We start from the raw sequence: 144,179 nt of genomic DNA, 5'->3' as shown, positions 1-144,179 counted from the left end.
AGTTTCTTTCATGGCTTCGCCTTTGTTTTAGGGATTTTAGAAGAAGAAAAACTTTTAATCAAGGTTTACTAGAACTTGGTTCCAACCAGCCCAGTTCCTGGAATGGACAGAATTGCCCTATGTCCCCTCCCCTTAACAACCTAAGTCACCTTGATTGTTCTGTTACAGACTGACCAATAAAACAGATAGATTGTAAACTGGCTCCTACTGGCAACATCTCGAGCTTACCGAGCTTACCGTAAACTGCACATTTTTCAAGTGCTTATGGTAAACTCCACTAAACTCCTCCTTTGTGTATTCTTACCGTAAACTCTGCTTTTTGCGCGTACTTCACCTTACCCACTGAATTAGTGAGTCATTTAAGCCAAAAGTTATAGGCGCGTTTAAACAGCCGTTACGTGACAGATTAACCTCCTTGGCCACCTCCATGTGGTCTAGTATAATTGTGCAATCTTTTGTATGTGTGTCAATCTCATTGGTTACCTGCATGACCAGGTTTGGCCTCCTGAATTTTGCCTTTAAAAACCAAAGTACATGGGCCCCTAGGGGTCACAGTATCAGCTCCCAAGCCTGTGCTGCGGCCCTGACCAGTCAGTGTAGGCGCCTTATTAATAAAGTCGCTTCTTTGTTAACAACTTTGTTGCAGTGGGCTCTGTCACTCTGGACGAATAGGTGGTCTGGCCTGCCTGAGTAGGGATCTTCCTACTACAGATCCAACAATCCTACTCCTCAGCATTTATCCAAATGATCTCAAACTAAGGCACAATAAGCTACCAGCACAACTATGTTCATTTCATCATTGTTTACCATAGCTAAGATACAGATCCAACAGAATTGACTCAATAGATGAATGAATCAAGAAAATGTGGTATATTTACACAATGGAATTTTATGCTTCTATCAGAAAGAATGAGAGAGTCCTTTTTGTAAGAAAATGGAAAGACTTGGGAAAAAATCATATTAAGTGAAGCAAGCCAGGCCAAAAGCAACATGAGCTCTATGATTTCCCTCATTTGCAATGATTAGCACTGGCCTGTTACTCCTGAAAGGGGATCATAATAGCTCAGGAGTCATGAACATATATATGACCATACAAAATGATGCTAATTGAAATGAACACCAAGACATAGAAACAGCAGGTCTTCTTTTGTTTAATTGTCAAGCTTGATGTAGCCAATGTACCGCAGCTAGTTCTTTCTTCTTACTTTATGTCATTTTTCTTTTCCTATGTTTTATCCATGGCAATTCCTGTCTTTGATTCTGGTACCCTGCATCCAGTATGTGCATTTATTTGATTGGGGAAAGGGAAGGGAAATACCAAATTGCTGAAAGAAGTACAAAAGGTGAACCATTGCAACAATGATACTCACAGGACACTATGGTGGAAATTAACTTTACAATGTAATGGTGGGAGAGGGGCAGTGGGTGGAAGGGACAAAGGGAGAAAAAAACTGAAGTGGGTAACAATGTTCAATGAGAAATGTAACTAACTCATGTAAATGTAACCCCTCTGTACAGCATCTCTATTATAAAATATATTTTTAGAAATATAAAAATTAAAAAAGTGTTTTTCCCATAAAATCTCAATCTGATACCAATGGAACTACTGAGTTCATGTCAAAGAGTGTTTGGGGACTTTTAAGAAGCTAGTACTAAGTACATATAACCACAATTAAGTCATAATAAGAAAAGTAGCTCTTTTTATTGTATTATATGAGTAAGGAAAATTTCATTTCTGTTTCCTTATAATTTATGTTTGTGATCTGTGTTGTTCCCAAGTCAGACTAATGTCTTGTTCTTCGCTTTCTTTGGTATGTATAGCTTGGACATGTAATCTGAGGTATAAGAAGTATTCATTGTTCAATTTGGAGGCCTAGCATAGAAGCACTCCTCCCTGGCGAAGAAGTTAGACTGGAGGACCCCTAACACTCACTGTGGTTTCTCTCCCACAGCTCACTGAGGAATTTAGAAGTTTGAGACTGTGACTGCTAATTAAGTGGCTCTTATGATTAAGAATTATTGGTAGAATTTGAAAACATATTTTGGTAATAAATAGACTAGAAAAAATGTTATTTGCTATTTTTTTATCACTGTATTTCTTTTTGTCTAAGTATAAAAGCCAGCCTTAAACTAATGGCCTAGAATAAGCAAAATGACTTATAGAGCTCAGATCATTTCTTTCCACAGAAGATGACAGCAGCAGAAGAAATACAGGTCCACAACTGGCACAAGGAAGAGAGAGTGATGTCTCCTTAACTCTTAGGATCGAATGCTCAATGAGGAGCATTCAGAACTGATGACAGCTTAAGGACCTAACATTCCCTGTGTTGTTCCATCATAGGAAGCAGTCACCAGTCTCCCATCATACTGTAGCTGCCACACCTGACTGGTGACCTTGGCTGTGTACTGAGAACTCCCAGCAGGGCTTTGTCATGGCCACTGGAGAGTCAGGATTGCACTCGAAGAGGACATAGAGGAAGGTGGTAACATGGCCTGAGTCAGAGTTTTGTCAGATATATATGATTTGTAACAGGCACTACTGTCTTCTGGCTAAGAATGTGGGGTCCTGCACATGAATTTATCACGTGTTAGCTTCCACCATTTCCTTATGAAAGCCAAAAGAAGGTCATTAATGCCCAGAGGGCATTATTTTCATCAATATTTAGTAGGTAAAAAGCTATATAAATTCAAGTTCATCATGAGGAAAAGAATCCAGATGAAAACCAAATTGCAGGAGCATTTACAAAAAAATGTTTTTCTGTACAAATCAAATGTGACAAAATATTTAAAGTTATTGAAGCTTGGAAAGTTAATTTGATTTCATTTTTACTATGATTGCAATTGTCTTTTATATTTCAACTACTTAACGAAAAGAAGGTAGGCCAAGCACCACCAGTGGCTCACACCTGTAAGTCTAGCTATTTAGAAATCTGAGATTTGAGGAAAGTGAATTGAAGCTAGACTAGGTAGGAAAAACCTGTGATACTTGATCTCCAATTAACCATTCAAAATCAAGAAGTGGAAGTTTGGTTCAAGTTGTATTCTTTTACCCTTGAGTAAGAAAGCTAAAGGTCAGCTCCTTGAGTTCAAGCCCCAGTATTCACACACACACACACACACACACACACACACACACACACACACACACACACACACACACACTCACAGACCCTATCTCAAAAATAACCAGTGACCAGGAATCAGACACAAGATGGTATTTTTCTTACACTTTTCATTTTTTTGTCATTTTTAAAAAATTTATCTCTCTTTGAGAAGTTAAAGGATAATCATGTGAAATAGTGGTATTCAATTGGTACTATTTTGAAAATGATCTATGCAACTTGTTTGTGTGGAAGGATGGGAAAACTGGAAGAGATGAGAGAAAGGATGACATTGTCCAAAAAGAAATATCCTCAGGGAAGTAGAGCTGTGGCTCAATATGAGTGCCATTCATCAGCAAAAGAGCTCAAAGACAGTGTCCAGGCCCTGGGTTCAAGCCTCATTACTGACTAAAACAAAAACAAAGACAAAAGAAATGTAATCACTACCACATGAATGTAACTAAAACCTCCACAGCACAACAACAACAGCAACAACAACAATAATAGTAACAAGAAGAAGAAGAAGAAGAAGAAGAAGAAGAAGAAGAAGAAGAAGAAGAAGAAGAAGAAGAAGAAGAAGAAGAAGAAGAAGAAGAAGAAGAAGAAGAAGAAGAAGAAGAAGAAGAAGAAGAAGAAGAAAGTTAATAAAACCAAACCAATGAGAGAGAAAAATTGAGAGAGCAAAGGAAGGGGTGACCTTTCAAAAAAAAAGAAATATATCCATACCTGATTTATATGACTGTATCATCTGTGTAATTCACTTTTAGGATAATAATACAAACGAAAAAAAAAAATAGTGCGAGAGGCATAACTCAAATGGGAGGTCAGACTAATATGTATGTGATACCAACGTCAAACCCCATTACCAATTTCCCCTTCCAAAATGAATCTTCTCATCACTTGTGCTTTCCCTAGCTTATGAAAGGGAGTGCAAACAGTTAAAGAGAGAGAAAGATAATCATATAATGCTCTAAGCTGGGGCCACATACTCTTATGCACCAGCTGTAAATAGTCCAGCTTACACTGAAATTCAGTATCATCCAAATCAGCAAGCAATTCAGTCTGAAGGATAGGGATAATAGGTGGAGTAAAGCCAAGCTGATAGGGTGAATTTCTTACTCTAAACAGGGCAAAAGGAAGGGGAGATACCCAGTCTGTGCCAGTCTCCAAGGCCAATTTAGTTAAGGTATCTTTTAGAGACCGATTCATTTTTTCTACCTGCCCTAAACTCTGAGGTCTATGAGCACAGTGCAATTTCCAATTCATCCCCAGTGCTGCAGTTATTCCCTGACTTACTTTTGAGACGAAGGCCAGTCTGACCTGATGGTGGATGGGAAGCCATAAACCTGGGTAGGATTTCTTCCAGGATCTTCTTAGCCATGGCATTCAGGGTCTCATGCTTTTTTGGGTAGGCTTCAACCCATCCTGAAAAGGCATCTACGAAAACTAGCAAATATTTATATCCAAATTTTCCAGTTTTAATTTCTGGGAAGTCTACTTCCCAATATACACCTAGCCTATCTCCACGGAGTAGAGCTCCTTTTGCAGCTGGTTGATTAGGGGCATTGGTAAGCTGACAGGCTTTACAATTTTTAACTATGTCTTCAATGAGTTGATTTCCTTGCTTAATTTTTACTTCTGAGTGCCGGAGCAAGTCCTGCATTCTTCGGGTTCCCATGTGAGAGACCCGATGGATTCTCTTAAGAATCACCTTGCCCCATCTTTGTGGCAAGATAAGTTTCCCCTCATGAGTTTTCCACCAGTCTTTGTTTCCTTCTCTCTCCAGGGGTTTATAGGCCATGAGAATTTTCTTTATCCCGCCAAGTCTTCTTGGGAGTACTGAGGCTCAGAAGGCAAAGCTCATGGCCCTGGGTCTTCTAGAATCAATACTTCTGCTCTGGGCTGGAGGGCCGCCTCCCTAGCTGCCTGATCGGTCAAGTTATTTCCTTTGGTTATAGAATCAGTTCCCTTTTGATGGCCAGGGCAGTGCATAATGGCAATATTTGCTGGTTCCCATATGGCCTGGATGAGGCTTAAAATTTCTTGTTTGGTTCTAATAGTCTTCCCTTAGCTATCAGTAGCCCGCTCTCTTGGTAAATGGCTCCATGGACATGCACGGTGGCAAAAGCATACTGACTGTCTGTGTAAATGTTTAGTCTCTTCCCTTTTCCCACTTATAGGGCTTTTGTTAGTTCCACTAGTTCTGCTCTTTGTGCAGACGTTCCCTGAGGGAGTGTTTCTGCCCACACTATCTCAGTGTCCGTGGTGACTGCTGTACCCTTGTACCCTTCTCCATCTCAAATGAAACTGCTGCTGTCTGTGAACCAAGTAAGCTCGACATACGATGGTGGCATGTCCAACAAGTCTGGCCTCTTTTCTTGGCCCGGTCTCTCTTTTCACGTTCAATTTCATGTTCTTTGTCTTTCCTTTCCTGTCTTTGCTCCTCTGTCTCTCTTATTGTAAACCTTTTCCACCGCTGCTACTAGATCCCTAATACACTTTTTACCAAGTCTGTCTAGAGCCTGCAACTTTCGCTGTATATCTGGTGCAGCCTGATTTATATAGACAAACATAACCATCTGAGCCAACTCCTGGGCCTCAAGATCATATGGGGTATATTGACTAAAAGCTTCAATGAGCCACTCAAGATATGCTGCTGGATTTTCCCTTCCTCCCTGTCTAACATCATAAACTTTGGCCATATTTGTAGGTCTGCGAGCTGCGGCCTGGAGAACTGCCAACAGAGCCTGGCGGTAGATGAGGAGTCGCTCCCTACCTTCAACCTTATTGTAGACCCATGTTGGTTGGATCTCAGGAAAAATGGCAGCGATCAGGACAGGATCCATTATGGGCGCTACTGTGGGGCCAGTGATATGTTTCTGGGCTGCCTCTCAGATACCGTCTCTCTCTTCCGTTGTAAAAAGGACCTGTAAAAGTTGACTACAATTATCCCAAGTAGGCTAATAAGTAAAGAGCATAGTTTCAAGCAAACAAATTAAATCCTGGGGTTTCTCAGAAAAGGGGGCATTTTGGGTGCACGAATTGTATAGATCACTGGTAGAAAATGGCCAATGTTGGCGTTGCTGTTGACCATCCACATCCACAAGACCTACAGCGCCTAAGGGAAAAACAGCTGCACTAGAAGGTGAGCTGATCCCATGGCATCGTCGAGTGACTGGCACCTCAGAAACTTTAAGGGCGGGTGCCGAGGGTTCGGCTGCTCATTCTACAGCTCCCTCCTTCTCTTGATCATTCTCCGGCTCTGCAGAAGGAACCTGGGAACGGGAGTATGGGGGAAGGAAACATTTCTTCTTCCAAGTTATCTCCCTGAAAAATCAGGGGGGAACAATTTCTTTTCCTCTTTCTTAGTTTCTTTTTGTAAGTCTAGGGGGCTAGATGGAGTGTTGCCAATGGTTTCCAGTCCTATCAGTAGTACAGTCCAAAAAACAATAAACAGTAGAAACAAAAAACATGCAGGCCTGACGGTTACGAAAAAAAAAAAAAAAAACTTACAAAGTGGAGATCTCCTGAATTGGTCCACTGACTCCTGCCACGTCGGGGTTCCACACCTACACCCCGCAACAGAAGGAACAGACCCACAGTGGTGAGTTGGACCTCAGTTAGGAGGCCATCTTGGTCAATTCTGGCCCAACACAGAACCCACCCCCTCTCCATAATTCACACGGCGGGGTTCCAAGGACCCCCGCCCCACATGGTGGGCTTCCAAGTAATCCCGCTCCACATGGCAGGGTTACTCCCGCACCACAATAGGATCTGGGATGTCTCCCAGTTCCTCCAAGGTTGTCGTGCAAGCAAGTCCGCTTCCACAACCCTTTATGAATCTGAGGGCCATCCTCACAAGGGAAAACGAAAGTAAAACAGACAAATGACAGGTCAAGACAAATTAACAAAGACAGTGCTGTTTTACCTTTGGAGTCTGAGGTCTTGGGGGCCTTTGGGGGATCCCGGATGAGCCCCAACTAATATGTTGTTCCAAGCTCGCAGGACACCCACTAAGAAGACCATTGAGAGTCAGACTTTACAGCTGTTTTGAGGTTTTATTTAAATGGGCTGCAGTTCTTGCCTCGTCCTACACTCTGAAACAGCAGAGCCTAGGAGGAGAGCCCCCAGCTAAAGATTGGCAGGGGTTATAAAGCACACAACCAACCAGGTGTTTGGATTACCACCTTGTGTTGCTTGGCTAGAAACAAGCAACAAGTGGTCACTGCCTCAAAACTTTAACCCTTCATAAGTTTTGGGCCAGAGCCACAAGATTGTTTCTCAGGACCATAAATCAAGGGGGGGAATGAAGGGTTAAAGTACTTGAAGCAGTGACCATTTGTTGCTTGTTTCAGAGCAAAGCAACACGTGGTGCTAAACCACCTGACGGTGTGCCTTTATAAGACCTGCAAATCCTTAGCTTGGGGATCTATTCTTGGGCTCTACTGTGTCTGAATGTAGGACGAGGCCGAGCTGCAGCCCATTTAAATAAAACAGTCTGACTCTCAGTGGTCTTCTTGGTGGGGGTCCTACGACCTTGGCATAACAATTCTACTGAACAAAATTTAAATAATATAGCTAGACATGGTACTATCCTACTATATGGTAATGCCAGCCAATACTCAAGAACCTGACACAGGAGAATAAGGAGTTGAGGAATTCTTAAATAGTAATCTACTATGAAACATACAATATCTTAAATTTATATAATGGAACAAATAGATCATTGTTAATGGAAGTAAAATCTTGGCAGAAATTTTAAATACATACATATGCATATATATTTAAACTTGGAGAAATAAAATTTCAAGTGGTATTATCTGCATCTTTCAGTCTACATGTCACATACATATTTACTGACACATTGGTTTCTGTTTAGTCTTTACAAAACACTGTTCTGTCACATAAGTTCACAAAATTGCAAAACAAAATATACAAAAATGTACATTATCATAAATACAAATGTAGTTTAATCCCTACCATAATAATTTGGTGAAAATATGCATTAAGTTAATGGGATTGAATACTGTTCAAGAAGGGGAGTCCAGGAGAATGTAAATTGTGTGTGTGTGTGTGTGTGTGTGTGTGTTTGTTTTCTATGAGTAAATAATGGAGTTAGAATTAGACCTATTATTCTTGCTTTGTCTTTTTGCTCAAAGCTAACACTCTACCACTTGAGCCACATCTCCACTTCTGAATTTTGCTTTCTTAATTGGAGAAATATCTCAGATTTTTTGCATAGGCTGATTTAAACCTGAATCCTCAGTTTTTGACCTCCTAAATAGCTAGGTTTTAAAACATGAGCCACTGGTGGACAGCAACTATGTTAACATTTTTGCATGTTTGAATGAATTTTAAAGTAAGACATATATGTTACTTTTGAGAATGGCAGGAAATAGTAATTAATGTTTAACAGAATTTAAGACATACAAAGCTGAGAATGGCAAGTAGTTGAGAATAGAGTGGAATAAATCAAAATTACCTATGACAGTATTCAGTCTGTGCACAGAAATGATTCCATTGTTGGAGCCCAATGCCATCAGATAGCTGAACTCAATCTGGCTGCTATGCTTTTGAGGCCAGCTAGTGCTATTCACAAGAATCTGATGTTGTTGGATGCCAAGGATCAGCTTCAAGTTAAGAACCTGAAATATTTCTATTGATCTAGAAGGGGAAACATACCAGGACAAGAAATGTGATTAACAGTGCTGAATGCAAAAAACATCCAGTCCAAGGAAGACAGAATAGCTCCTTTCATTTTTTTTAAATTCAAGTCTTTTTTTTTTAGTTGTGATAAATTTCATACAGATGGGTTACAATTACATGAGCAAGACAGTGAGTACATTTCTTATCAAGCATTGTTGCCTCCTCCTTTGTTTCCCCTTTCCATCCCTTCCCCTCTTCACCCCCCTACCCCCACACCACCACCACCATCACCACCCCGCAACCTCTGCCAAAGTTGTAATCTTCTTTTTTGACATCTTGTACATCTCATTGTTGTAATGGGTTCACCTGTAACCCTATTCAAATGGTTTGTTTTTTCCCTTCCACTCCACAAATTATATCAACATCAAATAGAGTGAAAGCAGGGCTTATATCATGGGGGAGGTACATACAAAGCAACAAAGAAATCATCTTATAAATATATTGGAAACAATTGCAAGAAAGGAAAAAGAAAAACATTTGAAACCTGATCTTGGGGCTCATTTCACCTAACATCAACTTGTCTGACAATTTCTGTTTGTCTCAGACATATACTAGTTATTTTATTAAGTGAAGTAAGCCAGGCTCAAAGAAATATAGATCCCATGGTTTCCCTTATATGCAGAATAACTCTTTGTATATGTGAAAATTGTATTCTCTCACAAAGAATCCTGAGCTGAATATGGTAACCATTGTTTGTAATCTCTGAACTTGGGAGGCTAATTTAGAAGTTAGCTTGAGACCAGCCTAAGTTTTAGGCCAACTGAAGGACATATAGTAAAATGCAATCTTAAAACAACAACAACAAAAGGCCCAGTGACTGGGAATGTGGTTAGTGGTAGAGTGCTGGCCTCGCATGCATGAAGCACTTGATTTGATTCATCAGTATTATGTAAGCAGAAAAACTGGAAGTGGTGCTGTGGCTCAATTGGTAGTGTGCTAGGCTTGAGTAAAAGAAGTTAAGAGAGAGTGCCCAGGTCCTGATTTCAAGCTCCACCTCTGGCAAAATTAAAAAAAAAAAAACCAACCAAGTGCAAAATGCAGTTTGTTGAAATAAATATGTTGAAGAAAATTGTGCTGTTGAGCATTCATAATGAACTTTGTTAGGAAAAATTAAAATTAAAATTAATTGATGAAATATTATCTGGCATTGGACAGAACATAGTGAGATCTAAAAATGATTGCTGCCTATGGTTACTTTGATACAACAACGTTAGAGATACAATTGCCAAATTGTGATTTTTTTAAGTATACAATCGTGGGTTTTTTTCTTTTTCAAAATAATTTTACTGCCAGGCCCCAGTGGCTCAACACCTATAATCCTAGCTACTAAGGAGGCTGAGAAGTGAGGGTCTCTGTTCAAAGCCAGCCAGGGCAGGAAAGTCTGTGAGACCCAGACCTCCAAGGTTCAGAAAATGTGAAGTGGCATTGTGGCTCAAGTGGTAGAGTGCTAGCCTTGAGCTGAAGAGCTGAGGGACAATACCCAGACCCAGAGTTCAAGCTCCACAAGAGACAAAAAACATAGCAATAATATTAATTTTATTGTTACTATTAAGGTGTTATATATAAAGGCTACCATTTCATAAGTTTGTTACTTTCCTAAAAGTAACACATATCCATCTTCATTGCCAAGAGCTAAGATTTGGCTATCTGCTTTCCAGCTGATCTCTGAGTGTAGAGGCAATGGATAATACAAAGCAATACAAACCAGTTCTGACTATAATTTTTCTTTGCACATCTTAAAAATCAATGCTGACAACATGAAATAAAAAATCCCTAAGTTTAAAACATTCTTCTAGACACATTGAACAGTGGGAACAAGTATTTTAAGAATAATGTCAGAGAGCTTGAACTCAGGGCCTGGGTTCTGTGTCTGAGATTTATTACTCAAGACTATCTCTGCTACTTTGAGCCATAGAGTGCCACTTCCAATTTTCTCGTGGTTAATTGAACAGAAAATCTCACCAAATTTCCTCTCCAACCTGGCTTTAAACTAGGATCTAGAGATCTCAGCCCTCTGAGTAGCTAGGATTATAGGCATAAGGGCCTGGCACCTGGGTAGAATAATTGTTTCCCTGAGACATAAGCCAGTTAGTATTAAATGTCAATCATGTTTAACTTTGTTAAATAAAGTTAACTGAAATGCCTTCCACTAGAAATAAGGAATCAAATGTGTAGGTGGGTTAAAAAGAGTTACCAAAAGATACATATTTTCCTTGTTGTGTTTTTCTTCCAAAATTGTGTGCTTTCCAGAATCAAACCTTCTCTTTCCTTGCTGGTTCCTTTAGTTTATTTCATACATGCCAACAGCTTCTTCAACTATCATTGATTTATGTGAAGAGCTTGCAAATATCTATTTTCAGTCCAAACACCTTGTATGCACCGCTCATCCATATATTCAACTGCCACAAAAAACTTGTGAAACAGTAATAATCTCTTACCATTACTGGATATTAATGTGTAAATAAAATGTATGAAAATAAAGAATAACATCAGGAAATATAACATGATTTTAATAGTAATGCTAACCATAAATACAATGTTGATTATTATCTGAGCAATTAATAAAAACCTCAAGAAAATATCAACTTTTTTGAGTGCTTATGTTATGGTTTAAACTAAGGACCTTACCTTCGTAATTAAGCTTGTTCCCTCAAAGGTTGTGCTCTGTATTTGATCCACAGCTCTCCTGCCAATTTGGGGGATTATATAGAGATAAGAATCTCATGGAATAAAAACTCATTTGTGTTATAACATCCTCTTATATGGTTATATGGTACCATGTACTAATTACTGCAAGTAAGGTTAACCATGGGACCTGTGGTTGTTTGAGCCTGGCTTATTTCACTTAATATAATTGTTTCTGCATCTTTCTATTTCCTAGCAAATGAGGCGATGTCAATCTCTCTGATGGAGGCATAGAATTCCACTGTGTGTGTGTGTATGTATAAAGATATATATATATATATATATATATATATATATAATATCATATTTTCTTGATCAATTCATCTACTGAGGGGCAGCTGGGTTGGTTCCATATCTTAGCTATGGTAAATAATGCTGCAATAAACGTAGTTGTGCTGGTAGCTTAGTATGGTCTTGTGTATGGTCATTTGGTAAATGCCCAAAAGTGGGATTGCTGGGTCATAGGGGAGCTCTACGTGGAGTCTTGGAAAAAATTATATTAAAATCCACACACAAAGAAACATAGGTCCTATTGTTTCCCTTATTTGCAACAACTAGTATATGGCTGGACAAGCATAAAAGTTCAAAAGCTATGTACATATGACCAGATAAGATGATGTTAAGTGAAATGAACCCTAAGATAGGGTTTATAATCTACCATGTGATTTGTTTGTTTCTTTGTATGATCGTCCCCCATGATATAACGCCTGTTTTCACTGTATTTAAGGTTGGTGCCCTGCATCTTGTATACACCCTTCTCTAGCTTGGGGAGAGGAAGGGAAAAAAATGTTTAAATAGGGTACAGGCTGACCCATTGTAACAATGAGATGCACAAGACACTATGTTGAGAAAGGAACTTTACAATATAGGCGGGGAAGCAGGGATGGGAGGAGAGGGGGAGTGTAGTTGTGGCGGTGGGAGGGAAGGGAGGGTAGGGGAAAAACAAAGTAGGAGGTATATATAACACCTCTATAAAGTATTTTTACAATAAAAGCCTCTTTTTTAAAAAAGAAGGTGTTATGTACACCAAATATTGTAGCCCACATCTGTAATCCCAGCTGATTGGGAAGCAGAAATGAAAATGATCATGGTCTGAGGCCAGGCCAGATAAAAAACTGCCATGACAGCCATCTCAACAAATGAGCTTGCCATAGTAGTTCACATCTGTAATCCTAGCTAATTATGTGGGAGGCATAGTTATCAAGTCTCAGTCAATCTAAGATCAGACCCTGGCAAAAAGTTCAGGACCTCAAGTAAATCAAACGGATTAGAAGTATAGCAAAAGTAGTTGAGCTGCTAAGTGCGATACAAGCAAATCCTATCTAGCAAGCAGAGAACCCCTGAATACTAGTAATACTTCTCTCTTCTACCAAAAAGCCTAAACAACTTTGTCCTATTTGAACATCTAATTTCAAGGCCACTGACAGATCAGAGATGATGACATTCTCTTCTTTAAAATTAGGTATTCAAAAGAGACAAAGTTATTTAGGTTTTGAAAAAATGAAAAGGAAGAAAAATGCATGCGATTTTTGTTAGCTCCATAATTTTGAAAACATAAAATGTACTCAAGTATTTAATATATATCCATATGTGTGCATATATCCATGTATGTATGTTTATATACATATATAAACATACAAGTGGTTCATCTCTTTTCTGTGTAGCAAATGGTACAAATGAATCTGTACAATAACTACTCAAAGGCATGAATAGACAAAGAGCATGAGCAGAAAACTCATATTCAGGAATGTATGGCTAGCCGATAACCTTGAAAATCTTTTCCATCAGTTTGCCTATGTTGGTTACTGCAGTACAGAGACAGTATGATGACAATGGGATACCAGGTAGATGAAATGAGAAATGAGAAATACAAATGGTAAAATATTCTTTCTGATCAATAAGTAGAATTTCGTGTGTGTGTGTTACATATACTTGATTCATTTCTCTCTTGAAGGCTATCTGGGCTGATTCAGTAAGCATGGTTTTGCTGAAACCTTTACTATATCCTGGTTTGTAATCTTTCAGGTAAATGCTCAGGAGTAGAGTTGCTGGATCATATGGAAGTGGGTAGTAAAAGAGGGGTGAAGTTAGAAATGGTAGAAGAATGAACAGGAAAAAGGGGGGAGGAATGCAGAGGAATCCAGTAAATATGCTATAAAATTAAGCAGAGTGAAGGAAGAGGTGCATAGGGGAGGGATGGATGAGAATGTTGAAGTGTTGGCATTGACCAAGGTATATTGTACGCATAAACGGCATTGTTTAATGAGAACTCCTTTGCTACTTAAACTAATAATTAAAAATCATGTCCCTAAAATGTTCTGCAATTAGAAGCAAAACATGAGAATCTCCTCAGATCATCTCTAGGGTCTATAAATCTTTTTTTAGTTAGGATAAGTTTTAGAACAACACTAATGATACATATCATCTGAAGAAAATTTAATCATTTCCAGCTATTTAAAATAATCATTTTTGGAGATATGACTCCAGTGGCAGTGCTACCTAGTGAGCAAAGCGGTCAGATATTGAATTTATGTCTCGATCTCGACCAAAAGTAAAAGCAATTAGTAAGTCAGGCACTTTCCTGAGCTCTGGTAGCTCATGCCTTTAATCCTACCTTTAATCAGAAGGAAGAGATCTGGGGATCTCAGTTCAGTGTCAGCTCGGATAGGAATGTCTGTGAGACTCTCATCTCCAATTCACTGCTAAAGAAAGCTGGAAGTGGACTCGTGGCTCAAGTGTAGAATGTTAGCCTACAGCAAAAAGCTCAGGGACAGAACCCAAGCCTTGGATCCAAGCCTTAGATAGTGCATATACATACACAAAGGAAATAAGGCATTCAAGTTCTCAACCTTCCATTGCTCTAATCCTAACTCTAATCCTGGTCAGAACCTTAAGAGTAACCTTAATGCTAATAGTAACCCAATCCTAAAATTAATGGAAAATACTCAAGTTTAGACACATCCTAACAGATGCTCATTGTCTTTGAAATGATTTGCAGTTTGCTCCAAATCTTATAGATTCCCTGAGTTGGACTCTGAAATCGTTCCCTATTATGAATCATTAGCCTCAAATCTTCATATCATGAAAAGTACCATAATTTCCACTGATCTTAACTTTTACTGAACTCCTAGATCTCCAAAAAGAAGTTGCAGATTTGCTTAAAATCTACTCTAGTTCCTAACCCTAACTATATATCTAAACCTTACTAGAAACCTAACTCTAAATTTAACCCTATTGAACCCTGTATAGGAAACAGGAAAACTCTGTAGTTTTTGTTAAATTTCAAACTTACGTTAGCAGAAAACTGTTTTCCCTTAAAGCTTACCCTTTCCTAAGCCTAAGTCTAACCTGAACTAGAAATGTAACCATAACCATAGACCTAAATAGCGTTTGGATTCTAAAAGCCATACAAAGACATTAGTTTTTACTCATTCTAACTTTGATTCAATTCATCTTCAAAAAAAAATTGTTCATAGTTTTACTCAATATCTTGCCATTTTTTTAACCCTAAACCTAACTGGAATATTGAGACTAACCCTCACACTAATCATACTAATAATAATCACACTAATCATATTAATCATAATATTGAGACTAACACTCACACTAATCTGAATATTGTCAGCATTTTCCTATTTCACATTCATCCTAATTCTAATTCGATTTGTTATTAAAAGATTTAGTATCAGTTTGACCCTAAATTTTCCCTTTCCCTAACTCTAAAACTAACTCCAGCTGGAACTGAAACCTAACTTTCACGCTAATGATAGTCCAATTCTAATATTTAAGAATAATACTCTCGTTCTTATTCATTCTAATGAACACTCCAGTTTGCACTCTGGAAATGGGTTTCAGTTTTACTTAATTCCCACAATTTTCTGCCTCTGCCTCTGAAGTTATCTTCTTCCCTAACATGAACCATTATATTATTTGTCTTCCAGTTCTCTTATCAGGAAAAATACTGTAGTTTCCATCGATTGATACTACCTTTTCCTGGACCTCTGTACCCTAAATCAATTTCAGATTACTTATCATCTAGTCCATTACTTAACGCTAACTCTCAACCTAAACCTGGCTGGAAAACTCTCATTAATCATTGCAAGAATGATCACTGGGAAATAAATATAATGATAATACTCTAGTTACTATTCATTATCATTTTTCCCTTTACTTGTTAGTGAAAACTGAATTTTATACTAAAAGTTTTCCTATTTATAAAACTAATAATAATCAGAACATAATACTGACCCTAATCTTAATCCAAATTATATGTCAATACTAACACAAACACAAGTACACTAGTTTTCACTCATCCTAACTTGATTCAAATAAGCCTTCAAAAAATAGGTTTCAATTTTTTTTTGGGGGGGGGGGGTCCGGTTGTGGGGCCTGGACTCTGGGCCTGGGCCCTGTCCCTCAGCTCTTTAGCTCAAAGCTAGTGCTCTACCACTTGAGCCAAAGCGCCACTTCTGGCTTTTTTTCTTTTTGCTTATGTGTTGCTGAGGAATTGAAAACGGCCTTATACATACAAGGCAAGTGCTCTACCACTGAGCCACCTTCCCATCCCAGGTTTCAATTTTTTTTCCAATATCTTAGTCATTTTCTAACCCTAAACTTAATCTAAACTGGAACATTGAGAATAACCATAAGGCTAATTGTAAGTAGATACTAATATTAGTAGCAATACTCTAGTTCATATTCATTCTAATTCCTACCAGACTTATTCTAAAATTTACCTTCAATTTGACTCTCATTTTTTTTCTCCCTTCCTCTAACTCTAACTATGGCTAGAATCCTAACCATATCCTTGACACTAATAGTATCCCAGTTCTAAAATTTATGAGAAATGCTCATTTTGTGTCATCCTAACTGAAATTCCACTTGTAATTCTTGAAATAAATTGCAGGTTTTCCTAAACCCTACAGATTTTCTCACTCTTAACTCTGAATCTATCTTGTTCCATAACAGGCATCATTATATCTATTGATCTCAAATCCTGATATTATGAAATACATTGTACTTCCATTATCCCAGCTTTTCCTGCATTCCTAGAAAGTAAAATAAGTTCAGTTTTACTTAACATTTAACACATTTTTTTTTTCTTTTTGTTGGGCGTGGGGCTTGAACTTTGGGCCAGGGCACTATCCCTGATCTCTAGGAATGGATACGATCCCTGAGTTCTTAGCTCAAAGTGTTTGCTTTACCACTTGAGGCACAGCACCATTTTTTTGTTTTCTGGTGGTTAATTGGACATAAAAGTCTCATGGACTTTCCTGCCTCCGATGGCTTTGAACTGGGTTCCTCAGAAATCAGCTTCCTGGGTAGCTAAGATAATAGGCGCGAGCCGCTAGTTTAACCAATTTTTTTTTTTTAGGTCCAGTCGTGGGGCCTGAACTCTGGGACTGGGCGCTGTCCCTCAACTCTTCAGCTCAAGCCTAGCGCTCTACCACCTGAGCCACAATGCCACTTCCAGCTTTTTTCTTTTTGTTTATGTGGTGCTGAGGAATAGAACCCAGGGCCTCAGGCATGCAAGGCAAGCGCTCTACTACTGAACCACCTTCTCAGCCCATTTAACCAATTTCTTTATCCTATTCTCAACCCCCTTTAGCCAGAAATCTAATCCTAATCATAATTTGATGTAACACCAAATGGTTAATATAAGAAAATTGTCTAGATTTTATTCAATCACACTTTATTTTTGCTTCTACTTCTTATTGGAAAACTAAATTTTACCGTAAAGCTTATTCTTCCCTAACCCTAACCAGAACAAAAAAGTAACTCACACTTTAAGCCAAATTATATCTGAATGTTTAATGTTACAGACACTGGTGTTCATTCATTCTAACCTGATGCCATTCATTATTCTTAAAATATGTTGCAGTTTTACACCTTTTTATATCTTAAATCTTATTTACACCTTACTTATATACACCTTTTTATAACTTACATCTTTTTCTTATTCTAACCCCAGCTCTAACTGGAACACCTTTCCTAATCCTAAGCCTACATATAACTGAATCATATTGTTAATAGCACACCTCTATTGCACATTTATTCTCTTGCTCAGCATATATATAGGTCTAAATTTTACTTGCATTTTGAGCATAAATTTTTAAGTGTTTTTCTATGTCCTGTCAGGTTTTCTTTGTTTTTTTTTTCTTTTTTTTTGTTTTTTTGTTTTTGTTTTTGTTTTTTGGTCAGCCGTGGGGCCTGAACTCTGGCATTGGGCCCTGTCCCTGTGCTCTTCAGCTCAAGGTGAGCGTTCAACTGCTTGAGCCACAGCGCCATTTCTGGTTTTCTAGTGGTTTATTGGAGATGAGTCTCAGGGACTTTACTGCTGGGCTGGCTTTGAACCATGATTCTCAGATATCAGCCTCTTTATTAGCTAAGATTAGAGGCGTGAGCCACCGGCTCTTGTCTTCATTTTTTTTAAATTTTATTTTATTGTAAAGATGCTTTAAAGAGGGATTAGTTACATGTGTAAGGTAATGAGTACGTTTCTTGTTGAGCATTATTAGCCCCTTCTTTTTTGTTCTCCTACTCCCCTACTTCTCTTACTCCTCCCTCCCCATGGTGTAAAGTTCATTTTTGACATATTGTCTTGTGACTATCATTGTTGCAATGTGTCATCCTGTGTTGAAGTTAAATTTTCTATTTATCTAACCCTAATTCTAATTCTGTCTGTGATCCTAACCCTAACTATAATAATAATGATAGCTCAATTCAGAAGTTAACAAAAAATATTCAAGTTTTTATTCATCCTGTTAATCCACTGTCCTTCTTGAATGAAGTTGCAGTTTAGCTTAAATCTTTTTTTCCCCCAAATTAGATTATATGTGCTTATATAAAGATGTAATTTTATGTAAAACACAGAAGATTTTTGGGAGTAGGAGTAATGAAAAGGAAATAGAGGGAGTAAAATCAAATGCTTTAAATATATTATGGAATTGCCACTTCTGACAATTAATAACCATTAACAAAATAACTAAAATTTAATAAAAAACACACTGCCTTCTAGCGTTCTTTAAGAGAGCCATGATATGTCTTGTGAATAAAATACTGTGTTAGGTAAACTTTGTTCTTGCATATTTTATATTATTATTGGCCAATTATTTAACTTAATCAACACAATAAGATTCCATGACAAAAAATATTAAACAATTACTTAGTAATTGTTTGAGAAAGTTATAATCATGAGTTTTAGGAAACTAAATTTCTATTTCCTTACAAAGCAATGATTTAGGTTTACTAATCTAGTACTTCTAGTAAGTTTAGAGAACATAACTGACATGAAAATCAACTAACTGTACATCTTGTTTCTTGAATGAGTGATATTTTAAACATTGTCTTTTATTAGGTTTAGTTATCAAAATAAATGCAATTTTATCTCCTTTCAGAACAAGTACTTTCCCTGCAATGAAATGTATTAGTATAGTCAAGTGTTTAAAAGCTAAATTTTCTATGTTTGATATGAAGCTATACATATTCAGAATGACACGATTTTTATATTTGTAAATGTCTAACCTCTGGGATTTTTGCTTCATCAATATAAATTATCTCATGAGGTTGTTGTGAAGACTCCAGTAACCAGTGTGGTCAAAAACATTTCCTGACTTCTAAATTTTAAATTTAATCATTTTAACCTTTGATTATATCACTTATTGTCTCTTCAGAGCAATTAAGCTAAAATAAATACTACTTTTTAATCATTTCACTTACATAGTAAATAATATCAACACACATCACAAAGTATTTCAGACTCATCAGATTTGGTAAACTTAGTGTGAAGAATGTAGAGAGTAGAAGGTTCTTATACTCAATATATATGTTTGGTTAAAGTAAATTAAATTATATATCTGGGTTTCTAATTTGAAGGTTAATCACATGGAAACAGGAAAATAATTTAAAAAGTAATTACTTTGGGACCATTTTTCTTCTTAAAATTATGAAGCAAAAATATCTCTAAGAAATATATCTTTCAATAAAATGTTTCAACCCTTTAGCAAAAGGGTTTATAAAGTTTATCTCAAATATAAATATATATATAAAGTTTATATATAAACTTCAATATAAAGTTTATCTCAAATTCTGCAACTAATCTAATGTATGTTTTCATGCACAAAATGCTGTGATTTCTAGTCTTGTTATATGATTTTAATTACATTTTTTAGTTGTGACATGATCTCTACTTATATTTATTACAAAATTTTGTAATTATGCAAATCATGCCTGTACACACTAATTTACATAAGATAATATTCAAACAAAATTATCTTTTTTCCTGTCTCCAACAGGGAAAGATGATGTGCTGAAGTATATTAAATGAAAGCACTCTAACAAAGAGTCTTTATAAAATCGACATTTGCAATATGAGGATGGGAACAGGAGCACTTTCTACTTGGCTGAACAGGAATTCTTGTTTCTACAGTACTTTCTTACCTATTAATCACACAGGGAAAGCCATATAATTTGAAGTTCATATGAAGGAATTACATTCCTAAAAGATGTGGCAACCCTGCTCAAAAGCTCCATCTTATCACTAGTTCTTTGTGCTTGTTGGCTGATCTATTTTTCTATCATATGTTTCATATTATCAAGCATAGTAGTAATTCAGCTGTAAGTACATTACAGAAGACTCCTGAAAATCACAGCTATTGTGGTGTAATAATCAGAAGAGAGATTATATTACTCTCCAATTCCTCCCTTTGGCCTTCAATATGCCAATTAATTTTCAAAATAATCATGTATGATATTTGTATATTTTTCCCTTTTTAGGGATTAAGCAAGTGCTTTTTGAAGCAAAAAGTGATGACAGTGGCATCAAAGCTCTGGTATGAGCACGTTGTCCCTAACAAGTAATGCTCTATGGGCTGTAAATATGGAAGCCACACTAAAATTCTCTACTCTCTCTGTCTCTCTCTCTCTGTCTCTCTGTCTCTGTCTCTCTGTCTCTCTGTCTCTCTCTCTCTCTCTCTCACACACACACACACACACACACACACATACAAACACACACACAGTTGTCACCCAGACACTTCAGAGATCAGTTCCATTCCTTTATTATGATAGTTGATTGATGTTTGCTCCATTTCTTTATCTCGACTACAAGGTCTTGCCTGGACCTTTATCTTTCCCTGAAATCAAGTCTCTAGTTCTTAGTATACTGTGTATCTGTGTATTCATAATATGTTCCTCGCTGCTTCAGGCCAATTAACAATACCCTGAATACAGTATCCTCAAACTTGACATTCAAGACAAACTCCATGAATTTATACTACTGTTTCAAAATACTAAAATTTATTCGATCTAGAAACCAAGAAAACACCCACCTTGTTACTTTAGTAGCAATTAACGTCATGAAAGTAGAGGAATATAGAGCAAGAACTGAGGTAAGGGAATTGGAGTATGTCTAAAATGTAGAATACTGGTTGTGTCTTACAGATACAAAATTATCATCTATAGGCTCATTTATTGAAAACTTGTCATCCTATATTGAATGCACAATTTACATACAGTTTTCCAGTTACTTTGCTTACCTATCACTTCTGATCTCAAATCCTCTCATGAATTTTTATAGTATCTTTGAATAAATCACACAATTTGCATGTACTTATCATCTTAAGGAAAGACAGTCTGCTTTTACATCTTTCATTCTATATGACAAACCCTTATTTTTTTGTTTCCCTGTTTGCTGAATAAATGTATTCCTGGAAACAGGATATTCACATCTAATCTGGGTGTAATTTTCATTTTTAAAATTTGAAATATTATATAAACATTGTTGTGACTAGTCATTTTCTAAAAATGAGTGATATTCATGAACACTTATGTTTTGGTGCCTTTAAGTAAGTTGAGACTTGATGTGGTATGGTAGTTCTTGTGTCTAATTGACTTAACCATTAGATTATTCATGAATAAACATGTGCATTGCACTTTTTTATTTTTATATATAAAATAGTCCCCAAGGATTTACTTTAAAGTGATAAAGGGGGTTGTCTTCATGTTCCATACTTTATATTTATTTCAGTAAAAGTACTAGAAATACATGATGTTTACTAGATCAATTTAAAAGATGAGAATATATTTCTAAAGAGAATAGATTTATTGATTAAAATATAGAAAAGAGTAAAATAGTCAGGTTTCTTGCTTGAGAATGTATAAATTTCATATGAATGTAGCTCAAGATGAGAATCAGAGATAAATTCATATTAATATTATTGAGATTTCAATCACATATAAGCAATATAGGTATTTTAAGGAATTGGTCATTCAAAGCCTTAGATTCCTAATGGATGAAGAATGGTATTGAAAACAACAGAGGAAAACAATTCAACATGCAGATATTATGATTTTATAATACTAATATGAAAGAAATGGAGGTTTTGCCTTTCTGAAGAAGAAAATTTAGCCAGTAATTTCAATGTAAGGCATCAATTGTAATGGGTCTAAAGTCTTTTCCTCCAAGATATCCAAGAGTACTATACTCATTCTCTGGAGTAAATAAGTAATTATTTTAATTAGCTTTGCTTAATATTAACTTACTTGTAGCAAATACGTTAAAATATCTGCTCGCTTTCTTTCAATGTAATAACGTACATTTTTGTACCTGTACTCGAGTCACCCCCACCCTGAAGACCACCAGAGACCACGACCAATACAAATAACAAAGGAGTCGTTTATTTGCAAATTCGAGGTTGGTCCTCCACGCACTCAGTAACCAGTGAAGCTAAGAGGCCCCCAGCATAGAATCAGCACAGTTTTTATAGTATTGAACAAAAAACTTTAAAGAAGTTTTACATGAGAAATTACACGATTGGCTAAAATTTTAAGCAAACTAAGCTATGCATATGTGATTGGTAATATTATTATTGATGTTATTGATGGGAATTGTCTGGCCACTGGGTCACTGTGTCCTGCAAGGCCACCCAGTGTTTGGTCAACGCATCTGGAGAAAATTCCTGTGGCTTTCCCAAGGATAGTTTATGTCTCAGTTGTCTGGGAATTGTTTTTTTGTGTCATTTCTGGGTAAAACCCATGGTTATTTTTATAATTCATACCTCACAAGATGGTTGCTAGTGTGTAATGGAGTTACTTAGGCCTTCATTGTGCCTCTTTATGCTTTAGGCTCTTCATTTCTCCCCTTTCTAATATGCACCTTAAGGGCCAATCATGGTCCTTACGGGGCTGCACTATATCTTTTGTCAGGAATCAGTTGATATTGTGTTCTCAATACCATCAGCTGCATGTTATTAACGCATTCCTTAACAAACATCACTAGTAGATTGACAACGCAAAGCCTTACTGTGAACACAAGTACCAGAATGATAATGGGGCCATCATATTGGATATTAAGATGGTTATCCAAGGGGAATAATTAAACCATGATTCAAACCATCCTTCTTGTTTTTCTCTATCTCTTTTTCATTTTGCTAGTCCATCTCTTACTTTAGCTAAAGATTCTTTTACAATTCTGGAATGATTGACGTAGAAGCATCACTCTTCCCCGAGGGCAGCACATAGACCTCTTTGTTGTAAGAAAATTAAGTCCAGCTCCCATCTGTTCTGTAACACTACCACAGCTAAGGAGTCATGTGATTTTTGAAGGTAGGCTATAGTGTTTTCCAGGTTTTTGATATCCTCAACTATAGTGGCAAGAAGGCTAACGTAAAATGTTCTCTGAGTAATTAGGGATGCCACCCAAGTTCCTAGTCCAGCTAAGCTCACTAGAATCTCAACTGTTACTGCTGTTCCTATTTCTTTTTTAGCTTTTCGTGGCCAGTAGCTTGCTGCAGACATCTTTTTAATCATGTCTTCCTGAGAATGGTAGAGCAGTTGTGGGATAAGTTGTACTATGACACAAAAACTGTTAGTCCTATTTCAAACTTCTAAATGGACGCAGGGGGTTAGGCTAGTTGAACATGCCCACCAAGCATCTTGAGGAGGTAATAGGTATCCCTCCTCTGGAATCCATTCTTGAGTCTGATTACTTAAGTGAGTAAAGTTAGTTGGTAATCGTTCCACACATAACTCTTGTCCTATAACTGTCTGTAGAATAAGTTTTGCTTCCTTTTGTTCCCACCTGCATGATTTACTTGTTTTAACATTAGTCACATTCTATATCAAGGCAATACTCTCATAAAATGGAGGTCTCATTCAGAACACATCCAACCAGAGCTTGTAATATCAGCACAGGTCTGATTGATCACATTGTAAGTTTGAACCAACAGCTGCCATAGGGAATCCTCTGCCCAGGGGATGCACTCCCCACGTCTAGTCTCTCTTTTTCGAAGGAGATGGGGTCACTACAGCCCAGGGCTCTTTCTTGTTGTCTACTTTGGGCTTACGGCAGAGATTGGTTTTGGTCCCATTGCTGAAGGGGAATAACTGGCTGTGGCAATTGCTTGTAGGGTTATGAGAATGCCATCATGTGTCTCTCCCCATCTGTACAATCTTAGTCCCCAAGTCTTTCCAAATTCCCATCCTAGGGCTTGTTTACCCTTGTCTGTGAACTGAACTTGCACTCTGGCATCATACTCCTGGGAGACCCTAATTTGTTTACGTACAGACATCCCATTAAAATGGATGGCCATTGGTCCTGGTTTGTTAAACATAACAAGGTCTCCTCCTTTTCCTTTCCATTTTCCTGAGGTACTTGTTTTACAGCCCCAGCTCTTACAGTAAAAGTCCTCTGGTCCTCCCACAATTACTAGTCCTTCCTTGCCCTGGGCATACATACCATTGCCTCCATCTACATTTCATAAACTTATGTCCTTCCCATACACTATCAGCAAGCTGACACAAGTTAAATGTAAGCTTGTCGGGGAACCATAGGGACAGTCCCTCTTTCATGGCCAAAGGTAAACGTTTACCCATTACCTGATTACTAACAGTCTAAGTCCAATTATATGGGCAGTGGGGATTGCCGGCACTTACTACTATGCTAATACAATTTCCACTTAAGATATACACCAATAACCAATTCATGACTAAGTCCTTTTACGGTTCAATTTGAGCTTTAAAGGATTTTCTTTGGAGCACAAGACTTGGCACACTGGGTCCTCAACGAGATCTGCTATAGTATCTGCAGGCTTTGCATGAGAATGGTGGATCCAGGTAGTGATGCCATCGACTTTGAGGGCCGTTGGAGTCATCAAGACGATCACATAAGTTCCTTTCCACCTCGGCTCCAGGTTTTCCTGTTGGTGTCTTTTCACCAGGACCCAGTCTCCAGGGTGGAAGTGATGTGGGATTGGTGGAGGGCCCAACTTGTACAGCACCTTCAGTCCATCTGTAAGGAGAACAAAATTTCTGAGTAATCATCTTCTCTAAGCAACTGTTCTAACAAATTAAGAATTTTGGGAAAGGGGCACTCCGAATACAATCTCATAAGGAATTGCATACACTGTATAAGGCAAAGTAAAGGAGAGTTACCCAGTCACCGCCAGTCTCCATGGTCAATTTGTTCAGGGTCTCTGTTAGAGTTCTATGCATCCTTTCCATCTTTACTGAACTTTGGGGTCTACAAGTACAATGCAATTTCCAATCTCCCCCAAGAGTACTTGCAAGTCCCCGACTTACCTTGGACAAGAAAGCTGGTCCATTATCTGATCCTATCATAATAGGGAAGCCAAACCTGGGTAAGATCTCTTCTAGTAACTTCTTAGCCACCACTTGTAACGTTTCATGCTTTGTAGGAAAGGCTTCTACCCATACAGAAAAGGTATCTATGAAAACTAACATGTTTATATCCATACTTGCCAAGTTTACTTTCCGTGAATTCCACTTTCCAGTAAGTTCTGGGTCTATCTCCTCTTATTTGACTGCCTGTTCCTCTCTGGTTCTTCCTTTCATTTGTCAGTTGACATGCCTTACGGTCCCTGACAATCTGTTCTATTTTAGCATGACTATTTTTGATCCTAAGTCCAGCATTTCTCACCAGATCTTGCATCTTCCTAGCACCCACGTGGGTGCTTTGATGCAACTTAAGCAGTACTTTCCTCCCTAACTACTTGATAAGATAATGATGCTCCTAGAATCTCTCCACCAACCATTTAGGCATTGTGCCATCAGCAGTTGATCAATCCATTTCATGTCCTCAGTGGTGTATATTGGAATGTCCAGAAGAGTTCTTGTACCAGAGTCTGGGAGGTTAATCATCATTATAGATTACCTTTGTATTGCCAACTTCCAGGCTGTTCTGTCGGCCAGGTTATTGCCTTTACACACAGCATCTTTAGGTATTTTATGTCCAGGGCAATGAACAATGGCTAACTTAGGCAGCCAAACAGCAGTAATTAAAGGCAAGATTTCATCTTTATTTTTGATGACTTTTCCTTCAGCTGTCAGTAATCCTCTTTCTTTGTAAATAACTCTGTGTACATGAGATATTGCAAATGCATACCGACTGTCAGTGTACACAGTTAGTCTTTTGTCCTTTCCCAGTGTTAGAGGTTGGGTCAGGGCTATTAACTTGGCTCTCAAGGTTGATGTGCCTACTTGTAGAGGTTCAGCCCAGACTACATCAGTCTCAGTCACTACTACCGCTCCCGCATAACTCTGTCTCTGATGAACAAAGCTGCTTTCATCTGTAAACCACATGAGTTCAGCGTCTGGCAACAGCTGGTTCCTTAAGTCCTCTTGGATATTATGGCCTTGGGCCAGGATCTCTGACAGTTATGTAGCAGCATGTTTAGGTCCGGATCTGGTAGCAGAGTCGCCGGGTTGAGAGCCGAGGGAGCCTGTAAATTGATTCTGAGAGGGTTGATTAGCAGTCCTTGGTAATGGGTTAATCAGGCATTGCTGAGCCACCGATCTGGTGGTTGCTTTAACAAACCCTCAATAGTGTGTGTGTGGGGGGGGTGGTCACATAGAGTTACTTTCCCATGGTTAGCTTATCTGTGTCTTTTTCCATCAGAGCAGTAGCCGCTATCATTCACAGACATTATGGCCATCCTGCTGTTAGTGAGTCTAATTTGTTTGACAAGTAAGCTACTGGTCTCCTCCATAGCCCAAATATTGGGTTAGGACTCCTTTTGCTATCCCATTATGTTCATTCACATATAAGTTAAAGGATTTAGTGGCATCAGGGAGTCCCAACACTGGAGCTGATAATAAGGCAGCTTTTATCTGTTCAAAGGCTCGTTCAGGTTCTTCTGTCCATTGAGACAGTTGCTTCTCCTTGGTAGCCTCGTAAAGAGGTTTAGCCAGCTCCATAAACCCGAGAATCCACAGACGGCAAAAGCTGGCTGATCCCCAAAACTCCCTTAATTGGTGCTGTGACCAGGGTGTTGGAAATTTAAGGACAGTTTCTTTTCTGGCTTTCATGAGCCACGACTGCCTCCTTTCAATAAATAACCCCAGTAAGTTACCTCTGATTTGCAGGTTTGAGCTTTCTTGGCCGATGCTCGTTAACCAAGGTTTCCCAAAGTCTGGAGTAAATTTCTGTTCCTTGCATGCATTCTTCATCGGTTTCAGTGGCAATTAATAAGTCATCCACATGTTGCAACAAAGTCAGACCAGGTTGGCTTCCCCTAAACTCACCCAAGACCTCATGCAGAGCTTCATTAAAGAGTGCTGGTGAGTTTTTGAATCCTTGAACGAGCCTGTCCAGGTCAGTTGTCTGTTGATACCTCCTTTGACATCTGTCCACTCAAAGGCAAAGAGATCTTGAATTTTGGGTGCCAAGGGTAGGCTGAAAAAGGCATCTTTTAAATCTAATATCGTATACTACTGCTTATTTGGAGGCAGGGTGCTCAGGAGAGTGTAGGGTTTGGGTACAGTAAGGTGAATTTCCTTTACCCTTTTATTGACTTCCCTTAAGTCCTGTACTGGCCTATATTCATTACACTTGGGCTTGCAGATCGGTAGCAGGGGAGTGTTCCACACCAACTGGCAGGGTCACAATATACCCAGTTCTAGCAAACACCTAATGTGGGGTGTTATTCCATCCATGCCCATGGACATAGGGTACTGAACCCTAACTGGGTCTGCCCCTGGTTTTACCTCGATGAAGAAAGCTGGTCTATGTTTCGCTAGTCCCACTCCGCCAGTCTCTGCCCAACCTTCCAGATACCTTTCCAGCCAATAGGTGATTTCTTGTTCAGGAGGCTGGGGTGGAGCAACCGGCACTCATCTTCCAGGTCCAGAGTCAATACTTGTATTGGTCTTCCTTGAGCATCCTCCACCTGGGGGCCTTCTGGATAGAAGTGAATCTGTGCCTCCACCTTGATTAATAAGTCTCTTCCTAAAAAGGGATAAGGGCTTTCTGGAATAACCAAGAATGAATGGGACACTGGTCCCATCCCCAGGTTCACTCTTCTTTTGGTGGTCCATGAGTATTGTTTAATCCCCATGACTGCTTGCACCCAAAAGGTTTTATTTGAGATTTTTCATTGAGGCTTTATTAAAGCCGAGTATTAAGCCTGGCTATCCATTAAAAATTTTACTGGAGTCCCCTCCACTTTTAGCGTTACCCTGGGTTGAAGGAGGGTAACTGAACCCTGAGGTCCCTATTCATTATTAGCAAGACTGTTAACCATTAGTGTCCAGGTTCTATGCAGCTGGCACTGCTTTGTTCAAAGTTCCCTTTTCTTAGGACATTCTTTGGCCTAATGCCTATTTCTTGGCAGTAAGTGCACTGATCTCTGCATAGTCCTCGACTATTTGGGCCTTGTAGGGTTTCCTTCCTTGCAAGACCATGTATAATTTAGCCAAAATGGTATGATTGCAGGCTGCTGCCCTGAGACACGCCATTAGAATCTTGCGATAGACCCATTATCTCCCCCTAACTTCTGCCGTGTTTTAGTCCCAACCGTTGCTTGGAGCCTGGTTAATGGAAAAGATGCATTGATTAAATTAGGATTAGCAGTAGGCTGCCCATCATCTCCAGGAACTAGTTTCTTGGCCTCGGTTTGAATCATTTCTCTTTCTTTCGAGATGAGCAAGACCCAACATAACTGCTGGCAATCATCCCTGGTCGGCAGGTGCATGAACATTACACTATCTAGGAGAGAAATCAAATCTTTGGGATTATTTCAAAATTCTGCATTTTGTGTTTTCCAATTATATAAGTCACTCATTGAGAAGGGCCAATAGTGAAGTCGGGGGTCTCCAGTTTCATCCAGTCGTCCAATTTCTCTGAGCGGCAGAATCACTGTGGTGTCAGGGAGTCTCAGGCTGGCAGCTCTCTGAATGTGACCACAAGTTCTTACTGCTGGCCCATCCAAGTTGCTGCTGGCTCCTTGATCCTTGCCTCCTGCTGCCTCCTCTTGCTCCATGGGGGGTGGAGGAGGCAGCAGTGAAGGGTATGGGGGGAGATCGGAGTCTAATGAGAGAAGAAGATCCTCACTCCCTTCTTGTAAAATGGGGTATTTGGGGACTGAGGGGGTAGTTGACGTATCTTTTATTGATGCTAAAATCTTGTTTTTATCCACAGAAAGGGGTAGAAAGGGAGACAGACACTTTGGGGGGTTCCTAGACCAAATTCTGCATACTAAAGTATAGGGAATCTGATCGGGGTTCCCTGTGCTATCTGTTAAAAAAAAAAACCCTTCGTTTAACCTTCCAAATAGTATTTAGACCAAAAGTTCCTTGGTGGGGGGGGGGGCATCCAACCTCAAAAGTAGGCCACTCTGACTTATACAAAGTAAGTAAATTTTCTTTTTTAACTTCAACATCTAAATTGTTAACTCTTTCCTTATCATCTTTAAAATTAGCTGTCAGAAAGGTAAGAGGTATACTTTGGTTCTGACCCATTTCAACATACATCAATCCAAACACAAGACCAGAAAAAAGGAGGAAGGCAATTACAAATGTCACAAAATGAAACAACTTGTGCTTTCGGGGATTTAGGATATAACCACAACTCAGAGTGTCCCAAGGAGAAAAGTGTGGATTGGTTGGCCTGTCTCCAATCCCAAAGGGGTAGAGGGAGATACTTGATGTTTCAGCAGTGTCATCTGGTAAAAGACTACCCTACTCCCTCTTTGCTTCAAGTAGGCCAACTTTCTAAGACAAATTTCGCCCTTCGAGGAGGAAGACAAGAGCGTCTGAAAGAGAAAGTAATTATTGTTGGACAAGGAACAGAACAAAGAGTAACAATTTTAAATGGAGGCGAATAGAGTTTCCAGACATCCACGTCAGAATGAATGTGAAAGAGGAAATGTTCCACGAAAGCCACAATACAGACAGACACACAGACATTAAGACAAGACACATTAACAGCATGTGCATGGTAGTCTGTCAGACAGAAAGTGATGGATTACAGACAGGAAAACTCCCAAATGTCCGCACTAGTGGACAGTCTACCTTGTAAGCTATCAAACAGAAATTGGCAGGCTACAGGCAGGCCCAAATGCCCGCACTAGTGGATTGTTTACCTCTCCAGGGCATCCAGAGGATGTCTCCCACTGGTTCTGTTGGCTGCTTTATAGTGCATCCACCAAGATTTCTTGCCAACTCCAATACCCAAACTGCAAGCTACAAAAAAATACCATACATGGGGCTGGGAAGGTGACTCAGTGGTAGAGCACTTGCCTTGCATGCATGAGGCCCTGGGTTTGATTCCTCAGCACCACATAAGCAAAAAGGAAAGAGCTGGAAGTGGCGCTGTGGCTCAAGTGGAAGAGTGCTAGCCTTGAGCTGAAGAGGGGAGGGACAGTGCCCAAGCCCAGAGTTCAGGCCCCACGACTGGACCCACCTCCCAAAAAAAATACCGGATAGTTACAAAGGGGCAATGCCTTAACTTACCAACCGTTCTTTGCTATTCCCTGATCAGGTGTCAGGGTGGGCTTATGAGGGAGATCCCGGATGCGCACCTATCTGTTGTACCTGGATTCAAGACCCACCGAAGACTACCAGAGACCACAACCAATTCAAATGACAAAGGAGTCGTTTATTTGCAAGCTCGAGCTTGGTCCTCCACACACTCAGTAACTGGTGAGGCTAAGAGGATCCAAGCATAGAATCAGCACAGTTTTTGTAGTATTAAACAAGCAACTTTAAAGAAGTTTTACATGAGAATTTACATGATTGGCTAAAATTTTAAGCAAACTCAGCTATGCATATGTGATTGGCTAATATTATTATTGACATGTTATTGACAGGATTTCTCTGGCCACTGGGTCATTGTGTCCTGCATGGCCACCCGGTGTTGGGTCAACGCATCTGGAGAAAATTCCTGTGGCTTTCCAAAGGATAGCTTATGTCTCAGTTGTCTGGGAATTGTTTTTCTTTTTGTGTCATTTCTGGGTCAAGCCCATGGTTATTTTTGTAATTCATACTTCACAAGATGGTTGCTGGTGTGTAATGGAGTTACTAGGCCTTCCTTGTGCCTCTTTAAGCCTTAGGCTCTTCAGATTTCATATTATTACTGTCTCTTCATACATGCCTGAAATCACTATTTCAAAGTAACACAAACAGAAAAACAAAAATACCCTGATAAAACCATCACAAATCCTAAATTATGTGAAAAAATTCACAATATAAAAAATAAACCTGAGGAAGAGGAAAAACAATGGCAGAATAACAACAGAAAATTACGCTAGCTCTCTCTAATGAAACAGAGATTTAGAGTCCTAGCAGGTACTCCACTTCTAGAGGATCACACCAAGTCAGCTATAATTATATGTAGATATAGAATCCAAAAGAAGATATTATACTGTCTTCACAAGCACACAAAAATCTAGGAAAAGTTACCCAGCCAGGAAAGTGACTGCTGTGACTGTGTTGGCCAACATACTCAAAAGCACAAATGCAGTGTGGAAATAAAAGGTCCACGTGGAAAAACATCACGAACAGAGTCAGTCATATTTAAACACAGACACAATTCACCTTATCACTGGACAGTCAGAACTGTCATTGGAACCACAAGTATTAACATCACAACATCTCATCACAACTGATCTCTTCTCCTGCACTTAATGGTCTAGACAAAAACCTAATTCCAGAAAAAAAAAATCACAACAGAAGACCAAAGCAACACCTGGCAAATCAACCAAGAACATAGATAGTCACCTGTTAAGATCATAGATCCCACAAATGAAAGCCAAGAAATCTTCCAAATGGACAGAACAAATCAGAAAAATATGAGGAAAGTGATGCCAAGGTAATATAATTCACACAGTAAATAAAAAGGCATTAGAACAGACAATCAAGGACCTAGAAGATAGTTTTCAAAATACATTACAAATACTGCTGAAAAATATAGTTAATGAAAAGATACAAAACCTCTACAAGGAAACTTGTGGACAAGATGAGCCCTACCAAAGATTAGCAAAATAATTCATGGAGACTCCAAACAGAAAGAAAAATAAATTCTGAGAAAGCAAGAGTGTCCAAGGAAAAAAATAGATACCTAGTTAAACGATATGAGAGAAGTCACAGCTAAAACCCATATCCCCCAGCCCCCCACCCAAAGAATAGTTTAAAAAAGTCCATACAAGATCTAAAAAAAGCTTTACTAAAGAGATAGAAGCCCTAAAAAATAACCAATTATAAAAAAGGAAATAAAAATCAAAATAGAATGTCTCCACAGAAATAGATGATATAGAAGATAATCTCAGGGATCACAGACAGAATAGGTCTAATAGGAAAGAGGAAATAATCATTTAGAACAAATCCAAGAAATAAGAAATGATCTTGCTGGAAGTTCAAGACTCAGAAGATCAAATTGGGGGAGATAAGTATCAAGAAGATGAAGAGCAGGAAACTAAATGGATGGGAAACATATTACAGAATTCTAGCAAAGATCATTCCAAATATCCAAAGAGATAGGCTCATTCAGAGAAGAGAAGCCTTTAGAACACCAAACAGAGAATACCAGAACAGAACAAACCACCACCACGTCATAATCTATTAGAGGATCATTAGAGACCAAAGAAAGGATTCTTAAATCTATCAGGAGAAAAGACGGATTATTTATAAAGGATATACAGTCAGAATAAATACAGGTTTCTTAGCTGATATGGTCAAAAGGAGAGCCTGGCATGATATATGACAAACATTAAAAGCAAGCAACTACCAACCATGATTATGGTCCCAAGCCAAACTCTCCTTTACATTAAAAGGATATGTAAAAATATTTCATGACAAAGAAAACTTGAAACAATGTATCTCTACCAATCATCAGGATAGAAGTTATTCAAATATATCCTACATAGAGAAGATCAAGAAGAACAGGAACTGGTTATATAAAATGTTCCCTACCCGAGAACAAGGTAAATATATTAAGAGTAGATGAGGCACAGCCCCTAACAGCAGGTGCATAACATAGCAGGACTTATCAGATATTTCACAGTCTTAACCTTTAATATAAATGGACATAATTTTCCAATTAGAAAACATAGATTAAATATTAGTATCAAAAAAGATGCATTCTATCTAGTATCTACAAGAGACACATTTTATTGACAAAAACAAACACATACTTAAACTGAAAGGCTGTAAGGAAAATTTTCAAGCAAATGGACACCATAAAAAGGTCACAGAATTACTAACATAAGATAAAATAGAATTCAAATTAAAATTAGTAGGAAGAGACATTATATATTGATAAAAGCAACTCTCCATTAGGAGGATATAACAAGTCTAAATATCAATGTCCTGAATCCTGGAGCACCCCCACTTCATCAACCAAATACTACTTAACCTAAAAACACATCTCAACACATCATTGTTATCAATGGATAGGTCATCTAAGCAAAACTCAACCAAGAAACTGAAGACCTAAATAACTACATTGACCACCTAGCCCAAACAGATATCTACAGAATATACATTCAGTGTCAGAATATAAATTCTTCGCAGCAGCTCATGGAAGAGTCTCCAAAATAGAACATATCCAGTGGTAGAGTGCTTGCTTTGCATTCATGAGGCCCTGGGTTCGATTCCTCAGCACCACATAAACAAAAGAAAAAAGCCGGAAATGGTGCTGTGGCTCAAGTGGTAGAGCACTAGCCTTGAGCTGAAGAGCTGAAGGACAACGCCCAGGCCCAGAGTTCAAGCCCCACAACCGGACCCCACCACAAAAAAAAGAAATTTTATCTAAATTGAAAAAAAAATTAATCAAATTCCCAAATCTTGTCAGAACACAACAGAATAAACAGAATTAAACAGCTAAAGTAAAAAAAAAAAATTCTCAAACCCATGAAGACTGAACAACACATTGCTGAATGACCAATGGGGCACTGAATACATTAGCATGAAAATCTGAAAGTTTCTGAAATTTAACAAATTGAACACACAAAATACCAAGCCCTCTGGGACACAGAAATGCAGTACTTCGAGGAAAATTTATAGCTCTAAGTGCCTACATCAAGCAATTGGGGAAATCTCAAGCCTGTATATTAATTATATACCTCAAATTTCTTGAAAACAGGAATAAGCCCAAATTCATAGCAGTAGACAGAAACAAACAAAAAAATTAAATCAGAAATAACTAAATAAAGACAAAATAAAGCATAAAAAGATCAACAAAATAGAGTTGGTTCTTTCAATAAATTAACATACTTGACAGACCCTTGACAAATCTGACTAAGAAGAGAACTCTTATATATAGAAAGATAAATAGAAAGTCCACATATTGGGAGAAGATTGTTACTTGCTCTGCAACAGGCAATGGCCTCATATATAAAATATATTTAGATCCCCAAAAGTTAACCCCCCCAAAAAAACAAATCCTCAAAAAACAACAACCTTGGGCTGGGAAGATGGCTCAGTGGTAGAGCGCTTGCCTTGAATGCCTGAGGCCCTGGGTTGGATTGCTCAGCACCACATAGGCAAAAAGAAAAAAGCCAGAAGTGGTGCTGTGGCTCAAGTGGTAGAGCACTAGCCTTGAGCTGAAGAACTGAGGGGCAGTGACCAGGCCCACAGATCAGGCCCCACGACCGGGCACCCCCCCCAAAAAAAGAAACAACAACCCTCTGAATAAGTGGACTAAAGATTTAAAGAGAGACCTCTCTGAAGCAGAAATATGAATGGCCAATAGACACATGAAGAAATATGCAACATTTCTGGCCATAGAAATGCAAATCAAAGCAACATTGTGATTCCACCACACCCCAGTTAGAATGACCATTATGAAGAAAATTAATAACAACAGATGCTGGGCTGGTGGGGATGTAGCCAAAAAGGAACATTACTACACTATTGGTGGAAATGTAAACTTGTTCAAAAACTCCAGAAAGAATTATAGAGATTCCTCCAAAGAGTTTCCCTATAACTCAGCAAACCCACTCCTGGGCATTTACCCAAATGACCACAAACAAGGACACACTAAAGCTACAATCCAACTATGTCCATTGTAGCATTATTTACCATAGCTAAGAAATGGAACCAACACAGATGCCCCTGTGTAGATGAATCGATCAAGAAAATGTCATATATATTCACAATAAAAATTCTATGCTTCCGTCAGAAAGAATGACATTGCCCCATTAGTAAGGAAATGGAATCACTTGGAAAACATAATAAGTCAAACAAGCCAGACCTAAAGAATCATAGGCTACATGTTTTCATTCATTTGGAAAAACTAGAATATGCCTAGGATATTCTTAGAAAAGATCACAATATCTTAATAGCTATATGTATATCACCATAAAAAATGATGCTTATTGAAATGAGCTCCAAGAAATGAATACAAGATAATTTTTTGTTCTAATTTCTTTTTATTTTATTTTTTTGTGAACATACTGTACAGAGGGGTTACAATTACATGGGCAGGATAATGCATACATTTCTTATCAAGCATTGCAGCCTCCTCCTTTGTTTACCCTTCACATCCCTTCCCAGCCTCCCCGCCCCCAACCCCTCAACTAATAAAGCTCGTTTTTGACATGACAACTTGTGCTTCTCATTATTGCAACAGGTCCACTTGTATCCTTAAACGACTTGTTTTTCTCCATCCCCTCCACAAGTTATACTGACATCAAATATAATGAAAGCAGGAGTTATACTGTGGGCGAGGGACATACAAAGCAACAAAGAGATAATCTTATAATTGCCTTAGAAACAAATGCATGAAAGAAAAAAAACATTAAAATACATACCTAAGGGTTCATTTTCCTAACATCACATTATCTGACCTTTTCTGCTTGACTCATACATATACTAGATATTGAAAATAAGGGAAACCATGGGAGCTATGTTTCTTTGGGCCTGGATTACTTCACTTAATATAATTTTTTCCAAGTTTTTCCATTTCCTAACAAATGGGGCAATGTCATTCTTTCTGATGGAGGCATAGAATTCCATTGTGTATATATACCACATTTTCTTGATCCATTCATCTACTGAGGGGCATCTGAGTTGGTTCCATATCTTAGCTATGGTAAATAATGCTGCAATAAACATAGTTGTGCTGGTAGCTTTAGTGTGGTCTTGTTTGTAAACATTTGGGTAAATGCCCAAAAGTGGGATTGCTGGGTCATAGGGGAGTTCTACGTGAAGTCTTTTGAGGAACCTTCACACTGCTTTCCAAAGTGGTTAAACAAGTTTACACACCCACCAACAATGCAGTAAGGTTCCCTTCTGTCCACATCCCCTCCAGCATCTCTTGTTGTTAGAGTTCTTGATTTTTCCCATTCTAACTGGAGTGAGGTGATATCTCAATGTTGTTTTAATTTGCATTTCTTTTATGGCTAGGGATGTTGAGCATTTCTTCATGTGTCTGTTGGCCATCCTTTTTCTTCTTCAGAGAAGTTTCTCTTCAAGTCTTTAGCCCACTTATTTATTGGGCAGTTGTTTCTTTGAGAATTTGTTGTTGGGGGATTTATATTTTTGAGTTCCAAGTATATTTTAGATATGAGACCCTTATAGTGAACTGTTTTTAGTAATTTTTTTCTATTTATTTTTCCCCTTTGGTTTATTCCCTTAAGTCACTATTTTTGATTTCTGTACCCTTTGTCTTATATATAAGTTAATCTGATTTGGGGAAGGGAAGGGAAATCACAGAAATGGTGGGACAAAGATTAAACAAAGCAACAGTGATATACACTAGACACTATGTTAGAAATGAAGTTTACAACTTTGGGGGAATGGGATGTCAGGGTTGGTGGAAGCAGGAAAAAAATGAGGAAGCAGTAACAAAAAATGTACTCATTACTTATGTAACTGTAATGCACTTCTCTGAATATCACCTTCATAACAAAAAACACCGAACAACCAATAAGAGAACTCAACCAAATATAGAAAACTAGAGAAAAAATGAGGCATCACAACATAAATAAGGAAAATTGAGAATATTATAAGAAAATACTTTGAAAACTGTATGCCAATCACCTGGAGAATCCTGGAGAAATTGATGCTTTCCTATTCTCGAGCTGAGCCAAGAAGTGATACACAAGAAGTAATGAAAATTAAATTTCAATAAAAAATTTCCCATACCAGAAAAATCTAGTACTCAATGGATTTATCATGAAATTAAGGGCTGAAAAAAACTTACAATACTCAGATTTAACTCTTCAATGGAAAAAAATGGAAATGGAATTATTAAACCTATTCTATGAAGCTAGAATTAGACTCTTTCCCAAATCGGTAGGGACTCATCAAAGAAAGAGAACTATGAACCCAACTTCTTGATAAGCATTGATGCAAACTTCTCAATAAATTTCTCACCAACCAATTTCAGCAACTAACAAAAAAATCATATGCTATGATCAAACAGTATTCATCCTAGGATACAATTGTATTCAATATGCTTGTCAATAAACATAACACACATCATCAGTAGAAGCAGTGAAAAGAACCTCATGATCATCTATATGGGTGTAGAAATAGCTTTTAACAAGCTCCAATACCCCTTTATGATTAAAGGTCTGAGAAGCTAGGAATGCATGGAAGTTTCTTAAATATAATAGAGTATATGTATGATTAGAGATAATAAGCATGTTCTTAATGGTGGAAGCATGAAGACATGAAAACCAGGAATGAGAAAAGGATGTCCACTCTATCTACTATTCTTCAATATAGTAGTGGACTTTCTAGCAAGAGCAATAGGCAAGAGAAATACATAAAGGGGATCCAAATAGGGAAGAAGTAAAACTATCCCTTTTTTCAGATGAAATGATCCTGTATTTAAAGGACACTATAGCTTCCTCCCCCACGTTAGTAAAGGTGATGCTAACCTTCAGCAATGTAACAGGGTATAAAACCCACAACAATCAGTAGTTTTTCTTTGTTACCAACAATGGGAAGATCCATGATGAAATCAAAAAAACAACCTCATATGTATTAACCTCAAAATAAAATCAAATCTATACAAAACAAAACAACAAAACTAGGAATTAATAAATTTAACTAAAAATTTGAAAGACCTCTGCTCTGAAAACTTTACAACACTAAAATAGGAAATTTAAGGAGATTCAAGGAAATGGAAAGTCTTTCAATGCTCCTGGTTGGAAGAATTAACATCGTGAAAACTGCAATACTGCCCCCAAACAATTGACAATGCAATACCTATCAAAATCCCAACAATATTCTTCAATGCAGTAGAGAAAGCAATCTGACTGTAATAAGAAATTACAAAATTACAGATGAAACCAAAGGCTTAGAAATGAAATCATGGGCCAATTTACACACACACACACACAATGGAATTCTATTCACCCAACAGAAAGGATGACTTTTCACCAGTCTTAAGGAAAATGAAAGTCGGGAAAATTATACTAAAAGAAAGGAATGCACACTCAGAGCAATATAGTTTTCATAGATTCATTCATTTATGGTAGCTAGAAGGTGCCTACAAATCTACAAGTACAAGACAGATTCTACATCCTCCCAGATAGAATGGCCATTTTCAAGAAAACTGACAATAGCGAATGCTGACAGGGATGTAGCCAAATGGGAACTTATTACAAAAGGTGGGAAATTAAACTTGTTCAACCACTCAGGAATGCAGTACAGACGTTCCTCAAAAGACTAAACATAGATCGCCCTTAAGACCCAGTAATTCCTGTCTTGGGCAGTAATGCAATAAATAACAAGCAAGCTCACATGAAAGCTACCAGCATAACTATGTCCTGGGCCCCGACCCAGAGTTCAAAGACTGGAAAACAAGTTACCACTGCTGGCATTTTTTCCCGAAATAGGAACCTTTTTTTGGGGGGGGGTCTGGTCATGGGTCCTGAACTTTGGGCCTGAGTGCTGTCCCTCAACTCTTCAGCTTAAGGCTAGCGCTCTACTACTTGAGCCACAGCGCCACTTCCAGCTTTTTTTCTTTTTGCTTATGTGGTGCTGAGTAATCCAACCCAGGGCCTTATGCATATAAGGCAAGCCCTCTACCACTGAACCACCTTCCCAGCCCTAAATATGAATCTTTTGACATAAGATACCAAATCATTCTATTTGTAGCAGCTAGGATAGGACTTAAATGTACTGGGTGATAAAATGGCTTCTTTATTAAATGTTAGGAAAAGATGTAAGCAGTCCAAGAAAAGGGAGATTTGTTGTTGTTGTTGTTATAGGGGCTTGAAATCTGGGCTTAGGCACTGTCCCTGAGCTCTTCAACTCAAGGTAAGGGCTCTACCTTTTGAGCCACAGTGCCATTTCTGTTTTTCTGGTGGTTAAATGGAAATGAATCTCTGAGACTTTCCTGCCCATGGGGGCTTTGAACTACAGTCCTCAGATCTCAGCTTCCTTAGTAGCTAGGATTACAGCTGTGAGCCACTGGCAGCAGGCTAAAAATGGGAGACTTTTATAAAAGAAAATCTACCACTTCACCTGTGTCTAAACCTCAGATATCACTATTAGAACACTTCATCGTTGACTCATTTCATCAGACATTTGTAAATTTTCTCTTTTCCTTCATGTTGGAATACTGCAGTCAATATCAACTCAGCTGTGGGACTGGATCAATTGTATGGTAATTGCTAGCACCTAAATCAAGAACATTTACATCAAAACAAATGAAACCCTCATTTGGAATAATTGTTTTCTCTTTTTATTACAAATCTGTGCTTTATTACTTCCTAATGTGATATTGGAACTCCTAACAGAGTGATGATATTTTCTTTTTCTTCAGCAATTGGCCTTCTCCCAAATGTGGTCAAATATTTAAGAATTCAAAGATTTCCATTAAGCTGATGTCTAAGAAAATGTGCATTTCTGGAATGTGGTCTGCTGTCGTCTTCTTACATGTACAGGACTTCTATGATTTATTTGTCCTACAAGGAATACTATTTTCCAATCTTTGTGTGACCAATTTTAATCTCTCTGATCAATCTTTCTGACCCTCTCTCTGGAGTCTCATTTCAGTCTGCCTCATCAAAAATATCTTATTTATCAACTAAATTACTCTCAGCTTCTGTTTTTTGCCTGACTTCATATAGGCTGTGATAGCAGATTTGACTGACAGTGCTTACTGGAGTTATTTGTTTGTTTTATTTTTAGAGGTCTAGGATTACTCTTTGATGTATTAGCTTCTCTGGGCCCCAGTGATCCGCTGGCCTAGAGTCAATGGGTTTTTCTCCTAAACATACAAATACAGCTGACTAAATTCCTGTTTTAATTGTCTCAAAATGAGGCAATCTGGCATCCTTGGAAATCCAGGAATAATCCATTGTACCACTTACAGAAATGGTCTATCAAGATGGCTTTTCAATGTTGACTGTAAAAAATGTTCATTTCCAACTCACCACCATAAAACAGATCACATCCCTGGGAACAAAATTTTGGGAAGAAGGTTCCCCTTCCTTCCTTCTCTTATGATAGATCAAACCATAATATTCTGCAGTTGTGGCCAGCCTGGAGCACATTTTCCCAAGAATATTCTGTAATGTAAAAGAGGATTAACTATCAAAATAAAGGTGAAAATACTTGTCTACTACAGACAGATTTATCTGGCTTATGTCTGTTGTTATTTTCATTACTAAAAACACATGGATAATTTATATTGAGATTAGAAAAGTGGCAAAGAATGAATGGAATAAACATTGAGTTTATTTTCATATATCCAATATAATACACTTATCCTCTTATACAAAATTAAATCCAACTGTAGAAACAATGTCAGAAATATAAAATAAGCCTTAGTACGTATAATCTGGCACACATACACCATCATCTACTCAGAAATTCAGTCTCTCTATAAATATTTATTTGGTACAAAACAATAAAAATTTAATTAATGAATATGACTTTTAAGTATCATCTGAAATACTCCTCGTGTCTATAATTGCATATAATTGTATAGCTCTCACCTAGACAAGAATTTAACATGCATGTAGAAATCAAGTTTCTAGAATATAAGCTAGATGAGAGGATTCATACCCTCATGTAATGTGTGGTGAATTTTTGCCACAATTCTGAACCGTTCCACCTAATACCAAGAGTCATGAGCAATAATTTATTATTTGATGTTAAGATGATTTCTAAGTGCAGAATACACTTTGAATTATTACATTAATTCACAGAAATGAAACAATAATGACATATTGTGTGTTAAAATTCTAATGCTTCTCAATTTTACAATTCATAAAATATATTGTTAAAATTAATTTCATTTTCTTCTTTTCTGTAGGTGCTGAAATTAAAATTATATATTTAACATTGAATATTAAGAAATCAATAATAAGTAACCTACTATTAAAATGATATACTATTAAACTGTGATTTGAATTATATTTCTAACAAATTGTGATGTAAACAACATTTGTCATTTGTTATTGTTAGTCCAAGTCATCTCTTCACCTTAATTTTTTAGTTTTCTATTTTATCTCTATTGGTTTGCTGATTGTGCATTTTATTTTCCCTTTTCAGTGACTGACATTAGGCTGAAAATCTGTATGCTAGTTTATTACTTCCTATGGTAAAGTCAAATTATTGCTCTCCACAGCTGTTCTACTCTACTATACTACAGTACTTCTCCCACTCCCATTTCCTGTATTGCTGCTCTCATATATTTTATTTTTATTTAAATTTGATTGTCAAGGTAATGTACAGAGGGGTTATAGTTACATAAGTAAAGTAATCAATTCATTTCTTTTCTAACTTTTTTACCCCTTCTCCAATGTCTCTCCCTCTTCACTGCCAACAACCCCCCCAAGATCATTTCCAACATATTGTCTTGTGAGTACATTGTTGCATAGGTTCCCCCTTTGTCCTTTGTCTCACCATTTTATTTTTTCCCTTTCCTTTCCCTATTTCCCTAGTTCCCTAGTTTTAATACCCAGGGTATCAAAATCAAATACAATGACTACAGGGGATAAACCATTGCTGGGGAAAACACAAAAGGATGAAAAGAAATCACGTAGTACATTAAGAACAACAATAACAAAGAACATGTCTTGGAGTTCATTTCACCTTATACAGTCATATGAACATAGCTATTGAGTTATTCTGCTCATCTAATAAGATTATCCTTATGTGCACAATAATGCTCTCCTTTTTACCCAATAATCCTACTTCTGGGCATTTAACCATGTGACTACAAACAAGACCACACTGAAGCTACCAGCACAATTATGTTTATCACAGTATTATTTACCATAGCTAAGATATGGAATCAACCCAGATGCCCTTCAGTAGAAAAATGGATCAAGAAAATGTGACACACACATACACACATACACATATATGGAATACTATGCTTCCATCAGAAACAATGATACTACCTTATCTGTAAGGAAATGGAAGATATTGGAACAAATCATATTAACTGAAGTAAGCCAGACTTAAAGGAACATAGGTCTCAAGGTTTCCCTTATTTGTAATAATTAGTTTACTTCAAGGAAAATTTCCTTTATTTTAATTTGACATTTTGTTCTATGTTGAGCATACATTATTGCTATATTGTTTGTTATTATTTCCTTTTTTGAGGAGGCCTAACATTTATTTAACTAATAAAGTGAAGTATGTAGCCACTGTATCAGGTGTAATATAATATATCTTCTTAATATTTTTTATTGTGAAAATACCGTACAGAGGGGTTACAATTACATGGGCAAGGTAATGAGTGCATTTCTTATCAAGCACTGTTGATTCCTCCTTTGTTTCCCCTTGCCATCCCTTCCTATCACTCCCCCTGTCCTGTGCCAAAGCTGTAAAGTCAGTTTTTTGACATAACATCTTGTACATCTCACTGTTGAAATGGGTCCACCTGTATCCCTATTTAAACAATTTTTTCCTTCCCCTCCACAAATTATACCTACATCAAATACAGTGCAAACCAGGGGTTATACTGTGGGGGAGGGACATACAAAGCAGCACAGAAATACCTTATAAATATGTTAGAAACAATAGCAAGAAATAAAAAAAACAAGAGTTCTTATCTTGATGTACTTTTCACCTAACATCAACTTATCTGACCATTTCTGTTTGTCTCAGATATATACTAGTTATTAAAAATAAGGGAAACCATGGGACCAACGTTTCTTTGTGCCTAGGTTATTTCACTTAATATAATTTTGTTTTTTTTGTCGGTCATGGGGCTTGAACTCTGGGCCTGGGTCAGCTTAAGGCAAGCACTCTACCACCTGAGCTACAGCGCCACTTCCGGTTTTCTGGTGGTTTATTGGAGATAAGAGTCTCACAGTCTCTCCTGCCCGGGCTGGCTTTGAACCGCGATCCTCAGATCTCAGCCTCCTGAGTAGCTAGGATTACAGGCGTGAGCCAACAGTGCCCGGCTTAAATATCTTTTTTTTTTTTTTTGGTCCAGTCGTGGGGCCTGAACTCTAGGCCTGTCCCTTAGCTCTTCAGCTCAAGGCTAGCGCTCTACCACTTGAGCCACAGTGCCGCTTCTGGCTTTTTTCTTTTTCCTTATGTGGTGCTGAGGAATTGAACCCAGTGCCTCAAGCATGCAAGGCAGGCGCTCTACCGCTGAGCCACCTTCCCAGCCCTTAATATAATTTTTTTCAAGTCTTTTAATTTCCTGACAAATGGGGCAACAGGCAGTTATACTTAAAGGCTTATGTTCATCTTATCCATTACTGAAGGAAGAACAACTGAAAGAGCAACCCCTATGAGGAAGAACAACTCCTACTTACTTATCTTCATTCCTATGTAAGGCCAGTGTTGTCCCCTGTATGTATCCTCATGTTGTATATTACAACTCTCTTCTTGGTCATCCTGTATATCTACTATCTTCTACATTGTGACCTAAATGCCCCAGCAATTCCACTTTGCTTTACTTTTTAAAAAATTCTCTCTAAATGTTTGAGGTTGGTGTGTGTGTGTGTGTGTGTGTGTGTGTGTGTGTGTGTGTTGTTTTACAAAGATAACGAAGACAATATTTTTCTTGATGTGAATACATTTTTTAGGTTATTGTAAGTTGTGGCTAATGGGAGAAGTCTCTTGCTATTTTAAGTATGAAACAGAAAAATGTATTTGTGCATGCACCACAGTTGCTTTATTATTCTGTACTTGAACACTTAACTTCGATTTTTATCTTGGCTGTTGTTGTGAATAATGTGAATAATAATGAACTACAGATACATTTATCAGTTACCCATAGAGAAATAATCACATTATCAGTGGATCAGATGATATTTCAAGTTTGCATTTCTTAGAAAACTACATACTACTTTCTATAATGAGAATACTAACCTGTATTTTGACCAAGAGTGTAGAAAATTTTCTTTTTTTCTACACTCTCACCAACATTATTACCTTCTTAGTTTTTTGAAAGGGCATGTTTTTACTATGTGTAGTACCCTAGACTGGCCTTAGACTCAAATCCCCTTACTCCAACCTCTCAAATACTTGGAATTACAAGCCTTTACCACCACACCAGGTTCCTCTGACTTTTTAATGAGTATAATAGTTATGAAGTAGTATCATATTAATTTTGAATTGCATTTCTCTAAGGACTTCTGTTCAGAAAACATTAAGCCAGAATAGAAGTGGTATTAAACATAACTTTATAAAGCCACTGGCGATTTTCAGGCTATTGGAAAACATGTCTATTCAGAACTTTTGTCTATTCCTGTACATGTAAAAGATTGTAAAAGATTTACCTTTTCTTTGCCACAAATAAATCAACAAGTCCCTCATCAGTGCTTCCAATGGAAGGTGTTGCCCCAAGGAATGATGAATTCCCCAACTATATGTCAGATATATGTTGATAAGGCCTTAAAACCTGTTAGACAAAAATGGCCTCACATTTATATTTCTCATTATATGGATGATAATTTATTTGCAGTACCAAATATGACAGAATTAGAATTGCTGTTACAGTGCTTACCCTCTATATTTAAAGATTTTGGATTAATAATAGCACCTGAAAAAATACAAAAAGATACGGTGGTAAAATATTTAGAATATGTTGTTTCTAGACAAACAGTGACACCTCAAAAAATTTCTTTACGACGTGATCAATTACATATGTTAAATGATTTTCAAAATCTATTAGGAGATATTAATTGGAAGCGAATGGCCTTAGGAATTCCTACTTATAAATTACATAATTTGTTTTCATTGTTACAAGGGGAGCCTGATTTTCATAGCAAAAGAACTTTAAGGAAGCTGAAAGAGAATTATAATTTGTAAAATAAAAGTAATGTTTTTACATCGAGTAACACTGAATCATCCCATAAATTTATATATTTTGGATACATAAAAATACCCAACAGGAATTATAGGACAAAATGAGCTACCATTAGAATGGATTTATACAAGGCATGGATTTACAAAAAATATTATGCCTTATGAACAAAAGTTGGCAATTATTATTCAACAGGCCTAGCAATGGGTATTGACCCTATCGGGGTATGATTTATTTGAAATTATTTTCCCTTTGCCAAAAGACCAAGTAGAATATTTGTTAAACATTTCTGAAATGCTATAAATAGCATTAGTAAATTTTACTGGGCAATTTTGCTACCATTTTCTCAAAGGTAGATTGTGGGATTGCTGGCGTAAACAACAATTTGTCATTAATGATATAATTACCAAGACCCCTATTCCCACTGTTCTTACCATTTTTACATATGGCTCCAAAACAAAAAGTGCTTCCTGGACAACAAATAAATATTGAGTACAGACAACTACTTTAGCATCAGTTCAACAAAATGAACTTTTGCTATTATTAAGGTGTTGCAAGATTTTGTGGGAGATATTAATATTGTTACTGATTCTGCCTGTGCTGTAGGAATTGTGACTAATGTAGTCACTACGACTAATGTAGTCACTGCTGTTACATACTCATCTAAACCCCAGCTAAATTAATTATTTAAACAATTACAAGCATTACTGCAACAACTTAATGCCAAAATATTTGTACATCACATTAGGGCTCATTCCTGGTTACATGGGTACCTTGTATATGGCAATAATCAGGTTGATAAATTAGTTAGTTTTGCTTCTGCTGAACAGGATCATGCCCATTTACATACAAATGCTGGCCATTTACATATTCATCATAAAATACCTTATTCTCAAACTAAACAAATTATAAAAAGGTGTCCTATCTGCAGACCAATACATTTGAGAGTTGTACCTGCTGGAGTAAATCTTCGAGGATTACAACCTAATGAGCTCTGGCAAATGGATATAACCCATATACAAGCCTTTGGCTGTTTTTCCTTTGTACATGTTACAATAGATACTTATTCCAAATTTGTTTGGGCTTCTGCCCTTACGGGAGAAACTATTAACCATGTAATAGAACCCTTATTGGAAGTTTTTGCCATTATGGGAGTGCCTGCCAAATAAAGACTGATAATGGATCAGCCTATAAAAGTATCAAATTTAAATGATTTTGTGAACTTTATGATTTGGTACATACATTTGGAACAGAATATAACCCCCAAGGACAAGCCATTATTGAACATGTTCATGGCACACTAAAACAACAAATTAAAAAATGAAAAAGGAGGAAAAGGTTGGATGAAGGTATGGATATGTTGTGGTTTCACATGCAAAATACTAAAATAATTTTACATCAAGCTCTTTTTGTTCTTAATTTTTTTAAACTTAGCACAAGGAGATATTTTTAACTAGAGCTGAGCGCCATTTTGAACAAATATCAGAAAAACCTTATTTAAATATTCCTGTATGGATTAATATTACATTGGACACAGAATGGCAACTAGGAACATTATTACATAATGGGCGATGATATGGTTTTGTGTCTACACAGAATGGCAAACAATACTGGCTTCCTGCCCGATGGATAAAGATGCAGCCAGTGAGGACAGATCTGTATCCTGTAAGGAATCGGCCGCCAGTTGAGGAAGAAGAAATCCCCACTGCCCACCTGGGGACAGGTAAAAAAGTTGACTGAAGAAGGAACAAAAGATGTTACAACACACTGGTAAACCTGTCATGGCCGAGAACTTGTTCCTGGCCATGTGTGCCCTGTTTACTGTAAACTCTGTCCATACTAATGCTAGGGTAAGTTATTGGGCCTTTGTTCCTTACCCTCCTTCATTGGAACCTGTTGTTTGTGGAGACATGGATATAACTGTCTATACTGTTTCTGCTGTTTTATCTCCTCCTTGGAATAATTTGACATTTTACAGTAAGGATGATGGTAGCTTTTTTAATTTTACTTACTATACTCATTCCTTGCCTGTTTGTCTGGGGCCTCTTCCATGTTTAGTTATAAATTGGCAACATTTGGTTTTACCTGGGAAACTCACTTCCAATTCTAGAACACAGCTGCAGTGATTAACTACTTGGTCCATTAATAGTAGCTGGGAAAGTGTCAATTTGATGGCGAGTTATCCTTACCTATGTGCCCTGATTTTACTTATATTGATTTAAAATATCAGCCTTTTGTGTGGCAACAGTGTAGAGGAACATTTGGAAAAACGTTCAATAATTTTACTAATTGGGGACCTTTTGGACAGTTTATTAACCCATGTTCAAAATGGAATATTACTAGATGTGATTTATCTAATGTTACTAGGATGTCAGATGCCGTTAATGGATCGCTTACTGGAGCTCGATTGATGGCCTGGGGAGAAGGAGGCATTGCAGATGCTCGATGGACTTTCATGGCTGCATCCACTGCTGTTCAGATTCATCTTTGGAAGGTCGCAGCAGAGCGGAAACCCATGATGCTATTAAATGGATTGTTTTCGGGGACAGCTAATTCTGGGTCCACTTATAATTTTATTTTGTACAAATGTTATGATGTAACTGCTTGTGTACCTCTGCCTTATGTATTTTTAGTGGGAAATTTTACATTATCTCCTACTATTTCTTGTTTTAATTGTCGCCTGTATTCTTGTGTTAATTCCTCTCTTAATTTTAATGACAGTGATAGTATTATGATTTTACAACAAAGAACTCATATTTGGCTACCTGTTAAATTAGGAAGAGAATGGTCCCAAAATCCTTTGGATAATGTTGTTATTGAACTTTTTACCAAACTACTAAAACGTACAAAGCATATGATTGGAGCCATTGTAGCTATGATTTTAAGCTTAATTGCTATTACCATTGTTGCTGCGGTGTCTGGAATTGCCCTACACACTTCCTTACAAATTAAACACTTTGTGGAAGAATGGCACCGGGAGTCACATGAATTGTGGGTCTCACAGGTAGAAATTGATGCTCGACTACAAACACAGATTAATATTCTTAAACAGACAGTGGGATGGTTAGGAAAAAAGTTATTGGTTGTGGAAAAACAGTTATTGTTAAAATGTGATTGAAATTCTACTACCTTTTGCATTACTAAAGTAAAATATAATGAATCTATTCAAGATTGGAATGTAATACAGCAGTATTTATCTGGAAATTCTACTGCTGCTCCATTGATTGCTTAGTTACAATTTAATATACATGATATTTTTTGTAAACAATTTGCAAATGATGACGCTTCTACTATCACTGATGATGCATTTCTTAAACATTTGGAAGGGTTGGATCTGAAAGGAATACTATAAACTATTTCATATACTACTAGTGGCATGGGAATTATGATTGTTATTATTTTGTTTCACTTGTACTGTTATATTTCATTTTTATGAATCCAATGCAATGAAAACCTTTACTTTTAAAACAAAAGAAAAAAAGAAACTGTGAAGAATCAGCGTTTATGTTGAAGAGGCAGAATGATGCAGGCTCCAGCCTCAGGATTATCTGAGGACTGTGTTTGAGTATTAGGAAAGCTCTTGGCATGCCAGGCTAGAGAGGGAAAATGTTCTCTCTCCCTATCTCAAAACACATGTCACAGACTCCTGGGAGCTGAGGAAGTAGCTCTTCTGCTTGCTTAAACACAGATGAACAGCTGGTCAAACATGTTCCTGAGATTGGAAAAGTGGTTTGAGCTTGCTCTAATATAGTTTAGATAATAATATACCAAGATATTGTCTCATAGTTTAAGTAAAAATGTATCTGTTGAAATTTTTGTGTGAATGTCTTGTGACTAAATCTTGGCAAAGATCCTGCTTACTTGTCTTTAAATACCCACTAACAATAAAGCACAGCATGCAGTGGCAATTGCTGTTTGTACTCTGCATCCCCTGTGTTTTGGTGATTTCGTGACCCTTACCCAGGGACCCCAACGCACTAGACTTTGACTCCCCATGACTGACCAAAGAAGAGAAAAAATATATATATACACACATATATGATGCGATGAATTACATTTAAATATAAATGAATATTTATGGTACACATTTAAATATAATTAATGTATATTCCATTATATAAATAATTTACATATATAAGATCATATTATATTTATATGTTTATAAATAGATTTGTAATTAATATCCAAAGAGTACATCTGAAGATTTTGGGGAAAATGTAGAGTTTCTAAAGGCTTACTACTGACGCATCATACTTTCAAGCAATTTTTCCACTTATTACAATGTCTGGAGTACTAAGATTGGATGATTATGAAACAGAGTAGCTGTTTTATTCCTTATGATTTTGGATTAGAAACATCTACTTACTTGATATGAAACCTACAAAAATGTGATCTTGAAATCACACTCCACATACTGGACATATACATCAATTTAGCAACTTACAGGTCTGAAAACTTTATTTGAATCCTGTATCTCACATAAATTCAGATTCCTTAGAGTCAGCTACATATAAAAACATGCATGCATTTTCATGCTCACATACATCCCCACACTTACATGACACGCTAAATGTATCACTGTAATAGGTAATAATATAGATACTGAAAAAGAACACCTTTTCAAATGTAATTACATTTTATTTTTTAGATATAATACATTATTGAAATAGTTATAAAAAATCAGCTGAGATGATGTTTCAAATACTAGAGTGCCTGCCTAAAGAGCATGTTTCTCAGTCCAAACCTCATTATTTCCTTTCTTCCTTCTCCCATGTAAAAAACATAAATAACTACAGAATTAAGCTACATGTTCCTTAATCATTAATTGAATAAAGAAATTGTAATGTATATGCATATATACATAAGATATATTAGTTAGCCAGACATAATAATGAAATTATAGCATCTTAAAGAAAATAGATAAAACTGGAAACCTTCATATTGAAGCAATAAGCCATACTGTGAAAAACAAATACTAGATTTCTCATATGCAGACTCTAGACCTAGAAAATAAAATGAATGACTAAGATAAAAAGGATGGAACTGATTAAATTTAGAAAAAAAGTAAGAGAGGAGATAAAGAGAAATATTGTGGAGTATATATATTTTCAAATAGTTTATGTTAGTATGATGGCATAATAAAAGTATAAAAATAGGATTATGAAATTAATAAAATGAATAAAATTTATCAAGCTACATTATATGAACCTATGTGTATAACATAATAAAATACTTTTTGAAATTAATATTTGCTAATAAAAAGACAAAAATTCATTCCAGTTGTTATAGATTTATATGTTAATTTCCAATTTTTGTTCAGTTTTTTCCCTGATAAAGTGAAAGGAGAAATTGGTTTTGCTCCTTTAGAAAGATAATCTTGTCGATTTAGCATTAAAATATTCTAGTTAGTTGTTGTCAATGTGAAATTGGTCAATCCAATTAATTATTATATTAGAATATTTTCAATACACTCTTCAAAATATTATCGCTATAAGTATATACTTTTTGCTATTGAATATGTTTTCATTACTTAATCGCTACATACCATTTTCTGAATGTAGTTTGGTATATGCAACTAGGATATGTTATACCTGACATGGAAATCAATTAATCAAACAGTTTTTATCCAAAAAGCCTATAATGAAATAAAGAGGTACATCCAAATTATTTGTATTCAAAGACAATACTTGGTTAGTCTTCTTCTCACATTCCCATTTCCCGTATTGAGAATAATACACATTGTAAGGAAATGATAAGAATGTTTTGGGGAAATAGGTTGGCTTTAAACCAATGAGTTACTCTGTGCTGGATTTTTCTTTACTTTATATTCAGAAAAGCTAAATTCTTACCTTATCATTTTCCTTAGGCTTTATACTCAGGTTAAATCTCTGATGAGTGACAAAGATATAAACATTTTTTAACAGTGATTAAATTTAGGCTGAGGAACCTATGTACAACTATACTCATGCAGATCTGCCTCATCAGTCATGAGACCGTGATATCAAAATGTTAACCTATGCTTACTGAAATCATGCTTATGAGATTCTGTGTATTATAAACAGTGGTTATAAGCATTTGTTTTGTAATCAACATCATTTCATGGGTAGGAACTGAAGTGAGACATTATACTCAGAACAAAATTTAAGGAAGCATCCAAAATTAGTTACCAAGTTATACACCATTTAACACAATGTTTTAAAAATGCAAGCTAAAGGAAATAATTTATGGAAAAAATTATTTAAAATAAATACTGAATTAGTATGATTGATTTTTCTTATACGCCAGTTTGCAATACAGCTTGCATGATAAGTTTTCTGATTATATGTTTAGTAGGTCTTGATATGTAGTTGGAGAAGTTATGTTCTTTCATATCTTCATTTGTCAGATCAAAGAGGAAATGAATTCCATGCCCGAGTCAAATCCGTAATAATGTTACAATTGTATCCTGCTACTTTGCCAAAGTTTCAAATCAGCTCGAGTAACTTGGGTCTTTTTTGGATATAACCAATTAGGTGTGCAATTTTGTCAGTGCTAGAAAGATTTTGACCACCATTTATTAAAATAATATTTTTCCAGAAATTACTTCTATTGTCTGTTTTCATTAGATTTTTTATTTCATTTATATCATGTGTTTATGGTTTCCTTTAGGTAACCCACATTCAGTCTTCTACACTGTAATTTAGAGTAGTTTTAAATTATGTACAGTCATGTATGCTCCTCAGATTCTATCATTTGCTCATTTTGTTCTTGTTACATCAGTAGATAGTTCTCAATATGGATACTATTGGACTTATTCATTGCATTTCTGAACTTTTCAAGTAAGTCATGCTGTTTGTGATTTGATACTGTAGCATTTTTTCCTTTTAAATATGTGCAGATCTTACTTCACATACAGTTACTTTTGTTTTAAACAATTTGGTCCATTCAAGGGATTTGACATATTACGTTCATCTAGATGAATTTAATTATAAATTAACACAACCTTATTTCTGAGAGATAGTTATCCTTATACTCTACTCAAATTAACATGTATTTGAGGTTTTAGTACTTTAAAAAACTGGGTATAACATGTTTTTGTTCCTGGGGGAATTCCAATCTCTTGGAATTCCAATCTCCAGCTGTGGTGACTTCAACATATGTGTGCATTTTATTTCAATTGTTTTGTGTCTAAATTTTGTCTCATATAACACAAAGTAGAAAAAGAATCAGTGACTTAGAACTTTTCCACATAGAATTCTAAGAGAGACACTTGAAGTTCTGTGACAACTGGGACCAGGGAGGTCTTGTTAGTGGAAGATGAGGGAGAATAACAGATAATGTTTGACGTGATTTGAATTCTGCCTCCTCTTGCCTCATTATTCCAATGGTAATAATTTTGTCTGTATGAACTCAGAATTTTTGGTTTATTTGGGACACACTTCACATTTTTATTGGATTTTAACTCTAAAATCTTCTTTCCTTCATTTAAAACCACAGATGTGACTTTATAATGCTAAAATAGCATCTACTAATTTATATGAAATTATTCAAACTATTTTCTATTTTCGCTTCACATGATATGCAATATAGAATGTAATAATAATAATGTGAGATAGTATGAAATAATTGACTTTGGAGAAAATCAATTACACTGGATTTTTGTGAGATACTTAGTAATAGTAAAAATTGTATTTGTTTCTATTAAAAAATTCCCAGTTACATCTAAAAATAACTCATAGTTATAAACTAATGTTGAAAAAATCGATTTTTATTGGAAAAAAAGCCAGAAGTTTCACTAAGATTGCTGTTTAAAATTGACTTGGATCTGAGATTTGGTGGCTCATGCCTGTAATCCTAGATACTCAGGAATCTGACATCTGAGTATAGTGGTTCAAAGCCAGCGTGGGCAGAAAAGTCTGTGAGACAATTGTCTCCAATAAACCACCTTAAAACCAGAAACAGCATTGTGGCTTAAGTGGTGCAGTGGTAGCCTTGAACTGAAGAGCTGAGGACAGTGACCAGGCCCAGAATTCAAGCCCCACAACTGACAAAAAAAAATTGACATGGACTTGGACTTTATTATTTCATGATTTTTTATGAGTGGTTGTTCAGTGAAAATGTAATTAGTGTTTATATTTTGTGTTGGCATAAAATGAGCCTACTATTGTGTTAATTTATTCAAAAAAACTCTCTGATTATATGACAGCATAAACTTGGTGGATAATGATTAAAACCAGGTTGCTTTTCTGGAAAAAAATATTTATATCACCACCACAAAAAGAAGTACAAAAGAAAATATATGCCAGGAAACTTATTCTGTAAATCACAATGGACTAATATTCTGTTATTGGTGAAGATGTTGCCATTTGATTTTAGTATGCCCCAGAAAGACCTATGTGTGAAAGAAAAATGGCTTTCCATTCCCTCCCAGACTGTGGAGAATACCTGAATAGTTATTCTGGAGATTGAGTTCTTCAGAGTGAAACCCATGAAAACATAGTCTCTCATCTACTTTCTTCTTTTATATTTTAATCATTCTAGGTCACAAACATTTCTCTTTGACATACTCCCCACCTTGACATAGTCTTGGCACAGGCCACCAAAGCAATAAAACCAACTGAACATACATTGAAATCTTCAAACTTGTAAATCTGAGTAAGCCTTTCTGCTTAATACGTGGACAATATCACTTATTATGGTAGGTTATAAAGCTAACAGAGAAGTCTAGTCTTTCTAACAATGTAGAGTACATAAAAATGTGCCTCATTATAAAATATCTAACTGCATGTTGTATTATGTGTTTTTGTTTCTTTTGATCCTAGGGCTTAAACTCAGGGTCTGAATGGTGCTTTTGTGGTCAAGGCCAATGATCGACATACAATTTGAACTGGAACTCCATTTGCCTCTATGGTTAATTGGAGATAAGAGTCAGAAGAACTTTCCTACTCTTGCTGGCTTCAAATTGTAATCTTCAGATCTCAATCTCTTAACTAGTTAAGATTAAATCCTGGAACGACCAGTGCCTACCCATGTTGCATATTGTGTGTAATTCCAATTCTCAGCATTGTAGAGATGTTCCTACCACAATGTAAAAATACTTAAAACATACTAAGGGTATGTGTAAAGTATATTATGAAGAAAGAATTTTCATCCTTTAAAAAAATCTATGCAAAATCTGTGCTAACTCTTGATATTTTTCTGTACCTTTCTTGCTACCAGTTTGATATAATTTAATAATTGTCAGGTCAAGTTTCTCTATATTCAAATGGAGATTTACTATTTCATGCATGCAAATAAATGTATATGTATACGTATCTATCTATATATCTTCCAATGTGGATCATCAGATTTGATACTTAGCTTTGTTTTGCTGTTCAGCAGTTGAACCTGGTTGGCTCATTCTGTGAAAATATCTGTGCTCATTCTCATCATTCCTTATTACCACACCATCAGCCTTCTAAAATCAGCCTCATTTCCTGGAGAGGGTAACCAATCAGTCCAACCCACAGGGTTGTAATAAAGCAAGCTTTAAGAAAGGAAGTTAACATGAAGTGACAACTACAGAATTTCTACAGAGACTTAGTAGGTTATCAAAATTATATCTGACATCCTTCCATTTCTGCCTTTCTTCTCTTCTCATACTTAAGAAAGCATTGACTAACACTATAAATATATTGCATTTATAACTTAAGGATCAATTTTTTTCCAACCTGCAGCCTTTTTTCCATGATTTTTGACATAAACTTTTGGGAGATTTTTTTTGGATTCTTATGGAATTCCATCCAAAACAAAGCCATGTATATCAAGTAAACCAATGTTTTCAACTCAGAGTATTAAACAAAAGAGGGAGAAATTTAAGGTTAGTTACGTATGTTAATCACAAATATAGGCAATATCACGATATTTTCAAATAATATACTTTTACTGGATAAAGTGGCTCAAATCTGTAATCTTATCTACTTGGGAAACAGATTAGAGATTCCAGTTCCAGGCAAGCCTAGCACAAAAAGAAGTTTCAGAAACTCTAACCATTTGCTGGGTGCAATCTTTTTTACTTGTGTTAAGATTACCACAGTCCAGTCAGGCCCAGGCATAGTGATACTACCTCAAAATAAGCAATCCAATTACAATCTGCAAGTATGGCAGTAGTAGAAATGCTGTTTCACAAGTACAGGGTTTTGGGTTCAATCCCCCAGTACCGCTAGAAATTTAAGTGTGTGCCAGGGTAAGAATTTGGCATGTCTAAGGTCAAGACTTCATACTGGTTTGACAAGCTCTAATAAAACATTTACCTCTCCTGCTAATTGTTTTAAAAGTACAAACATAACTTCTGTGTCCAAACCAAATAATTTCTTATTAGAGATTTTCTTCTATCCATTAAGTAATTTGTTATGTGTTGGATACTGTCCCACTGACATCATACTAAAGATCAAAAACCCATTGCCTCAGAAAGTGACTGCATTTGGAAACAGAATCTCAAAGGTAGCATTTAAGTTGAAGTGTCCTCCAAGAGAAGCAGAAGGCCTTGAATATGCCAAGGAAAGAGGACTCAGAAGAAGCCAACTCTGACGTTGGAGTTCTAGTTCCACAAACTCAGAGGCAATGTATTTACAGTGTTAACGCTACCCAATCTATAGTAGTTTATTATTACAATTACTAGCAAACATGTGGAATCTATAAGACATGAAAAGTCATTGCTTCTTGGGGTCCATGACTCATCTCTATAATCCTAGCGATTAAGAAGGATGAGACTTGGAGGATAATGGTTTTCAGGCTGGTAGTAAAGTTCATAAGGTTCTATCGCCAATTAACTACAAAAATTTCTGGGCGGGAGACATGGTTCAAAGGTAGACTGACTACTGTTAGCAAACAAACAGAGCATGAGGTATGTTGAAGCCTAAAAGGAAGAAAGAAAAAGTCCTTAGAAGAATAGTATGAGAAACAGAGTTATGAATAGGAAAGCAGAACCAAAAGAAATAAACTTATTGATACAGACAAAGCTTCCCAATGAAATATGGCACGAACTGTAATATTTAGGGTTTTCCTTCCTATACAGTTGAAATAAAGGTATTTTGACAATGAAACTAAAGTGTAATACTGTAATCGCATTACTTTTATGTTTCCATAATTTAACTGGTTTCCTACAAATTTATAGAATACTGTAGCTATGGAAAAAAATCAATAAATATTGCATTTCCATATAAGATTACATATTCTTGCAAGTGTTGTCTAAAATTGATCTACAATGAAAAGATTGCCATTGATATCTTTCTGATGATTCCAAATGTTTATAATTTCAGCTTACCTTTCACAAAACTCATACCCCAAACATAACTTTTTAGTTTTTTCATGCAATCATATGAACACAAACATATGGCACAAAATGTTAATTACTTTTATCTGCTGTCATTAATGTAGTATACCTAATAGAATTTAATATATACCCTGAGCATAATAAGATTCTTCCTTCTAAACACAGACTTGCAGGCACACACACAGACACACAGACACACACACACACAAACACACAAACACACACATATTTATCACTCTGATTAGGTTCCTTACATTGGATATCAGACAATGTTCTAATAATCAAACTTTCCTGCCCAGACATAAAATACATTCATAATTCCACACATACAAAAAACACCAGATCATTCAAAATAATGAGAATATTTAACAAACCACCCAGCTCCTGAGCCATCTACTTCCTGATTTCATTCATTCATGACGATGCATTTTTCATATCATATTTAAAAATCTTTTTGAGTCTCTCTGATTAGCAGATAAAAATATGCTATCATATAATAAGAAATGTAGGTAAAATTACTTGTCCCTAGATAATCTTTAATATCTTATCAAAGACTTCTGTTTATTTCTTGCAGATTCTTTTTCTGGCATTTTGCTCTAATGTCTAACATTAAATTACAAAGTACATGCCATATTCCTTAATTCATTTTTCCTAAAGGTTATGCTATGGAGTTGAATCTGATTTGTTTGCTGATTGTAAATTAAATTTTCTCAAAAACTGGAATTATTGTTTATGTTACTCATAAGCCATTTGAAATATCTAAAAGAACTGCAAATTCACCTTGGCAATGATTTGTGAATGGCAGTAATGGTTGTGGGGAGATGAAGGACTTGAATTGTCTAGAGTGCCTTAAAAATGGCACTGTTGTTTAAAGGGCTGATCATTTAGTAAGCTTTTAAAGTGTGGTCTTCATATTTCATCTAAGAAGATAACAGTATGCTTTTCATCACATTCTTGCCTGCAAAGTAGTAGAATTATTTCCTTTGCACATTTTATGCCCTGCTGCTACTGTAATGAAACCAACAAGCAACTGCACAGCTGTGTTAGCTGCACTATATTTTGAAATTTCCTTCCAGTAGCCGTAGTGATTTTAGCCGAGATTCATGGGATAGTCACATAATCCACAATTACAAAGAACCACAATATACAAAGACCATTTCAAAATGAGGTTCAATTTTTATGTTTGTTGTTTCCTATCTTATTGATTGTCTTTTAAAGAGCTAGGGGCTGATTATTTCTCATTATTATTGATGTGACTTAAATAAATTTACCATATTTTTGAAATAAAATAAAGAGATATAAAAAAACATATTTAGTCACAAAATAAAAGTAAATATTTGAGTGATTCTTTCCATTCTAGTCCTGTTCTCGGTTATCTTCAATTAACGTTGAGATGAGCAAAGCATATGTGTAAATTGACACGTATTAAGCACACAGGACACTGGAATCTTTGGGCTTTAATTTCTTTATCCACTTCACCTAGAAAAGAAAATTATCAATTGTTTCATGTGTTAAGTAATCTTGTTAAAACAAGTTTTATTAATTTTATCAATAGTTCTCATAACCTATGGAATTGATGCATTGCAATTGTATTTGATTTATTACTTCCACAAAATTAATATTACATTTATTTTACCTTTTTGTACATGAAGTTATTTAATTCTTGAGGATAAAACTTTCCTGTTTTTCATTTTGGCTGCCAAAATAGAACTATTAGACATTTTGAAAATTTATCTTTAAATCTAAACCTTCAGATTACACTAGGACTTGAATTGTGTTACACATTTAATGTTAAAATAAAAAGCATTACTTAAATAGAAAGTAAATTTATAAGTTATCACACTTCAATCCCTGAATTGACTTTACAATAAACAATAATTATATTTATATAACATGATTTACATAACTAAAACAAACTATGAGATATGGAAACAGAAGACTCCTTTTTTGTTTTGTGTCTGTTGTTGTTGTTTATAGTTTGTGATGATTCTGTCTTCTTTACCTTATGTCTGGTATATTCATTTTACGTCTTCAAGAAGGTGGAGGGTGGGCACAGAGCTTTAGGGAAATCGGTGACAAATGGCACCAGTGGAGTTCATTGAACATTGATGAAAGTGAACGATCTAACACATGGGTGAGGACAGTAGCGTAGGACTGGGAACAAGTAAAGGAACTGAAGACATTCCATAAAAGGAAATGTACTCATTACCTGACTCATGTAATTATAATCACTCTTAAATCACCTTAATAATAAAAACAGAATAAATCTATTTAAAGGCAAACAAATCTTTGTTTCTTAGAATCCTAGTAGTTTGTTTTGTTCACTGGTTTGAGCGGTTGAGTCTATCTCTGAAAATAGCTACACTGACATTCATTGGGCAAATTTGTGAGCTACTAGTAGATAAAAGTCAATTATGATTATTTGTATGTTTTTTGAGACTCTGATTCATGTATTTCTTTAATCTAATTTGTATTATTTCTGTCTACCGTTTTTGGTTTGGTTTGTTCCTGTTTTTCAAGGACCTAGTAGTGCATCATTAGTGTTGATTCAAGATTGTTCTAGTTTGTTGCGACACATACTCAAAGCTATAAATTTTCCTCTGAGTATTGCCTGAGTTGTTGTGTCCCAGAGGAGGCAGTATTTTGTGTGTTCACTTTCACTGAATTCCATGAACGTTAGAACTGCCCTCCATATCCCATCAGTGACTCACTGATGATTTAACAATGTGTTATTTAGTCTCTGTGAGTTTCAGAATTTTCTGTGATGCCTTTTGACGTTGATATCTAATTTGGTCCCATTGTGGTCTGTCAGTATTCAAGGAGAATTTCATTTTTATTTTTGAATTTCACAGATTTTCCTTGTGATCTAAGATATGATCTATTTTGGAGAACATACCATGGGTTGTGGAGAACATTCCATGGGTTGCTGAGAGGAATATATATTGTGATGCTGCTAGGTTAAATAATCTGTAGATATCTGTTAGTTATAGCTTGTCAATGCAGTTATTTATCTCTAAAGTTTTTTTGCTAAGTTTTTACCTGGATGGCCTGTCTAGAAGTAAAATGATGTGTTCAATCAACCAACAATCTGTTTGGATGTATGCATGATTTTAGGGTAAGTGGTATTGGTACAAAAATTTAGAAGCTCTAGGATTCAGGGCATTGATATTTAGAATTCTTCTTTTGTTGTTGTTTTTTGGGTCCGGTCATGGGTCCTGAACTCTGGGCCTGGCACTATCCCTAAGCTCTTCATCTCAAAGTGAGTGCTCTACCACTTGAGCCACAGCGCCACTTCCGGCTTTTTTCTGCTTATGTGGTGCTGAGGAATCAAACCCAGGGCCTCATGCATGCAAGGCAAGTCCTATACCTCTGAGCCACATTCCCAGCCCAGAATTCTTATATCCCCCTGATGGAGACTTTTCTTTATCAATATTTAAGGTCCCTCTTTGCCTCTTTTTACTTTCATAGCACTTTTAATTTAAAGCTTATTTTATCTAATATTAGTATAGCTACTCTGGCCTGTTTATGAGGTCCATTTTTAATTTGTAAAAATGATGTACCGAAGGGATACAATTACATAAGTCAGATAATGAGCACATTTCTTTTTGAACAGTGTCACCTCTTCCCTCATCTTCTCCCAGTTTTTCCCTTTCAACCTCCCTGCCCCCAAGTTGTATAGTTCAATTTTAATGTAGTGTCTATTGAGTAGCACTGCTGCATTTGTTCACCCTTTGTCCCATCATTTCTGTTCCCCCTTGCACTTTTCAAACTTACATATAAGACCAAAGGTGCAAAAAAACAACCAGCTTCAGAAGACAGAAGGAAAAATCAAAACAATAAAAGAACTCTCATTATCATTTCTTGAAAGTCATTTTAATGAACATTATTTTATATGATAATAGTCATATAACTATTGAGAATTTGTGATCCTCTCCAAAGAGCATCCTCCTTTGAGCTCACTGTATAAATGTTTAGAATCTTTTGTAATTTATGATCTCTAAGTGTAATGTTCTTTCTTTTACCATCCAACTGTGTTTACTTGTAGAATTATAGGCACATTCTAATACAACAAATGAGGGAAATCAGACAACCTATATATATTTGAGTCTTTCTATAAGTTTTGTTTTCTAAATTTTCTTTCTATAAGTTTGTTCCAAGTCTTTCCATTTCCTTATGATTGGTGTAATATTATTTTTTCTGGATAAATGGAATTGCTTCATACTGAAGTTGTTTCTTCATAGCAAAAGAAAAGTTAGCAGGATATAAAGAGAACAGAATGGAAGAATATTTTTACTAGCTAAGCATCAGACAAGGGTTTTCATAACTAACCCATAGTTAGAGATCAATAAGTTAAACCCAACAAAAATAAACCCTCAAACAAACAAGAACACAATTAATATATGGGATAAAGATTTAAAGATAACTTCTTAGAAGTAGTAAGAATGACAAATATACACATCTCTCTCCATAAAAGAAATGCAAATCCAAACACAACTGAGATTCATCTCACCCCTGTTACAATGTCATGAAAAAGTGAACAATCACAGATACTGATAGGGTTGTGGCCCAAAGGAAACTCTATTACACTGTTTGTGGGAATGTGGTCTTGTTCACCCACTTTGGAAAACACTGGAAGTTGCCAACAGAACCGAATAGAGAGCTAACTATGATCCAGCAATTCCACTTAAGAGCATTTATCCAATAGAGCAGAAACAAGGCCGCACTGAAGCTATCAGAACAAACATGTTTATGTTACTTATTTTCTGTAGCCAACATATGGAATCAGCTCAGATGACTCTCATTGTAAAAAGAGATCAAGAATTACATATGTATATATGTATTATATATACATATAAGTTATATATATATATAATTTTATTGATCCCTAATCACAAGTATGTATGTATATACATATATATATGTATACATACATACATACATATATACATATGTATATATACACATAAATGCATACATATATACATACATAATGGAGTTCTGTTCATCCATAAGAAAGAATAATATAGCACCATTCGTAAGGAAAATGAAACACTTAGAAATAATCATATTCAGTGAAATAAAGCAGACCCAGAAAAACTTAGGTTGCATGATTTTCCTCATTTGTGGTAGGTACAACGTGCCTATTAATGTAAAAGTAAACACACTGAATGGTATGCAAGGAGGTACAAATGAATTATCTGAAGTGTCAGAGTTCATGGAGAGTGAAAATACCCTAAGTTTCTTAAAAGACTAATCAAAACCCAACAAAATAATTTCCAGTAAATGTGTACTGCAAGAGAGGACGGGGGGGGGGGCAATGTGAGAGGGGTAGGAAATTGAAGGTGAAAAGAATAGAATACAGGCAAGAATCCATTGTTTACTTCCCAGAATAGAAATATACAAAGGAAGGCATAGTGTTAAATGAGAGTGAAGATGTTGAATTGATAACACAATTCCAGGTGCTTGTACACATAAACTGCTTTGCTAAATGGCAAGTAATTCGATAACATAATATTGAGATATATAAGGACTTTTGTTGATTGGGAGGGGTGGATGAGAATGTTTAAAGTGATGACATTGATCAAGATGCACTGTATCCATAAATTTCAAATAATAAAATATTATGAATCCTTTTTTATCAGAATTTTTGATATTTAACTCAAACTACTGTGCTTTCTGTCAACCATTGGGGTTTTATAAGTGAATTCTTCAAGGTTTGTGGCATAAAACCATCAGAAATATATTACCTATATTCTAGAAGCTTGAACATTGATTATCAAAATGGTTGTTCAAAGCCATTCCTTGTCTTATGGGGTTCTACTTTCTGGTTCATCTTAATCTATTTGCTGGACATCCACTTGGCAGAGTAATTATATTGGGCTCCTTTTATCAGGATGATTATTGTGGTGTCATCTATGAAAGGCTGATTCTAATGTCACCAGAAAGGGAAATAGAATTTCAACATGTGTAACTGAAAGGAATTACATAGTCCAATACACTTTGCAACTTTTGCTTTAACTCAGTGTAGTGTATCATTTGGATATTTTTTCATAGAAGATAATAACTTAAGGACAAGCTTATATCATGTGACTTAGTGAATGATTCTTCTTACAATGGGAATAATTATCGTGATGGCAAGGTGAAGTATGATAATTTAGTGGCTCTTGAACCACATTATATGTAGCCATGTTATGCCATGTACAGCCTTTCTAAGGTCCTTCTGATGTATTTGAACAATCTCCGATGAGTTAATTGCTTTCAGAAATATTCATTTGAACCAACAAATACAGACCTCCTTTGATTGTAATTACTTTCTACTATTAGGCCTCCCACAGACACCAAAATCAGAGGATTCTAATTTCTCTGATAAAATACATAATAAAATTTTTATAATTAATATAATATGAAGAGTGTAATATTAATAGCATTATAAATACAGTATTCACATTATATAATATATTAACATCCTTTGGTTACATCAATTTTTAGAATATTTATAACTAAGTGTAAATTGCTTGCAATGTATAGAAAATGAGAAAAAGATTCGCATGCATATTACTACAGATGCAAACAGATTCACCAGGATATTTATGATGCTTCATTTGTTGGTTTCATTCATGCATGGAGAACATGAGAAGAATTGAAAATTGCAAACTTAAATTTACTAAAGAGTTACTTACATGGAGTTTATGTTGGACTAATAACAGATTTTATAAATTAAATTGTTTTGTCCCTTCCTTTCTCCCTCCCTTCCTTCGTTCCTTCGTTCTTTCATTCCCTCCTTCTTTCCTTCCTTCCTTTTTTCCTTCCTTCCTTCTTTGTTTCCGCCCTCCTTCCCTCCATCCCTACCTCTCTCTCTTTCTCTCCTTTCGTTCTTTCTTTCTTCCTTCCTTCCTTTCTTTTTTTCTTTCTTTCTTTCTTCCAATCTTCCCTTCTTTCTTTTACTCAGAATATTTCTTATGGCTATGGAAAAAATACCTACTGTTGTACTCCAAGGTGTTATGAGTAATTATATATATTAACTAGTTTAATATTAATTTTAATAACCTATGTTTATCTTAAGACAAATTATACTAAAACAACTTCACAAACATTGCAAGATATATGACAAATATTACTTTTCATGATATTGTTTATTTCTTCAAACTAAAATAAAAATTTTGGTATAATATTTTGTGTGTGTTTCTTGTGATTTGAACTCAAGACGTATCCCTTAGGTTTTTTTTTTCCCCCTCAAAGATATTGCTCTATCATTTGTGTCACAGTTCCATTTTTGGCTTTGTGTATGTGTGTGTGTATATGTGTGTGTGTGTGTTTGTGTGTTGTGATGCATGTGTGATTTGTGTGTGATATATGTATGTGTGTTGTGATGTGTGTGGGCTTTGAACCCCAGCGTACTGAGTAGCGAGGATTATAAGCTTGAGACACCCATATTCAGCACAGATTTAATATATCCAAGACTAAATTAAATTTCATATTATTTGAGTTCTAGGGGCTCAAATTAACAAATTAACATTTAGATATTTATTGTTTTTAACCTGAACCTGCAATTTGAAAAATAGTTTTCATTTTTTTTTTAAAAACATACACTCAAAAGTTGAAATGACAGAATCTTTGGACAAATTGAAATATTCTATTATTTAAAAGCAAAAAAGGGATAGTTAATCAAATTTTTCATGTCAGCTAAAAGCAATAGGCTCTGTCATGCTGAATGAAGCAATTTTACATTGAATTAAATATTATCTACTGTGGTCACATGATTTTCTCTTCCTTTAAACCTAAACTATATTTGACATAAAAATGTAGATTCATAAAATTTTTGAGTATATAAAAATCTCAGTTATTGGTCATGTATTTCTGAGGTTTGAGTAACAAGTAATTTCAGAGAAACACTGAATTTTGTGTATTTTATGTCAACAGTTATTTTTATAAATTGAATTAATCTCAATATGAGATAACTAAAGCAAAATAATCCATCACTTATCCAATAATTCCAATAGACTTGAATATAACTTATTTTTGAATGGCAGGAAATTCATAATATGCCTGCTCTCTATAAAATAACTAAGAAATAAATGATCGTGATAATATTCACTTTTGTTTCAACTGGCAAGAAAGAACCTCACTATAGAGGACAAATACTTGATTGGAAATGCCATAAAATTATGAAAAATTCAAGTCATTATGAGTTAGATGAAATAGTCATTTTTGAAGGTTAAAAATGAAATCTCTTGAAGCTTCTTTATCTGTTAAATAAAAGGTATTTGCACTCAAAATATTTCATTCATCTCTCCAGCAATGATAAAACCAAACGACCTCTATGCCAAATAGCTTCTCTGCTTAATTCAAGTAAATATTTAGGTGTCCCTAAATATTCTGTTGTAGTTATCACAATTGTATAGAAATATTATGCACCACTCTAGAAATTAAATCTGAAATCATAAAGGATTGGGATTAATAATTAGCTTTCACTATGTTGCCATAAAGAGGTGAACCCTTTCAAGTGGGCATAGTCGTGGAGATTTGGTCACTGAGAAAGAGTGATCAAAAAGGATGCTAAAATCAAAATCCTTTCTTCCTCTTCCTTCTTTTACTTCCCTGTCTCCTTCTACCTTTCCCTCTTCCCCTCCTCCACTTTCTCCCTTTCCTGACTTCAATTCCTCCTCTTCGTTACTTCCTGGTTTCCGTGAATACACATACTCCATCACATGTTCCTGACATTGGGTAATGTGCCACCACCAAACCAAAGCAATGATGATAAGAAACATAAACTGAAATGTATAAAAGCAGAAGTCAAGATTAATCTTTCCTTCTTTTATGTTAATTTTATAAAGTATTTTGTTTATATTATTAGGAGATTGACACAGCATGCTTTCATTTATTATAAGGGATAAAATTTACTGGAAAAAAATCTGACCAACATCCCCCTAATGGAATGATTGATTAAATTAATATTATATTAGGACAAATCTACTTTAAAATATTAGATATACTTCAATAAGAGGCAAACAATTCAACACTATTGTTTGCTATGAAAAGACAGCAGAATTCACCCTGTTCCTCAAGGAAATTGACCTATTATTGGCAGTATTGTCAATTTAATAAATGATGTAAGAAGACTGAAGAACATTTCAACCCAAACTGCATGATATAAAATTTACTTTGTCCCCTGTAAACAACCTTTTAATTCTATGTCTTGTTCCCAAAATGACTTGTATTTTATTCTAATCACATTTTTTAATTAACTTGAAGTGGTTTTATGGAAATTGCTGTTTGACAAAGCAGTTTATGAATAGTGTTTATTGAGGTTTTTTTTAATTTTTTTCTCTCCTGAGGTTTGAACTTTGGGTCTGGGCGATGTCCCTGAGCTCCTCTGAATGAACGCTAGAACTCTACCACTTGAGGCACAGCAGCACTTTCAGATTTTTCTGAGATTTAATTGGAGATAAGAATCTCACAGACTTTCCTGGCTGGGGTGGCTTCAAACCTCAATCCTCAGCCTCCTGAGTATCTAGGACAGCAGGTGTGAGCTGCTAGTGCCTGGCTTAATACAATGCATCTTTTTTTATTTTTAGGCTAGCCCTGGGGTTTGAACTCAGGGCCTTGGCAATGTCCTTGTGCTTCTTTTCCTCATGCTAACACTCTACAACTTGTGTCATAGTGCCAATTCCATCTCTTTTTTTTTTGTTTAAGTAGTACTGAGGAATCAAACCCAGGGCTTCACACATGCAAGGCAAGCAGTCTACCACTAAGCTACATTCCATGGCCAGTACAATGCATCTTGATGATCATTATCCCTCATCCCTCTCAATTCTCTCTCATCCCTATATTTACATAATTTTTTAGAATATTCACTCACTCACAATATCATGTATAGTCACTCAGAGAATATATCACAGATCACATTTTCTTGATAGTCTCATTCATCAACATACTAAACTTATACATTACAGAATTCTGTGCTTTTAAATTCTAAATTATCACACAGATTCACTGACTACTATTCTAAAATTTTTCCTAAGGTTAATGCAAATATACTCTGTAATTCTTCGATAAAATACAATGATTCTTAGAATGTTAAAGAGTTGGTGTAAGAACATCACCCTCAGTTCTAGAACATTTTATCATCACTACTCTGTCAAAGTACTGCAATATTTATCAGTAATTACTTCCTGTCATCATTTCAACCTACCCTCCCCTTGAGCAGCTATTATTTCATATTCTACATCTACAGATGTGCCAACATTAAAAAGCTCATGTGATCAGAAAATATAATCTATTTTATCCATTTAGCCCATGTAATATTACTGTTTCCAAAGTAAGTCCATGCAAATTTTTCTCATGGATAGAGCATATTGTTTTATATGCATGTGTATATTGGTATAACATCTTCAATGGGGATTTCAATATTTTATTATATGGTATTGTAAAAAGTTTTGCTATGTATATTCTTGTACATGTGTCTCATTGGACTTATGTTGAAACATATTTTGTATATAAAATTATGATTCAACATCCTGGATCATAGAGGCAACTCTATGTGTACTCTATGTGTAATATCTTAAAGATCACCAGTATGTTTAAGAAACTGACTGTATCATTTTAAGTGTCAAGCACCAATGTATAAGGATTCCAATTTCTAAATAGTGGTTGTGCAGGGCTATCTTATTGTTGTTTCTATCTCCCCTAATCTCTATATGTATGCAATGTCTAGGTATGTTATGATCTTTCCATGTCTCCCTTTGTTGTTGTTATATTACTATAGAGATATGTCTTTGGACTTTTTGATAACTTATTCAGGATGGCTAAAGTTTTTCATTGTCATTAATATGCTCTTAATATATTTCTGATTCGTCTCTTTAAATAAATGTATATGTATACATATTATGTGTACATATACATATATTCATACTTAATATGTGTATATATACAAATACCTATAGATATGTATACATATATATGAATATACAGATGTGTATGTACATGTATATAGACATATGTATATTATTATTTTCATTTGTCTGTAAGTTATCATTTAATTTTATTTGCCAAACATATCCTTTATTGATTTTACTTTATTTTATTTTATGGTTAAGATGTTGTACAGAAGGGTTACAGTTACATGAGTAAGGCAATGAGTACATTACTTGTTGACCATTGTTACCCCTTCCTTTCCTTGTTGTTGTCCCACTATTCCTTCCTTCCCCCAGCTCCTACATTCCTATCATCCCACCACTCGCAGCATGAAGTGGTGAGTTCGTTTCCAATATACTGTCTTTGTGGGTATTTTTGTTGCAGTGGGTCATCCTGTGTCCTTGTTTCAGCATTTTGGAATTCACCTTCCTCTCCCCAGATTTTATATGTGTGTGTGTGTGTGTGTGTATGTGTGTGTGTGTGTGTGTGTATACAAGATGCACGGTATCAAAATCGAGTATAGTGGCAACAGGGGATATGCCATAGGGGAAAGAACATACAAAGGAAACAACAAAAATGAATAAAATGACGTTGTACATTACAACAGTAACAATAAAGACAGAACGCTCAAACATGTTCTTTACTAACAAGGTAATTATTACAGTCATGTCCTTAACATTTTTGGAATTCGCAAAAATGTTTTTTAGCATTCCATGTGGACTTATATGTTCAATTTTTGCTAAATCTATTTACTCATAAGGTACCTGACAGCTCTCTTCTGAAACCAAAAAGACAGTCTTCTATAGCTTGGTTCCAAACCACTTCTATTTTTAACTTATACTAAGAATACTGTCTCAAGCCCAGTGCTGATCGCTCACACCTTTAATCCAAGCTACTCAGGAGGCTGAGATGTGAGGATCACGGTTCAAAGCCAGCCTGGGCAGGAAAAGTCCATGAGACTCTTATCTCCAATAAACAATCAGAAAACCAGATGTGGCTCTATGGCTCAAGTGGTAGAGCTCTAGCCTTGAGGAGAATAGCTGAGGGACAGCACCCAGGCCCAGATTTCAAGGCCCACGACCAAGACCACCACCACCACCAACAACAACACCACCACCACCAACAACAACAACAAAGAGAATACTGACTCTAAGAAACAATAGAATTAAGCAGTCTTAAAGATAGGCTCAAGTTTAACATTTTATTATTATCTTAGATACCAACAGACTTGTAGTCTGATGAGCCATGAGCCCTCAGAATGTTGACCAAATGTTTTAGTTTGTTTACACAATTACTATAAGTATTTGGACTTTTTGATAACTTATTCAGGATGGCTAAAGTTTTTCATTGTCATTAATATGCTCTTAACATATTTCTGATTCGTCTCTTTAAATAAATGTATATGTATACACATTATGTGTACATATACATATATTCATACTTAATATGTGTATATATACAAATACCTATAGATATGCATACATATATATGAATATACAGATGTGTATGTACATGTATATAGACATATGTGTATTATTATTTTCATTTGTCTGTATCTTATCTGTATCTTTCTTTCATTTCACCACAGAAACTATATTTATCCTTTATGTCATATTGAATACCAATGCCTTTGGAAGATATTTATTAATTGGCGTATATTAATTGTACAAAGAAATCTTATTGAAATATTTTACACACTCACATATTGATCAAGGGCCTGATTAACCTGTTTCTGTCTTTCTCCATTCCCATTGTCCCTTACTTCTCAACTGTTTACTGTGAATTTCTTTGTGCTAACTCTACACACTGTCAAAATGTATTAAAGTGATATTCACCCACCGTCATTGAAAATTATACAATGCTGAATATAAAAGCAAAATTAAAAAATCTAAATAAAAATCTGAATAAATGGGGACATATCATTTTTGTGGATTGGAGGATACAATTGAACAAAGATATAAATTGCCTCCCTACTTTTTTGATCATTCATGGGGCTTGAAATCTGGGCCTAGGTGCTGTCCCTCAGCTCTTCAGCTCAAAGTGAGGGCTCTACCTATTGTGCAACTGTGCCACTTCTGGCTTTCTGGTGGTTAATTGGACGTAAGAGTCTTTCAGACATTCTTGTTCTGCAATCCTCAGAACTCAGCATTGTATACAGCTCGAATTACAAGCATGAGCTAACAGCACCCAGCATCACAGTTTTATTTATAGGTTTATGACAATTTCTAAAAACACCTGACCAGCACTCTTTGACTCATTGACAAAGGAAAATAAACTGGAACATATTTCTCTGTCGAATATTAAACCTGTTAGCGTAAAATGTTATGTTTGTAGAGGAAAGATTACACAGCTCAATGTGTCTGTAAGGCACCATATTAGAACCACATAATTATTATCAAGGAATATTTAATAAGGGGTAAAACTAAGTATTTGTGGAATGAAATTCTCTTTAATAAGTGGTGATAGGTTAGACAGTATTGAGGAGAATTAAAGAGTGAAAATTGACTTATTGAAATATTACCTTCAAGCAGGATTTAAACATGAATATAAAACAAAAGGAGTGATGTAAACGTAAAGCAAAGAAAGATGTCTTGACAATTTTGGAGATGAAGCATTCTTAACTTACAGATTAAAATTATAGGAAAGGAAAACTTGATATAGTCGAACTCAATAAAAGTGTAAAATAATTTGGTCTGTGAAAGCTCATATACAATTAGTGAATAGAATTTGGGAGCAGGGTCTCATCAATTTCGTCCTAGCTACTTGGGACGCTGTGATTTGAGTATTGCTGTTTGAAGCCAGACCACAAAATAAAGTCCCTGAGAATCTTAACTCTGATTAATCAGCAAAACACAGATGTGAGGTATGACTCAAAGGGTTAATTGTTAACAAAATGCAACAAATCTCAGGGACCCTGAGTTCAAGCCCCAAGACGGTACATACATGTACAAAAGTAATGGTAGTAATTCTAATAGTGAGGAAGATGATGATGATGATGATGATGTTGATAATGATGATGAAGGGTACTCATAGTCAAGGATAAAATATTTGCAAATCTTATAACTGAAGAATGCCTCAAATCTAGACTGTGCATAGAACTCTCAAAAACTAATAAGAACATCAATTCAAAACCAGCAAAATACATCTTGTGTAAAAGAAACACAAGAAAAACATCATCAATCCTCAAATAAATGCACATTAAAATAAAATGACATCACAAAACATGTATGAGAATTACTTAACATAAAACAATAATGACCTTAATACTGATAGCAAGAAACAGAGAAACTGAATGCTGGTAGAAATTTCAAATTGGAAAGCTAATTCTGAAAACATTTTGACAGGTTCCTAGAATATGAAATATGCAACCACCCACACCATAGCACAGGAATTGAGCTCTTCAGGCTTTGTCTCATAGAAACAAAATGTAACATTCACCCAAAAGCCAAAACATAGGATAATAACAGCATTATTTCCTCTAGTCACAGGATAATAACAGCATTATTTCCTCTAGTCAAAGAAATGGAAATCAATTCAGGCTTTCTTCAGGTAAATGGGAAACGAATTTTGCTACATTCTCTAATAACAGAACCCAAAGGCAACTCGAGTGAGTACAATACAATATTAAGGCATAAAATAACTGGGAATAATCTACCATAGATTTGAAGGTAATCTTAAAAGCTTATTTATTGCATGGTATAGAAGTCGGTTGCCAGGATGAAACAGGTTTGGGATGGGACAAAGAGAAGTAGTGGGTTTAATCATTAATGGGAAGCATGAAACAGACTTATTTTTGGTAAAGTAATGTATCTGTAGATATGGGATATTCATATAATTGATAAAAATATATTGGACTTAATATGTGCACAAAGTAATTAAAATAACTGAAGTATTTGTGAAATATTAATGTCATACTTGTGATGTCATACTATATATAAATAAGTTGGAAAAAGTATTCAACGGATTTATCTGTGTTATCATAACATCATAAAGATCCATATTAACCTCAGTAGACTTTAATGATATCTAGAAAACAGAAGTCAACATTGAATGTTTACATTGAAAAATAGTCTAGGTTCAAGTTTCAGATGAATCATACCTTGCTAATCATAAGACAGATTTAGAAGACTGATATCAGGGCCAGTTTTGACAAAATTCGTGAAAAATTACCAAAAAATAAGCTAGATATAGTGTAAATTCCCTGTTATCTCACACTTTTGGAAGCCATAGGTAGATATCACCGCTCATGGAGATTTGGCCTGAAAAATAATCTAAAGTGGTTAGATCCTTAGAAACTTCAAGCACCAGTAGTGCCAAAGGAACAAAGAAAAGAAGAAAACAGAAAGGAAAGGATAGAAAAGGAAACTATTTCCTCTTCATACTTGTAGTTTCATGTCGTCATTAGGTAAAGAATTGAGAGTATTTGTTTACTGTCTGAGGATTCAGGCCTCTCTAATATGAAAGCATTTATTTCAAATAATTATTGTATTAATACTATTTATTAACTTATTGTTTTGGAGATTGAACCCATGGCTTTGTACATATTAGTCTAGTTCTACAACTGAGCAGTATTCCAGCTCTCGTACAGTTTTGGAAATTGTTTATGAATTCTTCAATAGTTAGCTATTCTACTTTTCATCTTATCTTTTCTCTCCCACCTTTTCCACTACATATTTTAGTTCATGTGTTGAAAACTTTCCTCAATTTTATCTTCTATACATAGAATCTTGCTGCTGAGTTTACAGAGAAGTCGGTTTTTTATGACACCTTTTAAAAATATATACATATATATGTAATTCACATGTATGATTGATTCTTAGAGTTCATTACAATAAGCAACATTTATCTCATCATATGCACATTGGTATTGAGCCATTATGATCCTCTCGTAAGAATAGCTTCCCTTCTTCTTGCCATGCGAATGCTTAGAGGGCTGTTATTTAATCATGTCCAAGTGTAATTATTTGTCTTTTACTATCTGTTGTATTAAATTATAGATTTATGGACATGGTGCAATTATTACAAATGAGGAAAACCATGCAGCATATATTTAATTGGACCTGGCTTATTTCACTTAATATCATTTTTTTCCAGTCTTTCCATTTCCTCAGGAATAGTGTAATGCCATTCTTTCAAATGGAGGCACAGAATTCCATCAATACAAGAGAATTGAAAACCCAGAAATGAATCCACTCCTATAGGCACTTAATCTTTAATAAGGGAGCCAGAAACACAGGATGGATGAAAGACAGCCTCTTCAAAAAATTGTGCTGTTAGAATTGGCTTTACTCAGAAAACTGAAGTTAGATCCTTATATATCCCCCTGCACCAGAATTGATGCCAAATGGATCGCAGACCTCAATGTAAGTCCAGATACCTTGAGAATGTTACAGGAAGAGTTAGAGGAAACTCGAGGGCCCATTGGCACAGGTCACAACTTCGAAAGTAAGTCTGGATAAATGAGATTACATCAAACCAAATCAATCATTTGTCAGACTCAAAAGCCATGAAGAAAAAAGTGATAGTGTAGCACAGATTTATTAGGGAGCAAACCTATAGATGAGAGTCTCAGCCAATGCTAAACCCTTACTGCATTTTATAACTAGGTTATTTATTATGGTTTTACATGAATACAAGTGTTTTCTGATGGGGATTAGTAAGAAAACAACTAATGCTAAAACACAGATAACATGTAGAATGAGTTGTAGCTGGAGAAAGGGCGGGATTAAGGCGGGGGGGGGGGGGTGTAGTTCAAAGACTTGGTTTGGTGCCAGCGAAGTAATGTAAAGCTGCACAATGGAAGAGGTGTAAAGCAGGAGTGGTTATAAACAAAAGCACTGGTCTTAAGCCTCAAAATAAGGACCCCAGTCGTTTGAACAAAACAGTCTCTAACATGAGATTCTTTTTAAATTAACAAGAACGATTTTAGATTTTTAGAGTGGGATGGTGCATAGTCACAGGCAATGTTTGCTATGTCAGGTAATCCAGTCTGCTCTTTCAAATATTACCCAATAGCCAGATTTCAATTGAAATGACTACAATGAGATTGTACAAATGAGACTGTGACTTTTCCCTCTCATGAATCAAAATTCTGTCAAATGATTTCTGTCTTCCAGATGTTTGCACAACATTTCTCATGATCTTTTCTACTATTTTGTCTTCATTATTGATGTTCATAATATTTTTTGTAGTTGTCTTGTGTGTGTATGACATTTATAGGGCTTGAACTCAATGTTTATTGTATCCCTTGTATTTTTTTGTTCATGGTTGATGACAATCTTTTCCTTGAGCCACATCTTCACCTGCTGCTTCTTGTCTATTTAGACTAACATTTAATCCAAATCTTCAGGTCTTAGCCTCCTGAGTTTCTAGGATTCTACACATGAGCCGCAAACACCAAGTTTTACTTTACCATTATTTTAATTATGTGTTAGAAGAAAGTGGAAGCATATTTGTGTTAAGTGTGCAATTTTCAAATATGAATTTGAATCAATTTGATATAATATAACTGTTATCAATTTTAAGGTAAATCAATGAATATTACACATTCCCAAAGAAATATAATTGGAAACAAAAGGCATAATTTTGTTCTTAAAACAAGTAATGGAACCATTAATTTCTTTCACTTTACAAATCATGTTTTATATAACTTTAATTAGCAGACTTCCATGACTATAAGTAAATCTAATTATTGTATACCACAAGATGTAAAATGATTATAGTTAAGAGTACATATTTCATCAGAGCCAGAAGATAAGGTTTTGAGCATTCTCACTAAAAAGAAATGTTACACAACATATACATGAATGGGATTACAATTGAATACTTCATAAATATGTAAAAACCAATTGTGTAGCTAGGTGCTAGCCGCTCATGCATGTAATCTTAGCTACTAAGGCGGCTGAGAGCTGAGAATCATGGTTCAAAGCCAGCCTAGACAGGAAAGTCCATGAGACTCTTATCTCCAATGAGCCACGAGAAAACTGGCAGTTGCTCAAGACAGAGAGCACTAGTTTTGAGCTGAAGAGATGAGGGACAGTGTCCAGGCCCAGATTTCAAGCCCCATGACTGAAAATGAACTAAAAAAGTTAAAAATAAACATATTTTGACATAAATATTAAAATATATTCTAAAAAATTTAATTTCCTTTTTCAAGTTTTTAAAGTTTTCACCATAGAGGTCCTTCACTTCTTTGGTTAAGTTAATTCCAAGGTATTTTGTTTTTGAGAGCTATTACAAATGGAGTTACTTTCCTAATTTCAGCCACACTTTTCTCATTGTTGGCATACAGAAAAGCCATTGATTTTTGAGGGATAATTTTATACCCTGCTACTTTGCCAAAGTTTTGAATCAGCTTGAGTAATTTGGGAGTGGAGTCTATGGGATACTTTAAATACAAGATCATGTCATCTGCAAAGAGGGAGAGTTTTATTTCTTCTTTCCCTATTTGGATACCCTTTATGTCTGCATCATGTCTTATGGTTGTAGCTAGGCATTCTAATAGTAGGTTGAAGAGAAGTGGAGAGTGTGGACATGCTCCTGGATTGGAAAGATTAACATCGTGAAAATAGCAATACTTCCCAAGGCTATCTACAAATTCAATGCGATACCTATCAAAATTCCAACCTCATTCTTCAAGGAAATAGAAGAGACAATCCAAAAATTCATATGGAACAATAAAAGACCCAGAATAGCAAAAATGCTCCTCAATGGAAAGAACACTGCTGGAGGAATATCAATACCAAATTTCAAACTCTACTATAAAGCCATAGTAATCAAAACAGCTTGGTACTGGCACAAAAACAGACCTCGGTACCAATGGAATAGAATTAAAAACCCAGAAATGAATCTACAGACCTATAGCCATCTAATAGTTGATAAGGGAGCTAAAAAAATAGAACGGAAGAAAGACAGCCTCTTCAGGAAATGGGGCTGACAAAATTGGTTAACTACTTGTAGAAAACTAAAGTTGGATCCTTCTATATCACCCTGTACCAGAATCAACTCCAAATGGATCAAAGACCTCAGAGTCAAAGCAGACACTCTAAAAACATTACAGGATGGAATAGGAGAAACCCTAGGTCTCCTTGGCTCAGGTCGAAATCTTCTTAAAAGAGACCCGGAAACACAACAAATCAAAGAAAGGTTGGACAAATGGGATTGCATGAAGTTGCAGAGCTTCTGCATGGCAAAGGACATAGCTAGCAATATTAATAGAAAGCACACACATTGGGAGAAGATCTTCACTAGTCATACAATGGACAAGGGTCCCATATCTAGAATATACTTGGAACTAAAAAAATTAAATCCCCCAGGAACAAATCCTCAAAGAAACAACTGCCCAATAAATAAGTGGGCTAATTACTTAAAGAGAAACTTCTCTGAAGAAGAAAGAAGGATGGCTAATAGACAAATGAAGAAAAGCTCAACCTCCCTACCCATAAAGAAATGCAAATCAAAACAACATTGAGATACCACCTCACCCCAGTTAGAATGGCAAAAATCAAGAAATCTAATAACAACAGATGCTGGAGATGATGTGGACAGAAGGGAACCTTACTGCATTGTTGGTGGGAGTTTAAACTTGTCCAAACTCTTTGGAAAGTATTATGTAGGTTCCTCAAAAGACTCCACATAGAGCTCCCCTATGACCCAGCAGTCCCACTTTTGGGCATTTACCCAAATGTTTACACACAAGACCACACTAAAGCTACCAGCACAACTATGTTTATTGCAGCATTATTTACCATAGCTAAGATATGAAACCAACCCAGATGCCCTTCAGTAGATGAATGGATCAAGAAAATGTGGTATATATACACAATGAAATTCTATGCCTCCATCAGAAAGAATGACATTGCCCCATTTGTTAGGAAATGGAAAGACTTTGAAAAATTATATTAAGTGAAGTAAGCCAAGCCCAAAGAAACATAGGTCCCATGATTTCCCTTATTTACAATATCTAGTATATGTATGAGTCATGCAGAAAAGGTCAGATAAGGTGATGTTAGGAAAATGAACCCTAAGATATGTATTTTAAATGTTTTTTTTCTTTAATGCATTTGTTTCTAACGCAATTATAAGATTATTTCATTGTTGCTTTGTATGTCCCTCCCTTACAGTATAACCACTGCTTTCACTGTATTTGATGTCGGTATAATTTGTGGAGGGGAAGGGGAAAAACAAGTCGTTTAAATAAGGATACATGGGGACCTGTTGCAACAATGAGAAGTAAAAGATGTCATGTAGAAAACGAACTTTACAACTTGGGGTGGGGAGGATTGGGTGGGGAGGGAGGGAGCATGGGAAGGGATGGGAAGGTTAAACAAAGGAGGAGGCTACAATGCTGGATAAGAAATTTACTCACTATCTTGCCCATGTGATTGTAACCCCTCTGTACAATATTAAACTAAAATAACAAAAAAAGAGAAAAAAATATTCTAAAAAATTTAAATCTTCACTAGATATAATAGTTTATATAAATGTAGAGCAGTGTTTTCTGGTTTTAGTTGTCATTGAATCAATTGTGTAAATCACACATTTCTCAGTCAATTCATATTTGTATGTTTATACACTTATATGCCATAAGTATAATTAACTTATAAGCGATAGGCAGTGCTGTTTTATTAATCTCCCTAGGGTTTCTAACATTAACCCATCTACCCTAAAATCGATATGTCTTCAAACCTTGTAAAAGGTTTCATCTCATTAGATCAGAAAAGTATAAGCCATAATCATTGTTTGGAACAAGTGTAACATTTTACATGCATTTCACTTAGTTTAAGAACCAAAACATTCAAATCATCTTAACCATACCAGTAATAGAAAATGTCTTCTGAGCTTTTCCGTCTCTTAAGAGATGAAAATCTTTAATTATACATCTTTTTTTCTGTCCAACATCTTATATCTTAGGAAGATCTTTTTGTGTAACCCTGTGTTCCTGATTAGAAGACTGGAACAAAGGCAATAATGAAAATAGCCAAGGAAAATACTTGAAAACAATGAAAAACAATCGCATACACTCCTGTTTTCACCGGTTTCAATGAGAATATGCCTTAAAGTTTCATGCTTTTTATTATCATTCAAAGAGCAATAATTAAACTTGAATTAGCAATGAAGAAGAGAAAAGAAAATTTTGTTTGAAAACAGCTTGACTGAACAATCCAACATAAGCATAATGAATTTATATTGTTTTTCTATGTTGTTGCCAAAATAATAGAGAGCAACACCCAAAAGCAGGAAAGTAACTAAGCCAAAGCAATAACGTTTTGCTATAAAATAATTGTGAGGTTCTGACTCTTTCAAAGTCAGGCTTGCAAAGAGGAAAAGTGTATTTGATTTAGTGTGAATGATAAAAAATATAAAATTCCTTTATTAATGTTTTACATATCTTGACTAGGATTTCTCATGTTGGAGAAGAGGAAAGATACGTAAAAGTTAAGATTGTTTGACTATTCCCCAAGATCATTCTTATTTATCAGCTATAGCAACACAAGTAGCTTTGGTTACTCTTAGAATCATGCTTGTTTACATTTAGAAGCTTTATTAGTTGCTGGGTTATAACTGCAAACCCTTGAGTATTAATAAAAAGTCATTTCCTAAGTGTGGAAAGTTGCTGTGAAAAGAAACATAAAATATCAAAGACTTAGCACAGTGGAAACTATTTTCTAGCTATATCACAATCTGTAGGTGTAGATTTTGTTTCACATTGTTCCAGGGGACCCATTTTTGTTATCTTCTTTTTCAACATCTAGTGATCCTATGACATCCTATGACATCCTGGAAATCTATATCTTCACTGGATTCTCTAATTTCTGTTGGAAAGTTAGGAAGAATAGGAAATTTAGTTTTTGTTTCTGTCATCATATTTTGTATTACTTTACACACTATAATTCAAAATGACATAAATTTTCTTTATAATATTAGGAGACAGATTTCATTTGAATATTCTTACGCTAGCCTTCTACATAAGTTTAGTAGTTAGTAATCCCAAAATGTGAAAATAAAGTTAGGGAGCTTCTTATTTGGATATTATTTAGAATTTTCAGACTTCATTAATGAAGGCCTTTAGTAGAATTTACATCATACACGTGTACGAAGCCAGTGGCAACTTTTTCTTATTCTCAGAAACTAGGACATGTGGTGTCCCTGTTGCATCAGGAAAAGGCCGAAATTTAGTTAGTTTACAAAACCAAATCTCCTGCAAAAAAATTTCTACAAGTTAATTGGCTTGAATAATGAATATTTTCATTTTACACTTCTAAAGGACAGAAATCTAAAAGAAGTCTCACTAGATTAAAATCAAGCCATCTACAGAGCTAAAATATTTTTCAGATGATTCTAGTGGAAAAGTCATTTACTTCCTGTTCTGCTTTCCACAAACTTCAGAATCTGGGTGGTTTTGCTTTATCTTCTAATGTAGCATCATTACATCTTTCTGATGGTTCTTACCTAATCATGTCCCTTTGAACTGCAGCTGGGACTTTTAAGTACCCGTTTGAGTATACTTTCCCCATCGGATAATTATTCAAATTTGTGTTCCTTGGGTAATGAAAGGTGATTGTTTTACAAAATTATATATAAAATGTAAATCTACATTTGAGGGATTAGATGTATGGGGACTATGTATATTTTGGGAAGGTATTTTACTGCCTACCAAAATGAGTGTGTAAGCATTCTTTCTACTATCATATGTTATCCTTTCATTAATTTTGAACAACATATTTCTTCAATGAAATATAACTAGAAAAAATTTAGTTCCTGAAAGCATTTAATCCTGATTAAAACATTGCCATGTAAAAGAAATCTTAAACGCTAAAGAGCAGCCCTTGAAACAGTTCTGGAACTATCACTTTTTATACACTTTGCTTAAAAATCTCTTTTCAAGAGCATTTGATTGTTATTATTTTGGGATTATGGTTAATATTTATTTGACTGCTATTTTTAAAGAACGCACCACCCAATACTGGTTCTTTTCTTCTAACATTTTTGGGTCTAATCAAGTTCTGAAAGAAACAGTTATTTGAATTACATGAACTGCTTGTTGAAGTTGAATCAATGTGGAGAAGAAAAGAAGAAAAAAGATGTCTCTGTGTGTATGTCACGTTAAAAATGTATCTAAAAACTATGTATATTAAAATCATCTATTTTTCATTATGTTTAGATTCTGATAAAATTTAGCCTCTCAACTCACACAATGTTAATGCAGTCTTATTTCATACCTCCTAAAAGCAAACGACAAATTACTATTTATTTTAGAAATATTCTTTTTAATTTTTAAAATTCTATTTATTTAAAAAACTATATTTTTAAAAAGTTAGCCAAAGCAAATGGTGTATTAGTTATTTAGAGTCATGTTCAGACTCTATGATGGAAGCCAGAAAGGGAAAATATTCATGTTTTTATTCTTCCTCTTGCCACTCTGATTTACTTCATCTATTTCTGAAAGAATGAAATTCTGGCTTTGAAGCCTTTTGCTTGATATCCACAATGTGTCATTCTTCCTTTATTAATAGGGGAATTTGGAGATAGGATGAGAATTCACACTAGAAAAAGGAGAAGAGCAAAAGAGAAGGTGAAATCTAAATATTTTGTTCTTCCTCATCTCAATTACAAGGTCTGGATAATGATTGTGGATATTAGATACAATGGTCTAAAGTGATTAAACACATTTATAAAAAAGTTAGCCCCACAAGTGATCACATAGATAATGCTTATTTATTAAAAAATGTAATAGCATAAAACAGAAAGTGTTATCTATTTGTTTAGTACTTATTTATTATTTGTTAAATTTTGGTGTGCTGTAGTCAACTATCATAAAGGTATACAAGAATGGTGAGAAACTAATATCTTATATATCATATTCTAATATTAGCTTAATTCTTGCTGTGTGTGAGTTTTGCCTCAATTTCACATGCGATATTCTCCCAGTATATAAGTTGAAAGAAGATTTCCTCTGTATATATGCTATTTTTATAGCTAAGCGAAAAGAAGTTAGTTCTTAGACAGAGACAAGGGGATAGAAATCTTCCCCTAGAAATAACCTTTGACCACTTCTGGTTCATTTTTGTAAGCTTAAGTATGTCACATGACCCATCTTGACATTGCAGAGTAGAGGTAAATCTCACCTACAGGAAGCTGATGCAGGACAGTATAATATGCCAAGGTATTCAACACTTGAGATAAAGAAGAAAAAGAAGAGAACTATAATACAATCAATCATACTTGCCATCACATGTCTTTGCAGGAAGGGAGGTATTATGTACCTTTGTTTCTAAAACCACTGATATCTTCAAATTATGTCTTTCATGCTTGGATATTACTAGAATTAGAGAACATTTTGATACTGAGACAGCGTAAAATATCAAAGAAATCTGGAGTAATCATTTCAATATTACATTTTTGTTTTGCTAGGAACAATACTTTGTACTTTCTTACCTAGTCTCTTTTGTTTCCAGAACTGGATTTTGTTAATATATGTGACTATCCACCAGAAGAAATATCTTCATTTATCTGCATCTTGTGCCGATAGCATAGCCAACTATATTTATGTGCGAATTCATCAGTAGCACTTTTTAAAAATGCAAAAAATGTGGACAGGGAGCCAATATACATATTTTCCCACCATCAACTTCCACATCCTCCTTCTTCCTTCCTTGGAATCACACTCAATCAATAAAAGGCTGAGATATTTGACTCTTTTTTATTTTTTTATTGTGAAAATACTGCACAGAGGGGTTACAATGACATGGACAAGATAATGAGTATATTTCTTATCAAGCATTGTAGCCTCCTTCTTTGTTTCCCCTTCCCATCCCTTCCCATCCTCCCCCAGCCCCCCACCCAATCCTTCCCACCGCCCCACACCAAAGTGGTAAAGTTCATTTTCCACATAACGACTTGTACATCTCATTGTTGCAAAGGGCACAGCTGTATCCCTAGATAAACGATTTGATTTTGACCTTCCCCTTCACAAATTATACCAACATAAAATACAGTGAAAACAGGGGTTATGCTGTGGGGGAGCGACATACAAAGCAACACAGAAATCACCTTATAAATATGTTAGAAACAATTGTGTGAAAGGAAAAAAAACATTTAAATACTTATCTTGGGGTTCATTCACCTAACATCAAGAAAATGTGGTATATATGCACAATGGAATTCTATGCCTCTATCAGAAAGAATGGCACTTGTTAGGAAATGGAAAGAATTGGAAAAAAATTATATTAAGTGAAGTAAGCCAGGCCCAAAGAAACAGGTCCCATGGTTTCCCTTATATGCAACAACTAGTATTTGTCTGAGTCAAGCAGAAAAGTTCAGATAAGTTGATGTTAGGGAAATGAACCCTAAGATATGTATTCAAATGTTTTTTTTTTACTTTCATGCCATTGTTTCTAACACATTTATAAGATTATTTCTTTGTTGTTTTGTATGTCCCTCGTCCACAGTATAACCCCTGCTTTCACTGTATTTGATGTCGGCATAATTTGTGGAGGGGAAGAGGAAAAACAAATCGTTTGGCTCTTGACCTTGAAAGTGAAGCAGTATGTTTTGGATATCGGAGATGACTGTTAAATGTTTTTCCCCCCCCATAATAATGTTACATGAAACAGCCTTATGAGTCCTACAGTTCTTAACACTGTACTTCCTTAGTGATGTGATAGGAATGTCAACCTTACTGGACTTAGTATTGGTTTCCACTTCCTTTTCTACCATCCAGTCTAAATTAAAATAATGGAATGAAAAAGTAATGCCATCTTAAGAAAGTCATTTAAGGCTATGAAAATGTGGCTTCATGGCAGAGATTGCTTATCATGCATGAAGCCCTGGGTTCAATTCCTCAGTACCACATAAACAGAAAAAGAAGTGGTAATGCGCCTCAAGTTGTAGAGTGCTAGACTTGAGCAAAAAAACTGAAAAGCTCCGGGACAGTTCCATGGTCCTGAGTTCAAGCCCCAGGACTGGCAAAAAAAGTCATTTAGCTAGTAAATGACAAATAAAGAAAGTATACTTGAAATATATAAATGTTCTTCCCAACTATGTATAACAATCGTCCTTAATTCATATACTTTACCTATATTAGAATACTGTGTTGAAAACAAAACAAAAAAAGGTTTGCTAATAGGTCACGACAATTAATGTTAGGAATGTGCTTAGATATCAGGTGAGGATTAATCCTGGAAATTCAAAGATTCCAGGCTTCTGAGTGGTCACTGCTAATAACAATGAGGATAGTCTAAGTGAGATTTGGAAAACTTTTTGTTCAGTTATGGCACCAAAAAGCACAGGCTAATTAATAGTTTTGACAGAAGTGAAGAAATAACTCCAGATGGAAGAAATAAATGATAATAAAAAATAATTATACCGGAAACTGTTCTAGGGAACCAGTTTTGGTTATTGAAGAACTAGTTATCAACTATGCTTATTCCTCATTGCCTTTAGCATTCTAATCTCTTAAGCTAGTTCTTAATCTCTGTGGGATAAGTTGTATCTATTTCTATGTTGTTTTTTCATACCAGATCTTCTTTGCTTTCTAAAAATCTGTCTTTCTCTATTTCTCTATTAACAATTATTGATACTAAGTCCACATTCACAGACAGCAGAGGATGCTAATGTAAGAGTCCCATAACTCATGAGTCATTAATGTAACAACATGGAAAAGGAGGACATATTTATTGCTACCTCAATTTTTCCGAAAACCTGCAATGTTACATCATTTGATTCAAATTTCCATTCTTTGTCTACATAGTGTCATTAAGTGCACATAAATGCAAATATGAGCCGGGTGCTGGTGGTTCACGCCTGTAATCCTAACTACTCAGGAGGTTGAGACAAGAGGATTGTAGATCAAAGCCAGCCTGGTCAGCAAAGTCCACGAGATTCTTATATTCAATTAACCAACAGAAACTCGGAAGTGGTGCTGTAGCTAAAGTGATAAAGCACTCAACTGGAGCTGAAGAGCTGAGGGACATTGCCCAGAATCAGAGTCCAAGCCTCACGACCAATAAACAAAAGTGCAAATATGACATTAACTTTCCCCAAAAAGAACTACAAAGTCAATAGTAATCTTCCCAAGCAGAAAAACTAATTCCAAAATGATTCAGTGTACCTACTTTTGCTGTTATTTGTTATGGCTTCTTTGTTGGACATATTCTCTTCTTTTAAAAATTGTCAAATATTAGCTTTATAATAAACTTCATCTAATATTTCTCAAATGAGAAGTCCATATAGTTGATGTCACTTGGGTTTCTTACTATCACAGTTCAAAGCCAACCCTGGCAAGAGAGGTCTGTCAAATTCTTATCTCTAATTAAACACCAAAAAAAAAAAAACAGAAGTGGAGTTTTTGTTGAAGAAATAGTGTACTAGCTTTGGGGTCAGGTGGGCAGGAAAGACAATTGTTCAGGGACAGGGTCCAGCCTCTGAGTTCAAGCCCCAGAACTAGCACAAACTAAACAAAAAAAATAACGCCACATATTTCTTTGGGACCATCGTTTAACACTGTTTGAGAAGAGGCTCTTTTTGCTGATCATACACACTGCATCCTGCTTTTTAGAATCTTTATTGCTATGGCAAACTCAGGACCAGATTAGAGGAATGGATAAAGGACTTCTGCAACAAGACTATCATGTCAGGAGTGAAATATCCATGCATAAGAAATTTTAAAACCTCCATGTCTTTCTTTCTTTGCAGTAGAACACCTTAAAACAAAGTTATTTCGTGTTTTTTTTTCTATGCTGGCCTGCGAATGGCATATTGTTTCTTTTTGTAATACTCTCAACTAGAAGTTTAGAGAAAAGTTTTATATGAGTAAAGAACACACTCGAAAAAGTCAGGGACAGATTTTCCTTCTAGTCTTGGATTATTTTCTTGTTCAGTAAAAAGAACAGCACAAATTATCTTGAACTTTGTCATTTCTCTATGTTCAATTCCTGTCTTGGAATCATTTACCACTGCCCATAACAGTTCCTTCCATCTACTTCCAATAACAATCTATGATGCTGCTCCCAGTAAAAATGAATATTTTCTAGCTTCATTGAAATAGCACAAGTACATCTTTGGACATGAGGTAACACATGTTTCAGAAACAACTTAGAAATGAGAAAATATGGCATTTACATGGCTTATAAAAATTATCCATGTACATATCGCCATAGAAGATGATGCTAAGTGAAATGAATCCCAAGATAGGGACACAACTTTTTTTTGCTTTCTTGCAATTTTTTAATGTATCTAACATGTACTATGTCTTTTTTTGGGAGGGGGTTCCGATGGTGGGTCCTGAACTCTGGGCCTGGGCGCTGTCCCTCAGCTCTTCAGCTCAAGGCTAGCACTCTACCACTTGAGCCACAGCACCACTTTCAGCTTTTTTCTTTTTGGTTCTGTGGTTCTGAGGAATCGAACCCAGGGCCTCATGCATGCAAGGCAAGCACTATACCACTGAACCACCTTCCCAGCCCTACTATGTCGTTTGTTTGTTTCTGTTCTATTTTCATCCTCCACGGTATTTTTTCACTGTATTTGAGTTTGGTGATCTGCTTCTTGCACTTACATTTTCCTAATGTGGGGATGGGAAGGGAAATATCAAAATGCTGAAACAAGGATAAAGTATAATCAATTGTAACAATAAGATGAACAAGACACCATGTAGAGAACAAACTTTACAACTTGGGGAGGGGAGGAAGGAGTTGGGGAGGGGGAGAGAAAAGGGATGGCAGGGGACAAATAAAAGAGGAGCTAACAATGCTCGTTAGATAATGTATTCATTAGCTTACTTATGTAACAAACCCACAATAAAAAACATGAAAGAAAACATTATCCTGGAGTACATTAAGTATAAATTTCCTAAATGCTCTGTAAATTAAGCCCAATATTAATTGGGAAGGTTCTCAGAAACATTTTATTGTGAGTGTGGGTGTTGTTGATTCTTTCCCAAGGGTACATAGGTTAACATTAGGAGAAACAATAGGAATAATAGGAGAAAGAGAATTTCTGTGTTTAAGTATAATGGTTCAAACACTATAGAAGACTCTGCAAATAAGACAACTTTGAAACAATAAGGCCAAGGCCAACATGTCAATCTATGAGTGTGATATAGAGAAAGCATTACTACTAAGTGGAACATGACTTATGAGGCTCTTTCATCTCTTTCATCATGGTAGCTAATCATGTAAACTAGTGAAAATTACAGTGGAGGTATAATTTCGGTTCCTAGCAAGTCAGATATAAGAGCATGGACATAACTGGAACAAAAAGGCCATGTTGAGAGAGCAGGAATGATACTAGCAATGAACTGGTGGCTAAGATCACTTTTCTTTTTCTTTTTTTCTTTCTTTTCCTTTCTCTCTCTTTTTTATGGTAGTGGGGCTTAAACTCTGGGCTTGGGAACTGTCCCTCTGCTATTAAGCTCAAGGCTAGTGCTCTACCACTTGAGTCACAGTGCCATTTCAGGATTCTGGTAGTTAATTGGAGAAAAGAGTCTCTGGGCCTTTCCTAGCTGGGCTGGCTTTGAACCCCATCCTCAGATCTCACTGCCAACGGGCTTAAGATCACATTTTTAACAGTGTACACTCAGGATATGTAATGTGTATATTCATCTATCTTTATATGTATTCTTGAGTTAAAAATTTGGGCTACAGCTCAGACTTTATACTCACAAAAATGTTTGTCGTTTAAAAGTTGATACTCCTGGAGAAATAAAACCTAAGAATATAAAGGAGTCTGGGAAGTTCAGTTTATATCCAGCCTGGGAAGAACAGGCTTTGAGACACTACCTATAATTATCCAGGCAAAAGCTGAAATGGAAGAAGCGCTCACGAGATGGAATACCAGTCATGAGCAAGATGGCTGAATAAGAGATTGAGGCTTTTGCATACATACATACAAACATACATATACACATACACTTAGAGGCACTTATATGTGCACAAACAAATGCACAAATGAAACAACTCTCAGAATATGTAGAAAAGTTAGAAAACAATAGAAAATATTTCCTGAGTAAGACTAGAATCAAGTGATAATTTTTAATATTAGAAAGTATTCAAGTGAACTTTCTTCAAAAAAGTTTGAGACTATTACATAGGTAGGGACTAGAGATAGTAAGAGAGTCAAGTAATCATTATTAATGGGATCAGATCCATGGAGGAATGAATCAGAGACCCCTGCAGGTGCATCTGAAAATGTTCATATCTTGTGTCAAATGTTAGAACATCTTTCAAACCTGTACATAAACAGTCTGAGCAGTCAATCTCATGGATAATATCATCAGAGAAGTTCAGAATTGCTAGTCTGTATCTAGATTAAATAAACCAACAAACCATGGTAGGACAATGTGATACAAGACAAAAATTCTAGCACTGAGACTAAGACAGGAGATTAGAGAGTGGAATTACATAGCAATACCTTCCCTGGACCAGGTAGCATAATTTTGTCTCAATAAAACAAACCAAACAACAAGAAAGGAATACACAGTTTGAAGTTTGGGCTAATTTTGTCACTATGTTTTGAGACAAGTTTCCTATTGACATGCAACTCATATATAGTCCTCAGTTGTGTTTTAAATACTCTTTTCATTACAGAACAATCCCAGATGTAAAATGGCTCATGATTTCCAACGAAAAATTTGAAAAAGTAAGCATCATTCTGTTGGATTCCAAAGAAATTATGAAGGATTATGAAAGCGTAAGCCAGGAGAAATAGCAAAGTTCATCTAATGTTGGACTTAGTAGACCTGGCTAAATTAGAATTTAGATTTAAAATAATGTTTTTTGTTTGTAATTTCATATTCTATAGGATATTACAAAATGCTTTTCAAGTAGATGATTTAATCCCGTCCCTGGCCCCTGGCTCCTGAAGGCTTCTGGGTACGGACAGGAAAGTTCATTTATATCTGTCCCCAGAGGTCTCCTCCCATCCCAGCATGTAGGGCCATGTCCCAGCCATCACTCTGGGCCTGGAACTGGCTCCAGAGCCGGGCCAACCCACCCCTCCTTCTCTCCTTGTGCCAGGACTCGTGTGGGAGTTAGAGTCCACCTGGCCTTCTGTTTCCATGGCCTCATGCTCTCCAGCCATTCCCACCCCCTGTCCCATGCCCCCGAGCCTGGATGCAAACTGCTCCCCCCCTTTCCTGTTTCTCCAGGCCCCAGTTCCTGCACGTCCAGCAGTCCAGGCCATAAGTGTACCTGCCCCTAAGATAACAGGCCCACTGGAGCCTTCCCACACTTCTGTGCCCAGCACCAGATGGGGCTTTTCACAACTCTCTCCCTCCCCCCCCCCGCCCCGCCAGCTCTTCCCTGCTCCACTGCTGAGCCAGAGGGTGCTCCCTGTACACCATGCATCCATCCTCCATTGCTCCTTTCTGGGCTTGATTCTGCACTGTGCTCGCCCTCTCCACCTTCCCCGTGCAGGAAGGACCTCTCCATGGCTGGATAAGGCTTGTGGGACATGTCCCTGCCCCCTCCCCACCTAGGGAGCCAAAGGCACAATCCCACCCCTCCCTCCACTCCAGGGAGACAGCTCACTAGGAGAGATGGACTCCCTGGTGGGGCATGGGTAGGCCCAAGCACCTGGCTCACGTTTCCCCCTCTTCCTTCCTGGCCTGTTTCTGCTGTGGTCTCTGCAGGTGCACGTTGCCTCCCCCAACCCCTTTCCTCTGGAGATGCCTTTCCTCACCCCACATGGAGAGGTCACCAGCTGATTCCCCAACCCCCCCCCACTCATCCCCAGCTCCTTCTTGGCTCCCTCTTGGCTGCCCAGCCCTATGCAACCAAGTCTGATCTGTGTGGGAAATCCAGAAGCTGGGCTGCATTCACGTGGGAGGCTCCCCCCTCCACTGCTCCCAGATATGACTTGAGTTCACTCCCCCAGGCTCGCCCATTTCCCCAGGAATGACCTCTCAATGCCATAGCCACACACAGAGCCAAGGCTCTCTGTTGGCTCCTGGGCCATGTCAGTCACAGTGGGTCTGAATTAGAGAGGCCTCAGGAGTCAGAAGGGACCCACAGGTTGAGGGCAGCCTTTCCTATCTCCTACATTCCCCCTTCCCAGGATGTTTTGCTGGGAGGAGGTAGGCCTCACCCACTGATGCTGCTGGTGCCCCGTGGCCCCATTGGTATGGTCGGATGTGCTGTAGCAAAGCCTGCTGGAGGCCTACCCCCCCCAGGCAGATGGCAGCAGCCCCGAGTTCCCCCTTCCACACTGCTGGGTTGGCCTGCTCCCCATTTGCTGCCCCTCACTGGCAGCCCTGGTTGGTTCTCATTGAGAAAGCCCAGAACTCCTGCCTTCCTCTTCCCCACTTGGCCAGCCCTTTCTCACTGACTGCTCCTGCCTCTCCTGCCCCGCCAGTCCCTCTCCTGCTTCTCCGAACCATAGGGGCCTAGGGGCCCAGCAGGCACAACACCAAGACTCCCTCCCCATCTGCTCCCTCCTTGCTCCTACATTTCCCCCATCGGCCCCACCTCTTCCATTCCTGGCCTACCCCTGTCCTAAGTTTCATGCCCCTTCCACTTATCCTAACCCTCCTGGGCAGCCCTGCCCTCTCAGAATGGCAAATGCTCCATGAGCCATCAAGAGTCCTGGAGCTTGCTCCAACCTCATCCCTTCCGGGCATGCTACTTCCAAAGCAGTCTTTCCTGGGGCAAAGTTTCCAGGTGCAGGCCCCCGTTCCCCCTTCTACTCCCAACCCACAAATCTCTACTGAGGGCCCCACTCCCCAAGGGTGCAAAAGCACACTTGGCTGGCTCAGCTCCTCATTCCTCTGTCAAGGGCTCTGTACCAGTTCTCACTGGGTCTGGATAGGAAAGCCCACGGGATTCAGAGGCCATGCAGGACAGTAGCACCATGGATCACCCATGTCTTACCTTCCAGCTTCCCAGCCTGTTCCCAGCATGACTTCCTGTGGTGCAGGGCCATATGCTGCTTTCCAGAAAATGACTTCTGGAGCTGTCCCACTCTCATGGGCTGACATGGGAAGGAGGAAGAGTTGCTGGGTCCTCAGCCTGGAGGTCTTGCCTGGGGTACCAGGGCTGCAAAAGGCCTCCTGGGAACAAGGCACTGGTTTGTGGGTCTTAACTGAGATCCGAGCAGCAGCAGGAAAAATGGGGCGGGACCAAGCTCAGGAAACAGATGTCAGCAAGCCTGAAAGGGCAGGGCCCTGGCACAAGTCTGTCCTGTGATGCAGGTGGGAGCAGGAGGAAGTGGGTGGGCCCGGTCAGGCTCCTGCATCTGTTCTGCTCTGAATCCAGGGGATGGCGGGAGACCTAAAGGATGAGTCCTGCCCAAGGTGCGGGTACTGGTGGGCAAACCGATGGGATGGGGCCCTAGTTCGGGTGCTGCCCAAGGCACTCCTGCGAGAGAGTCCCATGGCAGAAACCGCCCCAAGCACCTCTGCTGGCAAGTGAGCTAGGAGGCTGAGCCCTGGGGCTGGTCTTGTCAAATGATGCTGGTGCCTGCAGGCAAGAATGGATAGGTGGAGCCCAAGTGTCAGCAGGTGCCAGAGAAGGGGTGGAGCCCCATGCTGACTCCTCCAAGGCAGGGGATTCCGGAGGCTGAACTAGGGGGTGGAGCCCAGGTGTAGTTGCCGGTCCCTCCTAAGACACCTCTGCTTGTGAGTGAATTGAGAGGCAGAGCCCGGGTGCAGGTCCTGCCCCAAGCAGGGGGTGCAAGCAGGCAATATTAGGAACAGAGCCCCAGTGCCAGCGGGCTACATAAGGGACAGATCCCTACTGCGGGTCCCACCCTAGGCAGCCGAAGGGGCAGATTCCAGGTGTGAACCTCCTCTAAAGCGCTGGTGCTGGTGCTGGCAGGCGAACTAAGGGGCGGAACCCTTGTGCAGATCTCGGTTACTGGGCAGTGCAGGAATGTGAACAAATGGGCAGAGCCAAGGCGTGGATGTTGTCAAAAGGGCCGCTGCTGGTGGGCAGTCTGAGGGGCAGAGCCCCAGTGCTGATGTCGCCCAAGGCACCACCACCATCAACTGATTAAGGGGCGGAGCCCACTGGCCGTCTCTCCAGGTTGCCAGTACTGGGGGCTGAGCCAAGGGGCGGAGCCCCGATGAAGGTGTCACCCAAAGCACCTCTGCCTGCAGCCAAACAGAGGGGCGGAGCTCTTGTGTTAGTCCCACCCAAGGCGCCAGTACTGGCCATCGAATGGAGGGGTGGTGCAGGTCTTGCCCAAGGGTCAAGCCCCAGTGAGGGTCGTGACCTAATGCAGGGAGCAGGGGTGGTTGTGACCGAATGCGGGGAGTCCGCGGTTGGTCTTGCCAAAGGCCTGGGGACTGGTGGGCAAACCAAGTGGTGGAGCCTCCCTGCAGTTCTGTCAGAAAATTAGAAAACAATATAAACTTGAAAGGTTCATGGAACAGGGACTTTGAAGCCCCGACTGGATTCAAACTCCTCTCCATGTCAGCTTCCTGAGTAACAGTTTGGGTAGCAGGCCTGAGCAGGTTCAAATGTCTTTCCATACTACCACTTCTTTGAACTCCACTCTGCTGCTGGAACTCCCCTAATGTGCATGACACCAGGGCCTGGGTCCTGGGACTATGCACCTCTCTCCTCTCTCTATGTATATTCGCATCAATATATTTGCCATATGTGTATGTATTTATACATGCCCTTTTTCTGTACTGGACTTTTTTGACTTTGGTCATGCAGACTATAAATACACACGAGTATATATACATACACACATTCATGCATTTTGTCTCCGATGAATGATAGAAAAGTGAGGTTGCCCAACATTAGTAAGCTAGGACCCGACTTGGGTAGGGCTTTTCTCCCATAGAAACTCTGTAGGGGACTCAGGTTTCTCCTGAGATCTAAATATTGACAGGGAGAGAGTCCAAGATGACTGTGGACCTAGATCTTCTCTTGGTTCCATAATTAGGGATTCAGATGGCATTCTGAGGAGGTTGCCTGCACCTGCACTAGCCACTAATCCCAGTTCAGAGGAGAGAAGGCACTCAGACCTGATTTGCATGAGCTCCCCCTTCCCCTCACCCCTCACATTGGCCCCTTTCAGTGGCCATGTCAAGTGGGTGCATTCCTTTACACCGGAGGGAGAAGGTCAGGGGGGGGGGATCTATGAGGAATGTGCCTTTCCCCTCCAGTGACCTGAGCCCTGTGGCCAGTATGGGCTCCAGAACAGGACTGAGAAGGGCTAACACAAAGGGTCTTGCTCCTTGAGTCCTTCCTTCAGCCAAACAGACCTGTTTCCTTCCATGATAGCAAGCCAACTGAATCACTTCTGGAAGAAACCCCTTAGAAGACAGTCTAGGATAGGGGCTTAGTTCCTTCTGGAAGAGAAAGACCAGCCCGTTGGAACACTCCAACTGGAAAGGCAAATGATAGAGAGATCCAGGCACCAGTTCTTGTTTGAAAGGAAGGGAGAGTTTACACACCAGAGATGTTGGAGGTCTTCTCTCTTTCTCTAAGAGTCCCTAGTGTTAGGATGGAATGGGATTGTATGAAGCCAAGCCTGACACATCTCTGAGAGGCCATGAATGTCTGAAATCAGGAATGGTATATCTCTAATTTCTGGGCAGGGTGTGTGTGTCTTAGCACCTCATTCTGCACAGACCCCCATGGATAGTTCTTCACTGGCCTCTCAAACTCTTCCACATGGCGACGCCGTGCTTGCCGACTGCTCCAGTGCATATACCAATCCCATATCAAGTAGCCTTAACTGGAGAAACCTGAGGCATCATGAGACCAGGAGGTGGTTCATGGTTTCTGAGCCAAGAAAGGAATTTAAGCTGAGTAAACCCAACAAGGAAGTCTGGATATGAACACATATGTTTTCATGAGTTCATGTGCACGTGTGCACATGTGCTAGTACTTGGACTTGAACTGAGGGTCTGGATGCTGTCCCTGAGCTCTTTTGCTCAAGGCTGGCAGTCTAACACTTGAATGATACCTCCCTCCACCTTTGGCATATATATGTGTGTGTGTATATATATATATATATATATATATATATATATATATATATATATATATATATATATATATATATATATATATATATATATATATATATATATATATATATATATATATATATATATATATATATATATATATATATATATATATATATACTTGGTGCTTCATTGAAGAAGAAATACTTGTGAACTTCATTCCCTGGCTGGATTTGAACCACGATGCTCAGATCTCAGCCTGCTCACTAGCTGGGTATTACAGACACGAATCATCGGTGCCAGGCCACGTACATATGTTATAAGGGAGAAGCTGGTGGCCCACTGAAAAGATGCGGTTCAGGGACAGAAAGCTGAAATGAGATGTGCAGCCTATTAGAGTGCATGGGAGAATGTTCTAATCTAGACACCCAGCACAGATAGAGAACAGGCCCTCTTAGAACACTTGAGAGGAGCTTAGGGTTGGCTCAAAGGGCATGGACCATGCACTACACACCAGCAATCTGGTGAATGCAAGAATACTGAAGAGGGAGGCCTTTGGAATGAAAGCCCTGATGTAGGAAACACAAGAGGGCAGGGTGGGGCTCTAGAGTACCAGGCAAGGCTTCTGGGGGGACCAAAAGGAAAAAGGCCCAGCCACTAGGGCAGGATGAACTTTTCTGCCAGGGGCCTAAAGGTGCTTGCTTTTGAATTTCCGCCTTGTGAGCCACATCCCCAATACAGCTTCTCAGCCAACATGTCTGCCCATCTGTGTGACTGCTGATCATGGTAGTCACTCTGGTTGACTGTCATGTCTTTTTGACTGTTCAGGTACATGAGCCTTAGTCATGTCTTTTTGACTGTTCATGTACATGAGCCTTAGGTGTTAGCTGCAGGTTCCTTAAGCTTCCTAGCTGAGCTTGGTCTTACACGAACAAGGTTGGCACTGACTGGCAGTGTACCTGGGGGAAGCATAGCCCCACCCTAGGGAGACATAGAGGAGGTAGTGGCCTTCACATGGCTTCTGGGGGTTCTGCCTGGTTGTCTTCCCAGAGCCCACTGGGCCCACTGTCACCAAGAAAAGGCACCTTACTTCCCTCTCTCCTTCTTGAATTTTCTGGGGCTCTCTGAGTCTTTCATGACATGCACCTCTGCCATCTCTTGCTCTGTTTGTCTCTCCAGCTGATTGTTTCTGATTGGTCGGCCAGTGCTTTTTCTCTCAGTGCTCTGGCTGTCTTTGTCTTTGTCTCCCTGTCTGAATGCCTATCCATCTATCAATGAATGTTTTTTGTCTGTTCTCCTCTAATTGTGTCCCATCCATCTTGCTCCTGGGCCTCTGTTCTGTCTAGTTCAGTATGTGTCATGGTGTGTGTGTGTGTGTGTGTGTGTGTGTGTGTGTGCGTGTGTGTGTGTGTTTGTGTGTGTGTATTTTTCCCTCGTCTTTCTCTGTCCCCTCTCTGGGTGCCTGTCTGTCTCTTTCTGACCTCTGATGGGGCCCCACCTCCATGCCGACCTTGCCTTTAGCCCCCTATCAGGGTCTACAATGAATCCTAAATTGCCAGAGACCCGCATTCCAGATATTCATTGGGGTCCAAGTCTGGCCTGTCCAAATCATTGGCCGCCTCCTGGAGATTCTGGGTCAGGAAGGCCAGCTGGAATTAGGGTATCCCTGGGTCTTGGCGTGGGGCTTAGTCATGGGCTGTCCTGTCCTTTCCTTAGCTGGATTTTTGGCTGCGCAGCCCTCCCAGCAGGCTGGCAGTGGAGTGGGGGAAGGCAGGGGGATTGCCAGGGGCTCTAGTCAACTCGATCTTGATAGCTGACTGAAGGCCACCCAAGCAAATAGGATCCAGTGCTACATGGGAGGTGAGGCCAAGGTGGCTTGGAAGTGTATCCGTAGGTGTCTAGGAAATGTCAGCATACCTTATCACAGGCAAGTCTATCTCCTGGCCCCAGCTGGGCCTCTCAGGTCCTTCTAGACATTTCCAGATGCCCAGAATACAGAGGCATAGACTTTAGATTCCAGGGCCATTGAACTGGGGAATGAGAGAGTGGTATGGACAATGCCTTAATTTTCTGGGGCATTAGCCTTGACCTGGCTATGCTCCCCTTGTGTATGCTCACTTCTTAACCCAGTGCTGGCCACACACCAGCCACTTCTGGCAGTGCTATGGAAGTGAGATCTAGGGTGACTGAAGTCTGGATTTATGGCCTGATTGGGGGTGGGGTGGAGGCAAAGGGTGTCTTAAAAATAATCTTAGAGCTGGAACTCAGGGTTGAGGCACTGTCCCTGAGCTTCCTTTGCTCAAAGCTAACAATCTACCACTTGAATCACAGCTCACCTTTCATCTTTTTTAGTAGTTTAGTAGAGAGAAGAGTCTCACATACTTTCCTGCCTAAGCTGGCTTCAAGTTGCCATCCAAAGAGCATAGTTTCTTGAGTAGCTAGGATTGCTTTTTTGACCACTTGGCACCTACTAAGGATGTCCGCGTGTGTGTGTGTGTGTGTGTGTGTGTGTGTGTGTGTGTGTGTTCAGTGAGGCTTGAACTCAGAACGTAGGTGGGTATCCTTTAGCTTGTTTGCACAAGGATGTTGCTGTACCACTTGAACTACAGTAGCTCTGCTTCCCACCTTTTTGATGATTTATTGGAGATAAGAGTCTGCCCAGGCTAGCTTTGAATCTTGATTGATCCTCAGGTGTAAGCCTTGGATAGCTAGGATGATAGGCATGAGCCACTGGCACCCAGCTGCAAGGATGTATTTTCATCCTCTCTTCTGTTATAACAGCTGTCTACTTGCCCTGGCCTAGATCAAGGATGGGTATGTTTCATCTGAAGCCTGGGATAGGAGGGGTAGCTTTAGATGGGTGCTTGGCTGGGAGAAAGGTAGTTTGTTTTAGCCAAGAAGGAAAGCATGGCAAGATATTAATAGCTCATATTCTCATATTCCTAGCTCCTCAAGAGGCTGAGATGTGAGGATTGCCATTCAGAGGCAGCCCAGCTAGAAAAGTCTGTGAGACTCCATTTTGCAAATAACCACCTGAAAGCTGGAAGAAAAGCTGTGGCTCAAGTGGTAGAGTGCTAGCCTTGAACAAAAAACTATGGAACAGAGCTCAGGCCCTGAGTTTAAGCCCTAGTACCAAGATGTGTGCACAAGCACACACACACACACACAGACAGAGGAAGGTAGTAATGATGAGCTGAGCTAGAACTGTGGGCAGTCCTGAGGCATAGACATAGTAAACTCTCAAGGCAAATCAAGTAGTTTCTCCCTATCCTTTTTGGGCTGAGGGTTCTGGGCCACGGCAGTTAGTGCCATGGAACCTGCCCCTCAATCCATGCATGGGCCACAGGACCAAGGGAAGGACACTATGGATGCTCTTTGTAGTCGGCCCACCATTGCAGACCTTCATATACCCCCAAGCACTGGTGAGGAAAGCAGGGCTCTGAGCCCTGGGACTCCAGAGATAGCCACTGCTACAAGCAGCAGCCAGCTGGCTTTAGATTCCTGAGCCTAAAAGTCTATCATGAGCCCAACTTAACACCCGCTCAAGGTGTGCTTGATGATTCACACTGTTATGATACTCATGTGAGTGGATGTTATCTGTTGTGCCATTTTGCAGCCCTTGCCCCTCCTGGCCCAGAACTATGATCTGAGATGTCAATTGCATGGTCTGATGCACACTGCACCCATGACAGATGCCGTTCTGATGACCCGACTGATGACCTCCGTACCCCAGGGCTCGATCCTTCCCTGATGCTGTGGCCTGCTCTATAGGAAAAGGCTTCAGAAGAGGCTGCACTCAAGACTTGTAAGACACCAAGACATTGGGAGATCCTCAGGGGCCCACTGGAAAATACTCTGCCTAGAGTCACAGAGTGAGGTCCAAGAAGGCCAGGTGTTGGTCATGGGGCTTGAACGCTGGTCCTGAGTGCTGTCCCCCAGCTCTTCAGCTTACCACTTGAGTTACAGGGCCAATTCCGGTATTCAGGACGTTCCTTTTAGATCATAGTCTCCCAGAATTCCTGCCTGGGGTTGGTTTTGAACCCTGATCCTCATATCTCAGCTTCCTGCGAAGCTAGGAGGAGAGGTGTGAGTCACTAGCACCTGGCTGATCTGACCTTTCAGGAGCTCCCGAAAGTTTTATTTTTTAGGTGTCAATGCTGGGCTTGAACTCAGGGTCTGGCCTCTGGTCTCTTAACATTTTCCCTCAAAGCTGGCACTCTACCATTTGAGCCACAGCTCTATTTCTGGCTCTTGGTAGTTCATCGGCAAGAAGAGTCTCACTAACTTTTCTCACCTGAGCTGGCTTGACCCATGATCTCTGATCTCAGTCTTCTGAGTAGCTAGGATTTACAGGGGTTGAGCCACTTCTGGCATTGTGTTAGAAGCTTTTCTTAAGTAAGCATTCTTCCCTGTGTTTACTTTGAATCCTCCATGCAAAGGAGGCCTGAGGGTCAGGAGGTGTGAAAAATAAGCTTCCAGCCACAGGAAATGGCTGGGGTCCATGGTGAAAAACCAAGCTAATCTTCCCCCGGGCCCCATTCTGGTACCCCACCATTTGCCCTACCTGTGTCTCAATAAACCTTGACCCAGCCTTGAATGTTCTGCCAGAATGTCTGAAGCCACAGAACCTTCATTCCACCTACACCACTTGCTCCATACGACACCTAAGGACCGTTGTCCAGCCATGATGGACCTTCTGCCTGAGGCTCTCTGTCCCATTCCATGCCTTAGAACTCTTGTGGAATTTTGGCATTGGTTATATCACCTCCTGGAGCAAGTCGTTCCTTCCCTTCTACCTCTTTTTTTTTTTTTATTATTGAGTTGCTATAGATGGAACTTTGTGCAGGTGACTGGCAAATGCTCTATCTTGGTGTGTTGAGTGTGTGTGTGTGTGTGTGTGTGTGTGTGTGTGTGCGTGCATGCACACACACGTGCACAGGTGCGAGCATGTGCGTGTGTGTGTGCCAGTCCTGATGTTTGAATTTATGGCCTGGACATTGTCCTATCCCTAAGCTTTTGTGCTCAAGGCTAGCACTCTTCTACTAGAACCACTGCTCTACTTCTCGGTTTTTGGCTGTTTAATTGGAGAAAAATGTCTCATATAGACTTTTCTGTTTGTAATTGGGATCCTCAGATATCAACTTCCTGAGTAGCTAAGATTACAGGGGTGAGCCAGCAGCACCTGCCTTCTACCTTACCTCTTACCTATAACCTCGGCCCTCCTCTGTGTCCCAGAAGAATATGTCTCACCAGACTCACTTTTTTTTTCTTTTTGCCAGTCTTGGGGCTTAAACTTAGGGTCTGGGTATGTTCCTGAGCTTCTTTTGCTCAAGACTAGCACTCTCTCACTTAAGCCATAGTGCCACTTTTGGCTTTTTCTGTTTCTGTGGTAGTAAGGAATGGAACTCAGGGCTTTGTGCATGCTATGTAAGCATTCTACCACTAAGCCACATTCGCAGACCAAGGTTCACTTCTAACAGGAGTTATGACGGTGAGATTTATTGACTTACCCCTTTTGGCAAAGAAATCGCTGATTATTTCATGTTTATGCCAAGATTTGGGACTAGCCTTTGACTTGGCAATGAGGAATGATAGATGAGTGATAGCCACCAGGCCCCAGAGCTCTAGGCTCACATCCTGCAGAGGGATAGAGACTATGGAGAGAGAACCTTGGACAACTCCTACAGTTTACGGACTGTGGACTCTCTGGAAGCAGTGGCTGGCTGCAAAGTGTCCCAATGGGATGCTTCAGCCAGAACATTATGCACGCGTTCCACACACTAGCCCAGGCAAAGCCTTCAGGGCTTCAGTTATTAAATGGAAGAGGGTGCTTTGTTCAAGCTGCCAGCTCACACTTAGTACTCTATGAAGGCTTGTCCCAGTTTGCCCAGGTTGGGGCGGCTGGGCATGGGCAACCTGCTGAATGCCCATCATCCATACAGAGATCCATGCATGGAGTTATTGCAGCCTTTTGGGGGGGAGGGCATGTACACTGCTGTACTATGATCCTAGCCCCTGTTCTTGAGTTCTTTTTTCTCAAGGGTAGCGCTCTGCCCTTGAGTCACAGCCCTATTCATGTTTATTTTTCCGGTGATCTCTTAGAAAGAAGAGTGTCCTAGACTTTCCCACCCCAGCTGAATTTAAATTGGCATTTTCTACATCTCAGTATCCTGAGGAGCTAGGGTTATAGGCAGGAGCCACTGGCACCTTACTTTCTTCTTGTTGTTCTTTTTTCAATCATAACAGTCTGAAATTTTCAATGGGTCATTCCAATGGTTTGCATTCAAAGTAAACTACCCAGGCCTGGAGTTCGAATGCTAGGACTGCCACCCACAAATGGAGCGAGATCCTGACAAACTCATTCCTGTTCCTGTGAATGCTAATGGAATGTTATAAAAGTAATAAATGTGGGGCTGGGAAGATGGCTCAGTGGTAGAGCCCTTGCCTTGCATGCCTGAGGCCCTGGGTTCAAAGCACCATGTAAGCAAAAAGAAAAAAAAGCCAGAAGTGGTGCTGTGGCTCAAGTGGTAGAGCGCTAGCCTTGAGCTGAAGAGCTGAGGGACAGGGTCCAGGCCCAGAGTTCAGGCCCCACGACTGGACCCCCCAAAAAAAAGTAATAAATGTGCCATTGATTCATGATTTTATTTTAGAATGCCACACAAAAAATAGTGGATTGATGTCTTCCATTCTAGAACCATGGTATGATTAAGGATATTGAATAATTTTAATTAATATTTTTATAAGTATTCAACAGTGATATTTCATTAAATGGAGGCATAATTTAATAACTAATAATTGGTAATAATATACATAATTTAAATTCCTCACAGTCCCTCTCTTTGTGTGTGTGTATATATATATATATATATATATATATATATATATATATATATATATATATATATATATCCATGTACGCATATCTCTATCTATATCTATCTATCAATCAACCTATCTATCTATTTATCTATCTATCTAAGTATCAGGCACTCCTGTGGCTTGATCACAGGTCCTCAGAACTTCCTGGCAGCTCAGTTTGCCAGAGGCTGGTCTGCTAAGACTGTGACCCCATTTATGGTTTGGGCATTCTAGGCTGTGAGTTGAAATCCCAGGATGGCTAAAAATTTATTCATGCAGTAAGAAGCCAATATTAGCACATTGTTTTCCTTTTCTGTGAAAGTCCATGGTCTCAGAATGATGTATAATCCATATTTACATATATCCTATGTGATATGATATAATAAAAGAAATGTTATATGTGTAATAATGCTAAATAAGTAAGGGTAATAAATGTCATATTTCTACAAAATTTTGGTCAATCGACTTCAACAATTCATCCAAAAAATCATACACCACGATCAAACAGGATTCATTTCAGGGATGCACAGCTGGTTCAATATATGCAAATCAATTAATATAATTCTTCACATCAAAAGGAGCAAGGATAAGAACCACATGATTATCTCAATAGATGCAGAAAAAGCATTTGCCAAGATCTAACACCCCTTTATGATGAAGGTTCTGGAAAAATTAGGAATCCATGGAACATTCCTCAATACAATAAAGGGTGTATATAACAAACCTACAGCCAGCATTATACTTAATGATGAAAAACTAACGCCATTTCCTCTTAACTCAGGAAGGAGACAAGGAGGTCCACTCTCTCCTCTTCTTTTGAATCTAGTATTAGAATACCTAGCTACAGGAATAAGACCAGATGTAAACATAAGGGAATCCAAATAGGAAATGAAGAAGTAAAACTCTCCCTCTTTGCAGATGACATGATCTTGTATTTAAAAAATCCCACAGACTCCACTCCCAGATTACTCAAGCTGATTCAAAACTTTGGCAAAGTAGCAGGGTATAAAATTAACCCTCAAAAATCATTGGCTTTTCTGTATGCCAACAATGAGAAAAGTGTGGCTGAAATTAGAAAAGCAACTCCATTCGTAATAGCACCACAAAAAATAAAATACCTAGGAATTAACCAAAGAAGTGAAGGACCTCTATGATGAAAACTTTGCAAAACTGAAAAAGGAAATCAAAACAGAATTTAGAAAGTGGCAAAAACTCTGATGCTCCTGGATTGGAAAGATCAATATCATGAAAATGGCAATACTTCCCAAGGCTATCTACAAATTCAATGCGATACCCATCAATATTCCAACCTCATTCTTCAAGGATATAGAAGACGCAATCCAAAAATTTATATGGAACAATAAATGACCCAAATAGCAAAAACGATCCTCAACAGAAAGAACAGTGCTGGAGGAATATCAATACCAAATTTCAAACTCTACTACAAGGCCATAGTAATCAAAACAGCTTGGTACTGGCACAAGAACAGACCTCAGAACCAATGGAATAGAATTGAAATCCCAGAAATGAACTTACAGATTTATTGCCATCTAATCTTCAATGAGGGAGCTAAAAAATAGAATGGAAAAAAGACAGCCTCTTCAGTAAATTGTGCTCGCAAAATTGGGTAACTACTTGGAGAAAACTAAAGCTAGATCCTTATATATCACACTGAACCAGAATCAACTCCAAAAAGATCAAAGACCTCTGAGTCAAAGCAGACACTCTGAAAACATTAGAAGGTATAATAGGAGAAACCCTAGTTCTCCTTGGGACAGACCAAAATTTTCTTAATAGAGACCCAGAAACGCAACAAATCAAAGAAAGGTTGGACAAATGGGATTGCATGGAATTGCAGAGCTTCTGCATGGCAAAGGACATAGCTAGTAAGATCAATCAAAAGTCCACGGATTGGGAGAAAATCTTCAGTAGCCATACAACGGACAAGGGCCTCATATCTAAAATGTACCTTGAACTCAAAAAATTGACTCCTCCAAGAACAAATCTTCAAAGAAACAACTGCCCAATAAATAAGTGGGCTAAAGACTTTAAGAGAAACTTTTCTGAAGAGGAAAGAAGGATGGCCAATAGACACATGAAGAAATGCTCAACCTCCCTAGCCATTAAAGAAATGCAAATCGAAACAACATTGAGATACCACCTCACCCCAGTTAGAAAGGCTATAATGAAGAACTATAATAACAACAGGTGCTGGAGGGGATGTGTACAGAAGGGAACCTCACTGCATTGTTGGTGGGAATGTAAACTTGTTCAACCACTTGGGAAAGCAGTATGGAGTTTCCTCAAAAGACTCCACATAGAGCCTCCCTATGACCCAGCAATCCCACTTTTGGGCATTTACCCAAATTTTCACAAACAAGACCACACTAAGCTACCTGCACGACTATGTTTATGCAGCATTATTTACCATAGCTAAGATATGGAACCAGCCCAGATGCCCCTTAGTAGATGAATGGATCAACAAAATGTGGTATATATACACAATGGAATTCTATACCTCTATCAGAAAGAATGACATTGCCCCATTTGTTAGAAAATGGAAAGACTTGGAAAAATTATATTAAGTGAAGTAATCCATGCCCAAAGAAACATAGGTCCCATGGTTTCCCTTACTTGCAATAACTAGCATATGTCTGAGTCAAGCAGAAAAGGTCAGACAAGTTGATGTTAGGAAAATGAACCCTATGATATGTATTCAAATGTTTTTTTTTCTTTCATGTGATTGTTTCTAACACATTTATAAGATTATTTCTTTGTTTTTCCCCCATGGTATAACCCCTGCTTTCACTGTATTTGATGTTGGTGTATTTTGTGGAGGGGAAGGGAAAAATCAAATCAAATAATTTAAGTAGGGATACAGGTGGACCCATTGCAACAATGAGATGTACAAGTCGTTATGTCAAAATACGATCTTTACAACTGTGGTGGGGGTGGGGGGCATTGGGGGATGATTGTGTAGGGGGGTGGGGGCGGGGAGAGAATGGGAAAGGACAGGGAGGGGAAACAAAAAAGGAAGAGGCTACGATGCTTGATAAGAAATGTACCCATTATCTTGCCCATGTAATTGTAAACCCTCTGTACAGTATTTTCACAATTTAAAATAAAAGAAAAAAGGAACAATTAAATTTTGGATTATATAAAATTATACACAACAGTTATACTACATTGACTAATTTTCAATTAATACTTTATTAGTTTTTCAATCATGTTACTTAAAAAGGAAGGAACAATTTAAATAGCAATAATCGGTAGTAAAATTTTATATGCAATTTCCTAGTATACAGATATCTCTCTCTTGTTTTATACATATGCATCTATTTATCTATCTACCAATCTACATATTTATGTGTTCATACACTTGTCAGTCATGGGGCTCATTTGTAGATTGCTCACCTACTACGTACAAAGCCCTGGGTTCGATTCCTCACTACCTTGTGCACCGAAAAATCTAGAAGTCGTGCTGTTGCTTAAGCAGTTGAGCACTCGCTTTGAGCATAAAATCTTCGGGACTGTGTCTAGACCCTTTCTCAAGACCCAGGATTGGCACCAAAAAAAAAAAAAAATAGAATGTTCTGACTGTAACAATATAAGGATAGTACTGCAAATACCTCATCACAGAACAAGCATGGAGTCTGGTGCTTGCAGCTGCCATCTTACCTGACTTAGCCAGAGATAAACCACTGCAACCCAGCTCCATGGAACCAGAAGCTGCTGGTTCACTCACCACTGTCATCCAAGCTACTCGGGGGCTGATCTGTGAAACTCTGAGCTGTGTTTCACAGTAGTAGAGATCTAGCCTTGAGCAAGAGATCTTAGAACAGTACCCCCAAATTTTCAGTGCATTCCCCGTGGCTCCTTGCAACAGAGAGTTATGATCTAGACGTCTGTAGCTGAGGTCTGTCACCCTGCCTACTCAAGAATCTGAGATGTGAGGATCTGGGTTCCAAAGTATCCCAGACACAAAAGTTCCCATGAGACTATTATCTCCTATTTACCACTTAGAAACTTGAAATGGAAGCTGGGCACCAGTGATTAATGCCTGTCATCCAAATTACTCAGGAGCCTGAGAGATGAGGATCATGGTCCAAAGCCAGCCTGGGCAGGAAATTCCTTGAGATAGACAATTCTCACCAGTGACCCACCAAAAACCTGAAGGGGTGCTGTAGCTTAATTGGTAGAGTGCTTGGTTTTAGCTGAAGAGCTCTAGGATAGATGGCACCCAGGCCTAGACTTCAACTCTTCCAACTTACAAGAAAAGAAAAGAAAGAAAGAAACCTAAAGAGGAGGGTTTAGACTGCTTTGCATGTATGAATCCCTGGATTTGAATCCTCACTACCACATCACTAGAAAAAAGCCTGAAGTGGCCCTGTGGCTCAAGTGGTAGAGTGCTATCTTTGTACAGGAGAAACTCAGGAAGCATGCTCAGGTCCTGAGGTCAAGTTCTAGGACAAGTGTATGCGTGCGTGCGCACACACACACACACACACACACACACACACACACACACACACACACACACACACACAGAAGTGAAGCTGTGACACCAAATGGTGGTAAAGCACTGAGCTTCTCTTCTGAGCTCATGGTCAGCACCCTGGCCCTGTGTTCAACCCCGAAACCTAGCCATCCAGGGCTCAATTAGGATAGGTCAAAGGTTTCAAAATCTGATGCACTTCACCAGCCCTAGATGACAGGAAACTTTGGGATTTTGCACAAATGCTTAGATTAGCAAGCTTCTGGAAACCTAGGGATGCACCATTGCCAATTAGGAATCTTTTCATTAGGTTCAGCTCCCTTATTATCTGCAAGAAGGACCCATGAATTAATTGTAGCAGGTTATTTCAATACTGGAACATAATCTAACAAAGACAGGATAAGTGCAGGGAACTTGGCCTGTCACAGGAGGTGGCACAAATGAAAGCTTCCTGGGGAGAAAGATAGCTTAGAGTACAAAGAGGCCTTTTTCTCCTGGCCTTCAAATTCTGCCTACACTCTTCCTCACTAATTGGCTCAGATGGAGTCGTTTGTTACACAGCTGTACAGGAATGAGGCCTTTTTGTCTGTCTGTCCAGACCATGAGGCAGACTTCCTCCAATAGCCTGGAGTGCACAGAAACCCTCAGGCAACACTGGGAACAGTGAGGGAAGCCCCGGAACAGGCACTGTCTTGAAAGCACTCTCTGTGCTATGAAATCATTCTATTCAAAGCAAATTTCCTAGCTGGGTGCCTTTCAACATAGCGACTCTGGATCTTCACCAATAGAAATACATGCATACATACATGGGGAGACATGGATTTACTGGCTTTTTCTTTTTTGGCAGGTCCAGGGCTTGTACTATGAGCCTAGGCACTCTCCCAGAGCTCCTTTTGTTCAAGGGTGGTGCTCAGCCCTTGAGTTTCAGTCCCACTCATGGGTTTTTATATTCCTGTGATCCCTTAGAAATAAGAGTGTCCTGAACTTTCCTGTCCCGACTGAATTCAAGCTGCCATTCTCTAACTCTTAGCCTCCTGAAGAGCTACGATTACAAGTATGAGCCTCTGAGACTTGGCTTTCTTTTATTCTTGTTGTTCTATGTTTTATCATGACAATCTGAAATCTTCACAGTGTCATACTAATGGTTTGCATTTCAAAGTAAACTACCCAGGCCTGGAGTTCAAATGCCAGGACTGACACCTACAAATGGAGGGAGATCTTGAGAAAATAATTCCTATTCATGGGAGTGCTTAATGGAATGTTATAAAAGTAACAATTAAATCCTCAATTTTTCATGATTCTCTTAAAGAATGCCAAAAAGTGTTGGATTATGTCTTTAATTCTAGCACCATGGTATGATTCTCCTAATTAAAGAATACTGAGTACTTTTACATTAGTGCTTTAATAAGTATTCAACCATGATACTTCATTAAATGGAGGCTTAATTTAATAACTAATAATTCACAATATATGTTATTCAATATCCTCATATTGTCTCTCTCATATATATATAGAGAGAGCAAACTACACATCTATCTATCTATCTATCTATCTATCTATCTATCTATCTATCTATCTATATCTATATTTAAATCTATATCTAGGCCACTACTATGGCTTGATCACACGTCCTCAGAACTGGCTGGCAGCTCAATTTGCCAAAGGCTTTGTCTACAACTGACACTTTCATGAATTGGGCATTGTGAGCTGTAAGTTCATATCCCAGAATGGCCAAAAGTTTATAGGTGGAGTAAGAAGCCTCTTTTGACACATTTTTTTCCTTTTCTGTAAAAGTCCTGGGTCTCAGGATGATGTAAAATCCACGTGCAAATATATCCATGTGATACGATTTAATAAATCTAATAAATATTATATATGTAATAATAATAAAATAAAGAATAAATAAATAAGGGTAATAAATGTCATATGGGGTAAATCCATGTATGTAAAAAGATCTCATACATGAATATTATTTTTTCCAGTGCCGTGGCTTGAATTCGGCCCTGGAAATTGGTCTGAATTTCTTGTTTTCAATGATGGTGAGTTTCCTCTCCCCCACAGAGCCACAGAGTTACCCAGACCCTGAGTTCAAATCCCAGGCCTGACAGAAAAATGGTACAAATTCCAACTTATTTTTCTTTGGCCAGGCCCGGGGCTTGAACTCAGCTTGTATCAACTCTGCCTCAGCTTTGATTATCCTAGGCTGTGGTGCAACCTCTGGACCCACAGTCCATCCTGAGATCCCAGGACCCAAGTTTAAATCTCGGGCTGGCAAAAAAAAAAAAAAAGGTGAAGGGCTGGGAACGTGGCTCAATAGTAGAGTGCTTGCCTTGCATGCATAAGGCCCTGGGTTCGATTCCTCAGCACCACATAAGCAGAAACAAGCTGGAAGTGGTGTTATGGCTCAAATGGTAGAACGATAGCCTTGAGCTGAAGATTTGAGGTACAGTGCCCAGACCCAGATTTCTGGCCCCACAACAGACAAAAAAAAAAAAATAGATGGGGGAAAAAAGGAGAAGTATAAAACTGGGAAGTTCTGGAAGGCAGATTTACATTTTTTTTTCCTTTGCATTGTGACCATCCTGTGTCTAAATGACAGGACCCGAAAACTGTACATGGCCTTGCATTGTTGAAGTTTGGTGGGCTATCAGGGAAGCCACAGCCTGAACCAGCAACCTAGGTCCAGGGTTCGGATCCCGGGACTGCTACCTACAAATGGCAGGAGATCCTAAGAAACATATTCCGATAGACATTCATATGAATGGAATGTTGTAAAAGTAACAGTTGTATTAGTATTTAGTATATGATTATATTAAAATTATACACAATAATCATAGTACATTGACTAATTTTCAATAAATACTTTATTATGTATTTAACCATGATACTTAAATAAAGGAAGAAATAATTTATTTTGGTTTAGTTTTCTCCATCATGAACATTCAACTTAGAGCCTAGGCACTGACTTTCCTCTTGGGCTCATGGCTAGCACTCTACCTCATAGCTAAGGACCCCCTTGGAGCAAAGTGTGTCTTTAGCTGAGGTCTGTCCTCCTGCCTTCTCAGGAAGCTGATGATCTGAGTTCCAAACTATCCCAGACACAAAAGGTCCCATGAGGATATTATCTCCTATTCACCACTTAGAAACTTGAAGTGGAAGCTGGGCACTGGTGACTCATGCCTGTCATCCTAGCTACTCAGGATCCTGAGAGCTGAGGATCACAGTCCAAAGCCAGTCTGGGCAGGAGATTCGTTGAGATGCTTATCTCCAGTGAACCACCAGAAAGCCAGAAGGGGCGCTGTAGCTCAAGTGGTAGAGTGCTAGACTTGAGCACCCAGTCCCAGACTTCAACTCCTCCAACTACAAGAAGAGAAAGAAAGAAACCTGAAGTGGAGTGCTGGAAATGTGTCTTAGGGGTAGAGTGCTTTGCATGTATGAAACCCTGGGTTTGAATCCTCAGTACTTCATCCCTAGAAAAAAAAAGCCTGAAGTGGTTTTATGGCTCAAGTGGTAATGCACTATCCTTGTACAGGAGAAACTCAGGTACAGAACTGAGGTACTGAGTTCAAGCTCCAGGACTGGTGTTTGCACACACACACACAGATACAGACACATACACACACCTACACACACACAGACATACACACACACACACACACACACACACACACACACAGATACCATAAGTGAAGCTGTGACACTAAATGGTAAAGAAAAGAGCTTCTGCTCTGAGCTCTTGGTCAGCACCCTGGCCCTGTGTTAAACCCCATAATATAAACACCCAGAGCCCAACTAGGAGAAGGCAAAGGGTTCAAAATCTGATGAGTTTCACCAGCACTAGATGACAGGAAGCATTGTGATTTTCCACAAGTGCTTAGATTTAGCAAGCATCCGGAAAACTAGGGAGGCACCTTTGCCAATTAGGAATCTTTTCATTAGGTTCAGCTCACTTGTTTTCTGCCAGAAGGACCCTTGAATTAATTGTAGCCGTTTTTTTCAACACTGGAACATAGTCTAACAAAGACAGGGTGAGTGCAGGAAACATGGACTGCCCCGAGAGGCAGCACAAATGAAGTCTTCCTGTCAAAACAGAGCACTGGGAGGAGAGATAGCTTGGGGTACAAAGAGGCCTTTTCCTCCTGGTCTTCAGAGTCTGCCCTCATCCTCACTCTTTGCTCATCCTCACTAATTGCTACAGATGAATTGTTTGTTACACAGATGTTCAAGAGGGAGGCCTTTTGTCTGCCTGTTCCAACATTGAGGCAGACTTCCTCCAGCAGTCTGGGGTGCACAGAAGCCCTCAGGGTACACTGGGAACAGTGAGGGGAGCCCTGGAACATGCACTGTCTTGAAAGCATTCTCTGTGCTATGAAATCATTCCATTCATACCTTTCTTCATAGCAACTCTAGATATTCACTGCTAGAAATACATGCATACATACACAGACACATGGAGTTACTGGCTCTATTCTTGTAGCAGGTCCTGAGGCTTGAACTGTGACCCTAGACACTATCCCTGAATTTCTTTTTCTCAAGGAAGCACCGTACTGTGTCTTAACCCATGATTACCCTAGGCTGGTTTGCTGCATTTACACCCACAGATGATCCAGTCATCCTAGGACTCCAGTTCAACTCCCAGCACTGGCAAAAATACATCAAACCAACAAAAATGGAGGAGGAAAAATCCAGCAAGTTTTACACAACCATTTTACCTTTGTTTCCTTTGCACTGTGACCACCATGGGTCTTAATGTCTCGGCTTGAAAATTGTTTGTGACCTTGCATGGCCGAAGGCTCACGGATTGTTCGTGAAGCCTGAGCCCAACCCAGATATCTAGACTGTGAGTTCGATCCTCGGACTGCCACCTACACACAACTGAAGATCCTAGGAAACTCGTTCCTATCTATAGGAACATTAATAGTATGTTTGACATGTACAAATTGAATTACTATTTAGCTAGACTTTCTAGTATAATATTGTATGCATAAATATATGGCATTGAATAATTTAATTAATAACTTATTAAGTCTTCTACCGTGATTAATTTATGGAGGCATAATTTTAGACTAACTAATTGGTAGTAATAGAATATATAATTGGTAGTAATAGAATATACAAAAATAAGATATAGACATCACTTTATATAGAGTTATACACTAGAATCTACATAAATGTCTGTCTCTTTATACAATTATTTATAGATCCATATTCATATGTAAATACACACACTGCAATCTACATATCTATCTTTTTATATATTGGCCACTCCTAGGGCTTGATCTCAGGTCCTCAAATTTGCCCGACAACTTCATTTGCATCAGACTGGTGTGCTAACATTGAGCCATTCATGAAGTTGGCCTTCTAGGGCCGGAGTTCAAATCACAGAACTACCAAAAACTTAATCCTGGTGGAAGAAGTCAATTGTCCCACTAGTTTTCCTTATGGGTGTCAAAATTCCTGGGGCTCAGGAATAATGTATAATACATAGGCAAATTTATGTCCTATTAATAGGATGTAAAAAATGTTATATATGTAATCATACTCACTAAAATACACAAGAAATACATAAAAATAAAATAAAACGAATAACTACACTAACTGCAATATAAGTAAACATGTGTATGCAAATATAAATCATGTATTTAAAATGTATATGAATATTACTTTTTGAGGGCTAAGACTTGAATTCAGGCCCTGGGAACAGGCCTGACTTTCTTGTCTTCCAGCACGGTGAGCTTCCCCTTCCCTGACAATCCTGCAGATTTACTCAGACTCTGAATTCAAATCCCAGGCCTGGCAGAAAAAATGGCGTGAATTCCAAGCCAAGGAGCCTCATAATTTTTAAAATATTTTTAATGAATTTATTTATATATTTTTAGTTTGTCAAGCACAGGGCTTGAACTCAGGTTGTGGCAACTCTGCCTCATCTTTGATCACTCTAGGCTGGGGTGCAACCACTGGACCCACAACCGAACCTGGGTTCCTGGGCCCCAAAGATTTACAGGAAAAATATAAATAAAATGACACAGATAAAAATCTGGCAACTTGCAGATGGCTGTCTGTTTTACATTTTTTTTTTTCAAGGTGACCATCTTAGGTCTGAATGACATTGCTGAAAATTTTCTAACCTGATATTGCTGAAGGCTGGTGGGCTACCAGGCAAGCCATAGGTCAACACTGCAACATAGGCCCTGTGGTCGAGACCCGGTCTCGACCCCTACCAATGGTGGGAGATCCTAAGAGTCTCATTCCTATTCATAGGAATACTGATGGAAGATTATGAATGTCAAGATTAAATCAATTGTTCCTGAATGATACTACTATAAAATTAGTGATTTTAGGAGGCCGATGGATTTTAAAGAATATTTTGACACATTAAAGAATACTATTAATTACATGGACACAATAGTTTTGTGATAGTGGTTAATTAAATTAATAATTCATTAAGGATGAACACAATAATATTAATTACATGAGGGCATAATAAATACCCAAGGATTGTTAAAAATGTAGTCTATTTAACTGAAGAATGTATAAACATCTCTGGCACTCTACAAAGATCTATATTTATTTGTGTACTACCATCTGCATGTCAATCTATCTTATTTTGTCAACCCCTGGGGCTGGATCTCAGGTGCTGGGAACTGCTTGTCAGCTCCATATGGCCCAGGCTGGCCGTACTGACACTTACCCATTCTTGAATTGGGCCTTGTAGGCTTTGAGTTCAGATGCCAGCACTCACAAAAATTGAATCGTGGAGTAAGAAGCACTGGTGACACATGTTTTCCTTTTCTGTGAGTGTCTGGTGTCCGGTGTGAAGTTTCTTACATAGGCAAATCTATATCCCATGTAATAAATGTAATAAATGTTCTATGAGTAATACCAGTCAATAAAATAAATGGTAAATAAATGAATAAAACAACAAATAAAATGCATAACTACACTAAGCGCAATATGGGTCAACATATGAGGCTCAGTCTCATGGCATGGGAACTGCCTGGCAGCTGAATTGGCTAGAGGCTGCTGGGCTGACAGTCACACATTCATGAACTGAGCCTTCTAGGCCCTGAGTTTAGATCCCAGCCCTGCCAAAAATGCAATCTTGGTGTAAGAAGCTGAGAGTGACACATATTTTCCTTTTCTATGAAATTGCTCGGTGTCAGGTACAATGTATAATTCATATGCAAATCAATATGTTATGTAATAGGGTATCATAAAGGTAAAAATGTCATAGGTGGAAGAATTGTCACTATAATAAATGAAAAACAGATTGAATTAGTAGTGAATCATTCTGGGATAATATTAGACAAAATAATTATAGGATGTGGATTAAGTTTGGTTACTATATTATTAAGCATTAAAAGAATGAAAAGTAAATGGAGACATAGTTAAATACCTAATAATTGGTAGTAACACATGATGCATAAATTAATTATAAACAGACGTCTAATTCTATAAAATATGTAATCCTATGTATGGATGTATGTACATATATGATAAACAATAACAGTATATCGAGTAATAATGAATGTTTTATTAATTGTTCAACTGGGATCCATCATTAAATGGAGACATCATTTAATACCTAATAATTGGTAGTACTATTAGCTATAATTTAATAATATGCATACCTCTGTCTCTCTTTATTTTTGGGGGGGGGGTCCAGTCGTGGGCCTGAAGTCTGGGCCTGGGCGCTGTCCCTCAGCCCTTCAGCTCAAGGCTAGCACTCTACCACTTGAGCCACAGCACCACTTCCGGCTTTTTTTCTGCTTATGTGGTGCTGAGGAATCGAACTCAGGGCCTCACGCTTGCAAGGCAAGCGCTCTATCACTGAGTCACCTTCCCAGACCACATATCTCTTTTTGTATATATAATATTTATATACAGCAATTTCTATTTATACCTCATGCACTCCTGGGACTGGGTGATTGAGTGCTGGCCTAGTAAGCAGGAAGCTCTGGCTTCCATTCCTCAGTACCACAAACAAAGAAAAACCAGAAGTTCTGCTTTCTTTCAATCAATTGTGTACTAGCCTGGAGCACAAATGCTTGGGGAGAGTGTCTAAGCCCTTACTAAAGGCCCAGGACTGCCGCCAAAAAAGGTAGACTGTTCTAACTGCAACTATAGAAGGTCAAGACATCAAATACCTCATCACAGAGCAAGGTAGGAGTCTGGTGCTGACAGCTTCCACCTAACCTGACTTATCCAGATGTAAATCGCTGCAACCCAGCTCCACCGAACCAGACGCTGCTGGCTACCTCAGTCATTCTAGCTGCTCATGGGCTTTACAACCCAGCCCTGGCAGGAAGTCTGTGAGACTTTTCAAAACGTAGTTCCAAGTGGTAGGGCTGTAGCCTTGAGCAAATGTTATTAGAACAGTATCCCTATATTTGAGTTCAAGCCCCATGGGTAACCTCCCCCCCTAAAAAAAAACACCCCACTAAACTATTGGATGTGAACTTGTGTGGTTTGTGAAATGTTCCTCAAAGAATGGTGATACTGAAGAAAGCACGCTGATTTTAATGACAGCTTGTGGAATAGAGCTATGTGCTGAGTCCTTCATAGGGTGCTCTGTGCTGAGTAATGCACAGGGTGCTATGTGCTGAGTCCTTCACAGGTTACAGTGTGCTGAGTCCTGCATTGGGTTCTGGGTGCTGAGTCTTTCACATGATGCTGTGTGCTGAGTCCTTCAAACAGTGTCATGTGCTGTGTCCTTCACAGGTGCATTCGTTCATCTGGTTCTTATAAGAGCTCCATAACTGAGATGCTTACGCAGATAAGAATATTGAGGCTCAGATATATCCCCATGGAAGGGACAAAATTAAGTATTACTGAAGACTAGTCAGTTGTCTCCTGCAGACCATTGTTTTGCTTTGTTTTTTTTCTCAGTCATGAACCTTGATCTCAGGACCTAGATTCTGACCCTTACCTCTTGGGCTCAAGGCTAGCACTCCACACGTGGAGCCAAGGATCCCTTTGCAGCAGAGTGCCATGGCCAAGGGGTCGATAGCTGAGGTCTGTCATCCTGCCTTCTCAGCAAGCTGAGATCTGAGGATCTGGGTTCTAAACTATCCCAGACACAAAAAGTCCCGTGAGACTATTATCTCCAATTCACCACTAAGAAACATCAAGTGGAAGCTTGGTGCTTGTGGCTCATGACTATCATCCTAGGTTCTCAGGAGGATGAGAACTAAGGATCATGGTTCAAAGTTGGAAAAGCTGTTGCTGCTATTGATGCATAACATACTGCTATTATTGGTCTATATATATAATTTGAATTTTTGGAAACTTTACCTGTGCTGTCAGCTTTGGAAAAAGTATCCCAGTTTACCGTGTTGAGTTGGCATTGTACAGAAATTAATAGCCATATTGGTCTAGAAATGTTAAACTTAATTTTTTTCCATTTGTACAGGGGTAAATGCACTGTATTAAATATGTAAGGTCTTATCTACATGGGTTTGGTTACAGAAACTAATAAAGTATTCTCTAAATAAGGAGAAAAAAAAAGAACTAAGGATCATGGTTCAAAGCTAGCCAGGGCAGGAATGTCCTTGAGACACTTAGCTCCAATGGACCACCAGAAAACCTGAAGTGGAGCTGTGACTCAAGTGATAGAGCACAAGACTTGAACTGAAGAGCTCAGGGACAGCACCCAGGCCCAGACTTCAACTCCTACAACCAACAACATAAAAAAAAAAACCAGAAACAATCTAACAAACCTGAAATACAAGGCTGGGAATGTGCCTTAGGGGTAGAGTGCTTTGCATATATGAAACCCTGGGCTTGATTACTCAGGACCACATCACTAGAAAAAGTATGAAGTGGTTCTGTGGCTCAAGTGAGAGAAGGCTATCCTTGTACAAGAGAAATTAGGTACAGTGCTGAGTTCAAGCTCCATGACTGTATGTGTGCACACACATGGACATACACACACAGACACACAGACACACATACACATAGACCAGAAGTGAAGCTCTGACACAAAATGGTAAAGCACTGGACTTCTCCACTGAACTTATGGTCAGAACCCAGGCCCTGTGTTTAACCCCCAAACCTACCCACCCAAGGCCCAATTAGGAGAGGTCAAAATTTCAGAACCTGATGATCTTCACCAGCCCTAGATGACAGGAAGCTTTGTTATATCAGACATGTGCTTAGATTTCTCAAGCTTCCAGAAAACCAAGGAGAGGTATCATAGGCCTATCATCGCCGGCAATGTAATATTTCATTATATATTTCATTATATATTATATTGAGCACTGTATCTGAGCACCAGAATATAGTCTCACAAAGGCAGGATAAGTGCAGGGAACTTGGACTGCCACGGGAGGTGGCACAAATGAAGACTTCCTGTAAAAACAGAGCACTGGGAAGAGAGATAGCTTGTAGTGCAAAGAGGCCTTTTTCTCCTGGCCTTCAGAGCCCACCCACACTCATCCTATCTAATTGGCCTAGATGGAGTTGTTATTACAAAGCTGTACAGGACTGAGGCCTTTTGTCTGCCTGTACAGACAATGAGGGAGACTTCTTCCAGCAGGCCTGGGATGCAGAGAAACCCTCAGGCTACACTGGGAACAGTGAAGGAAGCCCTGGAACATACATTGTCATAAAAGTAGTCTCTGTTATGAAATCCTTGTATTGAAAAAAATTCCTTGCTTGGTGCCATTCATCATATCTACTCTGGAGATTTGCCTATAGGAATACATCCATACATACACAAAGACATGGAGGTATAGGCTCTATTGGGGGTGGGCAGGTCCAGGGGTTGAACATTGAGCCTAGATGTTGCACCTGAATTCCTTTTACTCAAGGGTAGTGCATTAACCTTGAGTCACAGCCTCACTTCTGGGTTTTTCTGGGATCTCTTAGAAATAAAAATGTCATGTCCTTTCCTATGCTGGCTGGGTTCAAATTAAGATTCTCTACATCTCAGCCTCTTAAGAAGCTGGGATTACACTGACACCTGCCTTACTTTTCTTCTTCATTTTTTTAATCTGCACAATCTGACTTCTTAACAGGATCATTCCAATAGTTTGAATTTATAAGTAAACTACCACAATATTCTTTATAGCTGCTTTCTCTGAGAAGGATTTTCTCTCCTCATCTTCTCTGGTCACAGATTTGAAGCCAAAAGTGAGAAATGAGTGTCACAGGATTTGGGAGCATATTCCACAGGACATGCCAGTTCTGTCACTTAGTATTGAGCTGAAATGAATTTACTGTCTCAAGATGAGAGGACCGAAGCTGGAGCAATCCTCATACTGTCTGCATTGCTCCTTTTGCCTATAAAATGATTTAATAATTATGAGTGTTTTGTGTCTCCAACCTTAAGTATTTGGAGAATACTAGAAGCAACTGCATGTTTCTGTTTTCTCTAGTACCTCCCGAGATTTAGACTAAGGGTTTGTGTGGAGAGGCTCCTCGGCGAATCCCTGAGAAAAGCCGCTTGAAACCTCCTCAGGAGATCGCCATCCAAAGCCAGCTCGACCAGGAAAATCTGTGAGACTCTTATCTCCAATAAACCACCAGAAAACCAGAAGTGGAGCAGTGGCCCAGAGGGTAGAGCTCGAGCTTTAAGAGAACAAGCTGAGTGGGAGATTCAGTTCAGACCAGGCAGGAAAGCCTGGGAGGTGCTTATGTCCAATTAACAACCAGATGGCTGGAGCTGTGGTGGTGGTAGAGCCTCAGCCTTGAGCAAAACAGCTCAGGAACGCATCGGGCCCTGAGTTTAAGCCCTGGGATGGCCAAAAAGAAAATTCAAAAAGGGGAGGCCAAGTTTATGAATCAGTGCCCTACCTGCTTATGTGTGTAAATTACCTCCCTGAATGTAAACAGAGCACATGTAATGCTTCTGCTTTTATTTACTGATTTATTCTTCAGATATATTCATTGTGAATACTACATAATTCCCTTCACTTAAGGCGCATCTCTTTTCTCTTCTAGGGTTCCTGGCCTCTGTCTTTATATGATGCACACTTAAGCTTTTAGCAGCCTTTATTTACATTTTATTAAGAGGCCAATGCCACAAATGAGGCAGGGAAAGAGAAGATCAGGTTTCATAGTAGTAACCGGTATTCAGAAAATTAAACGTAAAATTAAACGTGAAATGAAAGCATGCTTAAGTAAAAATTACCATTAAGAAAAGATGAGGGGGCTGGGAATGTGGATTAGTGAGAGTGCCTAACATGCAAGAAGCCCTGTGTTTGATTTCTCAATAGCACATACACAGAAAAAGCCAGAATTGATGCTGTGGCTCAAGTAGTAGAGTGCTATAGACAGTGCCCAGGTCTTGAGTTCAACCCAAGAACTGGCAAAAAGATACCTAGCTGGCTAGGTAGGTAGATTGATGATAGATAGATAGATAGATAGATAGGTAGGTAGATAGATAGATAGATAGATAGATAGATAGATAGATAGATAGATAGATAGATAGATAGATAGATAGATAGATACATAGATACATAGATACATAGATACATAGATACATAGATAGATACATAGATAGATACATAGATAGATACATAGATAGATACATAGATAGATACATAGATACATAATTACAGAGATACATAGATAGATGATAAATGAAGCTGATCTTGGTCGTTAGAAGGAAAGAAAGGAACAATCCTGTCATAAGGCCTTTTACAGTGTGCCAGGACACCAGCATCGCCTTCACACAATCACAGAGCAAGAAGACAATCTCTGTCCCACTTCTCAGGCATCCGAAGGCCCCAGAGCCAAGAGGGCACAGCCAGATTCTAACTCAGGTGCTTGGAGGCAGAAGAGAAATGGCATTGCCTCTCCTTGGACTGGGGATTTGCATTAATGATGTGGAGAATGAAGGAAGGAGAATGGCCTGGAAGAGGTAGAAGAGGGCCTTCAAATCTGACAGATGGAGAGTCAAAAACCCACTCCCTAAGACCAGAGAGCATGGTGTTTCTACTCTGTTCCTGCCCTCTCCCCCACTAAACTGGCTCACTATTATGAACTTAATGATAGCTTGAAGCTCAGTTCACCTGAGGGAGGAAGGTTAATTAGTCATTGTTTGAAGAGGCTGAGAAAAGCCTGACCCTAGTGTAAGTCTAACAAATATTTCAGGTTTCCCCCTATCTGGCTGTGCCTGGAATGAATGAAGTGGTTTTGCAGCTCACTTCACTGTTGAGTGTGTACATCTGCCTTGTAATCCTGCAGGCCTATGTCTCTTCACCTAGCCCGGCTTTTGAAACTGTTTACTGTCCTCCAAATATAGCATTTTAGTGGAGTTCTTCCTGCCAACAGGGCTAAGACTTGGATCCTGAGAACTTCATTTGAACCCAGGATGGGTCAATGATGTGTCCTTCCTGCTTCTATAGCTCAAGAATTCTAAGAACATTTAGAATTCTTGAGCTATAGAAGCAGGAAAGACACATCATAAGAACATTTAGAGTGCGAGTAACTTCTCATCACCAACCGAAACACAGGAAGCTCTTGAACATCTGACCTTTCAGAAGTGGAAGTCAGAGTGTCATAGACTTTCCTGCCCTGGCTGGCTTCAGCCTGAGACCTCAGCCTCATGTGCTAGGGTGATGGGCTTGAGCTACTGGTACTCTGCTAGCTTCAGAACTGTAATAGTAGTCAACTGCTTATCACAAAGGGCTTGGGGATCATATTAATCTCTTCAACATTGGACCTTTCAGAACCCTGTAGGACACAAAGTTATAATGCTAGAGTCAGAGAAGCTGGGTATATGGATGTGTTCACTTGAACCTTGAGCTCTAACTCCAATTCTGGTTACATCTGTGTTCATTTTCCACAGGATGTTCTCATAATTAGCAAATAGAAAAAGTACTTTCATTAATCCTCACTTTTTTTCCAGTTGTGTGTCTTGTATCAAGCCTGGGCAGTGTCCCTGAGCCCTTCAGTTCAAGGTGAACACTCTACCACTTGAACCACAGCACCATATGAGGCCTTTTGGTGGTTCATTCGAGATAAGAGTCTAACAGGCTTTCCTTGTGTAGGCTGTCTTTGAACTGTGGTATTCAAATCTCAGCCTCCTGAGAAGCTAGGTTTCCAGGAGTGAGCCACTGGCATCTAGCCTATTGTTTTTGACAGTCCTGGGGCTTGAACTTAGGGCCTGGGTACTGTCTCTGAGCTTCTTTTTCTCAAGCCTAGGACTGTACCACTTGAGCCACTCCACAGCTTCTGGCTTTTTCTGAGTATGTGGCTCTGAGAATTCAAATCTTGGCATTCATGCATGCTGAGCGAGCTCTTTACCACTAAGCCACATTTTAACCCCACCCTTGCAATTTTATCCCTCAATTTGCCTATCCTCAAGAAAAGGCTTCTGAGTATAAATTATGTAAAGAAATCCCTATAGGAAGATGTCCATAGATAAGTAAGACAAGGATCATACTGGGGACAGATTCTAAACATCTTAAGACTGTGACAAATACCTCCATTTAATTATGTATTTTGTTTCAACACGTAATATAATATTAATGAAAAATGAGTCAATGTCCTAATTTATTTTGTATATTTTTATAATACATGTACAACATGTAAAATATGTGTACAATAACACTAAATACAATAAACAATAAATGAATCAAATAAATACAAAATCAATAATAAAAATAATAATATGTAATAAATATACATATGTAAGTATATATCATATATTACACATGCATGGAAATATTTTTTCCATTGCAGGGCCTTCATTTAGTTCCTGGGAACTCTAGCCTGAATTTCTTTTCCTCAAGTAGAGTGAGCTTCACCTTCACCCTTGTTGCAAAAGAGTTACTGGGCAATGCAATCAAATCCCAGCAATGGCAGAAATACTGGCCCAGTTCCAAGACAGTGACTTGATTTTTTTTAATGGAAGGAGTTATGTTTATTCAGTTCCATACTGAGCATTAAAAGCAAAGCAGTGTAGAATTTTGTACAGCTATTTAGACATCTTTCCCTTACACCCCAAATGCTTCTCTGAGCATTATATTTTTTCGGGTTTTTTTGAACATTTTTAATTGTAAAAATGTTGTACTGAGAGTTACAGTTACATGAACAAGGTAATGAGTACATTTCCTACTGAGCATTGTTGCTTCCTCCTTTGTTTTCCTCCTACCATCCCTTCCCTCCAATCTCCACAATTGCTCCCCGTGCCAAGGTCAGTGACTTAATTTTTTATTTTTGGCTTGGCATGGGGTTTGAACTCAAGTATTGGCAATTCTGAACCTTCCCTGACATTGCTACAGATATACCAAGACACTGAGTTCAAATCCCAGGCTAGGAAAGAAAATTAGCAGATATTTCAAACCAGGGAGATTTTTTTTTATTTAGTTAAATAATTAATTAATTTTGTATTTATTCTTTTTGCTTTTGCCAGCCATGGGGATTGAACTCGGGGCGTGGAAACTCTGTCTCAGCTTTAATCACCCTAGGCTGGGGTGCAGCTTCCAGACCCACAGCCAGTCCTGGGATCCTAGGCCCAGAGGGCTTGAAGGACGAAATAAAAAGTGGGATAGCACAAAAAGTCACAAGCTGCAGAGGAATGGAGGTTTTGCTTTTTTTTTCTTTGCACGGTGACTCAGTTGCAAAGTGGACCTGACCTGCCATAGCTGAAGGCTGGTGGACTATCAGGAAAGCTACAGGCCGACCTGTCAACATAGGCCTCATTTTCAAATCCCAGTCCTGACAACTACCAATGGCAGGAGATCACAAGAGACTCGATTGAGAGAGTAGTTTGTGCATCACTCAAGTCTAAAATTGGATGCAATAATCCAAGCATGCTGATGGATCTTTTTTGGGGGGAGGGGGGGCGTCCAGTCATGGAGCCTGAAAATTGGGCCTGGGCAATGTCCTTCAGCTCTTCTCTCAAGGCTAGCACTCTACCCATTGAACCACAGCACCACTTCCAGGTTTTTCTTTTTTCTGCTTATGTGGTGCTGAGGAATCAAATTCATGCCTCATGCATGCAAGAGGAGCGTTCTACCACTGAGCCACCTTCCGAGCACCTGATTGATCTTAATTAATAGTTTATTCCTTCAATGGCAGTATAATAAATACCTAAGAGTTGGTCGGAATGTAGTAGAGGTCATTCAGTCATAGATAGACAGCTCTGGCACTCTTTACCAATATATATTTATTTGTATACCACCATCTGGCTATTCATATATTGCTGTTTTGGCCAAACCTGGGACTCGATCTCAGTATGTGGGAACCACCGGACAGTTTCATTGTCTAGCTGCTGCCGCGCTCACACTCACCCATTCATGAATTGGGCCTGCCAGACACTGACTTCAGATCCCAGCACTGCCAAAAATTTAATCTTGGAGTAAGAAGCTGAGTATGATACATGTTTTCCTTTTCTGGGAGAGTCCTGGGTGTCAGGCATAATGGAGACCACATCTGCCAATCTAGATGCTATGTGATAGGATGTAAACAATGTAATAAATGGTATTGGTGTCATCAGAGTCAATAAGATATATGGTAAATAAATGAATAAAACAAGAAATAAAATGAATAACCACATCAAACATGATATGGACTGAATATCTGTATGGAAGTATAAATCCTATCTTTAAAATCTATATAAAGAGTATGTTTTCGAGGACTGAGGCTTGAATTCAGGCCTAGGGAACAGCCCTGACTTTTTCTCTTCAAGCATGGTGAGAATCTCCTTCCCCCACAGTGCTGCATATTTACCCTGACCTTGAGTTCAAATTCCAGGCCTGGCAGAAAAAAATACCACGAATTGCAAACCAGGGAGTTAAGTAATTTTTTTTTTTTTTTTTTACCTTTTTTAGTTGTCTTATTTTTTTTTCTTTTTTCTTTTCTTTTTCTTTTCTTTTTTTTTTTTTTGGCCATGCATGTGGCTTGAACTCAGATCGTGGCAGCTCTGCCTAAGCTTCTATCACACTACCCTCCGGAACCAAAGCTGATCCTGGAATCCTAAGACCCGAGGTCTGACAGGAAAACAAAATGAAAATGGCACCAAAAAAAAAAAAAAAAGCCGCGAGCCACACATGGTAGGTGGTTTCTTGGCTTTGGTTCCTTGCACGGTGACCATCATAGGTCTGAATGACATGCCTTCAACACAGAGGTGACCTGTCATTGCTGAAGGCTGGCTGGCTGTCAGAAAAGCCATAGGCCAACCACACAACAGAATGCCTGAGTTCAAATCCCCGTCCTGACACCTACCAATGGCAGAAGATCCCAAGAGACTCCTGCCCATTCATAGAAGTTCAGATGGAGTGGTATCCAACTCATGATTGAATGAGTAGTCCGTGCAGTGGTCTAGTCTCAAATTAGACACAATAATCCTAGGATGCATATTGAATTTAATTAATGGCTAATTAGGCACAAAAAGAATAATATTCCTACAATTGAGGCATAACAAATACCAAAGACTTGGTAGGAATGTAGTAGATGTCGTTGAATACTAGATACATGGCTATGGCACTCTGTACTAATACAAATTTATTGATATACTACCACCTGCCTATCCATCTATGGCTATTTTGGTCACCCCTGATGCTCGATCTCACCTCCTGACAAAAATTTCATCCTGGAGTTATAAGCCAAGTGTGACATCTGTTTTTCGTTTCTGTGAGAGTGCTGGGTGTCAGGCATGATGGATAACAAGTCTACAAATCTAAATGCTATGTGATAGGATGTTAGGTATACATGGTTAGTTATATAATACATGGTTAGGTATCATCAAAGTCAATAAAATTAATGTCAAATAAATGAATAAAACAAAAAATACAATGAATAACCACACCAAACATAATATAGAATGAACATCTGTATAGAAGATCAATCCTATCTTTAAAATATATATAAGGAGTATGTTTTACAGGGCTAGGGCCTGAATTCAGGCCTAGGGAACAGGCCTGACTTTCTGGTCTTCAAGCACAGTGAGCTTCCCCTTCCCCCACAGTGCAACAGAGGTACCTGGACGCCAAGCTCAAATCCCAGGCCTTGGAGACAAAAAATGTCACACATTCCAAGCCAGGGAGCTTCATTAGCATTTTTAATATTTTTTTAAAGTTCACTTTGCCTTTATTTGATACATTTTGATTTTAAAACATGAGAGTTTTTCAAAAAGGGGTTTAAACTTTTACATTTTAGCATAGCACATTGGTGTTTCTATTTTGGTCATCTGCCATGAAGGGTGAGAATGAAAATGAGGACATTATTTCTCCCTAGAAGGTTGGGAGAGTTGATGTTATTTCTTTTTTTTTTTTTTTTGGTTGGTCCTGGGGCTTGAACTCTGGGCTTGGGCGCTGTCCCTGCACTCTTCAGATCAAGGCAAGCACTCTACCTCTTGAGCCTCAGCACCACTTCCGGTTTTCTAGTGGTTTATTGGAGATAAGAGTCTCATGGACTTTCTTGCCTGGGCTGGCTTTTAACTGTGACCCTCAGATCTTAGCCTCCTGAGTAGGTAGGATTACAGGCTTGAGTCATCGGCACCTGGCAACTGATGTTTTTTCTATTCAGAGTTACTTTTGTAATTATAAACTGTCTGCAATTTGTGTGAGTTTTCCTCAGTGCCTACCACAAAATACACTAGGGTGTCTTCATACCACAAAAGGTTGGGTTTGTGGATTAAAAACTCACTTGTGTGAGGAGAGTAGGAACTTTTAAGCATTTTGGGAATAAACTGGATTTTAAAATTAAAAGCAAAAACATTGGGACTGGGATGTAGCCCAGCAGTGGAGTAGTTGCCTAAAGAGCATAAGACCCTGGAAGAAAAGTTTCCTAAATCTTAGAACATTAGAATTTTTTATGAACAAACTTTTTCTTCGGTGGTGGGGCTTGAACTCTTGGCTTGGGCTTTATCCCTGGGCTTTTCAGACCAAAGGCGTGCAATCTACTGATTGAGCTACAGCACCACTTCCAGTTTTCTAGTTGTTTAATGGAGATAAGAGTTTCACGGCCTTTCCTGCCAGAGCAGGCCTTGAACCACCATTTTCAGATCTCTGCCTCCTGAGTAACTAGGATCATAGGCATGGGCCTCATGTGCCTGGCACATGAACAAACGTCTTAAAGATTGATTCTGAAGAAAGAAACTTGGAATATACTTTTAGTACAAATAATTTATAATGCCATGGTTAAGGCACTAATTCAGAAGTATTTATTCATTGGCTGGTTTCTTAGTTTATTCACATATATATACATTATTAATATATATACACAATATATACATTATTAACATATACATATATATTAGTAGAAACATAGCTTTGAAGTGTACCTAAGAACATATGTGATCATGTAAAGTTATACAACTGCACAAGCTTGATCTTTTTTTCCCTTTGTTTGGTACCCTAAATTAGGTGGGATTTGTGTACTGTTGTTTGTTCTCTGTTTTTGGAGGAGTTCTCTCCCCTTTATGCCCCAAACCCCCTCTCCCTGCACTTGAACTCAACTTGCTCTTTCTTGGCTTTGTTTTTCATAGCTGATTTTCTACCAATTCAGCCATCCCTGTTGCCTGGTTTTTGGCCAGTTAATTGGAGATGACATCTCTCAGGCTTTTCTGCTTGGATTGGCTTTGAAACTTAGTCTTCCACTTCTCACCTCTGAGTAGCTGGGATTACAGATGTGAGCCACTGGGGTACCTATGGATAAATTAGACTTTGGTTGATGTATTCATTCTGTTTTTCTATGCATGGGATGATCTACTATAGAATTTCTGTGAATGTCCTGGGTCTGAATTAAGATATATAATGCATATGTAAATCTGTATAGTTCTCAGAAGAGGTAATCAATTTAACATATAAGTATAATAATAGTCAACAAAAATAATGAAGGAATGAATAATACAAAAAGTAAAATAAATATACTCAAAGCAATATGCAATAAGCATAAGTATGTAGATATTAATCATTATTTCAAATGTGGATGAATATTACTTTAACAGGGCTGGGGATTGAATTCAGGCCTAGGGAACAGGCCTGAATTGCTTGTGTTCAAAGCGGGTAAGTTTCTCTGTCCCCAACAGTGCATTAGAGTTACCCAGTCTCCGAGTTCAATTCCCAGGCCTGGCAGAAAAAAAAAAGGCATGAATTCCAAGCCAGGGAGCTTCATTAGTAATATATATATATCTCATGGGACTTGAACTCTGGCCTTGGAAGATGTCCTTGGGCTCTTCAGCTCAAGGCAAGCACTCTACCACTTGAACTACAGCGCTACTTCGCTACTTCGGGTTTTATAGTGGTTTAATGGAGATAAGAGTCTCAAGGACTTTCCTGCTCGGGTTGGCTTTGAACCGCGATTTTCAGATCTCAGCCTCCTGAGTAGCTAAGATTACAGGCGTGAGCCTTTGGTGCCTGACTATTTTTAATATTTTAAAATTATTTCATGTATTTATTCATTCACTCATTCATTCATTCATTATTTATTGCCAAGCACAGGGATTGAACTCAGGTCGTGGCAACTCTGCCTCAACTAATATCACCCTAGGCTGGGATGGTGCAATATCTGAACCCATAGCCCATCTTGGGATCCCAGGCCTCGGGGGCTGACAGGAAAACAAAATGAAAACTGCAGTGAAAAAAAGTCACAAACTGTGGATGGATGGCGGTTTCTTGGTTTTCCTTACTTGCATGGTGACCATCCTCGGTCCAAATGACAAGGCTGCAACCTGTATGTCACCTAGCATTGCTGAAGGCTGGCAGGCTGTTAACGAAGTCATAGGCCAACCTGGACACATAGGCCCTGAGTTTGAATCCCGGTCATGCCAGTATAAAGGGCTGGAGAGCCTAAGAAACTCTTGTCTGTCCCTAGGAACACCAGAGGAATGTGATCAATGTTATGTTTGGATGATTGGTTGAATAGTTCATAAATCAGTCTAGCATAAAATTAGACCTAATAATCACAGGACACAAATTGATTTTAATTCATAGTTTATTATGCATTAAAAGAATACTATTCATTAAATGGAGTCCTCACTAAAGACCTGAGAATCCGTAGGAACACAGAATATGTCATTTAATACAAGATAGACACCACTGGCAGTATGTAAATACCTAAATATATATTTATCTGTATGCCACTGTCTGCATAGAAAGGTATTGCTCTATTGGCCAAACCTGTGGCTCCATCCCAGGTCCTGGGATTCACTTGGCAGCTGAATGGGCTAGAGGCTGCCATGCTGACACTCAGCCATTCATGAATTGAGCCTCTTTGGCCCTCAGTTCAGGTCCCAGCATTGCCAAAAATTTCATCTTGCAGTAAGATTCCAAGTGTGATACCTGTTTTCCTTTTCTGTGCAAGTGCTGGGTGTCAGGTATGATGTATATAGTATTAGTATGTCTGCAAAGCTACGTGCTATGGAATAGATTGGAATAAATGTAATAAATATTATAGGTGTACTCAGGATCAATAAAATAATTGGTAAATAAATAAATACTAAAATATAATGAAACACTCCAGCAAACACGATATGGACTGAACATATGGATGTTAGTATAAATCATATACTAAAAATTACTATAAATGTTATGTTCTCCAGGATTGGGGCTAGAATTCAGGCCTAGGGAACTGTCCTGAATTTCTTATCTTCGAGGAAGGTAAACTTCCCCTTTTCCCCACAGTGCACCAGATTAACTCAGACTCCGAGTTCAAACCTCAAGACTAGCAGGAAAAAAAAAGGCACAAATTCCAAGCCAGGGAGCTTCATTAGTCCTTTTAATATTTTTAGGTTTTATTTATTTATTTATTTATTTGCCAATCACAGGGCTTGAACTCAGGTCGTGGAAACTCTGCCTCAGCTAACATCACCCTAGGCTGGGATGGTGCAACCTCTGGACCCACAGCCCATCCTAGGATCCTAGGCCTTGGGGGCTGACAGGAAATCAAAATGAAAATGGCATTGAAAAAAAGCTGTGAACTGCGGATGGTCAGTAGTTTCTCGGGTTTCCCTTCCTTTCATGGTGACCATTCCCGTGTCCAAGTGACATGGCTGCAACCTGTAGTTCACCTGGCATTGCTGAAGGCTGTCGGGCTGTCAGCGAAGCCATAGGCCAACCTGGACACCTAGGCCCTGAGTTTGAATCCCGATTATGACACTTACAAAGGGCTGGAGAGCCTACAAAATTATTGCCTGTCCCTAGGAGCACCAAAGGAATGTGATCAATGTCATGGTTGGATGAGTAGTTCATGAATCAGTCTAGCATAAAATTAGACCCAATAATCACAGGACACAGATTGATTAAAATTCATAGTTTATTTTGCATTAAAAGAATACCATTGATTAAATGGAATCCTCACTGAAGACCTGAGAATCCATCGGAATGTAGTATATATCATTGAATACCAGATAGACATTTCTAACAGTATCTAAATATCTAAATTTATATGTATTTATATACCATCATCTGCATAGAGAGTTATTGCTATTTTGGCCAAACCTGGGGCTTGATCCCAGACACTGGGATCCACTTGGCAGTTGAATGGGCTAGCGACTGCCATGATGACACTCACCCATTCATGAATTGGGCCTCCTTGGCCCTTAGTCTAGTTTCCATCATTGCCAAAAGTTTCTTCCTGGTGTAAGATTCCATGTGTGACACCTGTTTTCCTTTTCTGTGCAAGTACTGGGTGTCAGGTATGATGTACATAATATATCTGCAAAGCTACATGCTATGGAATAGATTGGAATAAATGTAATAAATGTTATAGGTGCACTCACAGCCCATAAAATAAATGCTAAATCAATCTATCAATAATAAAATATAATGAATCACTCCAACAAACACGATATAGACTGAATATATAGATGTAAGTATAAATCATATATTTAAGATGTCTATAAATGTTACGTTTTTCGGGCTGGTGCTTGAATTCAGGTCTAGGGAAGAGTTGAGAAGTTAATGCATGATTCACATAGGAAATGATAGACAAGACCTTTGGCACAATGATTATTTTAAATTAAGACTTCATGAAGTGTGACAATAATACTTACGTTCAGGAAATCAAGGCATTGGGAAAGATCCAAGAATCGGTACTCACATGGTAGATAGGATCCAACACAGTTCGCCACATCTCCTACTGTATACAGATAGGTATTTAGTAGCACACAAGTTTCAGCATAAGAATGGATGAATATGGTGCACCAGCCCCACCCTGGGGCTCAAGCTCAAGTTATGGAAACGCCCTAGCACCTTAGTGGCTCACAGGCTGATGTGCTCACCTTGACCCATTCACCAATTTTGCCTGCTAGGCCCTGAGTTCAAATACCAGTACTGACAAAAGATACATCCTGATGTGAGAAGTCCATCAATCTACCAGTTTTCCTGACCTGTGAAAGTCCTGCACCTAAGCGAGGATGGAGAATGCTATATAGGCAATTCTATAGCCATGGGAATAGGTTGGCATCCATGGCAGCACAGATATACCTGTCACCATACTCAATAAAATACACAATACATCCATGAATAAGACTGAAAATAAAAAAAAAACTACATTGAATGGAAGATGCATACCACAACTGTATGTAAATAGAGATCTTATGTTTAAAAGAGATGAGCTTTATATTTTGTCCAGTGCTGGGGCTTCAAATCAAGCCCTGGACCAGGCCTGACATTCTAGTCTTCAAGGATGGTGAGCTCCCCTTCCCCCACAGTGTAATGGAGTTAACCAGACCTGAGTTCAAATGACAGCACTGACAAAAGTTTCATCCTGATGTCAGAAGCCAGTCATTGCACCTGTTTTCCTCTCATGTGGAAGTCCTGGGTCTCAGCTAGGATAGAGAATGAATACATAGGCAACCCTATAACCATGGGAACAGGTCATCATCCATGTCAGCACAGTTATATCTGACACCATACTCATCAAAATGCACAATACCTCCATAAATAAGACCCAAAATAAGGAAAAGGAGTGCACTGAATGCAAGGTGCTGTTCACACATATATGTCAATATAGATCGATCCTATGTTTCAAGCATGAATCTATGCCTATCCTGGCCCTCCCTGGGGCTCGATGTCAGGTCCTGGGAACAGCCTAGCTCCTCAGTTGCTCACAGGCCAGTGTCCTCTCCTTGACCCTTTCGCCAATTGGCCTGCTGGGTTCTGAGTTCTAATCACAACAGTACCAAAACATGAATCCTGATATTAGAAGCCCATAGATCCACCTGCTTTCCTGTCCTGTGAAAGTCCTAGGTCTCAGCTAAGATGGAGAAAGCATAGGTAACTTCATGGACATGGGAATCGGTTGCCATCCATGTCAGTATAGTTATATCTGTCATCATACTCAATAAAATACAAAATGCAGTCTTGACTAAGACACACGCTGAAAGCATGAAGCATTCCACACATATATGTAAATAGAGATCCCATGTGTAAAGTAAGTGGGCATATGATTTTTGCCAGTGTTGGGGCTTCAGTTCAGGCCCTGGGAGCAGGCCTGACCGTGTAGTCTTCAAGGATGGTGATCTTCCCCTTCCCCCACAGCGCAACAAAGTTACCCAGACCTGAATTTAAATCCCAGGTCTGGCAATAAAATGGCGTGAATTCTGAGCGAGGGTGCTTCATTCATAATTTTTTATTTATTTATGTTTTTTTTCACCAGACCCAGGCCTTGAACTCAAGTCGAGGTAACACTGCCTTGGCTGCAATCATCCTAGGCTGTAGCCCCCGGACCCACCGCCCATCCTCGGACCCTAGGAGCCCGGGGCTTGCAGAAAAACAAAAAACAAAAAACGGCCAGAAGGGGAAAAAAGCAGCAGGAATTTCCACCTCGTGCTTGTACGTTTATTTTCCTTTGCATAGTGACCATGTTGGTCTGAACACGGTGGCCTACAGAGTGAAGGTGACCTGGCATGGCTGAAGGCCTGCTGGCTATCGGGGAAGTTACAGCCAACCGTGCAACGGAGGCCATGGGTTGGAATCCGGGTCAGCCCCCCTACATTGTGGGAATGGTGGAAGATCCTGAAGTACTTGTTTCCGGACCTAGGAAGTGTGGAATATGATCATCTCATCCTTGAATGAGTAGTTCCTGCAGGATGCAAGTAGGAAATGATAAGCAAGACTCATGGGGTATCCATTATTTTTTATGAAGGGTTGATGAAGTGTGACAATAATCATCACAGTCAAGAAATGGAGGCATTGGGGAAGATCTGAGAATTGGTAGTCACAGGGTAAATTGGATTCCATCACAGGTCGCCATGTCTCCTACTTTATGCAAATATGTACTTATTTGCATACTACCTTCAGCTTATAAATGGACAACGATTGTGCTCCACCTCACTCTGGGCCTCGATCTCAGGTCCTGGGAATGGCCTAGATCCTTAGTGGCTCACAGGCTGGTGTGCTCACGTGGACCCATTCGCCTATTGGGCCTGCTAGGCGCCAAGTTCAGATTCCAGCAGTGCCAAAAGATTCATCCTGATGTCTGAAGCCAATCATTGCACCTGTTTTCCTTTCCTGTGCGAGTCCTGGGTCTCCTCTAAGATGGAGAATGCATGGGCCACCCTGTGGCCATAGGAATAGGTTGTCATCCATGCCAGCCCAGTTATACCTGTCATCATATACTCAAGAACATACACAATACATCCATGAATAACACACAAAATGGAGAGGATAACTAACCTCAATGCAGGAGGAAGTCCACACATGGATGTGAATAGACATCCCATGTTTCAATGATGCATTGAGGATTATTGTGGGCTCCCTAGGGCTAGATCTCAGTTCCTGGGAAAGGCCCAGCTCCTTAGTGGTTCACAGGCTGGTTAGCTCACATGGATCTATTGGTCAGTTGGGTCTCCTAGGCCCCAAGTTTGAATCCCAGCCCTGCCAAAAATTCACCCTGATGTGAGAAACCAGTTGTTGCACCTGTTCTTCTGTGCTGTGCAAGTTCTGGGTCTCAGCTACGATGGAGCATGCATAGGCAACTCTCTACTCATGGGAATCAGTTGTCATCCAGGGCAGCACAGATATACCTGTCACCATACTCAATAAAATACAGAATACATCTATGAATAAGACTCAAAATGTAAAAAAAAACTACCTTGAAGGCAAGATGCATACCACCCCAGTATGGAAGTAGAGATCCTATGTTTAAAAGAGGTGGGCTTATTATTTTGTCCAGTGCTGGGGCTTCAAATCAGGCCCTGGACCAGGCCTGACATCCTAGTCTTCAAGGATGGTGAGCTTCCCCTTTCCCCACAGTGCAATGGGGTTACCCAGATTTGAGTTCAAATAGCAGCACTGACAAAGTTTCATCCTGATGTCAGAAGCCAGTCTTTGCACCTGTTTTTCTCTCATGTGGAAGTCCTTGGTCTCAGCTAGGATGGAGAATGAATGCATAGGCAACTCTATAAACATGGGAACAGGTTGCCATCAATGTCAGCACAGTTATATCTGTCACCATACTCAGTAAAATACACAATACCTCCATGAATTAGACACAAGTTAAGGAGAAGTGCACCGAACGCAAGATGCTGTCTATACCAATATGTTAATACAGATCCTGTTTCTATTATGAATTTATTCCTATCCTGGCTCTCCCTGGGGCTCGATGTCAGGTCCTGGGAACAGCCTAACTCCTCAGTTGCTCACAGGCCAGTGTCCTCCCCTTGACCCTTTTACCAATTGGGGCTGCTAGGCTTTGAGTTCAAATCCCAACTCTGCCAAAACATGAATGCTTCTTTCAGAAGCCCATTGTTGCACCTGTTTTCCTGTGCTGTGAAGTCCTGGGTCTCAGCTAGGACACAGTATGCTATATAGGCAACTCTATACACATTGGAATAGGTTGCCATCCTTATCAGCACAGTTATATCTGTCATCATATGCAATAAAATACAAAATGCATCCCTGATTAAGACACAAAATAAAGAGAATAACTACACTGAATGCGTGATGCATTCCACACATGTAAGTAAATAGAGATCATCTCTGTAAATTATGAATTTATAACAATAATGGCCCCCACCAGGGCTCAACCTCAGGTCCCGGGATGGACCTAACCCTCTATTGGCTCAGAGGCTGGTGTACTCACCATGACCCATTCACCGCTTGGGTTTTCTAGGCCTTGAGTTCTAATCCCAGCACTGTCAAAAGATGAATACTGATGTGAGAAGCCAAGTGATCCTCCTCTTTTCCTATGCTGCGAAAGTCCTGCTTCTCAGCTAGGAATGGAGCATGCTATATAGGCAACTCTATAGCCATGTGAACAGGTTGACATCCATGTTAGCACAGTTGTAACTGTCACCATACTCAGTAAAATACACATTACCTCCATGAATTAGACACAAATTAAGGAGAAGTGCACCGAACGCAAGATGCTGTCCAAACATGTGTATAAATAGAGGTCCTATGTTTAAATTATGAATTTATGCCTATCCGGGGCCTCCCTGGTGCTCAATGTCAGGTCCTGGAAACGGTTTAGCTCCTCAGTTGCTCACAGGCCAGTGTCCTCACCTTGACCCTTTCGCCAAATGGGCCTGCGAGGTTCTGAGTTCAAATCACAACATTGCCAAAACATGAATCCTGATGTGAGCAGTACATCAGTTCACCTGCTTTCCGGCCCTGTGAAAGTCCTGGGTCTCATCTAGGATGGACAAGGCATAGGCAACTCTATAGACAAGGGAATAGGTTGTCATGCATGTCAGCACATTTATATCTGTCATCATACACAATAAAATACAAAATGCATCTCTAAGACACACAATAAAATAAATAACTACACTGAAAGCATGATGCATTTCACACATGTATGTAAATAGATCCTATGTGTAAAATAGGTGGACATATGATTTTTGCCAGTGTTGGGGCTTCAATTCAGGCACTGAGAGCAGGCCTGAACTTGTAGTCTTCAAGGATGGTGATCTTCTCCTTCCCCCACAGTGTAACAGTTACCCAGACCTGAGTTCAAATCCCAGGTCTGGCAGTAAAATGGGGCGAATTTGGAGCTAGGGTGCTTCCTTCAAAATTTTTTAACAGACTCAGAGCTTGAACACAAGTCGTGGCAACTCTGCTTCAGTTCCAATCATCCTGGGCTGCAGCCTCTGGACCTACAACTCATCATCGCATCCTAGGATCATAGGGCTTGCAGAGAAAAAAAGCCACGAAGGGGAAAAAAAAAGTGGCAGGAAGTTCCACCTGGCGCTTTTATGTTCATTTTCCTTTGCATGTTGACCATGCTGGGTCCGAACTCGGCGGTCTGCAGAGTGAAGGTGACCTGGGCTTCAATTCAGCCCCTGGGAGCAGACCTGACCTTGTAGGCTTCAAGGATGGTGAGCTTCCCCTTCACCCACTGTGCTATAGTGTTACCCAGATCTGAGTTGGAATCCCAGCTGTGGCAGAAAAAATGGTGCTAATTCTGAGCTAGGGTGGTTTATTATTTATTATTTTTATTTTATTTTATTTTTTGCCAACCAAGCAATTTGAACTCAGTTCAGGGCAACTCTGCCTCAGCTTCGATCACTTTAGGCTGGTGGGCTGCCATAGGCGCAGAGCCGATCCTGTGATCCTAGGCCCGGAAGCCTTGCAGGAGAAAGAAAAAAAAACCGCACTGGAAAATAGCTGCGGGATGGATTTTTTACATTTTATTCCTTTGCATGGTGACCAACCTGGGTCTGAATGACAAAGCTACAAGTTTACTTCACTTTGCATTGGCCAAGGCTAGCGGCCTATTGCGGAAGCCACAGGCCCATATGTCATCGAAGTCCCTGATATTGAATCCTGGTCCTGACACCTACCAGTGGGGAGATTTCCCAAGAGACTTGTTCCTATGCACGGGAATAACGATAGAATGTTTGCAAACTCATGAATGTATAAGTTTCTGCGGGCATCGGTCTAATCTAAAATGGGATGCTGATTGATCTTAATGAATGGTTTATTAAGCATGAAAACAATACTACTCCTTCAATGGCAGCATAATAATACATAAGAGTTGGTAGGAATGTAGTTGATGTCATTGAATCCTAAGTAGATGTCTCTGGAATTCTATACAAATATATATTTATTGGTATACTGCCACCTGCCTATCCATGTATGGCTATTTTGTCCACCCTTGTGGCTCAATCTCAGGGTCTGGGAACTGTCTGGCAGCTTCCTTGGCTAGAGGTTGCCATGTTGAATTAGGTCTGCTGGGCCCTGAGTTCAGATCCCAGCACTGCAAACAATTGAATTGTGGAATAAGAAGTCAAGTGTGACACCTGTTTTCCTTTTCTCTGAGAGTCCTGGGTGTCAGACATGATGAAGAACACGTCTACAAATTTAGATACTATGTGATGGGATGCCATCAGTATAATAAATGGAATGCATATCATCACAGTCAATAAATGGTAAATAATTGAATAAAACAAAAATACAATCAATAACCACAACTAACAGGATATGGACTGAACATCTATTGTAAATACAAATACTATCTTTACAATAAATATAAATAGTATGTTTTCCAGGGCTGAGGCTTGAATTCAGGCCTAGGGACCAGGCCCAACTTTATTATCTTCAAGCATGGTGAGCTTCCCCTTCGTCCACAGTGCTACAGAGTTACCCAGACTCTGAGTTCAAATCCAAAGCCTGGTAGAAAAAACAGCGTGAATTGCAAGCCAAGGAGCTAATTTTTTTTTTTTTTTTTTGAGAAGCAAGGTCTTGAACTCAGGTCATGGCAACTCTGCCTCAGCTTCCATCATCCTAAGCAGGGGTGCAGCCACTGGAGCCACAGCCAATCCTGGGATCCTAGATCTCCAAGCCTTGCAAGTGGAAAAAATATGCACAGAAAAAAAGTGGCAGAGCCGGGTGCCGGTGGCTCACAACTGAATTCCAAGCTACACAAGAGGCTGAGATCTGAGTATCGGAGTTCAAAGCCAGCCTGAGAAAGAAAGTCCGTGAGAATCTTATCTCCAATAAACCACTAGAAACCCGGAAGTAACACTGTGACTCAAGCGGTAGAGTGTTCGCCTTGAGCTGAAGAGCACAGGGACAGTACCCAGGCCGAGTTCAAGCCCTATGACCGACCAAAGAAAAAAATGTTGCATGATTGCATTTTTACATTTTCTTCTTTTGCACCATGACGATCTGGATCTGAATGACAGGGCTCCAAAGGGTACTTTATCTTGCATTGCTGAAGGCTAGCAGGCTATTGAGGAAGCCATAGTCCCGCACAGGAACATAGGTCTAGAGTTCAAATCCCAGTCATGCCACTTCCAAATAGTGGAAGATCTTAAGAGACTCATTCCCATCCATAGGAATAACGATGGAATGTTATCAATGTCACAGTTGAATGAGCTAATTGTGAATGCTACTCATATAAAATTAGACATCATAATTTCAGTACACTGATTTTATTTAATATGAAGCATTAAAAGAATATAATTTCTTACAGGGATATAATAATTTCAGGACCTTGATTTACTTAATAGTTTATTAAGGATGAAAACAATACCATTAATTACATAGAGGCATAATAAATAGCCAAGAATTGGTAGAAATGTAGTCTATATAACTGAATAATGTGTTGACATCTCTGGCACTCTATAAAGATATATATTTATTAGCATAATACCATCTACATGTCAATCTGTTCTTATTTTGTCAACCCTAGGGACTTGATCTCATACCCTGGGAACTGCCTGTCAGCTCAATTTGCCCCAGGATGGCGTGCTGACATGCACCCATTAAGGAATTTGGCCTTATAGGCTTTGTGTTCAGACACCAATACTCCCAAACAATGAATCATGGAGTAAGAAGCTGATGGTGACACATTTTCTTTTTCTGTGAAATTCCTGGGTGTCAGGTATGAAGTGGAATACATATGCAGACCTATATCCTATGTAATCAATGTTCTATGTGCCATAATACTCAATAAAATAAATGGCCAATACATGAATAAAACAAAAAATAAAATGAATAACTACACTGAATGCAATAAAGAGTCAACACATGTATGTAAACATAAATAATGTACGTAAAATATACATGAAAAAGATGTTTTCTAGTGCTGGGGATCAATTTCAGGTCTAAGAAACAGACTTGAATTTCTTGACTTCACAGAGGTGAGCTTCCCCTTCCCACACAGTGCAACAGAGTTACCCAGACCATGAGTTCCAATCCCAGTCCTGGCAAAAAAAATGGCACATTCATACAATGTGACACCCAATTCTTAGATATTTCATTATGCCTCCATTTAATGAATATGATTGTTTAAATGCTTCATAAAGTGTTAGTTTAAAATTGATCAGAGTTCTAGGATATAATTATGTATTATTTTATCCTAGAATCGTTCAAGAACTGCCCATTCAATCATGACATATATCACATTCCATTGGTATTCATATGGATAGGAATGAGTTTCTTAGGATCTCCTGCCATTTGGAGGTGGCAGGAACAGGATTCAAACTGTGGGCTCCAGCTTCCACCATTTAATCCTCAGGATAGGGAACTCACAAGTCTGTCCAAGAACAACAGCAATACCAATGATTAGGCAGGCACCCATGGCTCTCAGTAGTTCTCCTTAATACTTACAAGTCTGTGATAGGAGGATCATGGTCAAAGTCACCCCTGTCCAACTTCAATGCCAACAAAGTCAGAAGTAGAGTCGTGTGGCTACAGAGGTTGAGGGCTAGCCTTGAGCAAAAGCAGCTCACAGACTGTGCCCAGATCCAGAGTTAAAGGTCCAGGACTGGCAACAAACAGACATACAGAACAATCTGTGCAGCCATCCAGCTAAAGCAGGTCACCTTCGTGTCCCCAGCAGGATTGGACAGTTTCCTTGGAAAGCAGCTGCTCTCATCTTGACTCTGCCCATTCTGCCTGCATCACAGTATTCTGGTCACACCCCCATTCTTTCATGGTTCTTTCTGAACAATGGGATACAAGAATGGTGGCCACACCCAAATTCCATGCTGCCTGGAAGCACCAGGATTCCCTCTGTTGGTTGACACCACTACCAGCAGTGAGGAAGGTAGAGGTGGCTAAGTGGTGAGCAAGAGACTCCAGGCGACTTTGGAGTACAGTACGAAATTGACATCCTAATCAGTGAATGGGAGAAGAGAGGATTTCCCAGAGCCTGGGATGGTGGCCAGCCCATCTTTCCCATCCCAGCCGTCAGATGTCTGAAACAACAAGACTCCATGAGAAAGCTGTGGGGATGAAACTGCCACCAGAACACCGGTAGAAGAATCCTCCTGACAGACCTGCAACATTCAAGAAAACAAAGAACATGAAAAAGGGAAGGGTCCGGCCAAAGGTGATGCCCACCACGGGCCTCCCGTGCCTTTGGACACAGTCACAGCCACGAGGTTCCAGAGTGTCAATGGTCCTGATACCACCAAGGATCTGCAGAGGTGCTACCGACACGTGGTGCCCACCCTGGACCCCAGCAAAAGAAGAAAACAGGCACTCTATGCCAAGATCCAACCACTGAAGCAGGAAAAGTCAGACCTGCAGGATCAATGGAAGAAAGAGAGGGAGAAGATAGCCCAGGTGCATGCAGCACCTAAAATGGAGCTAGAGATCCACAAGGCACCCATACAGAGGTTGATTTCTGCAGAAAGCAATTTACAATGTGCACCCGCCTGCATGCAGCAGGTGGCCAATGACACAGAAAGGGAGCACGAAGCTCTCACCAGCTGCCTGCAGGCCGCAGAGCAGTGCGTGGCAGAGCTGGAGATGTCGGCTTCTGTGGTTACTGATCACAGAATGAGACTGAAATGTTCTTTGAACAGCTGCATGAGGTGACCCTTCTGCTAAAGGAAGGCGAGAAGCTTCGATGACCTGGAGCAAGTGAACTCAAAGTTACAGGAGAAGTTGGACGTGCTCTGGACAACAGGGAGAAAGGAATCTGCAAGTTCCAACAAGAACTTGTGGGGCATGAGGAACTGAAGAGACTACTAGACAACGTGAGCTGACTGGTAAGCACAGCGAATCTAGAGATAGACAGCTTCACAGAAGACCTGAGCATTGAGAGGACCACGTGGAAGGAGGAGGCCCGGCAGCTGACCCAGCAGGTGAACCAACTGACCAAGGAGAAGGAGCAAGGGTCGAGGCAGGTGTTCGGCCTAGAGAATACTGGAAGAACCATGGCCCATCTCAGGCTGAGTGGCGGTTGCAGGCCCAGGCCTACTGCACCCAGATGGAGTTGAAAAACCTGGAGGAATAACTTCACATCCAGATCCAGGAAAACCAGAGGCTCCATCTCCAGAACGCAGAGCAGCAGGAGCAATTGTGCAGACTGGAGAAGGTCAAGGATTGGCAGGAGATCCCTGAGACCCCATGATGTGCATATGTGTGTGACAGACAGCTGGAGGAACAGCTGGCCCTGCTGTGGGAGGCTCTCCACAGGGTGAGTGGTGAGGAGGAGGAGCTCGCCAGTATCCTGGACACAGAGCAGCGGGTGAAGAAACACCTGCGGGAACAGCTGGTCCACACAGAGGAGAAGAGAGAGGAATGGAAAGAGGTGGCTGAGAGAGAAAGAAAGCCAAGCATCTCAGGACCAGCAGGAGCAGTCCCTGGCCCCGCTGCAGGAGCTCAGAGCCATCTATGAGCAGTACATCACCACCAATTAGTGGCTTAGCTCCAAGAAGGAGGCCCTGCAGCAGCACATAGAGAGGCAGACCCAACTCCTGGAGCAGCTGAAGAAAGTGCACAGCCCGACCAACTGGGGAGATCAGGTGGTGCCCTCAAAGTGGCAAGACACTCTCAAGTGCCTGAAAGTAATCAGACCACAGGAGGAGCGGCTGCAGGCCCAGCTGAGCTTCCTGGCGTTCCCTGGGAAAGGGGAAGTCTAAAACCCTGGAGAAGCAAAAGGTGAGGAGTCGACTCCCCCCGACATGACCATTGCAGAGGATGGAGACATTCCCCAAACCGAGAGGGACATGGATTTGTGAGCACTCTTAGTGGCTGAAATCCACAGGAGGAAACTCCTGCAGCAGGAGTGGCAGGCCTGCTGCAGGCCCCAGGTTCACCTGGCAGTTCAGTGCCAGAGAAAGATTGAGCCACAGGCACTCCATCCATGTGCTGGCACCACAGCTGTGTGGGGATGGGAAACAGGACACGTGGGAGTCTGAGAAGAAAATATACTTTGTCCACTACCTGCCTGATAAGATGGACTTCCATAGTCCAGCGGGTGATCTTCAACATAGATGCAGCCAGCTGTCGGCACACATCTCACTGTTGAGGAATCCCTCGTGGCATGTAAAGAGCAGATGTTCATTCTGGCTGAGCTGTGTCAGAAGAAACCTGAGCGTGTGTACCAGCTGTCCTAGGAGAAGATGGAGAAATGGAGAGAGCTGTGGGAGCCGTTGTCACTCCTCACAGGGGAAGACATGGACAACAGGCTCCAGATGCCAGCACAGACTGAGCCTCCTGTCACTGCCGCCGCTTTGGATGACTCCAGGCTCCAGGGCTGGTGAAAAGAGGGAGGAGCAGAAAGGTTTTAAAGAATTGCCACTTCAACACAGTATGGAAACTAGCAGAAGGGAGATCAAGATTCCCAATCAGGACTCCCCCACAAAGCACATCCTGGCGCAACTGCCCCACATCCAGAGCCACCCACAGCTCATGGGCTCAGGTGAGGAACGGTCCCTCCCTTTCTTCTGTAGACTGATGTAGATGATGACTATGTGACATGGTGATTCTCCAAAGCCTCAGCAGCCACCATAAGTAGGTGGCCAGGTGGCCTTCTCTCAGGCCTCCATCTGCTGGGTCATGGAAAGGGTAAACTGTGGGTTGGGTAGGGCAAAGGCTGCTGGGAGGTGGCCCATATTCAAGGGACATCTATTGGTGGCCAGGGAAGAAGCCCATTCTATGCTTATCACAAAGAAGGAATTGTTTTCAAAGGGAAAACAAGCCTCCAATAAAGATTTGTTTTTCCAGTCCTGGAGCTTGAACTCAGGTCCTGGTCACTGTCCCTGAGCTCTTTCTCTCATGGCTAGCACTCTACCACTTGAGACACAGGGCCACTTCTTGTTTTCTGATGGTTCATCGATGATAAGAGTCTCACACACTTTCCTGCCCAGGCTGGCTTTGAACCGTGATCCTCCAGATCTCAGCTTCCAGATTAGCTAGGATGACAGGCATGAGCCACCAGTGCCCAGCATTTGATACCTTTTGAAGGCATCTTGGCGAGTCTGTAAAAGGAGACCTAAAGGGCCTGGATAGACCTTGACCCAGTCAAGGAGCTGGGTGGGCGAAGGCTGACCTTCTAGCCATTCTCTTCCCCAAAATTAAAGATGCCAGGTGGTGTTGGATGCATCAAACACCTAGGCCAATAGCCACCAATAGACTCAGTGGGGAAAAGGTAGAGAATACCCAAAGATTTCAGTGTAGAAATCTTTGATTTTGCATGCATGTGGTGTGTGCGCGTGCGTGCTTGTGTGTGTGTGTGTGTGTGTGTGTGTGTGTGTGTGTGTGTGTGTGTGTGTGTGTGTGTGTGTGTGTGTGTGTGTGTGTGTGTGTGTGAACTCAGGGCCAAGGCTCTATCCCTGAGTTTTCTTGCTCAAGGCTAGTGCTCTGCCACTTGTGCCGCAGCCCCACTTGCTTTTCGATGGTTAATTGTAGGTAAGTCTCAAGGACTTTCCTGTCCAGGGTGGCTTCAAAGCATGATGGGAGCCCCAGGGAAACAAGAGTAAATACAACTGATACAATCCTTATGGTGGACAAATCCTGCCTCCTGGTGGCTAGAGGTGGAACATGCGTCCCTCTGCCATCATGGAGGACTATCGTCCTCTAGAGTTCAATTTGGGGAAGTGACCAGGGCCAACCTGACTTTCGCTCACCCTGAGTGATGATTCCAGAGCAGATCTGTTCCACCCTAGGCCAAGAGAGCTCCAGGAGGCCCTGCTCCCAGGGGCACAAGGAAGTGAGAAGTCAGCTCCAGGCCCAGCTAAGAGCCTTTGCCCATGGAAACCCCAACTTGGCCTTCCTGATTACCATAAGGCCTGTCAAAGAACAACCCTCCAAAAGAAACAAACCAAAATTGGATCTGTGAATCAAAGTGGTAGAGCTCTAGCATTGAACCAAAGAGCTCAGGGACAGAGGCCCCAAGCTTTGAGTTCAAGACCCCCAGCTGACCTTCCTCCATATAAAACACACATTAACTAAATGTGAACTAGTAGGATTTGTGAAGTGTTTCTGAAGAATGATGATACTGCAGAAAGCACCCTAATTCTAATGACAGCTGAACTTGTGACATACAGGTATGTGCTGAGTCCTTCACAGGGTGCTGTTTTCTGAGTCCTTCCCACATAGGGTGTTTTTTCTGAGTCTTCAAATACCATTCTGTGTGCTGAGTCATCCCAAAGGGTGTTATGTTCTGAGTCCTTGAGAAGAGTAGGCTGTACTGGATTTTTCAAAGGGTGCTGTGTGCTGAGTCCATTACACAATGTACTTTATTCTGAGTCCTTCAAAAGTGTGGTATGCTAATTCATCCCAAATGGTGCTATGTGCTGACCCCTTGAGAAGGGAGGGACAGGTGAATTTTTCAATGGGTGCTGTGGGCCCAGTCCTTTACACAGGGTACTTTTGCTGAGTGCTTCAAAGAGGGTTGTGTGCTGAGTTATCTCAATGGGTGTAATGTGCTGCATCCTTGAGAAGAGAGGATGAGGTGAGTGCTATGTGCCGAGTCCTGTAGACAGTGATCTGTACTGTCTTTCAAATAGCGGTGTATGTTGAGTTCTTCCACAAGGTGGTATGTGCTGAGTCCTTCAAAACTGTGCTATGTGCTGAGTTCTTCAAAGGGTGCTCTGCACTGAGTGTTTTACACAGGGTGCTACATACTCAGCCCTTCAAAGGGTGGTGTGTATGGAGACTTAACACAGGATGCTCTATGCTGAGTCCTGGGAAAGAGTGCTACGTGCTGAGTTTTTCAAAGTGTGCCATGCACTGAGTCCTATACACTGCATGCTATGGATTCCCTCCTTCAAAGGGTGCTGTGTGCTGAGTCATCCCAAAGGCTATTATATGCTAAGTCCTTCAAAGGGCACATTGTGCTGTCTTTTACTCAGGGTGCTTTGTGATGTTTTTTGAAGTATGCTGTGTGCTGAGTCATCCAAAAGGGTGCTATGTTCTGATTCCTTGAGAGGTAGTTTTCCCCAACAATTTCTTTCAGTCTCTCAGTCTCTCTCTGTCTCTGTCTCTGTCTCTGTCTCTCTCTCTCTCACTGGGTCACTGTGCATGTGCTTGATATGTGGAGTGGAGAGGCTTTGAGGAGAGTCTCCTCTTGTCGTGGGGCTGAGGGGAGACTCGATCCCCTGAGCAAGTGCTAGGGTAGGTGGAGAGTGCTGAGCTGAGGTGAGGCTGTAATTCCCATGGCCTGGAAGCCTTAGGGCCCAGTCAGGGCTGCTCTTGTGGGCAAGGGTAGGGGGCGGAGCCAAGGGGAAGAGGGGACTGGGCCAAGGGGAGGAGGAGGCAGGGCTCAGGGGCCTCACTGTGGAGGCAGCAGTGGCCAGGGTCTCGCAGGGGCAGGTGCGCATGTGCAAAGGGTGTGAGGCAGCCTGCGAGAGAAGTGGAGTTAGAGAGAGAGAGCAGAGAGTAGCGAGGACAGGCACGAGGGGAAGTGGCTTCACAAGCTCTGTTCGTGGATCAATAGAAAAATAGCCAAAACGAGAAAAAGGCAACAAATGTACAGCCAAGAAGAATATAGTTAGAATAAAGGTAGAGGCAATAAAGGTGCAGCCAAGTGTATAGGAAGCCTTGAACCAACACCCCCCTCTTGCAGGCATGCTTCCATGAAGCTTATGCTTTGTCTGGCGTGATCTCTCACGTAGATTCAGCAGGAGGTGTCATGGAATTTCTTTCGTTTTTATTTTTTAATTGAAGCTCATGAATGTCTTGGTGCACAGAAGAGACAAATGTAAAGATCATCCAGAAAATGACTGGAAATATAAGAATAAGAATTGGGTGAATTGATCTGACAATGGCAATTATAATTATTACATGAATCCAATCCAGAGGATTGAGGACCTCCACGTTATGCTTAACGCTGCCAAAGATTGTAAAATTTTTACATCTGAATGAACTTTACTAACTGCTGTAATTTTGTCCTGTAAATCCTCCATAACATTAGAGATATCTTTATCTATCCAAACTCTAACAAATGATTTTTGGTGGCATTCCAATTAAAAGAAAAGTTATATTTTAGAGCAGTAACACAGATATATTTAAAACTAGCCTGACATTTAACTGAGAGTTGTGTTTTTAAATTTTGAACTTCCTGACCTATAGACAGAACCACTTGCTCCAGAGCATTTATTTTCATTTCTAACTTTTTATCTATAATTTATTGTTTTAGTAGGGCTAATGAAATATTTTTGCTTAAATCAGTAACAAAATGAGCAGTGTTTACTTCATTTACTAAGGCTGCTGTAGAAATCGCTAAAGAGCTAATTATTGTTATTAAAGCACTTATTCCTAAAATCAAGGCCGCAAAAAAGAGTTTTGGCTGCAACATAATATCCAGAGTTTTCAACATTTGTAAAGCAGAATTTTTAAACCAAGGGTCATTTTATAGATCTACACGTAACATTACATACGAAGGTCTTTTTAAAATAAAAATTACAGAATATGTTTTACCCAGAGAAGAAGTAAAACAATTAGTAAAAATAAAATCCTTACAGCTAATATAATAAGATTTTCCTTGATTAATAATGATTAAATTATCTAGTTTTCCAGCTAAAATTCCCATAGGATAACCCACACATGCTCTTACCCCAATTGCAGTACTCTTAGTTTCCTTGGGCTTTTTCAGTAAAATCATCTTTTTTGCTGCAAAAAGTCTGAACAAATCCAGCTGAATGCCCGTTTTATTGTGAAAGGGAGAGTGACTCACCAAAATGGAAGCCACCCACCCTGGATTGAGCCATCTTTTCAGGGGTTCCCCGTGCATATCAGGAGCATAGCCATTAAACTTTGATGAATTATGTTTTAAGTAGGAGGCATAATCATAATCAGGGTTAGCAATGGAAAAATCAAAAATACTATCTGGAGCCCAATAGGGTTATAAAAAAGAAGCCTTTTGAAATCCACATTCCGACCATTTTGGTGAGGTAATTAATGCATCCCCAAACTGATCCTTGTCATGATATTTTTGTAGGCAGTTACCTAAATGTATATTCCTCTTGGGAATGAAAAAGGATTCATTATAAGTATGAAAGTCTAATGTCATCATGCCAATTTCCCACATCAATCTTTTTTTGAACTTTTTATCATTGGATTGATCAAGGGCATCAGTCAAAAAAGTTCTATATTTTATAGGCAAACACCCAGGGAGATTTTCTCCTGATAGCGTTATACAAATTGGAGTGGTATCTGTCATTCCTTCATAATTAATTGTTTGAGAAGTCATATGAGAATTAGAATAGTCCTCCAAACCCCCTAGCAGGTCACTATTATTTGTCATTACTTATATCTTCATCCCTCCCATCCCACGGGATATAGAAGAGGAGGATTAGGAACATATGCCCAGTATTGTTCTCCGGAAACAGACACTGACTGCATAGCAATAATGGCAAGCATAGGAAGAAACATATTTTCAACAGTGATAGTCTTTCCCGTAGAAACCACAATCTCCTCCGCAGAATGGGTGAGCTTCTTAATTTGTTCCCAGGTTGGTGGTTGAGCTTCTTTTGTTGTCTTTGCCTGTTGAGGAGAAAGGTGAAGACTTTTGAGCTTCTGCATCGTTTTCTTCATTTGCATCTTCTGGTTTTTTTTTTTGTTTTTGCTGGGTTTCTCTTATCTTTGTAGGGGTACACGAGTCGGTTGAGATTCCAGATGGGTGACTCGGCATCCTGTGGAAACACACATGTATACCCTCTTCCCGAGGTGATTAATACATCAGGCCCTGTGAGCAAATCTTTCCTTTTAACTTTTGGCTGAACTTTAAATCCAATTTCGCTCCAATGTTTTTGCATAAGTGTAAGTTTTTGTTCATTAGTATTAAGGTGATTAATTACAAATAAAGCATGATGGTTTCTCTAGTTAATAAGTCAGCCATCATATTTCCAAATGAAAGAGGTGGGAAACCACCATCTATTCCCTATAACGTAAGCTGGACCAAACTTAGTCATAACTGTTGTGGCAATCTTTCTTTTCCTTTTATTATCAGAGGTCCCTTTTTCTATAACTCTCTGTGCTTTTGGGATAAGTCCTTCTGGTTTAGTTTAATTCATTAATTCTGCCTATTGTAACATATCTGGAAATTTTATATTTCTATATTTACTATGAGGGAGCCGCAAAACTGCTTTTGAAGTTGCAGGAGTTTCTGGAGGCAGCGTCACATCAGATGATATATTGAATGGGGAATTGTCCACATCTAATCTTTGGTCCTAGTCTTTATTATTTAGAGAAGCCGTCTCTATTGGACTGGAAAGAAACAACATGCTCTGTTCGCGGATCAATAGAAAAATAGCCAAAACCAGAATAAAGGCAGCAAATGCACAGCCAAGAAGAATACAGTAAGAATAAAGGTCGAGGCAATAAAGGTGCAGCCAAGTGTATAGGAAGCCTTGAACCAACACCCCCTTTTGCAGTCATGCTTCCATGAAGCTTATGCTTTGCCTGGCATGATCTCTCAGGGAGATTCTGCGGGAGGTAATGTGGCAGATGGGGTCTGCTCTTAATCATGCAATAGGTGTGGGATAATGAAACAGAACATGGTTCTCTTTCATCATTACCCAATTTCCATGATGAAGGAAATCCTTCACTCTATTCAGTTTTGCAGCTGGGGAAAATGAGGCATGGAGAAGCCAGGTGATGTACTCATGACCCCCAGCGCACAGGAAGCTTGGCCTGACTTCTCTGCCATGC

Source organism: Dipodomys spectabilis, unplaced genomic scaffold, assembly GCF_019054845.1.
Source record: "Dipodomys spectabilis isolate Male_0828 unplaced genomic scaffold, ASM1905484v1 ptg000005l, whole genome shotgun sequence".
NCBI classification, from domain to species: Eukaryota; Metazoa; Chordata; class Mammalia; order Rodentia; family Heteromyidae; genus Dipodomys; species Dipodomys spectabilis.
The sequence above is the reverse complement of the archived record's forward strand: the minus strand, read 5'-3'. Positions refer to the sequence as shown.